We start from the raw sequence: 144,179 nt of genomic DNA, 5'->3' as shown, positions 1-144,179 counted from the left end.
CAGAACAGACTCCTCGCCCCACAGACCAATGAGATCTAAGACCTCTGGTTGACTCCATGCTGGAGCACATTTGGGCTTTGCAGTAGCCATGAGGAGTACTCTCTCCACCCTGGCAGCACAGGAAATGAAAATTCAAATCTTCCAGGGGCTTGAGAGGAGGGGACATTTCCTAGTAGCGTGACCACAGTACAGCACAGCACGAATGTCCAGAGCGGTCACAATGGGGCATTGTGGGATACCTCCCGGAAGCCAATAAAGTCAGTTTAAGTGAAGTTGTGTCTACACTGAGACTAAATTGAATTAATAAATTCGAATTAGGCGCTATGCCACTTGCAGAGGTGGTCTTATTAAGTCGACTTTTGCTGCAACTTAAGTCAACTTAACAGTAATGCCAGTGGAGACGCAGGTGTTTGGAGATTGACATAAGTGACTTTACGTCGACCTCCATCACCAGTGTAGACCAGGCCTAAGGCTCCTAGCCTAGGTGCTTTGGTAATCAAATAATAATAATACACACCAAATAGACTTAATGTTCTTTGTAGACTTTGGAAATTCTCCCTAATAACTATTATGATTTTAAAAGACACTTAAAAATATAGTTTGAAGACAGACGAGCAAGATAGTGCCTGTGGCCCCCATTCAACAAAGCCCTTAGCCACGTGGTTAAGCCCCACTGAAAGCAATGATTCAACAGTTGGCTGAACTGGGGCTGAGTGAGGTGGACACATGATAGAGTAACTGCTATTTTCTTTACATTTAAGATGAAACTCAGTGTAATCTTGAACAGAGTTGATCAGATTATTCATGGCAAATATTCATTGTGAGATTAGCACATCTTTTCTATTTGTGAATCATTTGCAGATTGATTCAGACACAAAACAAAAATAATCTGGGGCTTTTTGAAAATGATTCAGACAAAGTTTTTTAATGTAAAAGGATCATAGAAGTTATAATGGCTTGTATTTTTCTATGACACTATCTGTCTCAAAGCATTTGACAAATATTAATTAATTTATCCTTTCCACACCCCAATTAGGGTGGTGAGTATTATCCCTATTTTACGTATGGGGAACCAAGGCACAAAGGGATTAAATCTGTGGCAGAACCAGGCATAGAACCCAGGTATACTAGTCCCATGATTTAACCAGAAAACAATCCTGATGTTGGCACTCAGTCCGATCTCCTAAAATGAGTTAACTGTTAGAGAACTGCAAAATGAGAGACCTGGGACACCAAGAAAACCAATAAGAAAAATATAATAATTACAGTTTCCAACATATGAGAAACTGACTTGGACTTCGCATGCTAAATATATTCTCCCTTACAAAAATAAAGTGCTGTTCTTCCACAATGTGAGTCACAGCATGCCAATGAAAATGAATGAGTTGATGCTGACAAAGAAAACCCTCAAGGATAAAACATGTGAAGTTGTCCCTTCTATACCTGACAAAGCTGAAGGTATAATTTCAAGGACACAGGTACATCTCCTGAGACGTTTTGGCCATAAACCAATTTATTTTAACATGGATGACCCTGCAGCCAGCTTGAATATTGTCAGTGACAGGAGTTGGCTGGCTTGTTGCTCAGGGAATGTTGTTATTGAATTGTTTTTCTTCTTGTTTGAGTTTCCATGGAATGAGTCTGTCAGGCTAGAACCATGACTGATCTTAGATCATTATCAGGCTAAGAAGAATATTGTCTTCCTCTACCTGTTCTATTACTGGTCACAGACTAAGGTGAAAATGAGAGATGGGCTCAAGTCACCTCAGATCTAGATTTTGAGCATACTTGGGCAGCTTCTGCAGTATGCTGAGGACACTTTTACACTACCAGACCGGTGTCAAGTAGTCATAATCCAGCCCGAGGAAATACTTTTAGGGTGAGAGAGTTCCCTGGGTGGCACAGAGCTCTGAAAATGGCTCTGTGTTGCCTTCTCTGGCAATAGGAAGGGTGCCAGGGATGTGGCTGGACCATGCATCTATCCAGCTACTCTCATTTGCAGCTCTTACAAGGCAGCCCTGAGGCTGCTGGAAGTTGCACCAGAAGGCAAACTGGCTCTCAGCCAGCCCTTTGTATGGGCAGACACAAAGGTGACTTCAAACTACATGTTCTGTTGCCCGCACTGAGCAGAGCTTGGGCAGAATGGAGATTCTGTCCTTCTATATATATTCTCTTTCTCACACACAGCAAATAGTGGACAGTTTATTTTGGAATTTAAGCCATGTATTTGATTTTACACTGGCTTGGATTGTCTACCTGTGGAGCTCTGCGCAGAGCAGGACTTCTGCACGTGCTTCTCCCTCTGTCTGGATTGCTAGAGGTTATGGTTATTTGAACTGTAATTAGAGCAGGGTGGGAAATGGTTTTCCCATCCCATGAAATTTTGAGATTTGAAAAATGTTCCCATTCTGCAGCGGGATGAAACTGAGACGTTCAGAAGTTTTCATAAAAAAACAGAGAGAATAAGAGACCCACCCCGGAATAGGCTGGTGGCTAGAGCACACATAAGGGAGACCTAGGTTCAATTCCCTGGCCTGAATCAGGCTTTCTGAGTGTCCTGGCCAACTGTCTATTGTGGGCTTGGGTCTCTCTCTTCAAGTTCCATCCTGGACCTGAAAAACTTTTGTGACTAAACTGGGAAGTTCCTCCCAAAAGTTTCAGTTTTGACATATCTCCATTTTCCAATGAAAAAATCATTTAATTGAAAAATTCCCAACTAGCTCTAATGGCAATAAGACCTAGGGTCCCTTGAGCCAGGTGATGTACGAACACAAGATGGGTTTCTGCCCAGAAGAGCTTACATCTTCTGTCCCTGCTGCCCTTGCTGTTTTAAATTTGTACAAGTTTCTCTACTATGGCTTCAGCTGGTTTGGACAGCAGGGCTGGGAGCTAGAGGAGGAGCAGGAATTCAATGATCCCCACAGCACAGGCCCCCGGCAGGGCTTGCCAGATTTCAATGTGGAAATCCGGACAGGAAGTAATGCATTTGGGAGCTATAAAAACTCTTTGTGGGTTTCCTATTCAGCTGCTACTCAGGTGAGCCTTGCAAGAATTTCCCCTGAAATATAAAAGAAAAACATGTGGCTATATCTATATACAGTATTAGAGGATGTGAATGTAAACACAGGGCCCTGAATCATTTTTCATTTAGGACAGAGGGTGTTATTTAAAAAAGGGGGGAAATATGAAGGAAAACGCTGTCCCCAGTCAAGCTGAAAAATACTGTACAAAAGCTGTGAGTCAGAATAAAAAGACAAAGAGCTTCTTTTCCCCTCAAGAGATTTAATTCACAAAAGGATGCTAGTCACATCCTTCTTATATCACTAGTGAAAATGAATGGTGGCCTCATTTTCTGTCCTTTGTGGATGCATGGCCATATCACCAAACATTGTGCAATTTGGTAAATTTGGAAGTTTCTGTCCAGGAGACGCTTTAGCCTGGAATTACAATGGTGATGTCAATTAGAAGTGAGATGAGCTGGCAGAAAGCTATGCATGGGGATGTCTGCAGAGAGTCTACATTGCATCTGGGTCTGGTCAGTGCTATTAGTCACCCACTTTGAGCACCACATTTGTAACAGTAGCCACGGAAGTCAAAGGGCTGGGGGATTAGCCTCCTGTAACTCTGACTCAGGTGAAGTGATGGGCCCATGAAATAAAATTCAGTTTCTTTCCAGAATTACTGTATGTTACACATTTATTACAATACACACTGGTTGTTATAGCTGATAGCTTATCTGATGTCATACATTTTCTGGTGTCTGTTAACTCTGTATTTCATAAGTATTCCCAGACTATTTTTTGAAACAACACAGGAAGGATTGTTTTGTGGTTAAAGCACAGGACCACGAGTCAAGCAATCTGGCTTCCATTCCCAGTTCTGCAGCAGAATTCTTGGCCTGAGTCACCTTTCTGTGACTCAGTTTCCTCATTTCTAAATGTGGCTGATAATACTTCCCTCCCTCACCCAGGAGTTACAAGTCTGATTTAGCTTGCTTGCAAATGATTTGGAGATCCAGAGATAGAACAGACTCTAGAAAAGCAAATATTTTATTGTTTCATTTTACTAAACCCTTTCAAATTTGAATACCATAAGCATGGAACATAGCCAGTCACCAATATGTAACTGGGAAAATTTTCATTGCTGTAGGATAATTTTTATAGTTACTATGACCCAGGTGTCTGAGCTTTTTTGTGTTTTCCATTGACTTAATTAGGCTTTGTATCAGGGCCAGAGCAGTTCAAACTCCAAGCAGTCAAAAATCTTGGGTCAGATCCCCAAAAATCATGAGATTTAAAAAAGCAATAATTTTTGGTTCTTTTTATTTGCCTTCTAGGTTCTAAGACTCTAGGGTGCAGTGGTTAATGTTTTGAAGCTTTTCTCTGCAGCAATGAGGCCTAGAAGCTTGCTCTTTTACACCCAAGTATCAGGATACTCACGATCGCAAAATTGCAAGAGTTAGTGACACCAGTTGCATCACTACTCATGAGAGACGTCCCCTTAGTGAAATCCTCATGTGAGTAAAGTTGCTAATGTGCAGAAATATTTTCAGGACTTTCTTTTTGTATAATTAATTTTTTAAAATTCAGATTAATGTGTGATTAGACAATGTACAAGATATGAGCAAGATTACCCTGCTAAACAATATGCTCAAAGTCACCTCATTTGATGAAGACTTTTGAGTGAAGATCAAGTATGATGTTGGTTCGATATCTGATATATTCTGGATCTATGTCCTCAGCACTGTATAAGTCTACCCCTCTATATCATAGAATCATACAAATGTAGGACTGGAAGGGACCTTGAGAGGTCATCAAGTCCATCCCTCTGTGCTGAAGCAGGACCAAGTAAACCTAGACCATCCCTGAAAGGTGTTTGTCCAAACTGTTTTTGATAACCCCAGTGATGGGGATTCCACAACCGCGTTAGAAGCCTAGTCCATAACTTAACTATCCTTGTAGTTAGAAAGTTTTCCCTAATATCTAACCTAAAGCGCCTTAAATGATCTATTCAGTTTTTTCCTTCATTAATGACTGTAGGCCCAATTGCTCCCTGCCGATCAAAGGCAAGCTGGGAGCAGTCCTCTGTGCAAGGATCATGCCCTGTCTGCACAGAGCAATGGGACAGCCCTCCCCGCCACTCTTCAAGATACCACTCTGTGGGGTGGAGAGCCTGCATGAGGAATGGAAGGAGTTAGTCCAGATGTAGTCCTTCCACAGACCTCACAGGGAATTTTCTGAAAAGAGAGGACAGCTTTTCCTGCTCATCCCATCTGTGCTATGGAGACTGGACTCCCTGACTCTTCTGCTAGGGACAAACACCCATCCCTTTATGAAAGACTTCAGAGATTCTCTCCTCTGATCCCTCTCAAGAGTTCTTCCAAGGGAGAAAGTGAGGTGATCTTAAGCTCCTAAAATGGGTCTTCTTTTTCAGCTAATTGATTCCAGTTTAGGTTAAACAAATGAATACATTCTAACTGGTTCTCTTAAAAAGAAAGAAATAGAAACCCATATGGCATTTTTTCACACTCAACATCCAAACTGGAACTCTCTCAATATTTGGGATTATCCAGTCTTTGGCAGTTTGATGACTCCTAATGACATTTTCTATCCTTAGTAAAAACAAAGCAGCTCAGAGATGTAACATATCATGTTAAGGTCTATAAGGCTAAACCCATTTTCCTTACACAGGCAAAGCTTCCATAGATATCAGTGAGAGTTTCAATATTGTCAACCACAAGACTAGCTTAAAAAATACATTCTTGGTTCTTTTTATTTGCCTTCTGGTTTTTGATCCTTTAGGGTTTATGTTTTCAAACTTTTCTCCACAAACTTTTCCTCCTAATTTTGTTTTAAAAACAGAGATTCCCTCCATAATCACATGACTCCAGAAGCTGAGGATTTAAGAAAAACCACCAAATATTGAGAGACTCATGATAAAATTGTGAGAGTTGGGAATACTGGAGTTTTGACTGTATAGAACTTCAGGCCCTGGTAGGCACTTCAGGAAGTGAACCACAGGTTTTCTGGTTTCAGAATCAGTTTTCCAATAGCTGAAAATATATATATTATTTCCGCAAAGACTTATGATGAACATGAAGGGAAAACCTTTCAGATCTTTGGCAGACTGGCTAGTATTACACTGCTTAGTATTTCTACAGTTAGTAGTGAATCTTCCAGTTATGCTGGAAGAAAATATTAAACACAACTTGTGGTCTTGTGCTAAGATGAGTTCAGCAGTATATAGGAATCTTCTTCCTATAAGGATTCAGTGATGTCTTTAAATTCCAAGAGATATATGTCAAAGAACCAAGCTTTAGGGGGTGTGATTTGCTCAGATGTTTGGTAGAAAAAAGTAATGCTGCAGTATTATAAATATCATTTTGAAACTTCTCAGTATGTACAGAATCTCCCTATAATTTAAGATCTCTGCTCCAAGGTTTGAAAGACACATTATAGTGCTCAAATGTACAATACCTTTTGAATTCTATACTGCATTTTCTTATCAGGATCCTGTACTATCCTCCAAATATTTATTTTCCTTTCAGCCATGACCGTTTTCAACTTTAGGCCCTGCTAGAAATTGGTGCTATGCATGCTTATCTGAGAAATGAGGTATGAAGCACTTTTGTTTTGTTTTGGGTATAACAAAAGTCCCTACCTCACAGAGGTGTTGTGAGGACCAGATGTCAGAGACAATTCCTGTTCTGTAGAGCTTAGTCTGGAAGCATGAGGAGAAAAAGTATGTGAACACACAAACAAAGGGATCAGAATGATGGGCAGCAAACATTTCAATTCCACTTTAAAAAAAAATATTTTGGGTAAATAATCAAATTCTGCTTGATCCTCTCAAAAAGGATATAGTGGAACTGGAAAAGGTTCAGAGAAGAGCAACAGAGATGATCAAAGATATGGAATGGTTTCCATACAAGAAGAGACTAAAAAGATTAGGACTGTTCATCTTAGAAAAGATATGATTAAGGGGAAATATGACAGAGGTCCATAAAATCGTGAATGGTGTAGAAAAAATGAATAGAGAAGTGCTATTTACTTTTTTACATAATACAAAAGCCAGTGGTCACCCAATGAAATTAATAGGCAAAAGGTTTAATACAAAAAAAAAAAAAAAAAAAGGAAGTACTTTTTCACACAATGCACAGTTAATCTGTGGAACGCATTGCCATGGGATGTTGTGATGGCCGAAAGATAAATTGGTTCAAAGAAGAACTAAATTAGTTCATTGAAAATAGGTTCATCAATGGCTCTTAGCCAGGATGGTCAGGGATGTAACCCCATGCTCAGGGCAACCCTAAGGTTTTGACTGCTAGAAACTGGGAGGGGAAGATGGGGTGGATCATTCCATCTGCCCTGTTCTGTACTCTCCCCTTGAAGCGCTAATTCTGGCCACTGTTGGAAACAGGATACTGAGCTAAATGGACCATTGGTCTGACCCAGTATGGCAGTTCTTATGTTCTTATCCTGTTTCAGTTGAAATTAATGTGAGTGAAGAAAGTCCTATGTTTGACTATGACATAAAGGCTCTTTCTTCACTTTGATTTGACTCCAAATAAAAAGTGCCCAAAGGCAAAATACACTCACGATCACTCTCTTAGGGAATATCTTCACTGCAGAGTTAGTCTGGGTAGGTTGGTACCCCAGTGTGAGCATCCCCCCTGCACAGCCCACCCATGTTACAGAATCCTCACTGTTTCTGCACTCACCTGTGTGTCTGGGGACATATCCCATGGTTCTTTGTGCTGAGATGATTTAGGATTCTTTCCCTGTCAATTTCAGGAGAACTTGTCTGTCTTTTGAGGGGAATTGTGGGAAGGCATTGGAGAACTATTGGCACTTGAGTGATTTAGCCTTCATTCTCACTGCAAAATGGATGGGTTTCAGGGTTCCAGCCTGTCTTAAAGTGGCACTCAGGCTTTAATCCCCCATCCCCAAGCCAGGTAAGTTAGTTTAGTCTTAAAGCATAGCCAAACTCAGGTAAAATATTTGTATGAGGACGGTAGGAGGGGTTGGGCTAAAATCTGAGTAAGAGCCTAGGTAATTCTGCAGTGAGGATATACCCTACTGTTAGAGTAAGGGTCAGGTAAAACTGGTCACCCACAGGTTTGTACTGCTGGCAAACACAAAGTATAAGTAGTACCTAGTCATCTGTCATGGAAATATGCAATCATTTAAGAAAGAAATTTCTTTCTTAAAGAAATTTAAGGTTATGTTACTTTTGATTAAAAAACAATGTTTAAAAAAATTTATGGACAAGTTCATCTGAAACAAACTTTGAGGCCCATCTATTTAAATATATACACAAATTAGGGGAAAAGGAAGTAAGACAGACCCCCATTATAGAGAAGAGCAATGAGAGAGACCCCCATCATTGTGGCAGGGTTGGTTTGGGATGTGCAGAGAAAGGATGACTGAGGCCCCATTATCCTGGCAGAGTTGGAAAGCAGGAGGCAGAGATTTCTATACAATATTTGGCCAGTAATTTTAAGTTGGATTGGATGGGATTGTGAGGAGGCGAGGCACTTGTGTAGAAGATCACACTGTGCCCTAGTGTATCTCTCCCTTACCCAGACCTTTCTAAACTTTGTAGTGTAGATCTGAGTTTTGCAGATGAAGTCCCTCTAATCAAGACATGTTAGCATTTGGTCTTGGCTGCAAGTAATGTGATCTTATATCTCCGAACAAGTAAACCACCCCCCACCAAACAAGAGAATGGACTGACAGAGGGCCGCATATGGGTGGGAACAAATTAACTTTAGCACTTATCATCACTTATAGTCAAATACCACAATTAAAGGACAACTTGGGCCCAGTTTTATGCCCACTCACAGCAACTGGAGGTGGAGAGGAGAAGAGTCAAAAGTCCTCTTATCCTTCGAAGTGGAGTGATGACAAATTCAGATGAATCCGCTGGGTTGTGTAAACTTTCCTCTCAGCATTAGAAAGATGTCTAACAAGTGCTATTGACAAAAGTTAGCAGCTGATTTATAGTGTTGACATTGGGGTGGAATGTGATAGATGGGTGGGAGAATCACAGGCTGGAATATTTTTTGCTGGGGGCATTATAACATGTTGTGACATGATTGTATAATGGAGGCCGTGTCTTCCCTGTAAGAAAGGTGTGTTCTTATCGCTGATATTTACCCGAATCTGTTCACACATGTAAAAACTACCTTGTCTTTACTCGGGATTTTACCAGCTATTGACTAATATGTGGTTCAAAAACACCCTTTTTTTCCTAGAGTGAATGCGCCTTAAGAGCTTGCAGAAAAGCTCTTTGGAAATTAAAGGGTTTGTCAGGATTGATATTTCTAACTTTGACCCTGACCCTGTGATGAGCTCTGCATGAGCAAAGAAGCCAGCCAATTCAGGGTCAGCAGCATGCTTCCTAATGCTCTGAGGCTGAACCTGAGAAGTCCTGTGTGCCTTGTGTAAAGCACTACATGCCTTTTATTCCCATTGGACTTCAGTGGGAGTGGTGGGTGCTCAGTAGCTGCCAGGTCAGGTCCCTTATTTTATATATTCTAAAACAGTCTCAGAGTTGCTAAGATGAGACCTGTATTTTAGAAACTAACTCTACTAGGGGCATTGTTCCATATTTTCACTATGAGGACATTTTAGTCACTGAGTGAGCGCTGTACGCTGTTCTTAGCACAGTAAAAGGAGGACAGCTCTTTTAAAAGCTAGGCAGCTTCCCAGCCACTGAGTTTGAGATCAGTACTGCACCTGTGCCCACCACACCACTCTTAGCTGCACTCTGCATGCCAACTCCATTCTCAGAGGCTGTCTCCATTGTGCAAGTTAGGTGTGTTTATGTCTAGATAGAGGACGAGAGTTATCTATCTCGCTGTAAAATCCTAGTGGACACAAGGCATTGCAGTTTTTACCCACATGTAGCTAGTGAGATAAACTCCAGATTGAGGCTATAGGGTTGACCTCAGCTAGCTACATCATGGTAAAAACTATCCCTGACTTATCTCCTTGTAAACTCCTAGTGGAGACAGCTTGTTTGGCACTGATGTGTATGTGTACGTTAATGGGTTTTTTAATCAAGTTAAGTTTGCTTGATTGAACTACTCTGACTGGAGGTGTGTAGAGGATCTTCTGTAGTGGGCAGCGCCAGTGGCTCTCCCTCACTGTCAATCTCCAAGGGAGGCCACACCTCCCAGCGCCTGCACCCTGCGGGGAGTCCAAAATAAAGGGGCCGCCTCTGGCCCTTAGCTGGCCGAGCCTTGGTTTCAGGTCCTGCCTCTTAGGGATAGTAGCCTCTAGCCCTTGAATAGGACTATCATGTAGTTCAGGGCCCCAACCCTTAGGCAGGGCGGGCATCACCACAGGCAGTCTCCAGCCCTCATAGGGTGAGTAAACAGTCTATAGCCCTGCCCTCAGCGGGACAGGCAGGCAGCGGGGAACAGCCTTCAGCCCTGCAATAGGCAGGCAATAGCCTCAGGCCTGGCCACAGTAGGGCAGGCTGGCACTGGGGAAAGCAGTCTCCAGCACCCAGAGGGGTGATGAAATGGTCCAAAGCCCCAGCCCTTAGGCAGGGTGGGGCAGGCAGTAGGAAGCAGTCTCTAGCCCTCAGCAGGGCGAGTAGCTAGTTCCATACCCGGCCCTTCGGTAGGCGTGGCAGGCAGCAGGGAACAGGCTCTGGCCCTCAGTGGGCAATCACCCCAAGTCAGGGTAGGAGGTGGGGAGTGGGACACAGGCCCACCCATCCCCACTGCGTCCCAGCCCAGGACCCTGTCAGTGATGGGGTGTCCCATCTCTAGGTCAGCAGGGATCCAGCCGAAACACTCTGACTCCAAGAGAGCGCAAGCACAGCCGGACCATAGTCAGCTCCCCTGGGCTACTTCCTCCCACCCTCTCCCTAGAGTATCTGGTCTCCTGAGCCATACCCCAGCTTCTTGGGGTACTCTGCCCAAGGGAAGCTCCAGAAACCCTCATTGCCTGATGGCAGGTCCAGGAACTGTTCAGAGTCATCTGCAGAGGGCAGCTCCTCTAGGTCACAGCATCCGTGGGTCCCCTCTGGCTCACCGGGGGTTGGCAGCTCAGGTAGCTCCTCCAGACCCTCAGGGCCCCAAGCAGCTCTGGCAGCCTCTCCTCCAGGTTGCAAGATCCAGGGGTCTCCTCCAGCTCACCTGGTTCAGGCAGCTCCTCAGGGCCCCACACCATGGGTAGCTCTGGCAGCCTCTCCTCCATGGAGCAGTCAGGTGCAGCCCTAGGCTCAGGCAATAAGCCACTGAGCTCTGAGTAAGTGGGCAGGCCTGGCTTTTGTACTCCTAGCCCCGCTCTCCCTCACTGTCAATCTCTGAGGGAAGCCACACCTCCCAGCTACAAGAGGGAAAGCAAAAAGCACCTTGTTTCCTATTCTCAACAAGGCATTAGTGACATAAGGCCTAATCTAAAGCCCATGGAAGCTGATGGAAAGCTTTCCATTGACTGCAATAGACTATGGATCAAGCCTATAGCTCTTAGTTGGCTGATGTCCAAATGTATGACGTGTTTAAAATTGGAGACACTTAAAATGCAGGAGTCAACAAAAGTTAGCAGAGATAGAAGCTTAAAATGTGGGATTAAATTTCTTTTGGTTGTATACAGCCTTCTATAACCTTATTTGAAAAGCAAGTTTAAACATTTTTGTCAGAAGCTGACATTAATAAGTGATACGACATCAGTAGAGTTGTACAGGACAATATTCATTTTGGGTCTGTGCTTTGTCACACCCCGTCAAAGTGTAGGTGGCAGGTAAAAGCCTGCCAGGTAGAGTAGTTCACTGACTCAGTTTTAAAAACACAATGCTTCCCATTTATCAGTTTGATTTTATTTTGTGGCTCAGCAGGTTTAGGCTACATTAATCAAGGACCCCCTGTACATTTGCCCTCAGTTGCATTTTTGAGCAACATGACTGGACCAGGGAGCTTTACCTTCTGTCTTGCAGAACCTTATACAGACTTCAAAATGAAACCAAAAACCTAATCATACACTAAATGGCCTCCAGCAGCCCTTGTCAGAATTAATATGGGCTGTGCCTACACTAGGAAAAAAGAGGTGTGTGTGGTTTTTTTTAAATGAAAATATCTATCTCATACTATGAAAATAAATGAAATATCTCTCACAATATCCTAGCAGAGACAGCCAACCTAAATGTAGTGGTAGTTTCACCTCAGGGTAGCTGGTAGAGGTGAACCCTAGGTCTCACCAGCTACACTGAAATTCCTTGTCTATGCTAGGCTATTATATTAAAATGACTGTCTTGTAAAACGCACACCTTTTTTCTTAGCCCTGGTCTACACTACCGAGTTATGTCGACCTAACTCTGTAAGCATCTACACTAAAATGTAGCTCCCACCGATGTAACTGGCTCGCTAACTTACTTAATAACTGCACCTCCACGAGAGGCGTAGCAGTTAGGTCAACATAGTTAGGTCAACACAGTGTCAGTGTAGACACAGCGTTGCTTACATTGACCGTTGCTGCCTTTCAGAAGCCATCCCACAATGCCCCACACTGACAGTTAAACTGGTGCAAGTGCCCCTGGTAAGGACATGCACTGCTGACACAAGGAGTGTAGTGCAGACAAGCAAAAGCAATTTAATTACTGCGGTGGCTGCATGTCGATGTAACTGAAGTCAAATTTTGGAGTGGAGACATGCCCTTAATGTAGACAAGCCCATTGAGTGTGAATAGTCACTCAATACTTTGAAACAGTGTCATCCTAGAGCTATTTGAGGGACTACATGAAGAAGCTTACAGTGCACTATAGGGAAAAAATCAAAAGTTGGTGCTCCCATATGAAAATATTTGGCTCAATATATCCTGACTTATGTTCGGCTAGTGAATAAACCGGAATGATCAGAAGGATAATTTTAAGAAGAAAATAAGCTAAGAAATAAGTTACAGCGACATGCTGGTATATGCAATCATAAATCATTTTGGAGCCTATGGCTTTCTAATTTCTTAGTAGATAACCAAAGAAACTGGCTAAATTGATAGTTTGTAATCAGAAAAAGTTCCAGACATCTACATTTAGAAAATCCTGATAAATATTACATCATACTGTGGACAGTAACAATAGCCTTTGTATAATGTAGTTAGACCTCAAAATACTTTCTAAGAACATGCAGTTATGGGGTTGAATTTTTTACAGTTGAAGCTGAATGTGTCTTGTAAAGAAAAAATCTTTATGGCCTTTACTCTTTATGAAGCCCTGTATTTAATAATTCTTTTCCGGATTGATTTTATATTAGACACATCAGAAATAACAAGTCTTCCCTGCTTTTTATAGAGATCATCTTGGAGGATCATGAGAACTGCAGTGTGATCTTTCCAAGCCACTAATTGAAGGGCTGAGAAGTTAAATATTTAACACACAGATATTTTTGCTTAACTGTCTGGTATTTAACTTAAATAAGTATTAACCAAAACAAAAAACAAAAAATTCCAAAACCTAAAGTTTTAAACAGCATGATTAAAATTCTCTTCCCTTTTCATTTGCTCTAGATTCACATTCTTGGTACTTGTGAGTTCATAATTCTATTAGCCCTCTACTCATCCATAACTGGGAACATAGTTTTTTTTATATTAAATCAGTACCTGCCTACCAACCCCCCGCCCCCCCATATGCTAAAGAACAAACTTCTCAGGCCTTTCTCATCCATTATAAAGAAGCACTTACACACATTTTTTCTTCTTTGCAGCTCACCTTTAAGATGTTCTATTATCTCTCAGACATTCTGCAAAGAAAGATTTAATATCTCACGCAGTGTAGTGATTAAATAGGCTATCTGATGAGTCCTCATACAGCACAGTTACTAATAGCATAGACTGGAATTTGTAGGAAGAGGTGAATATGGACCTTACCCTCTTTGGTTAACCTAGATAATCAGATTTTGAAGGAATAATCATAAACCATGAGCAGGGAACATTTAATTTCAACTTGAATCTATCATTTTTATAAGATAAATCTGTCACAAGCTACTGTATAATAATCATGCAGAACATTTTATTAATATTTTTCACTTAGGATTCTTTACAAATATACAGCACCTTCGGCCTGAGAATCTTATTACACATCACAATCATTTATTGGGGCCTGGTTTACATGACTAAAATGTAGCTCCCACCAATGTAAGACGTCCATTACATTGACTTAATAACTCCACCTCCGTGAGAGGCGAAGCACTTAGGTCCATGTAGTTAGGGCAATGCAGTGTCCGTGTAGACACTGCGTTACTTACATCGCCTGTTGGCTGTGAGCCCCAGGTGGAGGTGGGGGAAGGGACTTCAACTGTCAGTGCCCCACAAAACCCAAAACAATTAAGTTAGTGGAAGCACTCTTGGCAAGGATACACACTGCCAACAGAAGGAGCATAGTGTGGATGTGAAACATCACTTTAATTACTGCATTGGTTGTACGTTGACTTAACTTAAGTCGACTTAATTTTGTAGCGTAAACAGGCCCTAAATAACCATGCTATTAACACCACCCCTGTGATATGAGGTATTATACCTCTTTTATAGAGAAGTAAACAAAGCCCCCTCATCTCATGTAACTATTGTCAGGGGGGACCTGATTACAACAGGTAATATCCCAAGAAAGTTGAAGCATGATTTGATCTTGCTGCTGTAAACTGAATGAACGTGATTTTCCCTAGGTAACTCAGCAAGTCATTGGCAGAGACAGGAGTGAAGCAAGGCGTCCTGATTCCCCACCCACCATTTTAACCATGAAACCTCACTTTTCCCATAGATTTTCCTGGTTGGGTAACTGAAAAGCTGTGTCTTTATTACACGGGTCACACGTTGTGCACATGGATGGATGAAAGTATTTTAACATGCAGTTTGCATCAGTTTTTCATAGCACAGGGCTTTATTGATGCACATCTCAAATCTTACATGTTCACAGTGTTTACACACTAGTGCACACATTAAACATGCGGATAGGACTAAAATATCACTTTTATTCTGTCCCACAGACTGGCACATTCCTGTGGTTTAGGTTTCTATGCCTAGGTTTTAGGCACAAATGCAGCACCTCTGCATGTGTTCCTTTTAGATACCTGAAAAGACTGATCAGAATGAAGAAAATGTACAATCATTTATCTACACTTCCCTCTGATTTCTTTATGGGAAATTCAACAAGCTAATCCAGGGGCAAAATGGAAAAAAAGTCATGGTGCCGTACACAAGCTCCTCCCAGAATCACACCTGTCCATACTAAAAAAATAGCCTGGGTTATCCGTGCCTAATAATCAGCGCTGAAATAGTTAATACCAAATGGTGGTTGAGGGGGACAGGATACTACATCCATAAACAGGTGCAGCAGTGCAATGGCTCTCCATTTGCTTGCCAGTACTCCCCTGCAGGGTAGTGAGATCAACATCATTGCCAATTTGGGCAGGGCCTAAATAGCCTAAGGGAGCTCATTCATATTTGATATCACTTTCCTAAACGGGGTATTGCAAAGGAGGCTTAATTTATCACAGTGGGGGTGTTCTGAAATTTTTTGGATGGAAGGAGCTATAAAAGTGCAAATTATTACAACATTAAAATGTTAAGTGTTATTTGTCCAGTCTTATTTTGCTGCAAAACTCAAATCAGATGGAGAAATTGATTTGTCAAATAAGATTATTTATTTTAGCATCCAGAGACCCCCAGAAAGATCAGAGCTCCAACGTACTAGGTGCTACACAAACAAACATAATGAGATACAGTCCCTGCACACTCTTGATGGATTAGAAACAAATGCAGGAGGGAAAACAGGCATTAGGACTTGTCCAAGACCACAGTAGATCCTGAGAATAACCAGAATACAACCCATGTATTGGGACTACTAGTCTGGTGCCTCTCTACTGGGCCTCACTGATTCTCACCTTGTGTCTGAAATAAACTCTCCATGCCCTGGTTTCTCTATAGCTTTACACCATTTTAGCTGGTCCCATTGTTTTGCTCAGGGTTGTATTTTCACTGTGGAGGTTTACACTATTTTCTTCTAAGGAGATCTAAAGCCAGCTTAGCATGTGAGTGTCTGAGCACTGCAATACACACCATTGCTAATTCCTTTTTCACAAAGTCCATTGTGGCACACAATGAGGGGTGCAGTACCAATCAACATCCACTTCCATTCAAAGCCTATTGCATTTCTGGAGCAACCTGCTCAACAATGCTATTGAAAAACAATAATTCCAAATGCTGTGGGAAAAGTCATCAACATTCATTGGAGCTTTTCCTCCATTGACAGAAATAGCTAGCCACATAACCTTTCCTAAGTAAGCAAAACAAGCCCTTACATTCCCACAAGGGGAATGTTTCAGTGCATTCTCTTTGGTTTGTTCTAGAAAAAGGCAGCATGGCAGCAAAGGTAAACACTATTGTTTTATGTTTCATGTTGGGTGTGCACGTATTGGTATACAGCATAATGTTAGCAAGTAAGGTAACCTCGTCTGTGAGCAGTGAAAGAACAAGGGGTTTAATAATGGGATCAGGGCTGGATTAAGGCAATCTGCAGATCTAGGAACAGTACAACATGGTCTCCTGTTGATACACCGTGCATGGTCTTGCTCTCTTCACTCTTGAAGTAGCTGTGCCAAGAGGTTCCCCTTCCAGAGAGGGACCTGGGTTGCAGGATGTGGCACCCTTTTCCTCCCCAGGAGTGGCAAAAGGAACCTCCACCTTTTGGGAGCAGCAGCAGGCATCCTCTTCCGCCCAAGAGGCAGGGGTAGGCCGGGGGAGGGGACAGCACTTATGCCAGCAACTGGAGCAATATGCTGGGTAGATAGACGAGGCTCCTCAGAACACTGGGCCTTGGTATTAACACCTCACTGAGGTAATTGGTGCAGTTTCCCTTCCCAAAACTATTGTGTCAGGCTCTCTGCAGCCTGCTGTTGCACCAGTTCACACTCAGATCACATTTTCAAGCTTTTCTTCACAACCAGGAAGGCTAGAAACTGACTTTATTGTAAATGAAAGCTGAGATTCTGAATTGATCAAACCATTGCAAGAGCAGGGACCAGGCCTATGGTACCTATACCTTACCAGAGCCCTGAATGGGTTAGGGATTTTTCATCTCAAAGTTGCTGGTTGAAATCCAGGCATGGTTGGTAGTGACCAAAAGCTGTTACTATCAAGTATCTGCTCAATGGTTTATGTGCAATGAGTTTGGTGGTCTCAGCCTGGTTCCAAATGGCACAGCCAAACAAGAGGTGGAGAGATTACGCAGGGCTCAGCTGTTATATGGCTATAACAACCTCTTATAGCTCTTATATGGCTATAACAACCTCTTAGTGTCCCAGGTTCTAATGACTGATGCAACAAGTCTAACACGCACATCTTGCCCCTCCTTTATACTCTGCAGGGCTCTATTGCTTCGCTGGTAGTAAAACTGTTCCAAGTACGGCCAGATACCATAGGATCCATTGACTGCCAATCAGGAAAATGTATGCCATTTCCAGCTTGTCTATTCATGTACCTGTGTGATGGCCATCACAGGAAAGATAGGGCATTCATTTCCTCCATTGACTCTTCAAGGCAGGCTTCTGGTGATTTGTCCCCTCTTCTTCAGCTCAGTAGCATGGATGGCCTTTCCTTTCAAGCGAGGCCTCCCCAGTCAAGGAAGCCTCTACTCTGCAAAGCACAGCTATCTTTCATGTTATAATGCACCAGAAAGATAGTGCATGCAGTAGAAGCCATTCTGGGATAATCATCTAGCAGCATGCAGAGCACAGAGCTCTGACTGTCAGCAGGACTATAACAGCAGTGCTGGTGTGAGCTCTCCAACTTATTGATGGCAGTTCCCTTGTGCCAGATGAGTAGGGTGGACAAATGCAGTTTTGATCCTGGGTTATGAAGCAATTTTAAGTATCCCAGGCCCAGATCAGCCTTCTAGATGATGATCACGATCTTGGATTTGATATATTCATATCCTTTTTGTGTCAAGGATGAAATTGATGACAGTGCAGAGAACCTGTTCAAAACTTTTGAGGGCCTGACCTAAGTGAAGCAGAGATACTGAGCTGGTCCTCACTATATTTCATCCTTACAGAATAAACACAATGGAAGCCATGAAATACAACATGCTAACCATTCCAAACAGTCTTAGGTGCTCATCATGCTCCCATTAGTCAATAAAAGTTTTGCTTTGGGAAGGACTGAATTAAAACTGCAGGCCTGAATTTATCAGGTTTTAAACACTTTCTATTGATCTCAAAATCTCTAAAAATTGATGGCATGGCATGCCCTATGTAAGGACTTCAGAGTTTGGCATTCTAGGAGTTGCAGGTGCTGAGCACTTCATAAAAGGATTGGGCTCATAATCAGCAAGGGGCACTATGAGCATTCAGATATAGGCCAGATTCATGTAATAAGCACAAACTGTGCCCTTGTTATAATTGTACTTCATAGTTGCAATAGGTGCACGATTAACAAGTCTCTAAATAATAAAGTCATAACAGCGCTCGTATCTATATTTGGCTTAACACTGAGAAAGGAAGGTCCTCTTAATTGCAGTCAAAATCCCAGCTTTATTAGCAACGTTAATATAAAGCTTCTTTTGTTTTGGATGTCACATATGGCTATATTTCCTTTTAATTAATAAAAATAAAGTGAGTCACTGAAAAAATATCTACTATTAATCGGTGAGGAATGCTCTGAGCCATTTTTTAAGTGTTCACATTTTCTTAGCTTATTTTTAAGATGGTACTTTACTAAATCCCTACAATTCAAGCTCTCTGGATCTGCCTACATGTTTATACAACAATGTGGTTTCGAAAGAATAAAGTTACTTTAGATATCTGAATTAACTTTTTACAAGAAAGAGATCCCTTCTTTAAAGGCATCTCCTTTTCTTGCTTGTAAACTCGGACATAAAAATAGAATCAGACTCCATGCTCATCTTTTAATCTATCTATCTATCTGTAAATGAGAGCATCCTAATTAAACCTAATTAATTTAAACCATCCTAATTTTAATTCAAAGTATTTTAAATTAATATTCCTTTTTCTAGTTTTTTAAATTCAATGCTTTTCTTCTGCTAATATATTTACGCCAAATTCACCTGAGATTTACATGAGTTTAAGTGAGAGCAAACATTAGTCCTCTGAAATTATTAGCAATGTCTCTAGATTAGTGCTGGTAGCAGCACTTGATACATCCAAAAAGAACAGCAAGTTATTAGTAGAAGTATAATTCATACTGGACAAATCTAAGGACTTATGGAAAATACGTGATCTTGTAATTAAAGACCATATCATAATGCATAGGTACATGAGGCCCAACTAAGGTTACCCAGACAACCTTATTTCTGGCACTTCCTTTGACTTTGAAACTTTAATCATGTTCTTTTAACATAGTTTTTTTTTGTATGTAATTCTCTCTGTTTTTTTTTTTTTTTTGAACAAATTGAAAACCAACTTTTCCCTGTCCCTGTCCCCCCTCTGCTTCATAACCCTTTGCATTCAACCCCCCTTCTTCTCCACTGCCTGGACACTAGTGGAGGAGGCACTGAGAGCACAGAACAGCATGTCCCTGCTCTCAGGTCTGGTGCCACAGTGGTCCCCTAGTGGCTGTGAGGAGCAATTTCAAAAAAAAATCCTGCTCAGCCCCTGAAGCCCTGGGCTGGAGCATGCTCAGTTGCTCCATGGAAATGCCCTATGTGCGCTCCAGTCAGCACGTGGGGGATACATATTCTGTCTGGATGGCAGATGGAAATTTTGGAAAATTAGTTGCCACACTCTGAAAACATCTACTGAGCACATGTAAACAGATTTTTCAAAGAGGGTCAGAACTTGGCCAAATTTGGGCAGATTTTTATAGGGACAGCAAAAGGCACAGGAGACACTAGAACTTCTCAACAAAATTGTTGTAAAGAATTTTGTTTAACCTGGGTAAAACAATGTATTTTTCCCTAGTCTCATTCTCAGAAACAGCTGAACCATTTTAGCTGAAACTGGAAAAAAAAGAAAAAAAAAAAAAATTCAGCCCGAGGCAGACACCTGGCATAGAGAATTTCAGCCTCAACAGTTAAAGTTTGGCAAAGATATAAGCAGCTGACAACAGTGTCTTAAATAGTGCTAGCTACCAAGCTCTGCCTATAATAATATTTAACCAACTATTTGCAAATCTTACAAAAAGTCTGTTTGCATTTTCCATATCAGATTTGTTCAGTTCACAAGTGTAAAGATGGAGGTTTGGAATCTGACCACCAGTAATAAAGTCTGCAAGCTAAAGTCTTTCTGAGTTACACTGGTGCAGCCCCTCTATCAAATTGCATCCTTAGTGATGCCTAAACTGTGCAACCCTATTGTCACTAGTGGAGTTGCACAGATGTCACTGAGGGTGATAACTGGAAGATAACATTGTTACAGAGGTGGCTCTGGAAAGAGAAGATGGGGCTAAATTTTTCAAGTGCTCACTACCCACAACTGGGGACAGATTTTCCAAAGGAGCCCAGAATCCATTTAAACATGTACAGGAGGGCCAGATTTTCACAACAGTTCAGCACCTAACACAGTGACCCATATTGAAAATCTGGCTACTCATTTTGGTGCCTTCATGGGAGTTGAGCTCCTCTGAAAATCTGTTCCTAATTGTGGGTGTTGATTTTTGGGTGAAAATATACAAATTCTGTTGGTATCTGACCTAGAAAAGATCCACTTCACTCTCTCAGAGTGGTGTTGGTTCTTCAAGGATAAAAGCATTGAAAAAACTTACTTTTGTCACTGGAGAAAGCAGATGCAAGTCTAAATAGAGTCAGGGAATGGAAATGCAAAGTAAGAAGGTATGATTTTATATAGCGATTTTTCAGCACAGAACCACACTTTAACGTCTCAGAAAAGTGAAGAAAATTGATATCTGGTAGGCATATATTTACCTGTATATATTACTGTTTTCATATTCAGAAGAAAGCTTGTGAAAATTGGTTGGATGGATAAGAAAGTGAAAAGCCGACTATGTGTCACAGTAAGCCTTAGGCAAAATTCATAATTGCTACTCTCATCTAATCTAGAGTGGCATATGACACTGAATATAGCAGAGGGTCAAAATAATCATTAACACACTCACCCTCTAGGCAGGATGGGTAGTGTATAGGCTGGAATAAACTAGGCTGGCACTTTCTTGGGAAGCATGCTCTGAGGACATAAACATTATTTCTTCCATGTTTCTTCCTTCACAACTTCTGGCAACATGGAGATTTCAAGTTCTTTCCTAGTGACCTCTGTGTTTATGGGATCCTAGTATAGGATTAAAAACCACCGTACAAAATTCTGCCCTTACCTTGTATAGGTAGACATAGTAGCATTGCCAACCCTCCAAGATTGTTCTGGAGTCTCCAGGAATTAAATATTAATAATTAATTAAAGATTAAGTCATGTGATGGAACCTCCAGGAATATGTCCAACGAAAATTGGCAATCCTAAAACACAATCAGTACTGTTCCTATGCTCACTGAAGATAGTGGTCCCTTGGACTGTTGACCCTGTTGTCTTTTTGCCTAGCCAGATGTCAAAAACATCTTGTGGCCACTTGTGAGCCCTGCATCTTCTTTTTCCTATTGAAATTTACAGTTGCCCTGCGCTAGTCTCACTGACTCCTAATAGAAAGCCACTAAGACCCCTTTCCAGTCATTTGTGAGCCAGCATAAAACTGGACAACCACTTGTGCACCACCAGGCCTAACTGATCTTCTGTCTAACCAGAGATATGCACACCCAGTTCTTTTTCACTCAAGGAGGGTTGACTGAACTATATATTCCACTCTAAAGAGACCACGTTGCCCAATGTGGCATGAGCAATGAGTATAGGTAGCTGAATATTGAAGCCTTACAAAAATTCTACCCATCAGGGGAAAATAACTTTTTTGATGGTTAAGTAAAACAATAGCTTTTTCATCTCAGTCATCGTAGTGAAGGGTGTTATGTTTATGGCATCCAAACAGAGAAGTTATATAGAAACATAAAATGCTTCTTCTGGAAGGTTGCAGTGTAAACTACTTTATTTCTTACAATCCAGAACTTTAACATGCAAGAAACAAAAACACCCAGAGAAATCAGGGTACTCCTTATGGCAGAAAGTCACAGTTCAACTCGGTCTAGGCTGGCTTTTTGCAGAGTGACTGTAGAGGACTCAGATCACATGCTTCCCTCAGAGTCCCCTATCCTGCAAGCAGGACCAGGAAACTGTTTAGGATTTAAAATGACTGTTTGTAATTTTTATACTGTTTTCAAATACGCCACAAAGAGCATGTGAATAGACATTTTTTTGTGTGGATTGTGTAAACCTTCCTTACAATTTTTCAAACTAAAAGATTATTTGGCAATGTTAGGATCTCCTTTCCTTATCACAGTGGCCAACACAATGAATGCTGATTCTCAATCTTGAACATCTATATTTTGATTTGGAAGTTTCTTTTCAGGAGTTTTCCTGATCAGTGTTTAAGGAAAAGCTGTCTATGTACACGTCACAAGATTTTCTCCATGACCGCTGGAAAATATGGATCAAGGGAACTTGTCAAGTGCAGAAACACTTTTGATTCAACACTTCATATACCGTAGACAAAGATAGTTGAGGTATCTGATTCAGGTAGTGTGGTTACATTAGCAGGGTTTTTTTTAAATTAAAAGCTTTGTAAGGTCAATAACAAATGGAGATAATTCAGGGGTTAGCACTACTACATTTCATTCCAACAGGCTATGTACTCTCTCAGAGCTTGTCTACATGGGAAAGTTTCACTAATTATACAGATATAATTATACTAATATAGTTAAACTGATACTGGTATAATCTCCCACTGTGTGGACACTTCTGTTTTGGAATAAGAGTGGCTTTCTTTGGTTTAGCTTGAACCCCTTCCAAAGCAATATAAACTAAACTGAAAAAACACACTCTTATTCTGAAACAGGAGTGTCCACATGGTGGCATTACAGTGGTATAATTATATCAGTTTAAATTCACACCTTAGCTTATACCGATGGATTTTACCTGTGTGCTCATTACTTTCTCTCTCTCTTAAGTACTGAAGATACTGAAGTCTGAGTAAGATGCCAAACTCTAATAGAGAAACAGAGATTTCTCAAACTGTGATCTGGGGACAATGGGGGTCCTTGGAGGACTTGTTAGTGGTAAACAACAGATAGGAATGTTCAAAGTCCATTGCAGTTTCACCCTTCCCACTCCTGCAGGCATGCTTTGTATTTGCCACATTACGTTCACACTGACACTAATTTGAATTAATAAATTCGAATTAGGTGCTACACCATTTACAGAGGTGGTCTTATTAATTCGATTTTACAGGCACCTTAATTCGAATTAACAGTGGCGCCAGTGTAAACACAGGAGTAATTAATTCGAATTAAGGGACTTTAAATCGAACTAAGTCCCCAGTGTGATCCAGGCCTCAGTTGCACAGAGGCCACTGCTCCTGCCCGCATATGACAGTTTTCAGTAGGGCTCACTCCCCAGGACATTTACAAAAGCAGCAGGGAAGACTGAAGAAATCTGGGCAGAAAACTGAAAAAGCCTCAAAAGCCCTGGAGAAGGGCATATTCAGAATTTCAGTTCTGCGCAACTGATTGTTTGGATAGTTTAATGTATATCTACACACACACACACACATGCAGATACAGCACTCCTATTACTGTGAAAATAAAAGTAACAAAGTAATGTACAAAATTTACAGGTATTCCATATCCTTTTCAGTACTGTAACCATATACAGTTGTAAGTAAGTATGCATATCAAAAAAGACTGCTATGAATTTTGGCCTTTTGCTACATCTTTGTAGGTCTCTAGCACAGATCTGGGGTCAAATTGCAGCAGCTAATCATTACCTGTGTTGGGGATAGTACACAGCTGTAAAGAGGCATCACTCCAGTGGGAGCCCCAGAAAGCATTCTGCTTCAAGAAGATATAGTGCAAAATTTTCTGAAGTGCCTAAGTGACTTAGGCTAAGTCACTAAGGTACCTTTGTAAATTTTACCCATAATTCCTCTCAGAGCTTCCCTGTGCTCAGAAGGACTGTCTTTATTGCACACTCATTAGAAAGGTGAAGCATGTACTCCTGCCTGACTAGCCAGCTCTATTGCTGCTGTCCTCTACCTCCAATTCCTTCTATTTCTGCTCTCTTCTTTTACCACACCCCTTTCTATAACGGTTCTTTTCCCCTCAGACCTGGTGTGCATCCCATGATAGTGCTGCCAGCCAACATTAGCATATGCAGTTAACCAGCTGCACATAGTAAAGCTCTTTGAAGGTGGCTTTGGGTGAAGCTACCAGTGAAGAAGCCCAGAGGTGATGGTCCAGGGAGCTGTATGCACAGATGTGCTTCTGGCCTTTGTGGATGTGCCAAGATACATGGGCTAATAGTATGAGCTCCATGTCTGTTCTCCAGAGGGCACAGGGAAACCCCAGCCCACAATGGAAACTCCGTAAGTCATGATCCCTATATGGTCTTTCCCCACATACAGGATGACATAGCCCATAGTCCCATATTTGGACCCCTCTTCACCAGATCTACAGTTAAAAAGGTTTCCAAGGGATGCTTAGGCAATGATTAGCTGCTTTCAAACATACAGGCAACTGTCAGCGACCTTCAATTAGTCTGACTTTCCGCAGAGCTGGCTAGGGCTTTTTTCCTAAATGTAGGTTACCGACTGAAATGTCATTCCTTGAATTAGATGTAAACAGTCGTGGTGCTTGTAAAGCATACTGGACAAAACCGCAGAAGTGGCTTTATCTGCTTAAGGCTTTTCCCTTGTACAAATGAACATTAGAAAGGGTGCTGTTATTATTATTATTTAGTCTAACAACTGGCGGAAGCAAGAGACCAAACTATTTTTAAAGACCAGCTTTTACATAGATTGTGACGAGAGTGTTTTGTGAAAGGTAATCTTACATCCCAGTTGAAACCAGGTCAGGTCAGGGAAGGAAGTTTTTATTTCCTCTTTCTGTTGATTACGAGTCTAGTTCTTAAAGGGCAATTCCAGACAAGGGAAGAGATCTTTATCTCCACCCTTGTAAAGGTTCTCATTGATGTCATGGTCATTTTTTCTCCTTCAATCACCATTTGCAGATGAAAAACAGTAGCCAAGGAAAGATACCAGAATACCAGCAGTTCTATAAAGAGATTACCCCATTCTGCCTTATTGTATTTAAATGCTTTCAAATGTTTCTAATACTATTCATTTATTAAATGGCATTTAAAAAGCCACCCACAACCCTGTTCTCTAACTGAAGTAGCTACTTTGTTGTGGTGGCAGCTCACTCTGCTACTGGAGAAGCAGCATAGAAACATCCTCAAAGCTGTAAATATGAAGAGTAAGAGTGCCGATGTAACCCTCTGGTTAGTGGGTGTTATATATTCTTCTCTGGGCCCAACCCACAGATGATGTGAGTCTGTGACACAGCCTTGGGTCTTCAGCTGAAGCTGCAGATCTTGCTTTTAGCTCTGGAGATCCAATCCCCATTGTTCTCCCTGACTACATTCACTAATCCATCATTACAAGTGTTTTGAAAACTGCCTAGTGCCAACCAATTCCTTCCATTGCAAACCACAAGGACAGTTGAAGCAAGTGGTCACAAAAATTCCCCTAAATATTCTGAGTGGTTTATAAATCTGGAATTCAAAGTCCTACTCAGACAAATCTCTGACAGGATCACTATCCTGATACTGAAATCCTAGCAATTTCCCAGTCTGCTCCCACGTTTAATCAAGGCCCCACTTTCCTCACCACATCTCCTGGATTGCTCCGTTCTCTGTCAACAGGATCTTCATGAGGAAAGTCATTAGAAAAGCTTTCCTTTCCCCATTCTCCTCCAAGCAGTGACATGACATGAAAACTGGTAGGGTTTGAGTAATGTGGCTACAAGATCCCTGACAGTATCCACATGTGCCAAGCTACTGACAATGATAGGAGACTGATGGGGAATTATTGGAGGATCTACCTATTAACCTGTCTGGACTCTGGTGTATGTCTTTAGACTTTGCCCATCTGTCTCCCCATAGAATATGAACAACTGATCTCACATTGAGGACATTAGATGCTTCAGGGTCATTTTTATCTAGATTCAGGCATGATCTGGTTTTAAACTACCTATAGTCGCAATGTCTCAATTTCAAGGTAATTTCCCAGGCTACTTCTTCTGAGCTGTCTGTTGGTGTCTTCCCCCAAGCTTTCTTTATATAAAGTAATGCTGCATGTATTAGTATTATGTTTAGTTGCACACTAAAGATGTGGGGGACTCTACTCAGACAGCAGCCATCTCCCATCCAGTCCCACATGGTCTGATGCCCACGGTGTACACACAGAGAGTCTACTGCAAGGTCAGGTTGCAGTGGAGTTTAGCTGGACTCCCCTATCCCAGATCCACCTGCTCTGGGCTTCCTCTGCTCAAGGAGTAGAAAGGATGATCAGACTCCATGACAGGAAGTCAGTGTAGGCTGGTTCACATCATGGTGATGTTGTGGATAACACTCCTGCCCCACTCCAAACCAGCTGCCCAACACAATGGAGCAGCTCTAATAAAGGCAGTGGCAAACTGCAATGCCTTCTATTGCTCCCTTTGCTAGAAGCAAGACTCCCCCACAGCAGATTTAAGGGATGTCAACTTGTATAGTTTGTAAGTGGATGGTACTCAAACTTGGTGCTGTAAATCTAAAAAGACTGATTCCTTTCCTCCATGATCCTCATTTAAATTGTCGTCTATCTGTAAATTAAACTGTTTGAGCAGATGTGCTAGGACTGCCTTAAGATGATAACATGAGAATGTTGTAGTCTATAAGAGAGAGGGAGAATTGATTGCATCAGTGGAGCATGGGATAGAGCTTAACTGGCCCAGAAGCATGGTTTGTGTACTACAGATGAAGAGGACTTAAAAAAACCCCAACCAGCTACTAATGCTTAATATGAAAGGAAATTCTACTGGCTTTCCATCGAATGGGGATTGATAAATCTCCAGAAGGCAGTGGTACTAAATAATCAGATTAATCAAGCATACTGGAGAAGATCCAGTAGAAAGCCTGAAGAGAAGATATTTCTGATGCATTCTTACCTTCTAATAGTACTTACTCACTCTGAAGCACAATAATTTTATACCAGGGCTGGCACTGGATACTTTAGTAACGGTACTGATTTCTCAGTACCATTCATCTGCCCACTACACAGACTCACACACCCAAGCAGATGATGTGGGCTATAAACATTTTAAAAGTGCCTTGTAATTTGCTATTAATAGCATACTTTGGGGTCAAAAATTAAATGATGTTCTCACTTTTGCAACACAGTAAGTACTCTACACATGAAGAATGGTAATGAAGGCCAGTAAGGCACCTCGATCAGTGGTCTACAGAGGAACATTCAGGGGGTGCAGCGGGGCCTGGGTTAGCTCCCACAGGGGGTGGGAAGGGACCACCACCCACCCCTGCTGTGCCCCCCACTCTGCTCTGCCCCTAGCCCCATCCTGCCCCCAGCCCTGGCCTTGGCCCCTAGGCGGTGTGGACTGGGTAAGGAGGGGTGTGGACTAAAAATGTTTGGGGACCAGTGACTTAGATAAAGCAAAGGTGGGAAGCTGTATGTGTAATCCACAGTTTTGTACTGCAGCATTTGGCTTTGTTTCTCCAGGGAAGGGGAAGAGAAGCAGTGTGGACGAGACATAGATCTTAGCTGGATAGTCTTGTGTCTCTGCACACATGCAGAGAGCAAGGCAGGGTAACTCCATTAGAAGGATCCAGGAGCATGCAGAACAGGGCATGGCAGTTACTACACATGCTCAGTAGCTGTTTCTGAGGCTGAATAGTTTTCATTGTTGGCAAGTTGGCAACCCACCTGGCAGGTCACACCTTAGTCACCCTTTCAGAGCTCAGTGAATCAGAATACAATGGGGAAAAGGTTATAAATACAGAAGTAAAAGACAATCTTGCCCCTTTGAACTCAGTGGCTGATCGACGCAAGACCAAGATGTGTCAGCTGTGAGGACTGGGATACAAGTTAGTGCTATTCTAACTTTATTTACTAGCGAAACCTCAATTATGATGATGCTTGGTCCACTGTGGTGTGTTTTATGGACCTAAAGGAATAGCTGGGGGCATTCATTAACTTTAGAAGCTACAGAATCTGTGGAACTTACATTTAGCTATCAGCTCACTGCTGTAAACTGGGATTCTGTCTCAGTTAAAGAGAGAATGGGGCAGCAGCTAGTGAGGTGAGGGCTTGTGAATTCTTGCCTGAATTAGCTGGTCTTATGGGGAGAAGATGATGCCCTACAGAGTGAGAATCTTGTAGAGATCCAGGGAATGGGATTTTATCTGCTGATCCCAACTCCTGTACCACTTTGGATAGAGGCTACAGACTTCTGTTTCACTAGCAACTGAGAGGAATAGTCAGCTATTTACTCAAGGACTTGAATGCTGCTAGCTGTTGAGATCCAGCCTGTTTGTTTGCCGATGGGGTTTGAAGTCTTTGAAAGGACTGAGATGCTGCCACATGTCTTATGATTACACTATAAAGAGTGAGAAATCATCTCTGAGAAAAGATCACAGGGGATGTGTTTTTATGTGTGGGCTAAAATATAGTAAATGTTACTTGAAATCTTAAATTTGAATGTTTGTAACAAAAGAAAAAGGGGGGAAGTCTGCATAAGGAATATCAGTAGATTTATTGTCTGATAGCTTTGCTTTAAAAGTTATTCATAGTGTTCCACATATTTATTTTACAATATTTTGTACTACCTGCTGTGTGTTTTGGCAGTAAGTATTTGTTTTACTAAGAAAGTGTACGGTGCTCTCTTTGTAATTGACTGGGGCCCACCAACGTCCCTTTATGAGGATTTTACACACAATGGCCTGGAGATTTAACTCTGTATAATGCTCTTTGAAAAGTCCTGAAAAGACAGTGCTGCTGCAAAGAGTTAAGCTGATGTACAGAAAGAAGGGGAGTGTATAGGTACACAGAATATTGCCTGAGCATCTGCTACCTGCTATTACATATACACCTCATACTGCCAGCAAGGGGACACCTCTAGGAGTTGGAGGATAGTTCAGGCTCCATATCTCTTCAGTCTTTGATATCTGTGCTCAGAAAGTCAATAAGCACCATGTGTAGTGGTGTTATTTTTGTTGTGTGGGCTCTTTTCCACAGGAAAATGGACTGGGATTATCAAAACCACTGGACAATCAGATAATAATTGTGTTGCTACCAAACTAGGTTGGATTTGAATTCTGAGTAGGAAGTGAAAGGCTTTAAATTCCATCATCTCTCTCCCTGTGCCATGTAGTCCCTGCTTTATTTTGTATCAGTCTTGTTAATTTATCCATCCTATCATTTAATATGATTTTACCACCATTTCACAAATTTGGCTACAGTTGTTACAACTTGCATTATCAACAACACAGTGTGTGTGTGTGTGTTTAAAACCCTCCCCCACAAGTTTTCAGTAGAGCACTAGCAATGGGTGAGTGTGCATTATGGATTGACATAGGACTTGCCATACTGGATCACACCAGCAGTCCATCTAGTCCGGCCTCTGACAGTGGCCAGGTCAGATGCTTTAGAGGAAGACAGAAGAAATCCCATCATGGACAGTTACGAAAACCTGCCCGCAGGCCCACCAACAGTAATTCTAGGCCCCAGAGCAGAACAGTCCCATCCTGCCTCTTCCGTCCGTGGACCCGCTGACAGTCAACCACCACTCTGCCCCATGTCCTGCCCCTTCTTCACCCCAGGTTCTGCCCTCCCCCAGGTGGTGAGTGACAGATAGGGAGGGGGCTGACTGGGGGGGAGGGACGTGATTAGCAACAGCGAGGAGGGGGACGAGTGGAAGAGGAGGGGAGAAGCCACACTGCAAGCAGCAAGTGATAGGGCCGGGTGAGGTGGGATCTGGGATGGAGTGGTTGTGGAGTGTGGGTGGAGCCATGGTGGGTGGAAGAGGCCTGGCCTTTTAAATTGTCAGGCCCCTTGGCAATTGCACCCTTTGCAACCCCCTGTCGGCAGGCCTGCCTGCCTACTGGTGACATTTCTTCCTGTCAGTTAGAGGTTGGTTTATACCGTGGAACATGCATGTTTATAACCTGCCTAGTTCCAGATCACTCCACTGGGTTTTTAATTCTGCAGCAGGTGAGGAAGGAGGAAATAAGCAGCAGCACCCCCAAAAGCTGCTTTTAGAACCCAAAGGAGTTTTTTGAACTGTGTTTCATAGCATCATAGTTCTAAAGTTGCATGTGTGGAAGCTGTTCTGTACTAGCTATCAACACTATAGAACAGCTCTTGGGAGATTAAATAAAGAAAATATCCTCCAAATGAAAACCCAATTTCATTCACTGAAGGTAGAATATAGTTACTTTTGCTGGAATTTGGCAGGGTACTGGCCCTAACACTTTACAAAAGGTGCTATGGGATCTTTTGCTGATTATAAGTGATCTGGATCTTTGTTTTTAATGTATATGTCTCTTCTAAAAGATAAGCTGTGAGTACTCCCTAACAATATGATGAGACGTTGGATCAATATTGATTTAGAAGAAGGCAATTCTGTTTTGCAGCTTTGGGGTCAGTTAGATCCCTGGTGTAACTCCGTTAAACTTCATCAGTGATTAATTTTCCTGGTTTTGTGTTCAGTCATTATTTGCTCAAAAGACAGCAAAACCAAACTTGCCACAACATCCCCACCTGGACCCATTATGGAGCGCTACCATTCTACCTGGTAGTGTTTTATGCGCCTTTTGCATAAGCTGTAAATGACATCATGAGGTGCAGGACAGTGGAGAATCAAGCCCCCTGTGTTTTCATGGTTAATTACTTTGTGACTTTTGTGCAGTCAATGCTTCGCAAGAAAGATCACATTGGTGACTCTGGGTTATTTACAGTTCTTCTTTTCCTCAGTAATTTGATTACTTCAGTGTCTTGTGTTATTACTTGCTAATCTTTAAGTTTGTATAAAATCTCTCTGTACTAAATGAATGCCAAATGAGAGGGAGCTTTAACCCACACATGCCGGTTTGAACCAACTGAAGAGAAAGGAAGGGGATTAGCTCTCATTGAATGTGGACTGCAGAGGATAACTGGATTTAAAGGCTATACAATGCGACTCAGTTATTTGAATCCCTCCATTTATACTTGTTTCCTCTTTCTTTTATTAACTGCAAGTAGATCTATGGAGCAGCAAAGGTGGAACAGGACAAAAGAATCACAGTTAAAGCAAGGAAAGGAGGCCTAGCATTCATGATTTAAACAAAATAGTATAGGGATAAGTCTAATAAGCTGCACAGTTGGTCTCTTTATCCAGATTCTAACTTCACCAAGTTTGGGAAGGGCTTTTCATCCAGTGTTTTGATTTGGCCCAGAACTCTAATAGGGATGAGCCACAAAGTTTGGATCCAAACTTTCCTACCCAGTTTGGAAATATTTGGATCTAGGCTTTTAGTCTGAGGCTCTCTCTGTAGAATATCAAAGGACTGTGATATAATAAATTGAGAAAACTCTGGGAAAGGGAAAGAAAACTGCAAAAATCTGGGAACTTCTTTTTGTCTAAGGGCCCAATCCTGTAAAATTCTTACTCACGTGAGTACTACTTACTTATGGCAGTAGTCCCACTTTGTAATAGGACCAACCTTACTTGCACGAGGAAGAGTTTGTAAGATCAGGTCCTAGAGTAAAATTCAAGTACGTAAATGATAAATTAATTCAGAGGGTCTGTGTGACTCCATATAGTATGGCTAAATTCTCCAAGGAGGATATCAAATGGCTCTAGGAAGTCCGGAAGGTGTTTTCAGAAACTGATTATGTTGAATTGCAGAGTGGTGAAAGATTTTTGCATTTCGGATTATATCAGAACTTTTGGAGGAAGTTATGGCACTAAGCCCACAATCAGAGATCTTAGGTGGGAAGAAGAGAGCCCTGTTTTGAGGACTAACTGTGCTACCGTATGATATATGACAGAAAGGCGGCAACCACCTCACAAATGAAGAAAGGATAACAGTTTTAGCTGGTTATATTAGGAGCAAAGGTTTTATACACACCTGAGAGATGGGATTTTCAAAACGCTTAGTTTTAGCCTCTTTCTGCTGCCTTTGAAACCAATGCTATGCAAAATGAGGTCAATGCCAAGGGCTTTTAAAGATTCCAACCCTCACTGTGTATTTGTAGAAGGTTTAAAGGAGGATGTGACAGCCAACATAAATAAAATTAAATCCACAAAATAAAACCATCTCTGTACGTGTAAAAAGAAAAAAAGAAAAAAGAAAACAATAAGGCCAATACAATACAATAAAAAATGTCCATTTTTATTTTTAACTGTTTCGAATGGATGGTCAATGGATGACTAACCATTCGAAACAGTTAAAAATAAGAATGAACAATGCTATGTATTTTCAACCTTATGGGAAAATCCTATAGAATTTAATCTAGATGAATCAGGAGGGCTCTATAGAAAATACTCATTAAATCCAACACAATTTAACAGAATATGGTAGTCTCTCTGTAGGGTTTTTTGAACAACAAAATAGAATTCCATAGCAGGGAGATAAGTATTAAATTTTATAGGATGGTTAGAAAACCAGCAAATGTTATGATATTCTATTAGATTCTACGGTGCTAGTCCTTAAGGGGAGTCTTTTTTCTTCTTTGTGGGATCACTTTCAACATAACTAGCATTTTGATTTTTCCACCTGATCAAAGTAGATAGAAATAAATGTTTTGCATCATAAGAGATAATGAAATGGCTTTTCTTTTGTAGATAGATGAATCTACAAAAGAAGAGTAGCTATAGAGCATGGGATAGCTGTGGATAAGATACAGCATTAACAGCAAAAAATAATATTGACTCTTTTTAGTGGTCTGGTCTGACGCTAGCAGTCCAAGGTTAAACAGGCTGATACAGCTTACATTACAACTTTTTCATAATAGCTTTTATTGGTAGGGCAAATAAAGTGGGTTTTATCTATATCCAAAATTTCCAACTTTTTGATGGAAATTGGTGTAATATATTATTCTCACAACAAACACACTGCACAACATGGTAATATAACACACTTACCATGTTTCTTTGTCCTGACTCCAGTTATTCTTCTTTAATTTTCATGGTAATTTGATCTCCACCAATACAAACCGACATTGTTTTGCATTCTGTAACTTCATGGACACACACTACAGCTGTACATTATTTTGACCTTCCTTCTACCATAGTATCATTTCTATTAGCTAGTTTAGTCTTGCCATACTGTTGATCAGCAAAACAAGCTCAGGGAAAACATGTTTGCTCCGTTAACTATTAACCAATACTTATCCTTAAATTTCCAAGAGTGACTCTATAGAAAATACAACGAGAATTCTGTAGCACTTTAAAGACTAACAAATTTAATTTCAGCAGGCATAAGCTTTCGTGAGCTTCAGCTCACTTCCTCAGATGCAGTTGGTAGAAATGATACAGCAAATAGGAAACATATATAGGAGGTAACATATGCATATCCAAGGGCATAGATAACAATGGGGTAGGTGGATAAAAGCCGGGTACTTGAGGCTTAATGACAACCATTGAGTAGGAGGTGAGAATGGATGATCAGAGCAAATTACTTCTTGTAATGAGATAGCCATTCCAAATCCCTGTTTAAACCCAGTTTAAATGTGTCAAGTTTGCAGATAATTTCTAACTCAGCAGTTTCTCTTTCAAGTCTGTTTTTGAAGTTTTTTTGGAGAAGTACAGACATTTTCAGGTCAGCGACAGAGTGCCCTGGGAGATTGAAGTGTTTTCTGACTGGTTTATGGATGTTATTATTTTTTATGTCTGATTTGTGTCCATTTATCCTTTTGCGAAGTGATAGTCCAGTTTGGCCAATGTACATGGCAGAGGGGCATTGCTGGAACATGATGGCATATATAACATTAGTGGATATGCAGGTGAATGAGCCCCTTATGGTGTGATTGATGTGGTTAGGACCAGTGATGCTGTCACTAGAGTCGATGTGTGGGCAGAGCTGGCAACGGGGTTTGTTGCAGGGATAGGTTCCTGGACTGGACTTTTTGTAGGGTGTATGGTTGCTGGTGAGTATTTGCTTTAGGTTGGGGGGCTGTCTGTAAGCCAGGATGGGTCTGCCACCCATTGCCTGAGTGAGAGACAGATCATCTGCTAGGACAGGTTGTAGATCTTTAATGATGTGTTGGAGAGATTTTAGCTGGGGACTGTAGGTGATGGCCAGTGGTGTTCTGTTGTTTTCTTTGTTGGGTCTGTACTGTAGTAGGTGACTTCTGGGTACCCATCTGGCTCTGTCAATTTGTTTCTTCACTTCTCCAGGTGGGTATTGTACTTTTAAGAATGTTTCATAGAGATCCTGTAGGTGTTTGTCTCTGTCTGAGGGATCGGAGCAAATCCGGTTATATCTTAAGGCTTGCAATGGATCGTGTAATGTGTCCAGGGTGAAAGCTGGAGGCATGAAGATACGTATTGCGATCAGTTGGTTTTTGGTATAGGGTGGTATTAATGTGACCATCCTTTATTTTTATTGTAGTGTCCAGGAAGTGGATTTCTTGTGTGGACTGGTCCAGGCTGAGGTTGATAGTAGGATGGAAATTATTGAAATCCCGGTGAAATTCTTCGAGAGATTCTTTCCCGTGGGTCCAGATGATGAAAATGTCATCAATGTAGTGTAGGTAAAGAAGAGGTGTTTGGGGATGAGTTTTGAGGAAGTGTTGTTCTAGGTCAGCCATAAAAATGTTGGCATACTGTGGGGCCATGCGGGTGCCCATAGCTGTGTCACTGACTTGGAGGTATAGGTTGGCTCCAAATCTGAAGTAGTTGTGGGTCAGGACAAAGTCACAAAATTCAGATGTGAGGTGTGACATATGATTATCAAGGAAAATGTTCCTGATGGCTTGAAGTCCATCTTTGTGTGGAATGTTCGTGTAGAACGCTTCTACAGCCATAGTGGCTAGGATGGTATTTTCAGGGAGATCACCGATGGATTGTAGTTTTCTCAGGAAGTCAGTGGTATCACAAAGTTAGCTAGGAGTGCTGGTGACATAGGGCCTGAGGAGAGAGTCAACATAGCCCGACAGTCCTGCTGTGAGAGTGCCAATGCCTGAGACGATAGGGCGTCCAGGATTCCCAGGTTTGTGGATCTTGGGTAGTAGATAGAATAACCCTTGTCGGGGCTCAGGGGGTGTGTCTGTGTAGATTTGTTCCTGTGTTTCTTTAGGGAGTTTATTAAGTAGATATTTAAGTTTCTTTTGGTATTCCCCAGTGGGATCAGACAGTAGTGGCTTGTAGAATGTGGTGTTTGAGAGTTGTTTGGCAGCCTCCTGTTCATAATCCAATCTATTCATGATGACAACGGAGCTTCTTATGTCTGCCTCTTTGCTTACGATGTCAGAGTTGTTATTGAGGCTGTGGATGGCGTTGCGTTCAGTATGGCTGAGGTTATGGGGTTGTGAGGTTATGAGGTTATGGTTGGCTTCCTCCCTGGAGGCAATGGTTTCACCCTTTCTGGGCCCTTCTGGCCCCAGCTCTCCAGCTGGGCCACAAAGTAGTTCAGATTCCATTCTAGGGGTCTTTTGCTGTCTGATTGCAGGCCACTTCCCAGTGGCTTTTGGGGGGAAACTGGGTCCGTCCACTATTCCAGGTACCAGCTCAGGGACTCTAAGAATAGCAGCCACATGCAGCTGTGTGCCTTTAATGAAACTACTTTCAGTTCCCTGGGTCACTTCCCTGCAGCCCCAGCCTTCACCGATGCTTCACCGTTACCTCAGGCATCTCTATGGTTAGGCCCAGCAGCCAGCCAGGAGCTCTATCTCTCTCTCTTGGTCCCTGTCAGCAGAAAGCTGTCTGTGGTACTGCAGTTCCCTTTGGTCAGCCAGCAGCACCAGCTGCACACCTCTGGCTCTAGCAAGGAAGTGACTGTCTCTGGTTCTGCAGATCCTTTTATATGGGCCTCCTGGGCCCTGATTGTCTGCTCTTTGTAGCCTCTCTGATTGACTGCTTGGAGGACTCCCTTGTTGCTCCTTTTCTGAGACAGGTGTGGCAGGTGTGGCATCCAGCAGGGGGTCTCTGGGCCTAGTCTATCCCATCACACCACCACTTCGCTGAGGGTGGCAGATCACAGAGCTGGTTGACTTAACCTTTTTTTGAAAAAAAAAAATGCAGACTGGTGACATGGAAGCATTTTGCAACTTCATGTCCATTTCACCAAATTGTTTCAGTCAATAAAATCCATAAACATTCCAAAAAACCCAAAACATTTTGTTTCAACATTTTCCAAATGATGAAACACTTTGGTATCTTGATTTCAAATGACTTTTTGTTTCAAAATTTCCTTTAATTTTATTTTAAAAATAACCAAAAAATGTTAAATGCTCAAAATCCAAACAAAAAGCTTAATTATAGGTCAAACAAGTGTTTAGTTTAACTTGAGACATTTTTTTTGACCTTTCAATCCACTAAAATTTTCAAAAAATTTCATTTTAGGTTTAACCCAACATGTGTTTTTTTCTGACTTTTAGGAATTGCCAGCAAATCAAAATATCCGTTATTTGTCCTACTTTAACTCAGAGTCATATGCAATATTTAGGCTCTCGTGTCCACCATTTTGGAAGGATCAACCTTTTAGCTGGTAGGCTACTTGTCCTCATAAAAAATGACATGTTAATGGATGTGGAATTGCTAACCCAAGTAATAAGGCCCAGAGGGGGAACAGTGGAACTGTCTCTCCAGCTCCAACTTCCCTTGTTTTTGAGTCTGGATTCTGAGCCTGAGGTCATGCTCACCCACCCTTTCTTTACAACTAGATGATATAGAGGTCTTGAACCACTTTTTGTTGTAACATGAGGTTGTGTGGTATGGAAGAGATTGAGAATCACTTGTTCTGAGGTAAAAGAGGAAACCCTCAGTGTTATTTCTGAATAGTTTTTATAGTTCAGAGAAAAAAAAATTATCTTGAGCGTGTGGATTAGTGAATTGAGTTGTACCTGTCACTTAAAAAAAAAAGTTGTGTGTTATGTTGTTAAGAATGGTGACTCTAACACGTTGAAGCAAAGTGCACGCCCAGGGATAGTAGCCAGCTTTTTACTGTTTATGAGCTCTGAGTGCATTCCTAAATCTCAAAACATGGGGACAGAAAACAGAACTGGAGTCTGTTTTGTTAGCATCATTCCTGTGAGCACCTTTGGCCCTTGAAGCTCTTATTTGGCTTCTAACCTTAAAACAGCAGCCATCCTTCCTGCAGAACTGCCAAACATGTTCATCTCCACTCACCCTTTCTCTGAAAACTGCATCCCTGAGAGACTCAGATCATATTCTCAATTATAAATCAGTGTTTGAGGTTCTTAATAATAAATTAGAAAGAGACAGGAAAAAACAAAAGGAAGTGTCAAATATTCACACACCAAACAAAAGGGCTGATTAGTTGGTCTAGTGACAATAGGAAATGTCCAGATAGATATTAAATAAATACAGTTAGAGATGGCTTGGGCCAACATTATTTTGCTTTTGGGTCAGAAGGAAGTACACAACCCATTTGGAACAGAATTATTTTGAATAATTGAGGTTTTGAGGGAATCTTTTGGTTAAAGGAAAAATAGTTAAAAATACAAAATTGTAGAGCAATTCTTCAACGAAAGGGTTCTTTTCCCCCCAAAGTAACATTTCACAGGCCATTTAACGTAGCTGGAATTTGCTCTCCACATACAGAATAGTTGCTCTGTAGTGCAAGATTTTACTCACACATGTTTCCTAACTCCATTAGGTGGGTCATTGTTTTTCTTTACAACTTGCTGTCTTTGAGCTACTCAGAATCTGGGGAAATATTGTATAAATCTGATGCTTTTGAGCTGCTAAGGAACTGGAGACTAAAACATATTCCTCCCCCTCCTCTATTATTTGAGGTTTTAGAATGTTTTAATGCTTCTAAATATAAACTGCTTCCAAAATTAACCCTTTGACATCAGGAGTCAGGCTTTCCCAGTGCAATATGATGTGAGGGCCTCTGAACCCAGAGTTCTGAAGCATCTGCACTAAAGTGCTGTACAACATTAATATTATGTTTTGGTATTTAGAACTATTTCAGGGCTTTGGCTACCCCTCAAGCACATCACACTCCATATATCCATGGAAAACTAAGGAAAATCAGTAAGCTCACAATAGTGCTGAGGAGAAATAGGTCACTAAAACAATAGCAGGCTTATTCCCCCCATCAAGATCCCACAGGGTGCTCAAGCATAACTGCTTGTAACCTGTGCATTTTGACTGTAATAGTAATAATAAAATAATAATAATAATAATAACAATAACCATGCCAGCCCCAACATCATCTTTGTTAAACTGCATAATATAAGGAACACAGTAAGCTAGCCTCATCACAGCAAAACCACTCATAAAAGACACACTAAACCAGCTTCAATCTAACAGAATTACATAGGCCAGATTTTCAGAGCCTGTCCTCCCTTATTCGTTATGCCATTTAGATAGCTAAGAACCTGATTGCACTTGCAAGTTTGCAGTGGCAAAAATGGAGCTGGTGAAGGCGAGGCTCAAAATAAAGCTCAGATCTATGATGGAGGAACTACAAAAGGTTCAGAGTCTGGCTGCTTATCTGGGCTGTTTAGACCTATAGAGGACCTCCACCAAGCTATACAGTACTCCTCCCACCCTATGAGCACTGTGAAGGACTGTCTCCTTACAATCCCCCTGCACCAACCTATTTTGTTTTCTTGCAGGGAAGAACAGTGGGCTGGTACCCTTCTCCTGCATACTGGATGGATGGCCCACTCATGCTTACTGCCTTCACAGGGCAGGGCAGCAGGTTTCTCAGGTCCAGAATAGGATTTCCAGTCAAAACAAGAGAGCTCCACTGGCGGAATCCCATGCTTAAATCACTGATTCAGTGGGACTTGAATCAGGGTTTCCCACTTCCCAGCTGAGTTCCCTGCCTATGGGTTACTGGCTATTCTGGTGTGTGTGAGTCACGGTCTGTGGGTATATCTACACTGAAATTAGACACCAATGGCTGGCCAGTGCCTGCTGACTTGGGCTTACAGGGTTTGAGCAGTGGGGCAGTTTAACTGCGGTGTAGACATCTGGGCTCAGGCTGGAGTGTCGGCTCTAGGACTCTGTGAGGTGGGAGGGTCCCACAGTTAAACAGCCCCACAGCCCAAGCCCAACAAACCGTAGTCAGCTGGCATGGGCCAGCCACGGGTGTAAGTGAAGTGTAGACGTACCCTGTGTATCTTGTTTTTTTGTAAAAAATTGTGAAAGGTTCTGTTTTTGTCCTGATGTGGAATGGGACATTTTGTTTTGAAATCTTGAAAATTTTCATAGGATGGGAAAACCATTTCCTGCCCAGTTCTAAGCAGCACATCAAACCATGCTGTAGGGAAAATAAATCAAGATGATTTCTGCTAATTGCCCTCAAGGCTATGTAGGGTAGGTTCAGCCACTCAGAGGACCAGAATCCATGTCTTGGGATCCAAAACAGCCAACCCAGCTTGACATTCTAAAAAAGTAATGCAAACATTGGCCACCACATTTTTTCAGCCATCTTAATAGCAGAAAATTTTCCACTACATTTCACCAAAACATTTAGAAGTTTTGTACAATTGGTTTTATTTTGCAAATGTTCCATTAACTTGAATGTTTACACAAGTGCAGGGCAGCATCTTAATAGAGCAATCAAGGACAATGGGAGATACATTCAGCAGCCATGTCAGTCCATGCATAACATTCCATCGATGAGGTGATTTGCTGGTTTAGAAGGTGCAGTCTTGTCTTCTCACACCAGGCTCAGCATGGACTTATCTTTCATAGCTACCAATATCTCATCTAGACACATAGCTTTTGTGTCAGTCAAAATGACAGAGATCTCAAAGAGATGATCATAGAATCATAGAAGATTAGGGTTGGAAGGGACCTCAGGAGCTCATCCAGTCCAGCCCCCTGCTCAAAGCAGGACTAACCCCAACTAAATCATCCCAGCCAGGGCTTTGTCAAGCTGCACCTTAAAAACCTCTAAGGATGGAGATTCCACCACCTCCCTAGCTAACCCATTCCTGTGCTTCACCACCCTACTAGATGAGGATCAAGTTTGGAGGAGTAACGGGATAAGAGAAGATAAAATGATAAGGGAAGACTGACTGACAGTGGAGGGAAGAGGAAACATCAGTATCACTATGCACACTTTGTTATTTTGTTAGGTGCTCAGATACTACAATGACAGACAGCATACAAGAAGCTAGATGCCAGAAATTTGCTGAGCTTTCTTCTGGAGTCAGGAATGGATGCCAACAGTGACATGCCTATAGATGAACTGGCTCACTCCACTTGATCCTTCTTCCCTTGGCCTTGTCTTGTCAGGGAGTCATCCAGGCTCAGAAGCAGGAAAATGATAGCTGCTTCATCCTGAAAGTCCACAGGTGTTATCTCTAAACCTCTAGTGAGACAGAGAAGAAGAATGTAGGAAAAGAAGGATTCCAAAGAACATCTTGGCCAATTTCCAAAGTCTAAAAATAGTTATTCAGCCAGCATCTCATGAGAAATAACAAAAGAAAGATTTTCAGTGCCTTGTGGATTCAGGTACTGTACCTCCCCATCTCTGTGAACTCAAGTTCTTTTGCGATGGTTCTCAGAACAACTACAGGCTTAATCAGAGACCTTGGAAATCGCAAACAGTTTTCCAGACTAAACACAGTTAATTACACATACTTTCAACTCAGTACTGTACTTAATGTTTCTAATAACATTTAACATAATATCTGTATAGCTTAGAGTGACCTTCCATGTCGCCTTCCACCTACTCTGTCTCAGTAGATTTTTCTCAAAACCTTTATGTTTTAACACAAGCCCCCTCTTTTCTGGGACCATTGACCTCCCTCAGACAAGTGCAGGATTTTGTTCATGTAAAATGAAGAGGAAAAATATATGTTGAACTCTTTAATAGAGTAAGATCCTGACCCTTGCTCTGGCCCTTTTATGCTGTGTAAAAGGGCCACAGTAGTATAAAGGGGCCCTAAAAGCCCCAGTTCTGGTTAGGTGAGGATTCCCCTGGCATAGGCCTCATGGAAAGAAATCAAAAGATTGCCTTCCAAGGATCCTTCTACAAGGTCTGGTTTAGGGGGCATGTGAGAGCCAAGGGAGGAGTGTCAGGGGCAGGGACACAGCACTGCAGAGATTCTGGGCACCACTGGGAGGCTGTCTAACTTAAACAGGCCCTCAGAGCTGTCTTCTGTGTTACACTAGGGGCCTCTCCAATTACCAGTGTAGAAGAGGATGCAAAGGAGTAATCATCATATGCCCCCTCCTGCTTGGGCATGAGTACTGTCCCTGTGTGAATGTCACTCACAGTTCAGCTCTTTTTGTGCATCCAAGATCTATTTCCTGCTAGTAGTAAAGTTGCATAGCATCAACACAGCTACTGTAAGAACAGAAGCATCTTTAAAGACATGATGTTAGTCATTATTCAGGAAGGTACACTGTTCTCTAGGGATTTGGACTGTAATGCAACTCTATTTCCATTCCCTCTGAAAATGGAAGTCTTTGCCTTTATAGGCAAGGATTAATGAAAGTAGAGGAGTTTAGTATTCCACTCAGCTTCCTTTTCCAGTGGCCACTAACTCATGTCAGGCACATGCCGGAACTATCAGATCAAATAGCCAAGATCGTTCTTTCTTCAAATGAAGAAATCTGAAAGCACAGCTAACGAAAATAAACCAAATCCATCTACAATAGCTTTCAAGCTACAGGGTCTGTTCTGCTTTCCATGCAGACCATTAAGGTACACTGTCAAATTCATCCCAGGTATAACCCCACTGGCTCAATATGTCAAAAAATATTCCCCACCTATATTACTAACACCATAGAGGAGTAAAACTGAGGTAATTCAAAAAAATCTAAATTACTTTTCATTATTTATGCCCTTGTTTCTCCATTTTTAGCTTTTCACTTCTCATCTTGGACAATGAAAATACTGCAGAGGAGTTTATTTTCATGTCTGTTTCTAATCAGCTTTTAGTCATTTTCACTTCCAGACTCACATGCACCAGCACATTTTTCGTTGGCTTAGAAAAAATCACACAATGAGTTCCAAAGCTTGAGTTTTGTACAGAATGTAAGAGAATATAGGTTATATCATTTTACACAATATACTGCACTAGAACAAAAATAGGCAATAAGAGATATCAGTACATTTTGACCTTCACAGTCAGAAGCTGATTTTGCTACTATCTTTTAGATACCCCTAGTGAAGATCCAATTCACAAAGAAATAATTTCTGTCTATGCATAATAATGCATTAATTCATTGCAGAACAGCTAATTTGTATAGCTAATTTCTGATGCAAAAATTCTCAGATCAAATTCTGCCCTTTGTGCAAATTCATTTGGACTTGGTGTCTTAGTACGTTAGTTGGATAATATTGGGGGAATTTATGGGAGCAGGGAACAAATCATTGTTTTATCATAGTAGAGTTGTTAAACAGAGGACTGGGGCCAGGAATCTGAGTATTCATCCTGACTCTGACCATGGGCAAGTCATTCAGTCTCCCTGCCTCAGTCTATCCATGTGTGAAATGGGGATGATACTTACCTACCTTTGCAAAATGCTTGAGATTTACAGATACAAAGTACTACACCTGTGCTAGGTATTATTTATTTACTAATTACCTCACACAGACTTTGTGAAGACAAATTCATTGTCTATGCAAACCTTTAGAATATATAAGTGCCTAAGCATAGTTATTGTTAGTGCAAGATAACTGTTAGGGCAAGGATTTTAGCAGTTTAGTGATAGGAGTTTGTACTTATGGCAAGAGTAAACCTCTGAAAAAAATCAAAGGAAGCTGCCATCAGGAAGGGTAATGAAGCAGCATCCTGTTGACTCCATGCTGGACACAAAGGGAGATGCAAATCAATGTGCAGGAAAGGATGGAGAAGCTGCCACCGAGTCTGCCTCTTCTGGACAGTTTTCTCAGAGCTGGACAGAGGGGTCTATTTTTTTTTTAAATTGTGTCTACAGTTCATTTTAATATGCCAGGAGAGATTAAAGAACGAGACAATTGCATGTTCTGGGAGGCAAGAATAGGGCCTTTACATGCACTCTGTGATGTTGTGAGTACTTTTATGAATCATTAGTTAATATTCCCACTAAAACTTTGCAAGATAGTTTGGTTTGAAAGCACTTAACAGCAAAACCCAAGCAAATATTTTTAAACCTCTGTTTCACACACCTCTTAAAAAAGCCTACATGTTAGGAAGTCTGGAAATACAGTTATATAGCCATTTCTCCACTGCCCTGTGATATTTGACCACTCACTATCACCCAACCAGTTTCCAGTATTCACTCAGTCTTAGCTGATTCAGGCAGAGGTTCAGGGGAAAAGTTAACGTGGGATCAATGTAATGAAAGACTATATCATATTGCATAAGCACACATAATCTTAACTTTGTCATTTTCTGACTTTTGAGACCTTCACATTGCAACCTTCATGTTCTTTTAGTGTATGGAAATATTTCTCTAGCACCCAAAGTATGTTGTCAATTTTCAAAGATTAGAGACACTCTGTTTTGGGTGGAGTGAAGGCAGCCAGATTTAGGTGCTTATCTCTATGTGATATATGCCATACATGACACTAACTGATCTGGGTCCTTTTGTGCCTGCACATGTGGCTGTTGCTGTCCAGTTTGGAGAGCGTAGGGCACACTGGACATATAAATAGTGCACTTGTCTTGGAGAGAAATTTTGAGCACAAAGTATCTCTTGCCTGTATTTATTTTGCAGTCCTTGGAAGGACAGCAGCTTCTAATTTATAATTTAGAATAAAATACAGTATTACCCCAGCTAGGGAATATTTCCTTTTTTTCCCAGAGATGGAAGGAAGGGCAACTCTGGCTTGTCAGCAATATTTTATACGATAGTAAAATAGGACCTGATTTGTTTAGTCATATGGATGAGAATCAGATGCACCTCAACTGAAAACAATCAATGCATCAACCAGTTTGAGACCAGAATGAGGCCCATCATAATTTTTTTTAACCTGAAGAGTCTAGAAAAGACCAGTGAAAAAGCAACAGAGCATGTGATCTTTTGAAGGACATTTATAGCAGAAGTTAGGCATGGGTTTGTAAGATACTTTAATTTTGGTTACCCCACAAATGGTGCCCTTCATCTCCAAATAAAGTGTTTTTACACCACTTTGGGACCAGTATTTAAAGTTAGATTTTCATTGTTTTGTTGTTTACGTTCTTGTTACCATGTCATGGCTTTCTTTTTACTTTGCACCAACTGGTGGGTGACCGTGTGTGGGGAATTAATACACTGTTTAATATTCTGTTCCACTTAGATATTGCCACATCCAACAAATCTGCACTCCTGTGAAAGAAAAACAATCACATATGTTGTAGTGTACAATCCATAGACCACACTCACCTGCAGAGAACAGACATCACATATTTATATGTTTAAGTCTTAAACTCAACCCTATCTAAATTAAAGAAGGCACAAGTCTCCAATAGCTCCATAGAGTTTCAAGTATCTATGTGGTGCCAGCTGAAAATAAAACCTAGAATCATGCCTGACTAAAGGCTCTTCCATCCATTTTGTCAGTTGTGCGGTATCTGGAGTTTTATCTGCAGAGATTCTGCACTTGGTCACACCAGGGTAACTCTGGAATAATTCCAGTAACTTTAGTGAAGTTACTCTGTAGTTAAACAGGAGTAACTGAGGTTAGAACAGGTTCTAGAGACTAAAGAGTTTATTTGTAATAAAACTCTTAGGCCTTATTCTGAGCTATGGTAATTATTTAATTACATTTATTTATTTATGTACTGAGATTTGTACTAACTACATAAAAGAGAACCCATCCGAGGGTATGAGTGCTCTTGGCAAAGTCTTGAAAGTACAAACACATAAAATTACATATGCTTAATTATTGGTATTGTGGTAGTATCTGGGAGCCCTAGTCATGGACCAGGGCCCCATTGTGCTAGGCATAGTACAAACACAGAACAAAGACAGTCCCTGTCTCATTCCAGTCCCATACCTCAGACCAGAGTATTTTAAATCCTTGCTTTTACCTAAGGCGGATTTGGAGGGAAAGAAGGAAATACTGTTTTAGCAGGTTCTCTCTCTTTCACAGGCATTTTTGAAAGCTGAGCAGAGGTTTGGAATTTTATAAGTATGGTAGCTGTGGTGGAGATGGATTAGTTGGGAGAACACATGTGAAGAGGTCAAAGTTGTGGAATAAAGTCAGTTTATTCCATGGTTCTGTAATTTATTAAGAAAGAAAGAAATGTATTCCATAGCAGCCATCGCCACTTGGGAAGGGCCAAGCATTGTTCATGAAAACCAGAACCAGTCTCTAACACTTTAAATGGGCCAGAGCCAATAAATTCAGATTTGGATATTGAACCCCTAAAGCTCATGAGGTGTGCAGATCCAGGGTAATAGCTCAACCATAATAGAGAGAGGGTCAGATGTAATATACAGTATTAAGTTTGGATTCTGAATTCCTAGCACTTTCAAAGTTTGGGGCTATTCATCTCTGAGGTTTTGATTTGGATCCATCTCTGCTTAAAATCATTCTCTTGAAAGGGAAGCTTCTACACGTAGAATCATAGAAGATTAGGGTTGGAAGGGACCTAAGGAGGTCATCTAGTCCAACACCATACCCCATGCAGGCCCCCTCTGCAGCCCTTCCCTATGTACCAGTACATATTGCATGGCAGAAGTCAAGATTCAACGGTACCCCCAGCTTACAAACCTGAGTAACATAAACTGGGCTAGCTCTCTTCACTGAGGGACAAATGTAGTTTCCACCATTCTTTCCAGTTGTTTCCCTGAACCTCTCAGTACAACTAAATTAAATAAAAACATATTAACCTCAGTTAATACTCAGTGAGTATTATCCATATACTAAAGGTACCACATTCAGCTACACCTCACTGTCTCCTCTGCTGGTGTCATATGCACATTGAAAAGGAAGAGGATGAATTTCAGAGATCATGGCTCTCAGATCTATTCTTAGTCCTGTAGACCAAACTGCCTAAAAAGATTTATCTATAATGGATATAAAATTTAATTCTAGAAATCAAAGATGAGGGTGATTAAGTCTATATTACATTGTTACTTTTCAATAGAAAAGGACAAAGTACTGGAGTTTTGTTAAAAAGAATTGGCTACTTAGTATTAAGTAACTGAAGTCAATTGCAAAGGATCATAATAAATAAAATAGCACCTTGCATTTCTATAGCTTCTTCTATCCACGAGTCACAATGTGCTTTGCAAACATTAATCAATTGAGCTTCACATCTTCCCTGAGAGACAGTGAATTATTGTTATGGGAAGGTTTTTCATGAAAATGATATTAATTTATTGATGATACAACCACAACTGTAGCAGAAATGGTTATATAGTTTTATAGCTACCACAAATATACTGTATGTCAGAATTAGCACACCATGGAGATACTCTTAGTAGTCCTTGATCAATTACGTAATAAGTGCTTTTTAGAACATGGTCTGCAGTGTGATTTCTGTCCCCATGAATCAAATCATGCAGCTCTGAGTATTATTTGGGGCAGTTCTTTCAAGTTCATTTACTTAAAAAAGCACATTCCTGGAGTCACAGATTTGAATACTAAAATGTGGTATGTTGACTCAAAGTATTTTTTTCTACAAAATCATAGGGCTGTAATACTAAAATATCAAGCCCCAGATACTTCACACTTTTCTAAAATCTAATCTGTGAATCAGTAAAAAATGACCCCTTGAACTATTTATGAACTCCAAGGGCCCAATCCTGACTTCATTTGTATAGGTGCAACTCCAGTTAAATTCAATGGGACCTGAAGATTGAGGGTAGAGTGGCGTCCTACCAAGGATATGCACTGCAGTGCAGTATAATACAGCACAGGGTTCTAAGTCATAATGTACAAAGGTGTAGAGTTATGGTGTCTTGCATGTAGGTTTCTTGTGTGTCATGTAGAACCAGGTTGAAGGCAGAGTGCTATTTTGACCTCTCAGAGGAGAAAAAGACAGCTACTAAGAACTATGTGTTGTTATCTATACTATGATGTCTGAACAAGCAGAACTGTGGCCAGCGAGTGAGACCTCTTCTTGCATAAATGCATTGTATAGAGTGAATCCTGACTTATTAGGCATCCACTTGTCTTTGAGGAGATATTCTCAAATGTATGCATACAACAACTCTATTAGCAGATCACCTCTACAAAGTAGCCAATTTTTGTTGGTCAGCTGAGTGTTTGCTTAGGATAGGTTTCATTGTAAATTATATGAGGAATGAACACATGTGCTTACAAATCTCATTTTGTTATGAGATCTGGAGCTTATGAAGTCAGCTCACAAAGTGGGCAAGTCTGGCTATGGCAGAGGGTTATTGCCTCAGCGTTTATCAGAGGTAATCAACAGAGGCCTGACCAAAAGGGAAAGCTTCTGTTTTCCAGTGTAACTCCCACTGGAAAATAATGGTGAAAACAATGGTGGGGTGCTGTTGGTGCTCAGCTGAAGCAACTTGATCTTTCTTGTGTTTTATTTTCATGTGATCTGAGAGCACTCTGGATGACTCAATTAATCCACCTCCCTGAAAGGAGTAAGGCTGCATTGACGGGAGGGCATCTCCTGTTGAAGCAGCACCGTGAAGACGTCGCACTACATGAATGTAAATACATCGACAGGAAATATGCAAGCTATGTTATGCAGCTTGCATATCTCCTGTTGACCACCATCGCCAGTGTAGACAAGCCCGCTTTCAGAAAATGGCCAATGACCATCTTTTCATCCCATAATGTTTGGGAACTAGTTTAGCTAGAACTATAGCTAAACTAAGATGACTACAATCCAAAGAATGCCTTGTCTACTCTTGGAATTGGCCTTGATTCTGCCATTGATGGCCAGCGTCTGATATAACTGCACTGGACCGAACTCCACACATTGATAAAAGCTGCAACTTGCACCCATTGAATTTGCATCTGCTTGAAACCACGGTAAGATCAACTTGTGCAAATTGTAGCTTTCCTTGGCAACATGTGGAATCTGCATTGATATAGTTTTGCTGCACGCTGGCCACTGATGGCTGAATCTTGTATAGAGAAAGCTGATGTGACAGCTGGCTTTTACTCAAACACTAAATATAATTTCACTTTAAAATGAAGCTTCTGATATGAATGGGAAGACCATTTTAATTAAATATGTATAAATATCTATCTCAAATGATTCTCTAATCCCCATGGTTTGTCTAAATTAGTAGGAGAACCCATGTCTAAATCTGAGGGGAATGTTATGCTAAAAAGGCCAGGATTCATCTGCAGATCCCCTGCTAAGACAGTCGTAAGACTAAATGGCTCCAAGCAAAGAATCTATAAAAAAAAGCAATTCTGTAAAATGTCTCTCCCACTGATTTTGCTTGATAATTCTTAATCTATAAAGATTCAAAGACTGGCATGTGGTGTGGAATATTTCTAGTCTGAATGGTAGGCAGAAATAGGAAATGGGTAGTATAGGTGGTAGAGCTTTATCTATGACCTGTCCATACAGCATTGGTTCAGTCTAATTACAAAAGTGAAAATGAGATCCCCTTAAATGTATACCATGCTCCATGGAAGCAAGAATGGAACCTAGAGTGAGTAGTGCAGCCCAGGTTTAGCCTTAAAAGATAAAATCTGGCCAAATTCTCCTCCTTGTCATGTGAGTAAGTCTATAGAAATCACTGGGACTTCCTGTGAGTAAAACATGCTGGTTTTGACTAACAGGGGTGGAGGTTAGGGGGGTATCCAATCCCACATGCATTATATAGGCAAGAATCTCACTGAAGATTTTTAGCACTATATCCAGTTTGAGAGGCTGCCTCTTTCCTGGTGGCAAAGTGCCAAAGCTGAGGTCTATGGAGGTGCCTAAACTGGAGAAACTCCCTTGACATAAAGGAACCAGTGATCAAGAGCTCTCCTTAAGGATCCCTTTCTTCAGAAGCACACTCCTTCCACTCTCATTGATCCACAATACCAGAACTCATTGACTGACAGGGCATGCTACAAAGCTCATCTTTTTAAAGCTGCTTGGAATGGAGTGTGCACATGGGGAGGGGGGGTGGATGGGAATATTACTTGGTGGCAATTAAGGAAGGCGGGAAATATTACTTGATTTTACTGTATGGCTTGTTTAGTTATTACACTCTAGAGCTGTTGCTGTTTTTTCTTTAGTTGAGGCTGATCGTACTCTGTTATGTGTCTTGTTTTTAGGAGAGAAGAAGCTATAAAATAGGCACCCTTTGCACTCTTAAATCCAAATAAAGCAAACATGCGGTGCTTTCAATGAGAAATGCCAGCAAAATACAGCTCTGTAGAACATATCTGGATACTAGAACTTGTGCTTTTATGAGATTCAACAAGCTGGCACTAACTCAATATCTGATCTGGGAAATACTTTCCGTTTTTCTTTAGGTATGAACCATCTTGCACATATGGCTATTATTTAGAATACCCACAATATGTTGAATTTCTCTGAAAAAAACATGCTAGTTGGAAAATTAATGTGATTGTAAAGAATCTTTCTTCATAGGGTGGATAAAACAGTGACTTTGTTTAATATAATGCATGTACTTTCCATTATGTATCTGAGGGGAAAAGACAAATTTTGCCTACTTGTCTGTTTGTCTCTGCCTCTCTCTGTGTCCTCTTAGCTAATGGCTACCTGCCATTGCTCAGGCTCAACATATTTAAAATACCCTTACCTTAAATAGTGGTGACGCTGTGTCCTTCTTAAATTTTAACTTTTCACAATGGGAATTAATTTAAAAAGCAGATGGTGAAACTGAGAAACTGTAGTGGCTGCTGCTTACCTGAATCTTACCTCTAACTCATGGTCCCAGTGCTTTCTTCTGAAATGGTTACCTCTGCACAGCATTAGTCTACGGCTCTGATTTCATCTTGGAGAAGAAAAAAACCTAGAGAGCTTTGCAGTGCATGCATTTTTGAAATATAAACAAAAATTCTAGAGTGTGCTTTAATTCCTGGTGGAAGTCTTTTAAAAACAAACAAAACTATTATAATGGATGCTTTGAATAGTTAAGGGGAGTGTGTGGCCTACATAACCCTTCATCTCTTCAGCTTTTTTTATAGAATCATTATTCATTTTTAACAGATCAGCTTTTGATACCCATGACCCTGTAGCCAAGGCTGAAAGACTTGTTTTTTGGTGAAACAGAAGCTAAGAGAATTTATCCATTAAGCAGATGATGGCCTTTATCATCATGTAAATGTTCAATCTTTGTTTCTCTAGTAAGTGTGTTTAACTATATCCATGTGTAGTAAGAGATCATTTCTATTGGCATAAGAATAAGGAGATACGAGTAGTCCAGGAAGAAAAAAAAAATCAATTCTACTGACCTAATTAACCCAAACAATTTATTGTGGGTGTTAAAGGTTGAGAAAGGAGGTAATGAAGAGCCTACAGACAATCATATATAGAATAGTATGTCATTGAAAGATTAGATCTCTTGCAATTCTGTGGCTGTGGAATCGTTATCTGCTATGGCATAGGCAGTGCAAAAAAAAAAATTGCACTATAGAAATAATCTGTATTTTAAATAGAACACTGGATGCTGTTTTTTCCCTTCATGCATACTCTGATGTCGGTTATTTATGATCAAGACATGGGTACCTCACTAGCTGGGGTGGAAGGATGAAACAAACCTAAAACACCTCCATTAGCTAAGAAAACTAATGAGGGATAGGAAAGGAAAGCTTTAGTAACTATTTAAAAATATTGCTCTCTTTAGTCTTTAGGGAGTCTTTACCCACAGTTCTAGGATTGATTCTTTTCCCTTTTCCATACTCCTCCCCTGCAGCAGATTGCATCCAACAATCTATCACACATTAAAGAATTAAACTTACACCACCCCTGTGGGATAGGTAAGTGTTATGACTATTTTTAGATGGGCCAGTGGAGGTACAGAAAACATAACTGATTTCCAAATGCCAAATAAGAACCATGTGGCATAGCTGGGTATAGAAGCTGGATCTCCTGAGTGCTGGGACTGTTAACCACAATTCCATTCCTCCTTTCCATTCAAGGTGCTCTCATCACTATACTTAGATACCCTTAAACTTTAGGCATGTCAATATAAGTGAATTGATGATATACACTTACAACATCTTATTCAAAAGATTTAACAGCATAAGCCTCATAACATGCCTGTGAGGTAGATGTTGTACCCATTATACAGAGAGATACAATGAGACAGAGGAAGGCTAAGTGACATGCTGAATGCCACAACCTGTCAGTGGCAAAACAAGCAATAAAATCCAGGAGCCCTGCCTCCTACTTACCTCCTTGCTGCTTCTATCACTGGATAGACTGATCTCCAGATATTAACCTGTGGTTCAAGGAGGTTTTTTGTACCAGTCTCTTCATATAGGAGCTGTTCTTTCTCCACAGATTTTTCTCTTGCTTATCAAGGATGGATATTACTTGACATGCTCAATTCTTTCCCACTCCAGAGGCTATTTTACAGTGCACTGTTATCAGGGAGGCCATTTATACCCTTTTTATACCCATTGAATTGGCAAGTGAGTTTTACTAAGTTTACTGCAGTTGAAAGTGTCACCTCCACAATATTTCAGCCCTTGCTGGACTGTGGAGTGAGACTGACTGTGGTTCTGGTTGAACTCTGAACATATCATAACACAGAGAATTCACTGCTTCAAGGTCACAGTAGCAGTCTGGTTCACAAGTCATTTCTGAAGCAGCAGTCTCTTCCTCCCCATACTGTTTTGGCTGGTATTCTCATTATTTCTTTCATACGGCAAACCTAAAAGTAGGGTGTGGTTTTCTAGGTGACATTGCTCATAGCACTTTTGGTGGATGCTGACACTGATTGATAAATAATATGTTCCACTAGGGTAATTTGTATTGCAGTAGTGCCTAGAGGTCCAGTTAGAGTTCATAAAAGACTGTCCTAGCCCCCAAATGCCTAATCTAAATAGATAAAACAAAAGGAGGGAAAATAGAGGTACAGAGAGGTGAAGGCCCACATTTTTAAAGGTATTTAGGTGTGGTTCCACTCAGCATTGCAACACCAACCTGACTAGCTGCCTAAATCCAATTGATTTACAATGAGATGTAGGCTTCTAAGACAGTTAGGTATTGCAGGTGGGTGAGGTAAAATTTTGATTGGACCAACTTCTGTTGGTGAGAGAGAGAAGCTTTTGAGCTTACACAGAGCTTTTCAGGATCTGAAGAAGAACTCTGTGTAAGTTCGAAAGCTTGTTTCTCTCATCAACAGAAGCTGGTCCAATAAAAGATATTACCTCAGCCACCTTGTCTCTCTAATATCTTGGGACCAACATGTCTACAATAACACTGTATTTAAAAATCTGGGTTGAAGTGGCTTGCCCAAGTTACATAGCAGGTCCATGGCAGAGCCAGGAATACAACCAAGGGCTTCTGATGCCCAATCCTGGGCCTCCTTTATTAAACAGTGCTGCCTCAAATGGCCTTGATGTTAAATGTGTGACCTATTGTTTAGTGAGATTGATGGAGAAATATTGAAATCCTTTCTGTAATTTAGTGGTGGGTAGGGAACACCACAAAATGTCAGGGTTCTGACTCACATGAGAGTTCCAGTCTGTGGCTTTTGTACTTCTGGGAATGTTTGCCAGACCAGTTATGAGCAATGTATCAGTTCTTTATATATACCAGGGATCTTGTAGGAGATTCAACCAGTTCTGCAGCTAGTGGGGGATTCCATGTGCTGAGAATAATGAAGAACCCAGGCTTGTAATTCAGCAGCTGACAAAAGGTTCTAGCTTTTGTACTGTAAATTAACAATTGCAGAACTTCAGATGGTTGCTGCCAAAGATCTCCATGGTTTGCTGAGAATACTTAGAGAATTCTCCTTAATTTCAGAACTTCACTTTGACCCAGGTAAAATATTCCCTTTGATGTCAACGATAGTCTTGTCTGATTAGAAACTGAGGCCTCTGTGTTTGTTTATCAATATTTTCAAGGTAGGCCTTTGGGCAGGCCCAAGGAGTGCTCCGCCACCAAACAAAAGAAATATTCATAAACATAGTATAATGGGGATTTCTTTCCCTGCCCCTCACCGGGGGGAGGAGGGCAGTGTTGTCCTGTTATTGGCCCCAGGATGCCAGTCCTTGCCCCTAAACAGGCAGGCAGTTTAATTATTTCCCCTGAAGGGAGGAGAGCAACCTATCTCCCTGCTATCACTAGCCTTGCAACAGCTTCTCTCTCCTTGTCTTCCTCTCTCACCAGAGGAAGTATTTTAAAGGTCTCAGGCAGCCCTTAATTGGACTCAGATGTCCCTAGTTGATCTGAGGTGACCCCTTCTCAGCATGGGTGGCACGTGACTCCTGCCTTTGGGGAGACTGGGCAGGGGGCACCAGTGCCCAGACTATGGCCCCACTCCCTGCTCTGCCCGCTTGGCCCCTTTCCCCAAGGCCCCTCACCCACTGCTCATGCCTCTTTGCCCCCTCCTCTGAGGCTCCCTCCTCCTGTTGCTCACATCTCTTGAGAGCGGGAAGAGGAGCAGCATGGGTAGTGACTTGGGTGCAGAGGCTGAGCAAGAGCTTGTTTGGGGAGGCTTATCCTTCCCAAGCCTATTATACCCACCGCCCATGCTTTTCAGCTTATAGGGGTTCGGGCCTTTATCATTCTAGGGGAGACATACTTGCCTCCCATCACTCTCCTGCAGCTGTCCAGCCTGACTTTGTCATGGTGGTCATCTGTTCAGTCTTGGAAAGACATGCATGACCCAAACAAAGCAAGGCAATATTGCCATCTATCACAATTTTGTCACGAGTCTCACAATTTTTAGTGTTTTTCTTTACATGCCAGCTCCTGGAATCATCCAGTTACTTGAGAATCAGAGATTTCACTTGAAAATAAAAAACAAGTTTCTAGACCTCAGGATTGTGGAGAAAAGTTGGAAAATGTGGCCCAAGTGCACCCTAACAGTTCCAATACCAGAAAGCAAATAGAAACATGCATTTTAATGCAATCAAATGCAAAGTCAAATCTAGGAACAAATAGTGTAGGTCACACTTAGAGGATGGGGGACTGTATTTTGGAATGCAAATGACACCGACAAGAATTGGGGGCCTTGATAGATAGCCAATTGAACATAAATACCACTCAAGATGCTGTAGCTAAGAAGGACAACATGATCCTTGGATACGTAAGCACCCCTGCTTATGAGTCATGAGAAGTAAAAGTAGGGAGGGGCTATTACCTCAGTGTACATCATTAATGAGACCATAGCTGAAATACCGTGTCCAGTTCTTGTGTCCACACTTTAAAAAAAGACGTGGACAAAATTGGAAAAGGTTCAAAGAGCTACAAAAATGATTAGAAGTATAGAAAGCTACTTTTCTGATTGATCTTAGGTGTTTTTTGGTTCCATCCCTATGACTTTACTTCCATCATTAGGTCTTTCATCATCTGTGCCACTTCATCTGTGTGGGAATTACTGACTTCTTCGCTCCCATAGTCACTTCTCTTCTAATCTCAACTGCAAATTTTCCTCTGTTTTAACCAGTAGGTATGATTCAACCCCATCACAATCTCTCACACACATTCTTGCATTCTTCTCTTCCTAACTCATTGTAATATGGTCTGATTCAAAGCCAACTGAAGTAAATGGAAAAACTTCCATTGGCCTCTATGGATTTTAGAACAGCCCTACAGTGTGCATTTAGTTGTTCATTTATTCGCATTAATATTACTTCAATTATGGCTCCTCTCTTACTCTGTCCCTTCTCCGTATCATGCTCAATGTATGAGTTGAACCATTTCTTTCAGTAATGTTCTCATCTTCATTGGTGAAATTACTACTGACTGACACGAGTATATGTGAGAAATCAGTTTCTAAGGCTGAGAGCCATCCATATCCTCAGCCTCACTTAAAAAAACATCTTGCTCTGTTTCATTTGGGAAACATATAAATTTTGCCATCTTTGCCAGTGGTGCTTGTAAATTCCCTGGAATAAGATATATCTAATTACATATAGGGGTTTGATTTTGCTCTCACTGAAGTCAATAGCAACACATTGAGAGCTAGGTAAGGTTCTTACTCAGCATGTGGAACCTGCATGTTTTGTCGGTGGATTAGGAAATCTGTAATTGAGTTTGCTTCTGTCATGAATCCTGAAAATATGTTTTTTAAAAAGAAAGAAAAATTCTGAATCAAATGTATGAAACTTTCAAAATCATCAGCCAATTTTCTTCAATGAGCTCTACAAAAAAAAAACCCAGCAAAACCCTCCACAGCCTGCTGTTTAAAAGGCCTGTCTCCATTTATTTTGATAAAACAACGAGAGTCCTGTGGCACCTTAAAGACTAACAATTTTATTCGGGCACAAGCTTTCGTGCGCAGAAACCCACTTCGTTGGATGTTATTTCAGCACAGAATTTCTGGTCAAAGCATATGGAAAGTGTATATTTTTCACACTTGAATAATTCAAAAATAGCTCAACCGATCTTGCTCAAAATTTCTAAAAAATAATCACCTTTGAGCTGAGGTCAAGCATGGATAATTGCAACCCAAAAGGAATTTCAGTTATGAGCAGTGCAAAAAAGGGGGATAGAATAGCAGCTGGATTTCAACATTGACTACCCACACTTACTATTATAAGATATTGTTCTTAATTATAATGTTTGAACTGTCAAATAATATCCAGTCAGAATATAAAAACAAATATGAATAAGTGACATACTATCTCTAAATGAGGGTAAATGGTGGATATTTTCAAAGACACAAATGGGAGTATCCTCTAAATATTGCAGTACATTACTGTTGGCGATTCCTCGATGGTCAAGGATGATCTTTCATGGGTTTTGTTTGATATGGGTCCTATGGTGACTGAGGAGTCCGATCCCTGAGCTGCAAACTCATTGGCAGACATTGCAGGTGGTGTTAGAAGGCAATCAGGCCACAATTACTGCATGACAGTTGTCTGTCCTTTCTTTTCTGGTGTTTTTCTGCTACTAGGACAAGGTGATTTTCCTCAAAAGTGGTCATTCCTTGTCTGACAAGTCTTCGCCAGTTAACCCTGTCTTGGGCTACTGTCTCCCAATGTGTGATGTTGGTGCCAGAACTCTTGGGGTTTGTCTTGAGGGTATCTTTAAAACATTTCTTTTGGCCTTCCTATTTCCTTTCTCCTTTGGTAAGTTTGGCAGCAATTGTTTTGATAGGTGTGCATCAGGCATGCGCACACAGTGCCCACTCCACCTTAGCTGGTGCTGGATAATCAGGGCCTCAGCACTGAAGATGTTGGCCTCCGTGATGACACTGATGTTAGTGCGGCGATCCTCCCACTTTATGTTGAGGATCTTCTGGAGAAAGTGCTGGTGCTGGCATTCCAGGTTTTTCGGATGTTTTCTGCAGGTCACCCAAGTCTCACAGCTGTAGAGGAGAGTTGGGATTACCACCATTATGTAAATTAAGAGTCTAGTGTGTGTTCTGATGTTGTGGTTGTTGAACACTCAGCGAGAGAGTCTGCCAAAGGCAAGGCAGGCACAGCAGATTCTGTGCTGAATCTCAATGTCTATGTTTCCCTCTGTGAGAGATGTCTGTCAGGATAGGCAAAGTGTTCTACATTTTCCAGTTCTTATCTGTCAATGTAGATCTTCCTTACTGGGTCTGATGATTGACCAGGAGCAGATTGATGGGGAACTTTTTGATATTGATGTTGATGTTCAAGACTAGCCCTAAGCTTTTTGTAAGCTTCAGAGAAGCAGTTAAGGGCTGTTTGTAAATCCTCCTTTGAGTGTTCAACTACAGCACAGTCATCTGCATAGTGGAGTTGGTTATTGTTGCCAATGTGACTTTAGTTCTGACATGGAAGTGAGAGAGGTTGAAGAAGTTGCCATCAGTCCGATATTGGATGCCAATGCACTGTGGCAGATGATCTTGGATTAGAGTTGTCATAACTGCTAGGAAAATGGAGAAGAGAATGGGTGCCAGTGCACAACCTTGCTTTACGCTAGTTCGGATGGCAAACGGCTCAGAGGTAGAGCCACTGCACAGGATGGAAGCAGTCATCTGGTCATGGAAGAGTCTTACAATGGTAGTAAATTTGCTTGGACAGCCAAACTTTGACATGATTTTCCATAAAGCCTCATGGTTGACAGAGTCAAAGGCTTTGGTCAGATCAATAAAGGCCATATACAGCTTCTGGTGTAGTTCTTGACATTTTTCCTGGATCTGCCTACCTGTGAAAATCATGTTGGTGGTGCCTTCTGATGATCTAGAGCCACACTGGGTCTCTGGGAGTACTTCCTCTGCAAGAGAGAGCAGACGATTCAATAAGATTCTAGCAAGAATCTTCCCAGCGATGGAGAGGAGTGAAATGCCTCGATAATTGCCACAGTCAGCCCTCTCCCTTTTTGAAAATGGTGACAATGTTAGCATTGTATAAGTCAGTGGGGATTTCTTCAGTGCGCCAGATTTTGAAGAATGGCAAATGGAGCTTGTTTGTTAACGTTTCTCTGTCCACTTTCAGTACTTCAGCTGGTATGCCATCAGGACCTGATACTTTATTGTTTTTCATTTGCTTAATTGCTTTGCGGACCTCCTCAGGTATTGGTGGGTTGGCGAGAGTTTCCCAGAGTGGGTTTTGAGTGATGGCATCGATGGTGTCATCAGTCTCAGTCGATTCACTTTAGCAGCTTTTGGTACTATTGCTTCCAGCGCTTTTTGATGCATTCATTGTCTTTAAGAAGGCTACCACCATCTTCAGACCTCAGTGGTGTGAGGCTACATGAGCTTGGTCCGTACAGGGTCTTTGTCCCACAGAAAAAGCTCTACATATCTTGTCTGTCAGTGAATGCTTGGATTTCTTTTGCTATGTCCTCCCACCATTTGTTTTTTATTTGTGCTACATTAAACTGGCAATGAAAAAGTAAACTGTCACTGGGGGAAAAAAGAAAGGAAAACCCAAGCCCTCGGAGAAGCTAGACTTTACAAGATGCATCTGTAGAAAGTTTGATTACCCCAGGACTTAGAACTATGATGTTGTCCAGCTGGCTCCAATTAACTACTAATCCTTAGCAAAGCCTGCTGGGCGTGGGAGGGGCCTGGGGTCCTATATAATACAGACCCAGCTCAGTCCAAGGGTAAGAGGAGGACAGGCAGTACTAGAGAAGGATATGCTTCTGAGGGAGTGGTAGGAGAAAACAGCTCCACAGAGGGGACCTCTAAAGATAGTACTGGACTGGTGTCTGAGGAGAAGCAAGAACTTGAAAAAGAAGTTACTAGATTTGGAAGATTTTGGGCACAGGGTCCTTATGGACTCTGGGCATCCCAGAAAGGAGGGAAAAATTTGAATGCATTTTGGCCATACAGAACATGGCGAACCTATGGGAAAGTGGGACTAAAAATAAACAAGTGTAGATGCTGGTAAAATGATGAACCTTTAAAAACTGCTACATTTCTGTCTTCTTTACCCCCCAATTTCTGTGGTGGCTGGGTCATCCCGGTCAGCACCTGCTGATGGGTGAATTGTCTTGCAGGTAAGTATGAGCAGGGATCTCCACATTCTGAAACTGCTCATCCCTTGCTGTAGAATTAGGGTTCAGAATCCAAACTGTCTCTTCATAAAATAGTTTCATGAATCTGAAGGAAAACATGAACCAACCATTATCTGAAGTAGTTTTCTTGAGCTGGCTGACAACCTGAAACACCAGCTCTGCCAGGTGGGAAATGCACCATTTACCTCCATAGGTCATTTACTCTGAAATTCCATAATGACATTTCAGGATGGGACTTTTGAAAAGCATTGGCCTCAATTTGTTCCCAATGAAAAATCAATGGGAATTTTACCATTGACGTCGGTGGTAAGGAAGGAAAGCTAATAATGAGAGATTTTACAAATCCCACCCATAAACATCAGCATTACTACCTATTTCACTGCTGATCACATTAGGCAGAACATCCAGTGAGTGTGCTCATCCCCCAATTTCCAAATACCTCTGCAGATGTCAGAAGCCACTATTATCCCTTCCTGGCTGCTAAAACTGGCTTACTCCCTGTCAAGTAAGGCATTGTCAATACACTTTGAAAGTTTGGCACTTTGAAAGTTTAAAATGTGGGTAAAGCGTAAAATGAATGTTAACATCAACTGCACAGCAAGCTGCTATCCTGATCACATTTAATACATGAAATATGAAAATGAATAATACTTTTTAATTGCCTTTATAATTAAAGGAAGTTGCTGCAGAACATAGTCTGTGCACCAGCTGGCATGCTGCAGAATCCATTGAAATTCATGTACAACTTGGGGCCCATTTGCTAAAGCGTTCATGGGGCTTTGAATATGACACAAACAATGGACAATCAAGTCTGAAGTGAGAGAAAGGGGAAAACAAACACAAATATACAGGACAGGAAAATGAAGGAAAAGAAACAGAGGGAGTTGTTCCAGTACATGTTAAGTGATACTGTGCCCCTGGAATATGGTGTCTGGTAAAGAGTGCATCCCTAAAGTAAGCATTAAAATTGACTGGAAACCAGAATTTGTGTTCCACAGGAAATTCCAAAATTAAAAAAAAACAAAAAACATTTCAAATCAGAACAAAACCCCTGAATCTTTTTAAATTTCCTGCAGAATGAAAATTCTGAGAAAATATTGATTTGGAACCACTGAAACATTTTGTTTTGCTAATGTTGAAATGTCTTGTTTCTATGTCTATGCTATATTCAAATGTATATTATATCTAATTTAAATGTTCTATTCAAGTATAATACAAAAGTCTAAACAAAATTAATCAATGTATATATATATATATCAAAATGGTAGTCAGAAAAGGTTTGATATTATAGAAATGAGAAAGTTGAAACAAAATGTTTAGCCTGTTTCCCATCAAATTTTATCAAACTGACACTTTCTTGAAAAACATTTTGATTTTGATGAAACTTCATTTTACACTGAAACAACAGTTGTGTCAAAAAATTTTCAATTGGCTCTAGTAAATGTCAGTGCAAAAGATCAGGATAAGGCCCAATTTGTGAAAATAGTTCTATTAGTACTATTTAGAAGTGTGAATGTCTAATATTTTGTGTATTTCTCCAGGCATTACTTAGGAAATATGGTGCAAAGCTTAACAGGGTCCAGAGACTAAGGGAGCAGTATTGTATTTTCCACTGAGACCAGGAGCTTCAGAAAATCTTACTCCTCTTCACGCTATGGTCTAAAATCTCAGCTGTGCCATGTATCTCCTGAGCACAGATAAGAGCAAGTCTGGAAAGGAGGCCATTGTGGCTGCTGGATCTGCTTTAGCTAGGGTACGTCTACACTGCGTTTTAAAACCCATGACAGAGAGTCTCAGAGCCGGGGTCTACAGACTTGGGCTTGCACTACGATGCTAAAAACAGCTGTGTAGAGGTTTGAGCTTGGGCTCTGAAGGCCGGGGACAGGGATGGGTTTCAGAGCTTGAGCTACAACATCTACACTGCTGTTTTTAGCATGGTAGCATGAGCCTGAGCCTGTAGACCTGGGCTCTGAGACTTGCCGCCCCAGTTTTAAAATGCAGTGTAGACATACAAGGCTATGGCTATGGCCCCAATGGGCTATCCAGCTGAGGATTGTTGGAGCACAGTAGCCCTCTGACCATTCCTTCTCATGCACCCAACATGTCCCTTAGGCAGGCTGTGTGTGTGGCAGGATGGGGTTGGGGAGAGAGGGTGAAATGGGAATAGCATAACTAGTTTATCCAGGTTTGCATCATTTGAAAAGAACGAAGGGGGCAGAATCAACTGGAGATTCTAGCCTATGAATATTTAGCCATAAGTTTATAAGACAAAAATAACAGAAGATTTGATACAGAATTTCTACTATCAATATATGTTTCATAGTAATCCAAGTCTGACTTTTTTGTTTCACTTTATTGTATTTTCTTCTCTACTCTCAGTCTCTCAAATTGAATAACCAAATGCTTGTTGTTCATGATTGCAAACGGAGCATTTTTGTAATGGAAGTGTCACAATAAATTGAATATACACCCAACTTGCAACAGATGAGTATTCCAGATGCACAATTATTTTCTTTTGATCCATAAAGATTTGTTTTGTATTAAGATTCCTTAGTACATTACCAAGTTCAAACTTCCTTTGGTTATTCTAGTTTGGGGGGTGGGAAGACATGCAAAAAGTAAGCCAAACTCTGTTGTTAGACCAATGTAAAGCCAGAATAACTCTACTGAAGTCAAGAGTAAATGTAACCTTCAGAGTAAATGTTGGAATTTGACCCATCGTATTTAATGGAAAACATGTTTTAAATCCAGATTGGTTGAAGTCCAGCTGCATTCTTTATCATTTGGATCTTAAAGATTGTTTGGTTTTAAAATAATCATTCCTGACTTCCTGCGGAAAGCATGGTTTACTAAATCTATAGCATTGCTGGATTAAGATTCTGTGAATGCCAGGCTCCTTATAGGCTTTTTTTCCACGAGGAGGAATTCAGGGCTCTAATGTTTCTCTGCTCAACTACAAATAGAACATATAGAGCACACAGTAATTGGTTCTATTTTTTGCACGTTGAATCTGTCACTCTCTAAAGCTGAATCTCCATTGTGTTCTCTGGTGTCTGAGATCTGTACTGCAGAGTGAGCTCTATTGCATATTTTGGACTTCCCCACCAGAATTTCTATTGCCAGGAATGAGTTTCATGATGATAAAGAGTGCAGATTAAGCAACAGAGATCCATACTGTTTATTTCCAAGAACAGAATTTTTATACTGAATATAAGCATGAGGCTAAGAGTCAGATGGCCTGGGTTATTCCCAAAATTGCCAGCTGACTCAATTGATGTAAATCGTCATTGTCTCTTGACTTCAGTGGAGTTATGCTACTTGCACCATTGAGGACATGGTCCACTATGTGATCTTGGAAAGTCACTTACCCTCTCAGAGTTTGTCTACACTGCATCCGGGTGTGAGCCTCCCAGCCTGAGTAGACAGACCTGCACTAAAAGGTCTTGAGCTAGCATGCTATTTTTATTAGTGTGGATGTTGCAGCACTGGTAGAGGTGCAGGTGAGCCATCCAAGCTCATTCCCAGTTGCAGCACATGACCTGATTTTTAAAGGTATTTAGATGTCTAGGTACCTTTGAAAATACCAATAGGCATCTATCTGCATCTTTAGCTGCCTAAATACATTTAAAAATCTGTCCTTCTGTGCCTCACTTTCCTCATTTATAAAATGGGAATGATACCCACCTCTTCAGAGGACTTTGAGTTCTACAGATAAAGAGGTCTAGTCTTATTAAATCACCGTAACTACAGTACATAATTGGCAACACATTTCTGTTATTCCTACTTCCTTAGTGAGTTCACTTTAAATGCAGTTAAAATGTATTGAGCCAACAGACTGGGAGCTGAGGAACTCTATTCAATTGCATAAGGTAACATTTAAGGATCGCTGTATTAGAATTTTGAGTAGTGTGGAATGAGTTACGTAAATTATGGGCCATACTGTAGCACCAATGTTTAAGCAGAAATCACTATTACCATCCATGGGGATTTCAACTTAAACCTTGGTGACAAGATCTAGCCACACATTTTTTATAGTCCACTCAAAAAAAAAAAAAAAAAAATCACCATTGCAAAATGGGCTGTTTTTTAAGCATTTCAAATTGCCTACAGCTTGAGATTTTTGTGGTGAAAGCATAACCTTTCAAATACATTCTTCTTTCACAAACAACTGGCAGACTTGTGTCCTTTTCACAAGCACATGAGATTTAAACATATCTATAAAAGTTGTCCTCAGAACATTTCCTTTGGGTGAGTATGGAATGCTGACTATTCATAAACCAGTAGTTGTATAAAGTAGTTTCTTGGCCCCCTGATCTACTGAAGCTTTTGGCATGAACAGCTGCTTATCTCATGAATGGAATTTCCTGTTAGTATACTTCCAGTTTAAGTGTTCACCAAAAGTACAACAAATGTCAACAAATATAAATGTATTATTCCCTAATTTCTTAAAGACAGTGGAAAAGTCGCATATGCTTCACTCTGTTTTTTTGGGGGTTTTCTTAAAGGGGTCTCGGTTCTACTAATGCAGATGCTCTCATTTTTATTGTCACAAACCATTCTTATGGTCTGCTTCTGATCTCAATTACTTTGGTGATTCCATCAGTTTAAGTGAAATCAGATTCAGGCCTTTGTATGATTGTTTCCCAGTATTGGATTATATACAGAACCATTTAAAAATCCAAGCTGAAATAACCGGATTAATTGTTACATAACATGATGTTGCTCTTGCTAAATGACTGAGCCAAATTGTGCATCAGTTACATGGGAGTAAACCCACAATAACACCTCTGTTTGCTTCAGCTGTTATGCTGAATTTGCATTGGTGTAACAGGCCCATTATCTTTTCAGTCAGGAAACTTTTCACTGCCTCTGGGATCAGTCACTCAGCTGATGGAGTTGATATAGGTGCCAATGGAGTCAAGGGGCAAGTTCATTACACCAGCTGAGGAAAAGCTCTGAAGTGCAGCTAACTCTTGGGGTGGACTGTGATGACTGTTTAATGGTACATGAAATCATTTTATAGAAGTTTAAAGATAGGAAATAAAGAATATCAGATCCATGCAGAGGGGAGTTAAGGTATGTGCAATTACTCCAAGTCCAATTTGTGTGGGACACTAGGGTAAAAATCCCCCTCCTGCTAAATGTCCAGTTGGATCTTTAATGATCACAAGTTGTTCGGACTTCAGTTTTGTGTCAGCACTGTGCTGGGATGCTAGGTCAATAATAAAGTCAAAGTGAAAAGCGCCATCTTCTGAATCACCAACATTACTTTCAGCAGCACCTGGCTTTTCCTTGGTAGTATTTCATGGAAAGACTTTCCTATCCTGATGATGCTTAGCTTATCAGATGAGAGAACAAACACATGACAGAGGCTAGTCACCTTGCTTAATGCACTGCTGGAAGATGCTCAGAAACTACAGTGATGAGTGCGGTATAAGAACCTTTATAGAACAGAATAGATCTGGCAAGACCATGCGCAGCCCATGGCAATATGGCTGTAGGCTGTGGATATATTGGACTATTCTTGGTTATATTTTCAGCACCTCATTGTACATGCCTCAAGTCACCTATATAAATATCAGTAGCAAAAATGGGAACTGTTTAGAAATATAATACTAATTATAAGCTTTGCAGTGCTATTTAGGAATGATCACTCCACTAGCTTTGACATGTTTATAATTCAAAACTTTGTCTGGATTTTGTGTAAGAAAAAAAATCTTTCTTAAGCGGAAGATACAGTGGTATACCTGGATTTCTTTGTATCTAGTCTTCTGTCTGGCAGTGCTGCTGAGAGAATCCAACAGTCAGTATTTCCCCATTGGAGGTCTTGTATGCTCCTTTCTGTCCTTTCAGTGGGTAGTATGCGATGGGAGAATGTGCAATGGGGTATATAAACCCAGGAAACCAAGGTTTAAAGAGCAACTCTGGGCCTGGAAGGCCCCACTCAGCTACGCCTTCTGGGCATGCCCACAATGGAGGCAGAACTCAAAAAGGAGAAGCCCAGCTCAGTAAGGGTGATCAGAGCAAGGAAGCAGTCCTATGCTGGTAGCTCCAACAGGGAAGCTGTAGGAGTTCCACACTGCCTTGACCAGATCTCGTTGCAGAGCTGCCAAAGGCCCTGTGGAGACCAGGAAAGGGGAGCTGGGAGTGAAGGAGAAGAATCTCCAGATCAGTGAGAACTGCCTCTGTGAGTCCATAAGATGACCCTTGTTGTGACTTTGGAGGGTGCAGCAAACACAGTAGGAAATTATCAAGGGAGCAGGTTTGGTGGCATCTGCTCGCCAGGCCAAATGTCTGACCAGCTATTCACAGGGCCCTGGATTGGAACCTGGTGGAGCAGGGAGGGCCCGGGTTCCCCTACCGTGGCCATAGAGACTCACCACTGGGCAATATAGCCATAGAGACTTGCTGCTGGGTGATGCGGAAGTTTGGTGTCCAAACCCAGTAGTAACAAGTGTATTATCAGGAATGTCATATGTAAGAGAGCAGGATAATTACCTCCTGTGTACTTGGCACTGGTGAGGCCTCAGCTGGGGTACTGTCTTTAAGAAAGACCTGAGGTACCACACTATGGGGTACCACCACATACCATACTACAGGGTGCCACACTTTAAGAAAGACATGGACAAACTGGTGAGATTCCAGAGGAGAGCAACACAAAATACAAGTTTTAGAAAACCTGAAGTATAATGTTAAAAAAACTGGGCATGTTTCGTGTTGAGAAAAGAAGACTGATGTGGGGGACCGGATAACAGTATTTAAATATGTTAAGGGCTGTTACAAAGAGGATGGTGATCAGTTGTTCTCTAGGTCCACTAAAGGTAGGACAAGAAATAAGGGGGGCCAGAGAAGCACCTAAGGGAGACTCGTACTGTTTCATAATAGCTGTTGGAAATATTTATAAAAATCCATGCAGCTGCAGGTGTGTGGCATTATAGGAAGTAGTCTCAAGCTACCTGGTTTATGTTAGTTTGTTTAGCAAGTAGAACTGTCTGTTTCTTTTTCCCCCCCCCCCCCCCCCCCCCCCCCCAGTTGCAATAATTCTGACATGCACCACTTAGAAAAACTAATGCCGTGGATTTTTTTCTCTCTATTAACGTGACCAGAGGGGAAAATGCCATTTAAAATGCCAGAGTTTAAAATGGCTGTGTGAGTGGGTTGAAAGCTAATTATATTCTAACAAGTAGCTAGATTTCAATCCAATTTGAGTCCTGAATGCAGATGCCAAATTCTCCTCTAGTACAGTATGAGTCCCTCTCCACCCTTCAGCTAAAAACTGGAGGGCAGCTGCTCTTTTCTTGCATGTGTAGTGTACACCCGTAGCTGGTTTATATAATGGTTGTGGTTAGAATATGAAAGATTTATACATTTTAATTGTGACCTGAAAAGAAAAGAGTTGGCCTTGTGCCCTCTTTGATTCTTTATGATGCATGAACACGTGTGCAAGGTCTTTTTTGTTTTGAAGAAAGGGGTGGGATGAGGAGAAGGGTGGGGAGGGGCCTAGAAGAAAAGTGTGTGCGTGAGAGAGAGAGAGAGAGGGAGAAATGGTAGAATTTGAGGTCTTACCTACCCTGAAAATTCTAGAGAATTAATAAAATATTTACCACTAGAGACTGACAGTTGAGCAATTGTGAGGGAAGATACTTTTAGTCACTTTAAAAAAACAAAACAAAAACATTGACTTAACTCCAATGCCTAAGTATCAGCATGGAAAAAAAACCTGTTCCTTAAAAGCTTCCAATGATGGGGATTCTATAACTTTCCCTGGAAGCCTGCTCCAGATCTTAACTACCCTGATAGTTAGAAAGATTTTCCTAATGCCTAATCTAAATCTCCCTTGCTGCAGATTAAGCCCATTATTTCTTGTCCTACCTTTAGTGGATCTAGAGAACAACTGATCACCATCCTCTTTGTAACAGCCCTTAACATATTTAAATACTGTTATCGGGTCCCCCACATCGGTCTTTCTTTTCTCTTCTGTTGCCCTAGCTACCACATCTTGGAGAGGTAGATTAAGTACAGAGACTAAAAAACCCTTTCCATCGATGTATGAAACATCTACACCACTGTGCTATCGTAGCACACCTGCAGCGGTAGCTGTAGCTGTGCTACGGTAACAGCTGTAGTGTAGACTTGGTCTAAGGTCGAGGTATTTGGTAGGGCAGTGTGGGGAATCTTGTACTCCTGCTGTACTGGTTTTATGCTGAAATAGGAGATTTAATTTCTTCCCCAGGCAGAAAAGTGCACTGCTGTCACAAGCATTTAGCCCTCCTCTTCCCCCCCCCACACCTGTAAGTCCTATGTTGCCTCCCTCTTATAAACATACTGCTTTTTACTTATATAAAAAGAAACAACAACAACAACAAAATGCATGAAGCTCCACAAACAACCGCAGGCAGAGCATGAAAATGAAATCCATGCATTAATAGATTGTGTTGGGACAGCCAGTATTCCCACATAGTTTGCATTATCGTTCAGTGAACTAAGATTAGACCATCAAACCACACAAACACCAGGGCTGAATAGTTGGCTGATGAATCCACTGCGACTATCCGGAATGACTTGACATTTCTCAGCATTAATCATGTCTCACCTCTAGTGGCAGAGTGTAGTGTTCACATACTGTAAAGTTGTAAAGAGCATGTTGGAGTATTAAAATTTTTCCCCCTCTTTCTACTGGAGGGCTCTATGCAAGGGACAGGATATAGTTGTGCTTTCCCAGGAGCAGACCAGGGACCAGAATGAGAATTGGAGTCATATTCTGTCTCCTAGTTCTTCCCTTACTCCAAGGACTAATTAATCTGTGCCAGGCTTATACCTAGTGCAGATTGTTTCCCCCTATGTGCTAATTTGGCTGTGTTGAAGGCAGAGCCAAGACTCCTCCCAGTACTCATCCATGTCCACTTGCTCCCCAGCCAATTACACAGGAGGGGGAATAACATCCTCATGGAAACTCATGTTCCTTACCCACCATATGCTTCTACTGGTGATTCAGTGATAAGGGAGCCCTTATGCACTTATGCCCAGATCCCCAAAGATATTTAAGCTGCTAAATGCCATTAAAATCAGTCAAAATACTTGTGAGGATCTGGGCCTTTATGACCCCTTACTCTTCTGCGTGACTGTGAAATCAGGGTCACGATTCTGTCTATTTATTTAGTTTTGCTATTACTCACAATAAGCCAGGAGCTGTGCAAGCATAAATGAAGCACCCCAAAGTGCTTACACTCTAGGAAGACAGCAGAGACAAAGATGGAAGATTGAAAAGAGGGGACAAAACCAACAAAGTGGCCAGGTGGTTACAGGAGATGTGTGTCTGTGTTATGGGAGAATCTCGGCTTCAGCCTCTCTGTAACCCAAGAATCTCTTAATACCAACTGGCAAGGGAGTGTAGAGAGGTTACAGAAATCTCGTAACTTCGGTGTGTTCATTTTAGTTCACCAGAGAACATCATCTTAGGTCTTAAATAAAATCTGGCGTCATGCTGGTCATCGATAGCACTGTGAAATGTATATACGGACACTATATAAGGAGTTATGTATATACGCAGAAATATGTTCTTAAAGTCTATGTCTGGAGGGCTGGTTACCAGCAACAGTGAAAAACAGGTATTCTATCAAACGAGAGATGTTTATCCCTTTGTTTGTTTATAGATAAGTTGAGTATTATCTCATTTACAGTGGGTCTCCTATCACCAGTCTGAGCTGAATGCAAATGAAGGATTGTTAGAACTTCAGAAAGGAACTTACAGGAAGAGAAAAACAGCAGGGAAGGGAAAGGAGAGAACCTTATCTTGAGGTGCATGCTCAAGGTTTCCTTGACTATATTTGCGGGTCAGAGAGGACACTTGAGCACCCCCACCTAGGAAGTAAATGGACAGCAGATTTGCTTCATGAAAGTGGCATCTCAACCAGGCTTGGTTGAAAATGTTACATCTTTGGGTGAGATAAGCTTATTTAGCAGGAGATTAACTTGTTAGTTAAATTTAGTCTTTAGAAAGCATGTTATGATTTTGTTTTATATGTAACCATTTGTTTCCAATATCCTTACTCACTATGACTTGAATCTCTGTTCTTTGATAATAAACTTATTCTTGTTTTTACTCTAAATATATCTAAGTGCTGTGTGTTTAACAGAGTTGTGTTCTAAGGTGTAATTAGTAAGTTGTGGTGTACAGTTCCTTCGGGAACAGCAGGTCTGGTAGCTCTGTGAGTGTTCAGTGGATAAGGGGCTGGACTCTAAAAGAAATGCTCAGAGGACTTGGGTGTTGGTACATGCCTATGACTATATGCATAGAGAAAGCAAGACCCGCAGAGGCCCTGAAGATAGTGCTTGTGTTGCCAGAGGCTGGTGGTTTCAGGGAGCTGATCCACAGCAGACACAGACAAGGCTGCTTCAAGCTAAGGGCGGGTGATGGTGAAGTGCCTTACAATCCTGGGGACCCCTGGGGAGCATCACATTATCTCAGTATAATGCTGAAACAATATAAATACATATATTGTACCTGTTCTGGGGACAAGAGCTTTGCTGACCTATAGGGAGAGAAGGAGAAAAATGGTAAGGGAGAGAAGGGGAGATAATAGGAAAGAAGGCTGAAGGTGAAGGCCAGTGGAATCTTTGAAGCTTTTATTTATTAAACAATTTACCTTTCAGCAGATGGAGAGCTATTCTGTGTTATGTAGTTCTTCTCCCTTCTTTCATTTCAATTTAGAAAGTTTAAATAAAAATATCAGTATTGTATAATAGCTGTTAACTCAGTAATAATCACATACTGGGCTAATAAATTCCTTTGCTTTAAACTTTTAAATTCTTAATACGAACAGCTTTAGGTTTTGGAGTTCATTCTGTGCAGAATCCCATTATTATCTAATAGAGACAAAGCATCTTTGAGCTATAATTATATTAATCCATTTTACAGAGGGGTAAAATGAGGCACAGACAATGACTTGATTGAGATTATGGAACAAGTAGGGCTGGTTGAAAAACTGTCGTGATGGTGACACTTCATGATAAATCTGAAACTTGGAAAAATTTTGACCCACTCTAACAGTGAGTCAGCATGTAGGACAGAAGAACCCTAGACTCCTGAGCCTAATCACTTGCTGTCTCCAGCTGATGCTAGCTCCTCTCAGAGTGCAGTTCTCTGAAGAAGTAGAGAATGGCTCACGATTACTAATTTTTATACTAGGATTGGGTGAACTGTCCAGTGTTCAAATAGGATGCTCCTTCAATGGGCTTTGCATCAGTCCTGAAAGACAATGGGAATTTCCACGGATTTTGGATTAGGCCCTAATTTCTTAGTCTTGTATCCACAGTTTCATTGCCAGCATCTGTCCCTTAACCCGACTAAATGGAAACCTTTGCTGCCATTTTTCAAAGTCAAGCTTGGATGGTCTTGGCAATCAGTTGACCTTGCCTGAGGGACCTAGTGGTGTCGGCAGCTTGTGCCTGCCATGAAGGCTGTTACCTGTCTCTCCCTATAAGTCCATCCGTGTCACTGGGTAAGCAAGCATCTGTCTTTGCGATGCATCGGCATGCAGGTGAGGAAGTTCTAATTGCTAACGCAATAGATACTTAGTGCTCTCTTCACTGTAGCTCAGTGCATCATCTGTTTCTCTATCTCCACAGACACCACTGGCCTCTATCTTGGTTCATTTCTAAAGTGTTGCAGTATAGCTACAGGACAGTCATTTCTAGTGTGTATATAATACAAACACATATAATACTGAAAACAGCCTTGATCCTGCCATACGTTTTAGGTCTTCCCCATATGTTCATTCATTTGTGGCATCCACATAAGTCACCTAATATAGGCAAAAGGTATAGCAATTAGATCCTCTGTCAGTCAGAGAGAGACAGCTGGTAGTACACATCTTCAAGATTATTTAAAGCTCAAGTACTTTCTCCCTCCATGGTCACTAAATAGAGATGAAAATAAACATCTCATAAACAAAATGGGGTAACATTTCAAAGCAGGGCTCAGGAGCCAGACAGCATGTCTCCCTATAACACTGATGAGAGTACTGTGGCTAAATTCTTGGTGCACCACTGTGGAAATATATCCTACTTACATGGCAGATATCAGATTAACTTGTATGCAACCACAATTTAACAATCTATGGCCTTGTTGAAACTCAGATCTCCCAGTTTGAAGGTCAATAGAAGATAGCTATCTTCAGTGACCATTGTGCTATATACTCTTCAGAATCTTCTGCCATCATTTTCATTTAACAGAAAAATCTCATAACTGTTGATGTTAATTTGCCAAAAGAGAACTCCATTACCACATGGGAGCAATCTATATTATAGGATAATTTAATTTCTTGACACGGTCTAATGCAGTGGTTTCCAACCGTTTTGGCTCGAGGGCCACAGATATCATGTTTACAATGCTGAAGGGCCACCACTCTCCGCCAGCAGCCCCCTACCCCCCACTGTAACCAGGGAAACCACACGCATCTTGTAGCCCTGTGCGCTTCACCTGGGTCCCTAGGCAGTGGCTCCCTTCTGCAGCTAGGGGGGCAGAAGATCGGTGCTCCCCTCCCTCTGGCTCCAGCAGGGACCCCAGCACATATGGACCTAGGTGGAGTGCTTTGCCATGCTCCCTGATCCAGCCAGGGGAGGGGAGCGCTGATCTCCCATCTCCTTGGCTGCAGCAAGGAGCCTGCACCAATCTTTTAGCCCTGCAGAAATGTGCTCCGCCTGGATCCTTAGGAAGCGGCTCCCTTCTGCAGCCAGCAGGAGGGGAGTTGTGGGCCACTTTGAAAGCCCTCGGGGGCCACTTTTGGCCCCTAGGCCATGGGTTGGGAGCCACTGGTCTAATGGTTTATAGCTGAGGATTGGCAGTCAGGATTCTTGGGTTATATTCTCTTCTTTTCCAGCTTCTATGTAACATTGGGTGAGTCACTTATGCCCAAATTTTCAAATGTTTCCTTCAGTTTTAGATGCTTTCATTTTTGGTGTCTAGCTTAATTAGATTCCCAGGGTTCTCTTCCCAGCTGTGCCAAGCTCATGCTCTAATCCATGGCCATGTAGGGTTGAACAAGACCCCTATGCAAGATAGATCAGCCACAGAGCTGTTCTAATTTATGCTCTTTAGACCTTTTCTTTAGGGACCATTCCACTGGCCAGAGACCAGCAAAACACATCATATTACAATTCCAGTCCTTCTGGCCTTTTTCATCCCCCGTTCCCTGTCCTCCAGCTGCCCAAAAGCACTGGGAGTGAAGGGGTGGTGTAGGGAGAGGCTTATGTACAGTGGTCATACTAGGGGAATAGCTAGCTACCCCTTTAGGGCAGTTTTAATGGTGCAAAATGACCATTCTGAGAACTGAGGTTCAGGGCTGTATTACTTGGTTCTTCATTTCCCATTTACCTTATTCAATCACTCACAACTGTGCAAAATGCAATCAAATCAGAATTCTCTACTCACTTCAGTGGTAGTATTTTATATTAGCTTTACATTCAGTTTGCATAGGTAGAAATGACCACACCACAGATGCAAAATGGAAAGAATCATGCTCCTGGGGGGTTTTATTCTCAAATCCTTTCTGACTGCAAAGCACCTCTGAAAATTGAACTCTGGGGTAAAATCCTGGCCCTATTGCAATGAATGGGAGTTTTGCTTGTGATGTTAATGGGGCCAGGATTTCAGTGTAGGATCTAAAGGCAGATACTGCAAAATGGAGGCATGCAAATTAGAGGTCACTTTTTAAAAAATTGAGTTCAGTAGCACATAAATTATGTTTTGATTACACTAATGCTTGGTAGATTTTATAATTAACCTAGAACATAGTATGCATTGCTGCAGTATGTAGACTAGCGCTTAGATACAAATAAACATTTCTGGTGTTTATTGGATAAACACCAATTTTATTTATTTATTTATTTATTTAATATTGGGGTATTTTATTGGTTAAAACTAAAAATCAGAAATCCAGACTATGAATCATTGTGCTGGTCTCCTCCCTAGGTGGATGTATGCCTGTGGTATATCCTAGTTTGCCCTCTTGAGTACTGAATTCTACAAAAATCAAATCTGTTGAATCTCTTAGGCCACAAACACTTGCGCCCTTACTTAACTCTGTGTATATGAACAGGTACATTAATTTCAGCAGGACAGTTCATATGCATGAAGTTAAGCACAAGCACAGGTGTCTGCAAATTCAAGGCCTTGATGCTGTATAGGTGGCATGAAAGGCCCACGGCATAGTGGAACAAAGTTTAGCTATGGACCTGGATCTAGAGAAGTCACATCACTGAACATGGCAGCTTTCTGAATGGCAGAGCACAGAAGGAGGGAAGGGAAGGAAAGGGATAGGGCCCAGGCACTGTGGGTACACACTGGAGCATGATCATTTGCTCCACAAACTGTGGATCCATTGGCCCACAAAGATATGTAGAGGGGGAGTAGCAGCAGCTTATGGGTGTTCTGCCTGTCCACACTATGCAGTAGTAACCAGGGAGCATACACTAGGGCAGGCTGGGGCTGAGGATTGCCTTCTGCAGCCCAAAGTGCATGTGTGACCAAAGTGGCACGCACATTCAGGCAGTGTGCTCTTTTTCAGAATTCGGGATTTAGCCATACTGGAACCAAGGTACTTGTATACTTAACCGTTCTGCTTCCAGGAATGGAGCAGGCTAGTAGGGTCAGTCCCTGCAGATTTTTCTGATGATATATTAAGAAAAATTACATTCTCCTTCCTCTAGCCTGACTGTGGTCAATCATTATCTGTTTGTGTAATAAAGAGGAGAGATTTACTATGGAATTACTTTCATGTCAGATACCGCTCATGGGTGAGATATAAGAATCTAAATAGAATGGAATTGTGTGTATTTATATATTGGAATAGTGCCCAAAATGTGCTCAGCACTTACACATGTATAGAAAGGCAAAGACCCATATCCTCAAAGGTATTGAAGCTAGGGGCCTAAATACCCTTGAGGATCTGGGTCAAAAAACTTGCCCCAGGAGTTTGCAGGCAACACCCTTTATAAGATCACATGGTGCTGTTTGTGCTGTGTTGTTGTCATGCTAAGGCTGAGCCCCAGGGCTTTAGAAACAAGCCTCGATAGTGACTAAAAAATACAAAACATTTCAAATACAAACCTTGCAAAAACACGTCTCCCATATTTTAAGCTTTACGAGCGCCCACTCATCTCTGCCCTGAACATGGGACAGTCAGTTATACTTGTGCAAAGTGAGTGTATGTGCAACCTGATTAGAGTAATGGGGTTTTACACCCAGTCTGCACTGATTTTGCTCTGGTGAAAATGACTGCATGAAGTGCAGGTCACCAGTGAATTGGGCTTTCAATGCATCCTCTTCATAAAATGGAGTGGCAGACTCTTAGCTGTGGTGCGCTGACCTTTGAAATCCCAACAACAGATTGATCATCAGATGGAAAAGGACAAAGGATCATAATTACTAAGGGAAACTCAGAATGAGTGAGAGGGGTACAAGAATTGACTGCCATTCCCTCTGTGAAGTGAGAAGTAAAGGCTTCTGTTTGGAGCATGTGATGAACTGAGTGCACCCACTTGTGGCCAGTTCATGGAAGTGTCTTTGCAAGTTGCAGATTCCAGGAGGCTGAGGCAGATGGTGCAGTCAGAAATGACAGATGTACAGTTTTGGCTTGAAATGGTGATCGGCCATATTTTTTTAGTCTTTATTTCTTATCATCCATAATCTAAATGGATGGGGAGAAAGATTTTTATTTTTTCTTGCCATGCTATCCTCTTACCAACATCTGGAAGAGGGGCACTGGACATTTGTTCTCATCTCTTCATTCTTGCTGACCTCTGAAAGGCATTTCTGCCTTTTCCTCCTTATTTTCACCCTCTAGGGAAAAGGGAAGAGACCTTCACTTTTTGCAAGCCTCTCTCACTGATTGCCAATACTGATCATAATAATGAGGAGAAATTCACTAGAAAGGAGAGAAGGAAAAAAAATCACCGGAGAGACATGAGATAGGCAGACTGGAATGTGGAGGAGGGATCAGGGGACATCAGTGGGATGAAAGTGGGTGATAAGGCGTCTCTAGAGGAACTGAGATGGGCTGCAATTAGAGGGGGGTGGAGAGATTGAAGGGAGATATTGGGAGTGGGGGAGTGGGCAGAGGAAGGGCTCTCCCCTGAAGAGCTTATAGCCTAAGTATAAAAGAAGAAACATAAAGTGGCTATGGTGAACAGAAGGGGGAGCACAAGGTAACATGGGGTTGGGTTTGTTCTCCAAAGGAGGAGATGAAGATATAAAGGGGATGATGAATCTTGGAGAGAAGAATTGAGGGGTTTGGAGGGAGGATGGGACTGCTGGACTTAGCGTGACCAGATGTCCCAATTTTATAGGGACAGTCTCGATATTCTGGGCTTTGTCTTATATAGGTGTCTATTGCCTCCCCCCCATCCTGATTTTTCACACTTGCTACCTGGTCACTCTAGGACTGGAAGGACTAAGTTGGTGACCATGGTATACAGGTTGGGGAGTGGGAAAGGACTGCCAAGGAGGATGGGGGAATTCCATTTTGGCGGGGCTTGGCTGAGGTAGGTTTTGCAGGGGAGGAGCCACAGGCAAAGTGGGGCAAATAGCAGACTGATAGGAAGGGATTTAGGAGAGGCCAGTGAGCTGCTGTGCTAAAGATAGGCACAGTAGGCACATGCCCAGGGGCACTGGTGTTGTAGGGGTGTCTAAACAGTGGCAGTTTACCGCAGAGGCCAATAGGCTTGTGCCATTATGGGGGCCCCGCATGAGCACTGGAACTCTGGCTCTGCCCCTCCTTTTCCCCCTGAGGCCTCGCCCACTGGCAAGGCCGGAAGCCAGAGCCCAGGAGTGAACATATTCCCCCTGCCTGGAGCTGGCCAAGCCAGTTGCCCCAGCCCCTCTCTCAGCCGGGACTCCCCTCTTAGGGAAAACATGAAGGTCAGCTGTAGGCAGGGGGTGTGCTGAAGATGCTGTGCCTAGGAGTGCGTAAGGTGTAAATCTGGCCTTGCTTGCAAGTAGTGTGTCTGTGTAAACTTTGCAGATTAGGCTGTAGCAAAGAAAATAAGTAGGAACTATGAGCAAAGCAATCCCCACTGTCCTAGCCCAGTCACAACTGTGCTGATGATCAGACATGTGAGACTTGAGTCTGACTGCAGCAGAGTGACTGAGGAGAAAATGGTACTTAAAGTGTGGGTTTGTGTTTGGTTTGACCATGTGTCCTCAATTTGCATATAATTCTATAAAGAAGATGGAGTGCTAATTGGTAAAGCACCTGCCTGGCATGCTTTCAGTTGTGCCCTCTAGCTAATTAGCAGAGAAAAGTAAATCTCCCACGTGTGATATAAGAAAACAGGTCCAAAAATATCCTGCAAAACCGATCAAGAGACAATTATTAGGTCTGCCAGGCCTCTCCTTCGTTTGCTTTGACTTTTCCCCACCCACCCAGCAGTTTATTCAACATGCTTTGGTTTTTATTTCTCCAGATGTGTTAGCTTCCATTTCACCAGATTTCCCTGTCTGTTTCCCCCAAGATTATTCAACAGTGCTTGACCTATACAGCACCAGTATTCCCTCTGACCTCTGCTTATTAGGAAGTACAGGAGGGAAGAACAAATCCCTAGAGCTCTTTAGTCTTTTACCCCCTACTCCCTTTGCTTGGTGGGCATACTGCTGTAGGACTGTTCTAGATTCTCCACTTCAGTGTTACATTGTGTTGCTCTCTGTGCTGTCTTGTGATTGTCTGAGTGCATCACACAAAATGAGCACTGTTCTTTGTCAGCAATTCTTGAGCGACCTGACAAACTCACTGCACCCGACACATTGCTTTCCTAGTATTTAACCAAAGAGGGTCAAGTGAGGTATCTAATAAAAACTTTTGTCGTACTGAGCCTCATAATCATTGTGAGATATATGCACAGATGGTATTTAAGAAGTAGTGTGTAGGTACTGATGATGTGTTTAGAGACTGTGTCCCAGGCAGAGCTGATAAACAGGTTTCTTCTAGACAGGCGATAAGATGTATATCTCTGTCAGGTTGTAAGTCAATACAATGGAAGACCATCTGCACATGGATCCAATAGGGGGATGTGAAATAAGAGCACAGCAAAGAACAAACGGGAGAGCATTTCAAAGGTTTATTGGACTATAAATGGGAGACTAGTAAGACATTTGTCATCCATTCACAGGGGAAACCCATTGAAGGATGTGGGGTGTTCGTGAAAGTTTGGATCCTGATTTTGACTGAAAATCAGCAGCTTTTTCAAGGACTGAATCCTTGGCAGAAATTCTCCTTCATTAATTAGGAAAGGTAACCATTGATAAGTGTAGGGCTAGGATGGCATTATATTTTTTGTTTTATATTTGTAACCATTTCTGTTTCCACTTATTATCCTTATCGGCTGTCTCTTCAAACTTAACCTTTGATAATAAACATATGCGTATTCCATTATAAATATATTTCAGTGTTGTATGTTATAAAGGACCTGATCCTGAATTGTGCCAGTCTAGCTGTATGTACTATATACAGTCTCTCTGGGGACAGTTAGCTGGTAATTTCTGTGAGTGTTCAATGATGGGCTTGATACTATAGGGGGACACTTTCAGAGGGGTTCAAGGGCTGGGATGCACCTGTTGTTAACCTGCAAGGCAAAGCAAGGGCTGGCAGAATTCTGTGGAGATTGTTTGGCGAGCTAACAGACTGCTAATGTTAGGGAGCCAAGTGCAAGCAAATCTCCTTCTCTCGCTGAGGCAGGAGGTAAGAAGATGGCTCACAATTCACGGCATTTCTTGTGGGATTCTGAATTCAGGTTGAAGAAAGAAACATCTCTGACTTTCTGTAAGCCTAAACAGAGCTTTCAAACTCTAAGCTCAGGGCACCCTCTAGAGGTCTATTTTGATAAACTAATAAGTGTTAAAGATAGTGGGTTGATTAAAAAGTAAAAGCCTGCGTTGGATGATTTACATAATAAACACCATAGAACTTGATTACCTGAGTTGTACTGGGGGAACCAGTAGCATAATAAAGAGCCATAGAACAGGAGGATATCCTGGCAGTTCCTTAGAAAAGGGAGGTTTGGACAATCACAGTTTTACTATGTTAAATCATATATCTTATAACTACAGCCATATCCTGAAGCGAACACTTAAGAACACTTTGTGAGTAGAGCAACCTTGCAGTAAGAAGCATATCAGCCTTTTTGTAGTTTTGGATTTAAGAGAAATTGACATAAATCTCCAGTTTAAACTTCTCTGAGAAATGTCATTCTTGTTGGTGTATGCTGTGTATTTGTACCTGGGTTGATCCCAAGACATTAGAAACAAGGTGGGTGAGGTAATATCTTTTTACTGGACCAACTTCTGTTGAGGACTGTATGGCTCGAAAGCTTGTCTCTCTCATCAACTGAAGTTGGTCCAATAAAAAATTTTACTTCACCCGCCTTGTCCTTCTTATTTGGAGTATTCATAGTCTCTGCTAACTTCTGGAGCACTCTGATACTGAACAACTCCCTCCTACGTGTTTCACTTGATTTTGCCTTACTTAAGATTCTTACAATAGCAATAGGCAGGAGTCAAAGGAATGGCTAGAGTTTTAACTCCAGTGATAACAGTGACATGTATTTCTTAGGAACTCCAGTTCACATTATACTTACTGACTTTTTCTTTTAAAAGAAAATGGCATGTGTAGATAATTGCACACATTGACATTTAATGAAGTTCTTAGGAAACAAAACCATTTGTTAAAATTCTGAAGTTTGTAAAGATTGTATTCTTATGAACTGAAGTATTTCTTCAAACTTGGGAAAGATATCTAGCTGACTTTGCAAGTGTGCTTTAAGCATGTAACAGTCATTTAAAATGGTTTGATTTTGTAAATAATGGATACCTTTGAATTATACTTGTTGGCTGGAATATTATGTTTCACAATGCACCTGTTATTTACTAGTGAGAATTCTGCAAGTGTATGAGAACCTGAAAGCAACATTGATTAAGGACTGACTACTCACTCGATTTAATTATCCCAGATGAAAAATAGAGAAAGTAGAGAATGTCATTTTGTGAAACATAGGGCAAATGCATTTATTGTAACACCTTTAATAATCTAGTCTCTGTTTTAAGTTTGTAACTTGTTTTTTTTTTAAATTGAACAGTGCCATCCTAAAATATACCATTTATGAACCTGGCGATGGATTTAGGCTTTACGTTGTGCAGAGGTGAAAGGGAAGGCATGATGACTCTTCTCAGGAGAGGCTGAACTGCAACAAAACCATGTTTTTCCTGTCTTTTTTTTTTTAAAAGATAACTTCTCTATTGTTATTGCCATTGGACGTTTTCTCTTTATGTGCTCAACTACACTTAACCAACACTGAGGAGAAGGAAAGGAAATAAGTATTTGAATACGAACAACTCTGGAGAAACAGCTACTATGTAATATGCCACTTAAAGCTTATTGTCCCCAAAATGGCACCATTTGACTTAGAAAATGGATCCCCTTGCCAGTAACACATCAACACAATTTTGATACCATATCAAGTAAGAGAGTTTAAATTTGATATGTTTTAAAACTGAAGAGAACTTTTCTTAAATAACTTTTTGCCTTAAATCCCTCGGGCCAAATCCCTCAATAAAGACCATGGGGTTACAGACGAAATTACGCGAATTGTAACATAAAAATATGGAGATCTAATTCAAAATTCAGTATTTTGCTTTTTCTCCGTACTCATTGTATCTCAAGCTGTTTATTAATAACTGTAAGGTCATTAATTATCATGCTGATGTTGAGAGGTCCATGAGTCTGACATGACTTTGGCCAGTTTAACACATTTTAGAGTAGGGTAGCCAGATAGTGAGTGTGAAAAATTGGAACAGGGGGCAGATGGTAATAGGCACCTATACAGACAAAGCCCCGAACTTTGGGACTGTAAATTGGGACATCTGGTCATCCTATTTTAGAGTAAAATCACTCCTCTTTGGCTAAACTGACTTCATAGGTTTGTTAATGCATTTGCCTTATGATAGCCTATAGAGAGTTTGGTATGTAGGGCCATTGTGCGTGTGATACAGTACTTATAATATAAATATCAGTTGCATACATACCTGCGCTAGCACCTCAATAGCTTCCTACGATAAGTAACTTCAATTCTGACTTCCATTTTCCCCTTGTTCTGCATGCCTATAGGAGGAATATTTGAAAATGCTATGTACATTGACCTCATAACTTTGTTTTCCTTTGGTATACATGGTCTAATCCTGTTGACCCTACTACTCATGAGTAGATTCAGAGCTGTATATGTGAATGAGCATGCATGTAAAAACTAGTGGCACTCTGATTTGGTGAAGGCAGGATCCAACCTACCAGCATTCAAATCATAGTCTGTTCAGAAGTTATGTACTTCTGTGGACGTGGTATTTCTCCTACTGAAAATTACCTTGGAGAAACACATGCTCACACGTAATGTCTGTGGGCCTGATTCTCTCCTGCCTTCCACCTTGTGTAATCATATATGCCTGCGCAAAGCCAATGTAAAATGCTACCACCATTCTGAGTGGACTACTCTGATTTGGCAGAGTTTTACACCCATTTTGCACAAGTATAACTGATGACACAAAATGGAAGGCAACAGGGAATCAAACCTGTCTTTTTCCATATAGATTAGTGTAAATGATGTGCAAGCAAGCCAACTAAAAATGTAATAAGTCTCTGCAATTCTTCCTCAGTCTCCCTGCTTTATCTTTTTTTATCTTCATGTGAATAAGCATATCTGATCAAAGGTCTCTTATGCAACCCCGAGGGCCAACATCTCTTTCAGAAGATGTTTGAGTATCTTTTGGTTATCCAATTTTCACACTAAAACTAAGGAGTTCACTGCTCCTTTTTTTTTCTATCCGTCTAATATATATTCCCTCCGCTCCCCACTTCAGCATCAGATTTCTGCACACAGCATTTCTGTAGCAGGTGCAGCAGCAGGGTAGCACTGATGCAAGCTTGTTTAATGTCACTCTTGCCTGGTGTGCTTCCAGAATCTCAGTAGAGCAATAATGGTGAAACTGATCAGGCTGGAGTCAGTTGCACTCTGGTTCAGGTACCACAGGTGAATACATAGGAGGTGAATGGATACCTCAAAACATTAGAGGGTGGAGAAAAGCAACATTGGGCCCCTGCAATCAGGCACCACATTCAACTGTATTATCTTGCCCTTTTTCTTGACACACGCTGCTGAGCGTTAGGAGAGTATTAGTCTGCTTAGTCAACTTAGCTGCTCCTGAAATATCATTGTACCTAACCTATCCAAAAGTAACCTATATTGGAACTGCTGCTATAACGTGGTGGAAAATCCTTTCTAATTCTTAAACGTGATCCTAAATTTCAGTTCTCATGACCAATTAACCAGCCTCTTTTAATCAAAACAAACTAGTTTCAAGGCTCTGCAGTCAATGACATTAATGCAGAAAGATATCAAAAAAGCCATTTTACTTTACCTAAATTGCAAATGATTGTTCAGTGGAAACTCGTGTGTGTGTGTGAAAATATACTGAGATGCCTTCATACTGAAAAAGGTTTAAAGGTTAGTAAGAAATCTCCTTAACTGTATGCATTAGAAGCTGTCAGAAGACATTTTAAAAAGTACTAACTTGTTATTGGTTTACAGGTTTAAACATATTAAGTGTGGCATTAGTTAAACACTGATATATGGTAAGAGTTTGAATATAGAGATTTGTTAGCTAATAAAACTATTTTATCATTACGTAGGAAGTGTGCAGCATTTTTTATCTTGGTAAGAACAGCTATCAGGAAACCACAAGCTGTATTCTTGTGAATTTGCAGCTCTTAATCCTGATGCAGGCTCCCTCTCTAGTTTCTATGGTAACTTGTGGATCTATATTCCAATCACGCTTTCTTTCGGGCTTGCTGTCCCCAGCATGAAAGCAATCCAGCAACACAGTATGTGTGGATTTCTTGACACTTCCCGTTTTTGGAAATGTATGGAATGACATAAGATATTGCATCCTAAAAGAAGCAGATTAACCAGACTGAAAGGACAAATTTGAAGGCAGAAATATGCATTTTGCACACAAATGGTTTTATTTGAATTTCTACAACATCCTGGCTCATCATTACTCCTGAAATATAGACAATATATTATGCATAATACTCGAGAGGTATAACTTTAGCGAGATCTTTGACTTGTGCTCATTAACTCTCCCTGTCTAGTGTATTTATGTAATTCTTTGTATTACCAAGTGTCCATATCAGGAAAATGGAAGCTGCATGACTTTGCTGACTATCCCCCTCTCTAACCAGTATGATCGATTGATTTGTGTTCAGTGTGTTTTGGAATGGGGCGATTCGCACATATAAGTGAAACCCTCTTACAGAAACCTTCCACTGAACGTGACGCTAATCTAATCGGAAGTTCCTTACAGCTCCAATTTGTACACTATGGTGCCCAGAAACAATTCATTTTGCTACGTTATAAAACAAGTCCTGCTGTATCAGAGTTCACTAGAAGTTGGTCTCCCCCTTACATATAGTTAAAGTCAGATCCCTGTAGTAAACCTGTTAGTGTAGTCTGGTAAACTCGGATATTTATTCTCCACATCACTAGGTGACAGTTCTGAATTTTTCCGTTCTGTTCTGTTCATGTCCTGTTCTGTTCACCCTTGCTCTCTAACTAGAATGTGAAACTGAATTGGTCTCGTATTTATAAATCATTTTTAAAATAGGCGTTTTATTCTGATTCTTTGCCTCCAAGTTAGTGGAAGATAATATTTTGTCTTGCTGCCTTTTAAAGTTCTGGCATACCTGTCAATTCCACTTCATGACTGTGAAACAGTCAGCCCCACCCAGGAGATGCCACAGCCCCTATTTTTTAATTTTGTTCCGTTTTGAAACAGATCCACATTTACGGCATCAGACTAAATCGACAGATACACTCATCATACACTGTAGCTAGTCCTATCCCGTTACTTGTGATTACAAACTGTCCTGACCTCTTTTAAGGAGCAGAGGGCGTCAAAGTGCTGCAAATCAAAATATTAGGTGAATAAGGGTTGGGTTTTTTTTTTTTTTTTTTGGTAGCAATACATTTGACAGGTAGACCCTTCTTAATCAAATAAACAGCTGAGTTAATGTTTCCCCCAACTCTGGGTTTGGGGGAAAACTAAGATTCCAGAATGCGTGTAACATGAATTTCCCTGTATGTGTGTGTGTGTGTGTGTGTGTAGGGGAGGATGATCCGCGTGCAGGACTGCCACAGTGCCATGCAAGCTCGGAACATGACAAGAGCTCACTGCAGTGAGGTCAGACCTAGAAACTTGCTATCTCCAGGAGAGCTCGGCAGCTGCGAGTAAAATCCTTTCCGCTCTCTCGAGAAACGAGTGGCCCTCGTGGGTTTTCAAGGGCAGCCCCGGCCGCTCCTGAGCTTGTTAGTGGAATAAAACGAGCGGTTATTATAGCTCCCCTCAGCCCCCCATTTTTCAGGGGGTGATGCCCCTCACCGGTCTTCTGTAATCTCCACAAAGGTGACCCAGGTCGGATTCCCAGCATCATCCCATGGAGCCGCCAGGGCCAGGGTCTCCCGAGCGCTGCCTGGCTTTAGGAGTCCGCCGCCGACCTGCTCGTGCTCCTGGGAGCTGCTGGCCGGTCTGCCCCACGGGTGCAGCGAGCGCGGGGAGGCTCTTTTGTGGCAGTCTCCAGATGCAAATCCTGCTGGAAACGGGAGCTGCTGCTGCTGCTGCTGCTGGGAAGGACAGGAACGCCTTCGCCTCGCACGGGGCACCTGCCTCTCTCTCTGGCTGGCTGGCAGAGCTCTCTTTGGGAAGGAGGCATGGCTCCTCCTGATCCAAACAGCCCAGCGCCAGGGTCCTGCCTGGGCTCCCATCACTGCACGTGGAAAGGAGGCTTATTCTGCACCTTCCCCAACAAACCCTCCTGCAGCGCGCCAGCCTGTATTTAAAACCTGGGGGGGGGGCTGGGCGCCCCCTAGGCGTGAGCGTGGGCAAGCAGCGAGTGGGCTGCCTACGAGCCTCTGAGAGAGAGAAAGAACGAAATAAATAAATAATAAGCGCGCGTGGCTTTTGAACTGCCCATAGACTGTCACAGAGAGAGGAGGGGGTGGGGTAGGCAGGGGAGGGGAGGGGGGAGACAGAGAGCGAGAGAGAGAGGAGGGAGAGTGAGAAATGCAGAGGCAGCAGCAGCAGCAGCAGCGGCGGCATTGCTCCAACAAGCAGTAGTCACTCCAGTCCCAGCAAGCGAGCAGGGGAGAGCCACGCCAAGCACCTCAGCCCGAGCCAGGCGGGCAGTAGGCTACCTAGGACTCTCTTTGTGACACCAGAGCACACACCACACACAAAGGGGGAGAGAGGAAAATATAAAACAAGGTAAGAAGCAGCGTCTGACTTGTGCCATTTCCGTCGCAGCCACCACCAGCGTTGAATTGGATTCTTTTCTGTCTAGATCTGTCTCAAAAGGGGGGGGGGGGTGTTTGTTGTTTCGTTTGGTTAATAGAGCAATAGTGGGAAAAGAACAGCAGATCGGGGTGGGCGCCTTTACATCTCTTGCTTCTCAGGCATGCTGTATTCCTCGAAAGGGGGGAGAACCTATGAATTCATGTGAGGATCAAATATGGATTAAAATCCATTCCATACATTTCAGTGCCTGTTAACACTCTTTGGGGAGTGTGTGTGTGTTTGAGGGTGGGGGAACAGGGGGGCTTGTATCCTGCGTAATTTTCAGTGGCTTGAATTTTCTCAGGAAGGTTTCTTTAAACAACATACCTCCGAACCTACTCATGAAATGAAGCACACAGAGAAGAAAATGCATCCATGTTAAGACCATGGGGGTGGGGGGAGGAGGAGAAGAGACACCATAGTGAGAGAACATGTAGCTGATACTGGGGCAATGTCCTAGATTTGGTGTTTTACCTGTGGGGCATTTTGGCTTTTGGAGCAGGATGAGATAGGGAATGTGTCTGCTAACATATAAATCTTGACGCGCACCCCCACTCGCTGGTAGCTAGAGCCTTTCGAAATGGAAGCTTGCCAGTTAACCTATTGTGGCTGTTAACAATGTGATTGTTCTTGATTAGGCAATGGAAGAGCTTGCTTGTTGCTTTAACGATCACGAGTGCGCTTGAAAATGACAGCAGACGCGGCAACAATTTTAATCCCCAGATTTGTCAGTGTTTTATGCAAATTTCTGGAGCTTTAGCCGCGTTAGTTCTGTCTGGGCAGCAGCTAACAAGCCAGGCGTCCCACCCAAATAAATAAATAAATAAATCAAAAAGCCACATCTCCTAATGCAGCCTGTTGTGCAATAAAAGTGCATGACTCCAAAACGCTTCTCCCCTCTCCCCCCATGATTTATGCATCGATTGCTTGCTCTCTACTCCAACTGATTTTTTTTTTCCAATCAAAGCTACATGTCTATGTAATTTCCCCCTCCCTCCCTTATTCTCTCCTTCCACCCGTCCCTGATTGTGCAGGGAAGGATCACTGCACACACAATATCTATTTACAATGAGGGACTCTCGCAACTAACTTCCAGATGTCTTTATTGTGTTTTTAGTGACTAATACCAACACACACACACACCCAACCCGTCTGCCACGTCTGGTGGGTGTGAATAAGCCCCATCGTATTGGGTCTCTTTGCTAACAGCAATACTGCAGTGAAAATGAATGAAACTGTACTGTAATTACCTATTCCTTTGTCTTTGCCTCACGCATGCGCCGGAGAGCAGGGTGTGGGGAGGGACAAGTCCGAAAGATCTCTCCATCATTAATCAGACTCCTATCAGAATCAATGGAACAAAGGCAGTCAGAGATGTTGCAATATCCTCATGGATTTTTGTAGATCCAGTCCCCAGCACATTCCTCTCCCAGGATCTCAAATAATTTTTTTAAAGAGCATAATGTTTTGCTAGGATCTTAATTTTTTTCTTACTGGACAATTTAAAGAGGGTAAAAAATTTACACAATGCTCAAATTCCATTTAATTTTTTTTTTTACCCTGGTAACTATGGGATTGTTAACCAATAAAATTCTCATTAGTCTATCATTTGCTGGTACTAAAGCTGTGTTTTGGGAGGAGACAAGGGTAGAATACCCTCTTGCCTCCCAAATTTTGATAATGAAAAAGTGACCATGAAAAATGAGGTTGGTGGGTTTGCAGAATAAGCTATCATTGTACTGTGAATCTTCTAGCAAAATGGCCTTTCAGGATCTGTGATGCAAATGGGTAACCATGTTCGGCTGGCATGTCTCCATGTGGAATTGCTGTCTGGCTAGCTCCTATGTAGACAAAGGGGTGTTATATAGCAACACTAATGAGGCAGATCCATTTGTGAGTCCTCGTGGCTGAAGACGATTAAGTGGATTTGATTTATCTACTGCAGTTAAATTCTACGTTAACGATCTTGTAAAAGAAGCCATGCTACAGGGGACACACTTGCTGTGACAGATTCTGCCAAGACTCCATCTAGAGGGAGACTCTCATGGTTTTTATACTTCGAGGCAGTCTCCTAAAGCACCTCCCTCTATTTTACTGTGATTTTTTATATGAGACATTTTCTCTCATTCAGATTGTTGCATCTTGACATTTGATCTGGTCTTTCTCTTTCCCCTCTCCTCATAATACACTCTTGTCAAGGATTATGATGTAGGTTCGGCAGACTATTATTGTTTCTTTTTCCTGGTAAAAGCTCTTGGAGGGGGTACAGATTTTGTAGGCTTTGTAAATTACAACTGCTAGACCATGTGTCTCCATAGCTACAGAGCAAGTGGATCTATATGATTAGCTTCTGCCAAAATGTGTTAGTTGTAGGCAACCCTTACAAAATCTGCAGTCATTCACCAAACCGATCTTGGCTGTGGATTTTATTACCTCTCCTCAAATCTCACTTATGAGCATTGGCTGGAAATTTTACATTCCCAGGCCTTTTGTCCCCAGTGGATGATTGCTTCTAATCTTGATTACTGTCATTAAGGGCACTTGCAGGGGAAAAAAGCAGATGTACCATTCATCAGAGCCTTAGAATCTGTCTGAATGGAGTCCGTGTATGCCATGGTGTACAGACGCATGCCAGACACTACCTACAGGGCTGAGCAGACTTTACACACGCAGACGATTTTTAAACACAACCGTGTCCTCCCACAAAAGTCTCAAGAAACATCAGGAGGCTGGAGGACGCTGTGTCAGTGGGGCTGCATGTCAGCTGCAGAGATGGAGTCTCCAGTAGAAGTACCTCTACCAGCAGCCTCTGTCAATTGGTTCTGGTGCTTAATATAGAGTGGGAGAGAGAGGAAAATAAAATAATGAATTAATAAAACTAGCTTGAAAAGGAGGTGGGAGTAGGGAAGGAGAAAACGAACAAAGGTTCTTGCATTTGCTGTCACTCCATGGTTTCTTACAGGACTGAAACTTCCTATCAAAGAGACGCTTTCCTTTATGATCTTCCTCTCTGTTTGATTATTGAATGAGCAGTGTGTGTATGTAGTGATTTCAGTTTTAGTTTCAGATGGAGAATGTTGGCTACATTCCTTGGTCTGAAAGAAAAAAAAAACCCCAAAAAACCCAGCAAACCCTGCAGAGTCAGGAAAACCATGGTGGTTCATTCTCTTGGTGTATGTTAATGTATAAAACAGCTGATTGTGTAATTCAGGGAATTTGTTAGTACATAGCTGCTGGAACTGCACACCACACAGCATTTTTGCATCTAACTGACCCCCTGAGAATAACATAATTGTATCCCATTAAAATAAAATCTAGGTTAAAAGATGAAACTATTCAGTTCTGGTTTTTGTGTGATGTAATTTTTCTGCTTTTGCTTGTTTTCCTATGGGTATAAAGTGTTTTGTTTAAACAGCATGCCAACAAGATAAGCTAAGTGATATGTTATCTCTATTAACTATTTCTGAATTGAAGCTTTCAGTTTTTATCCTCCCACACACCTTGAAGAGGTAAATCTGAAATTACATAAAGAGCATTCACTCCTTGAATTCTGAACCTTCCTGACTCTCCATGAAAATATTTGTGTATATTCACCTTTAAACATGAAGCCACTGGAATAAATTGTACTATCTAAATAATGCTTCATGTGTTTGTTCTGTCTTCCATTTGTGGATTTGCTTCCATTACAACTAGCCCTGAAATCCTGCGACAGAATCTCCTGGACAACTTTAGTCTGAAAAATACTGTTCTGTGGCTGTGTAAAAGAGAGCCATTTTTATTGGACACATCTTTACTGAAAACACCAGTATTACAAAAACCTTTCCTGTAGAACTTCCCCATCTCAACTTATCTTTATCTCTTTAGCAAGATTACTTCCGGCTTAGTGGCTAAATCAGCTGATGAAATAGTTATTTATCAAGTATTTATACAGTTAAGACTAACACACACTAGTCAAACTTGCATTTCTTAGGCCCAATATAGATGTGCAGGATATCTTCTGATCGGTGTACATTTTGATACATTGCTCTTTGGATGCTGAATCTTTTGACTTACCTAGAATATTTGTCCTTGTATACAATCTCATTACAGATGTATGGATTTGTAGGCATTAGTAAATATGCATTAGTAAATTAAATAATATATAATGTGTGAGAGTTAACATCTGGAAATGAACTGCAGCATCAAATGGCTTAAATTCTTTGATGTACTGAAGCCTACTCTGGTAATAGAAGCAATGTTCCTGGCTTTACTGGTCTCATTGGACAGGTTTCCTTGACGTGTGCAGAATGCTAGTCACTCAGTCTTAATAGAAATTAGAAACAGCAGTGTTCATATTACACAATTGATCAGGAAAGCTATATTTTGTAGAAGAGTTAATACAGGCCCCTACATTTATTCTTGGGCACTCATTTGGACTTGGGGAGCTGGAAAAGGGGACAGATGGTCTTGCAAATATGAAACTACACTGGAACTCCTGAGATCTGGGTTCAATTTCTGGTTCTGCCACATATTTCCTGTGTGACCTTGGGCAACTCAGCTAGGGTCAGATTTCTAAATGCTCAGCTCCCATTGTGACACTTACACTGTTTTTAAAATCTGGCCTTGAGGGTGGATGCTGCGCTATCGTGAACACGTGTTCCTTATCTCGCCCTCTATGCCCCATCTGTAAAAGGGGGATGGTGATACTCCGCTTGTCATAGGCTGTTAGCTCTTCAGGCCAGAGACTCTCTCTTCCTATGTCTGTACAGGCCCTGACCTAGGTTTAGGTCTCTAGGTACTACTGTAATTTCTTCTGTACATCCTAAATCTAAAAGCTAGACCTTAGTTCCCCAAGCAGGAAAATGGGCAGTGTTAACTGTTCAAATACAAGGAAGTGATGACTACCTAGTTTAGTCAAAGTCTTTCTCTCACCCTTCCCCCACAAAAAAGAAGAGCAAGAGGATGACCATAAGAGACCAAGACAGTTCCAAAGTATAGATGTGTTGGAATAGCTTCTTCCTTGACCAGAGCTTGAGAAACAGAAAACTAAGAGGAGAGTCTGACAAGGAATAAACCAACAAATCAGTGGGAATAGGAGTGAGGCAACAGCCAGAGAAGTCAAAGAAGAAATTCCTGAAATCCTTAAAGCCCTGAAAATAGAAACCATATGCAACATAATGGAGGCTTAATGAATTAGGAAATACTTTCAAGACAAAATATTTTAAAAGTTTCTTATGAAGAATGAAAAGAACTCAAGATTCATCTCCTCCCTACAGCACGTTAGCAACTTGCTAACCATAACTTTCTTATTCAAGACAGTGATGCCAGCTAAGCATCTTATTTCAAAATGGAGCACTTTGGTTAGTACAAACACGTAACTATTGATTTTCTGATGTAAAACTCGTAACAATTTTTAAAATGGAAACTGATTATATTTGGAAAATGTGTTGCTATTAATATGTGTAAAGAGGGTTCGTATAATAGTGTGATTTGGTAGATTTTGAGAATTACTGCCTTCCCCCTTGGACTTCTATAAAAAAATTTTTCAGCAGATGTAAAGAGGACTAATTTTCAACACATGTCATAGTCAGAATTTGCCTGAGAGCAAGATGTGTAGTAATTCCTATTCAAATATGGTTTAATGGGGAAATGGTTTTAATAACAAAACCTTCTGACTTAGATTTGCCTTTTTATCTAAGTACTGTCTTTTGATCTGTTTGGTACTGTGTTCTGAAAAATGGACCTAGCTAACTTGAATACATATATTATCCAACTTTCTTCTAGGCTGCAGACTGCTGTGTATCCTTATCATGATTGAAGTGTTGAGAAAACCATATGGCACTGTCACTTATATACTACATAGTTTGGATTTTAAACTGCAAACATAAGTGCCACATGATTTATGTGAGAATATTCTGCTGATCGTGGGATTTTTTCATCTTGGTTGTGTCCACCACGTAGGTTGTTGAATATCCCCCGTCCTCTCCACTCCTCTCCTCTTCTTTTTTTTTTTTTTTTTTTTTTTAAAAGACAAGAATTGTAACTAAGTCTATGTATATTTCTCCTCTGGCTATTCAGAGAACAGCACCCATTTGGTGCTGCTTACTGAGGGCTCTGACCAAGTGAGTTTCAATACTGATTAATTATGTGCCATAGTCTCAAAGGACTCAACACTAACACTGAAACTTTTAAATGTAATAAAATAATGAGATTTTTGCCTCCCCTCTTCCCTAATTCTACAGGTATCTCATTACAGAATAATTACTGATAATGTGTTAGAATAACAACTATAGTAACTTTTGTTGCCCTGATTAGGAGGTACTTTAATGCTCCATTGAAGCATAACCCTCAGCTACTGACAAAAATCAAACAGCTGCAATATAAATCCTGTAAAGCTTCTGTAACAAGGATTCATTTTAATGGCAAAAACATGTGCCATCAACACAAAGTGAAAAATAGAAGTTGCCTTATGTGAAGGTAAATTCAGTGGCTAAAAACACCTTAAAACCTTAAAACACTCACAGGGTTGGATATTGTGCGCAGTAGGACTCTTATAGTTGGATAGGGCCTTATAGCTTTTCAGTAAATTCTAAACTGACAGTTGTTACTCTTCCTTTTATTTACTTGATGCCTTGATGAAAAAGTAGAAATAGGGGGGCCCGTATTCAACATTCTTTGTTGGAATAACTGACTAGTTTAGAATCAAATTAGTGTTCAAATAACAAGGTGCAATATGTGATCACATTCTAGACAGCTACTGTGACTACAGGGGTATGGAGGGGAAACAAAACAGATCTACAGACACAACAGACTAACAATAACAGGGTGGTTACACATCTCTCCTTACCATCTGACTATTTAGTAAATATGCAGAATGTGATCACAAACTGGGAGGTAGAAATGCAGAGTGTTACAAATGTCTAATCAGCATGCCAGAGACTTAAAGCAAATCACAGCATCCAGATCCACCTTGTCTGTCCAAGTTACCCAAGAGGACAAGAGGCTTGCTGCTTGGAACTCTCAGAAATAATAACACTTCCTCAAAGCAGAGAAGCATATAATTGCGGGAGAAAGCACAATAGTATATAGAAAATTGCTACTGAACTGGAAATGGCGAATGGCCAATGGAGAGAGGACAAAGCCCTATTCATTATTGTTAATAAGGGGTTCATCAGGCAAATGCTTGATGTACTGAGTATTCCCCACAAGTTCCTCGGAGCATTTTTTTTTGTTTCTGTTTGGTTTTTGTTTTGTTGACAGGAAAATATATGTAAGTATTGCCAAATGTGTGTGTTAGTTGGTTACTGCTGTGAATGACTTATTGCTCCATACTTGTTCTGAGGGGAGCATAATTACACTGGATAAGGAGGAAGGAAAGAATGCAGAGAGGGCTGTGTAGAGGGGAAAGCAGCTCATTTGAGATTCTTGCCTTGTATGTGACTGAGGTAGATGGGGAGAATCTAGTTAACAGCTGCTCTCCATAGTATGGTTCTGTGTGCAGACTGAAGCTGGCAGAGTAGGAGCATCCTGAGTGAAGCTAATGCTACTCAGAGCAGCATCAATTAGTTCTGTGCTCACGCTCATGGGTGGCTTGTAAACCACCTGTTCTGGGACACTAGCCCCAGCCCCAAAGCCACGCTCCTTCTGCCCTTTCTCCCTTCAGAGACCCATCCCAGGCAGCCTGAGCACCAGCCAGGTTGGCCAGGTGGGCCCACTGCCAGAGCGCCTCAAGTGCCCCCAGAGCCTGTGCCCCACCCCAACCCACCCTGGCCCCAGGCTGGCCATTTTGCGCCCCAGCGCCCTCCCTCCCCCCTGCACTGCCAGAGTGCCCCAGCACCAGCACGGACCCAACCTGACCCCAGGCTGGCCAGTCTGCCCCAGCCCCTGGAGTGCCACCGGCCTCCATAGAGCCACCGGCCTGAGCGCTGCTGGCCTGCGCCGTGCCATGCCCCATCACCAGCCCACCCCACTGCCAGAGTGTCGGCCTGTCCTGTCCCAGCGGTGCAGCATCGACCCATCCTGGCCCTGCACTGACCAGTCCACCCCAGCCCCCAGAGTGCCGCCGGCCTGCGCCAAGCGCTGACCCATTCTGGCCTTGGGCTGGCCGGTCCACCCCAGCAGGGTGGTCACCTGCACCCCAGTCCCCGCCCGCTTCAGAGGAGAGGCCAGCTAAGACTGCCACCGCTGGGGGCTGAGCATGGGCAGGGTCATGCTTGGCCTGGCCTTATAGATCTGGCACCCATGCTCACGCTCATATCAGAGTAGGCAGGGTCCATGGTCGCTGCTGGGAATATGTGCCTGGCTGGGGCATGGGCTAGAGTTTGTTGTGGATCTCTGATTTTCTCTTTTTCTTCACATCTGTCAGCTCACTGGGACACATTTTCTCTTTTGCTTCAAAGACTGGAAATAGAAATCCTGTATCTTTTTACAGATACTTAGTCTCTGCCTTAGGCGAAGAGGGGAGGATGGAGATGGAAGCACGCTGCTGATGAAGATAGCAAGTGTGAAAAATCAGGACAGAGGGTGGAGGGGGTCATAGGTGCCCATATAAGAAAAAGCCCTGAATATTGGGACTGTCCCTATAAACTTGGGACATCTGGTTACTCTATTTGCAGTGTGCATGCGGTAACTTTGGCCTGGACTGTCCTTTCATGGGTTTCTGTACTACCAATGCTGAAAAGGTGGTGAAATGGTATAGTGCTGCCTCTGTGGCATTATCTCTTTCCCTGGCACATTGCAGAAGTCCCTCTTCTATGATTCTGCACAGAAGCTGCTCAACTAGGTTTGTAGAGAGAGGTTTTAGGGCAGTAAAGAGCAGGTCACTGGTCATATTCCATGTTCTCTGTGGACTAGCTAGATTTCGGTGTCAGATTTAATGCAAGTGGCAACTGCATTAACACTCTGTGCCCCCTCCATGGCTTCTATTTTGCACCTGCAGGGGGCCTAGCCAATGGCAGCATGGCATCTCCAGAGCCTCATTGCCAGAATGAAGAGAGGGCAGCCAAACACCTTGGAGATACAAGTACCATGAAGATGACTTATCTCTGTGGATCTCATGTTGTCCTTCCTGTGGAAATGAGAGTCTCAAAGGTCTTGTCCCCTTCTCACTCCACATTCAGACCTCCAGAAAGATTTCTTCTGTATTAAAGGGGCAATTTACAGAAGAGATCTCAGTAGCATCACTCACAAACAACCTGGAATGGAAAACAAACTTGACCTGTTTAATTGATTCTTATGCAGAGGACTTCCTGTAAATGCTATCTCTTGCTTGATTCTTAGGATGTTGGAGTTGAGGAACATCATGACATCTCAGTAGAAAGCTGGAAATCCAATTTTAAGCCCAATTGTCCCAACTTACTTGCACTGTCCCAATGAACAATATATTTTTCAGAATTGGAGTCAGTAATTGCTGGTGGGTCCAGTCAAGTATTGTACTTCACATGAAAATACCCAAGAGAGTTCTATTCATAGAACACTGAATAAAGTCACCAGAATAGCTTCAGAAAATGAACAGTACAGTAGCTTTTTTTCATAGGCAGTTGAATAATTTGTTAGGTCATTGAAAGTTCAGCTGTCATGCTCTTCTCTAGATGAGTCAGTCACTGACAAACAGATATATAAAGAAATTATTGATAGTTATGGCAAGAGAAGTGTGGCGCTCCTCATAGCAACTCAAACATTGCGAACAATGTACAGTACTGACAGTCCTTTAAGGCATAACATCTAAAGCTCTTATGTTGAAGGTCACTTCCTGCAGTTGGTGGCTTTTGTTTCCAAGTGCTCAAACTTGTCTGCATAACATTTAAAGGTATTTTTTTTTGTGAACTTCTCTTGTAACAGTAATATCACCAAGCAATATAGCCAAGCACAAACATCTCCAAGTTAACAAAGCACTAGACATTTTGTAAGGTCTCTTTTGTACAGCTCCTATAAGAGCATTGTGGAGTTAGAGACTTGGGCTCAAATGCATGGAGTTTATATTGCATAGTCCTCCACAGCTATTTGGGTAAAAAATTGGTTATGTGGGCAAACAAATCGAATAGCAATGCCTTCTAATCACCCGTTCCTCCAAAAGGAAGAAAAAAATTCACCCTAACAACCTGAGTTCATGTCCTTTTACAGGATTTCAATCTACAGGAACTCCGGTAAAGAAATACTGTGGAACCATGACAATGTCTCCATAGGCTGATTATGGAGATGTTTCTCGCAGAACCTTCCCCAAACTTTTTGTAAAAAACTCTTTGGCATGAAAGCTCAGGCTTCCACCTAGTTAAAGGATAACTTCTTAGGCAAAGTGTGTGCTTGAGTAAAGACATTTTTCATGCTTCACCACAAAACAATTTTTTTGCTATGCCTTGGTCGTCCCATCCACTCAACACTTTGTGGCAGAATGGTGGTGGTTTTGTACATATAAAGACCAATGGATTTTTTTATATAAAATATTCATTGGTCTTCAACAAAATCTAGGTGCCGAGGACTTTTAAAAACATTTGAAAAGGCTAGGTGGTTAATCTTGGAGTTACTAATGATAACTGAATTTAAAGAGCTTCATGAAGTCTCTAGCAATTATTAATTAATTCTTCAAGAATGTCCAAGGTACTCTGATGTTACCTACAGAGTTCCAAAAGTCTACATGCATCATCGTGACCATGAGAGTCAGGCCAATAACTGATTTTTTTTCAGTTTGTTGGAAATATCAAAAGCAATTTGTTCTGAGACAGACCAAACACAAACATTTTGAAAATTTTTGGCAAATTGAAAAGTTGAGAAATTTATTTTGTGTTGAACAAAACATTTTGTTCAGCCCAAAATGAAACTTTTTTTTAAAATAAAATTGAAGGAAATTTCAAAACAAAATGTTGTTTCATACCAGAAATCAAAATAGTTTGTTTTTGAAAATCTCAAAATGAAAAAAGATTAATTTTTTTTTTAAATGAACAATTCAGTGAAATTTACATGGATCCGTGAAACATTCAGTATCACCAAATCTGCCTTTAAAAAAAAAAATTTGGTAGTAAAGTTTTGTCTGGCTCTGTTGACCACGTCAGAGTCCTTACAACTCTTACAGAGCTGGGCCTGTGGACCCTTTCCTGTTTACTTGACACACTTGCTACAGATGAAAGAACCACATATGCCAAAACAGGCTTAGGTTTTACAATTTCCCCACAAGGGTGAGGGAAGAAGAGATAGCAGCCAGCCGTTGTGTAGTATGTAATAAGATGTTGTTTATAGTAAACAAGGTGGACAGCTTTTCTTGTGTATTATTAATATACTTGTATCTCCATGTAACAGGTGGAGATATGGGATTAGATTTGTTAGTTTATGGAATCTTAATTTTAATTTCATTTCCATTCTAAACTCTAAGCAGGAATTGTTAGATAATAGTTCGTGTGAGTGTGTAACTTAACTCAAAATTCTCTAGGCTATGATCTTGTCAACTTAAATGCTTTAAATTCCATTTAAGAGCAAGCTAAGATGTATAACAAAATGTAGAAATCTCTCACTCCTTCAATCAGTATTAAGGATTCTTCATCTTTAATCTTTTAGAATTCGAGGACATGTTAATTGTGAGTAATCCTTAGACTGTTTGAAGATGTGCAGGGAGCTGCATTTTAATGTTTTTCTTCCCTTTTAAAAACTAATGTCTCAATGAAAAGCTGTGCGTGATGGCTTGCCTATACTGACGCTTTCTAATTTCCAGACCTGTATGATTCTTGTGGTGTATTAAACAAATCGCTGAATTACTGCAATTAAACTATATCACAATGATTAGCAATTGCTTTCCAAAGTGCCTATGTAGTGGTAACAGATGTCATATCACAATGGGTCAAGTTTGTTTGGCAAGCTGTGGCTGTTCATGGTGGCTATTAAATAAAGGGCTGTTATTGGCTCAATCCTATTTGCCTTATATTGCTTGCATTAAACCAGGTAGGAGATAGCACACTTTCTTTGGATTTGTTTTAACTGCTTAAAACTGCCATTATGCCTGATTAGAGTACAGCATCTATAGATGATGGGGGACATTCACATGGTTGCTATGAGAATTCATTATGAATGCTGTCTAGACGAGTGCCATGCTCAGGCCCAATGAATTTATGATGGCAAACTTCTACAGTAAACATCTTCCAACTATTTGTGATTTGAGGTATATAAACTGAAGATAGAAGGGTAAATTCTGCTTTCAGTTACACTCTTGCAGCCACATTGGCTTCAATGTGATTGTTCCCACAGGTAGCACTTGGTCCAGCATTTTTGCCATTGGCTGCTGTGGTAAAAAGAGGGCCAGTAGCAATGTCCAATGAATACTTGCACTGTATAGTAAATCTGATGGTTAACAGTATAAAAACAAATTCTGTAAATGGTTTCACAAACTTTAATTAAATGAGCCTTGTGATTCTGGTCCCTGATTTAATTAGGTAGGGAGGCAGTTAAATATAATTCTGTGATACTGGACTCCTTTAGCTGGCTTCCCAGCTAGTTAAATCCACTCTCAGTTCCTAGGAGACTAAGTTTTCAAAGTTAAATATCAAGTTTAGAACACTTTCTAGCTAATTTGTACTGCATGTTTGCCAGAAATACAAATCTACCACTTTCATCTTAAATATTGTTCTGTTTAATAATAAAAATAATAATTTGCATCTAGCACTTCTTGTAAAAGTGCTTTACAAAAGCTGATAGGTATTCTCCCTGTTCTATGAGTGGAAAAATTGGCAAAAGTATTGCCAATTATCAACTGGTTTATGGCTTCCATCATTTGAAAGGATGCATGCAGCCTTAAGACTTCTCAGTGTGGGCTCTACACAGAAAAGGTTAAGCTCCAAATCTGAAGTCCCTCCTTCCCCATTCAATTTAATCAAATTAAACTGATTAATACGGGATGTAAACTAGTGCAAAAGATAGACAGTAAATTGTGAGAGAGTTCAAGTAATTCAAAATTATCTTTACATTTGATTTATAAACACTTTTGGTGGGATATAGACATTCCCTTAGAATGGGCCAGATACTCTGCTTTGCTAATGTCCCATTGCACCACCAGGAAAGCACAAAAAGATCTTAAACCTGTCCCAAATGGGCAGTTGAGGATTCTCCTGGCTTAATTTTGCTAGTTAATATTGAAATATGTTACTTAGTTGTGATTGGTCATAAGCCACATGAAACAGAAGTGTTATCCAAATGGATGAGCATGCAAACATCTCTGATGTAAACACATGAGTGACTTGGGTGTCTGAGAATTTTTGAGTTATCTTGCTGTAATGTTCACAGAACTTCAAGCGCAACTGAAGCAAGAATGGGTGAAGCAAATTAACTTTACAAATTGAACGAATATTCTAAACAATTGGCAGTGTTAGTTGAGCTCTTTTAAAATAGATAGTGGGGCATTTCATGAAGATGAACGTTTCTCTGCTAATATCCTTAGTGGAAACTGGCATTATGGCATCTATTAAACAAAATACCCAAACAGCACATGCTGTTAAACAGAGCATTCTAATAAGTGCTTTTTGACACACTGTTACCTGGTGATGCATTGAAAGCTTGAGGCTATTTCCAAAACTTGGTCTTCGATAAAAGACCATAGATTTTTCAAAAGCACCTAAGCCCTGTTTTCAAAAGTGATTGAGGCACTTAGGCTCCTAAGTCTCATTTCAAGTCAATGGAACTTAGTCTGAAGTCACTTATGTGCCTTTGAAAAATTTTACACCTTCACACATTGGACCCCGGAATGAAGTTTAGTACTGTCTGCTTGTGTAGTGTTGATTTGAAATGGCAACAGTAGCATACACTGTTGCCTAATCTATAGGCTGCAGAAATGTGTTCTTGGGATGGTCCACGAGCAACAGGATAATTAAACTATACATAAAGATGTGAAACACATTGTTGATCAAACTTAATAGTGTCATAACAATAGCTTTGAAAATTGAGGCTTCTATAGATATTGGCCAAATCTAAAGAAATCCCATTTGTGTTGTTAAATTGTTTGAATAGACTCAACATTTGCAAAACAAACAGCATTGCACAGGCTGTTTTCTGAGTAGGTGAGTGGCTGAATTGATAGTTCCGAGTTGCATACCACAGGCTAAGCTGCAGGTTGCACAGCACTACACTATTGACATAAATTGTAAACTTTTTGCCCCTGAAGTAGACCTGATATTTATTTAACTTCCATACCTACCTTTGCTTGCTTACTGGATATTTGCAACATGCTTTTAAGCATTTCCAGGATTTGCATGGAGCAGGGAAGCAAAGATTCTTGTGCATTTGCCAATGTCTTAATTTCACTGGAGATGGGAAGTGTTCACTTATATGCCAGTTTCGAACAACTAAAATATTAAGCTGTGTCTAGTCTCTCAGAGCCATGCACAGAAGCGTTGTGATAGGATTTCTTCCATGTATTAGGGCCACTCATTTGACTGTAAAGATTGCATTCAGATGCATGTTTATGTGTACTGGGGGTTTATGTGGGAGGAGGAATAGGAGACTCTATGAGCGTGTAATCAGGGCTATTTCCATTGAAGCCCGTTGAGTTGCACTAGTATAAACCAGTGGAAATAAAATCAGAATCAGGTCTCACAGCTACAATTTAATTTTGGATGAATAGAAAGAAAGTGTCTGAAATAGTCACTGGGCATGCTCAGTACTGATACGATGAGTACAAATATGCCTATTTGTTTGTGACCACAATATATCGACACTTACAATAAAGCTAAAGAAAAAGAAACTTGCTTATCTTCATCAAACACTCTGACTCCAATTCATCTTTCTCTTCTCCCTCCCCCACAATATTTATTCTAATGTGTTGACTCTTTGCACGAAAGGTTCCTACATTAACTTGTAACAGGACAGGCTCTAGTAGGTTAAAATATACTAACTCTGTTCATGGTCCTTCATTTATTCCAGTATACTAAATGCAAAGTCAAAGGAAAACCAATATAGTAATCCAATACTTATTCCATTGAAGTTAGGGTCAAAATTCTCATTGATTACAGCAGAAACAGGATTGGCTCCTTAATCTCTAGAGGACACCTATCCACAGCAATGCAATGATGAGCAGTTAGGTCAGGAAAAGCTGTAACTTAGAACAAAGCTGCTGTAGGACAGGATTCTTCTGATCAGTGGCAAAAGTCTCTTGCACCATGACCAGAAGTCACTTCCTAGTATTAGAATTGAAGGCCCTTATAACAGTTATAGAGGGGCTGTAAGGTAGGCTTAAACCCCTTCCTCTCAAATACTCCAATGTGGGGGGCTGCTGTACCAAGAGGAGCAGAGGTGATGATGGTGTATATTGAAGGAAGGGGTGTCTATATCAGGGAAGGAGAAGATGTGGACAGGGCAATCCTGCAGCCCTGCAATAGATGTCTACACAGGTGCCCTTGAAGCAGGGGTGTAAATTAGGTTAGCCTCAGGGCTCTGCCCTAACTTACACCTGGGGCTGCATCAACCTCCTGTGACAAGAGTGGGTGATATTGTTTGGCTGAAACTTTTTCTTTGCTGAAAAATGTAGATTTGGGTTGACCAAAATATTTCACAAATCCATCTTGGTTTCAGCTATTATTGTTATTTACCTAAGCAAATAGAAATGTTTTGACATTTCGGAAACAACCCACTTAGCTTTTTTTAGGCCACATTCACAAGGAAACTTAAGCACCACTGACATTCACAAAACAAGGTTTATGGTGATGCTGGTGACCTATCGCTCACTGGTTAATGCACTCAGCTGGGAGGAGGGAAACCCATGTTTGAATCCCAACTCTGGAGCCAAAAACTTGAACTAGGATTTGTCCGCTGCCAGATTGAGTGCACTGGCTATTGGGTGTTCTGGGGTAGGTTCCTCTCAGTGTTTCATGTTGAAGCTGTTCCACTTTGTATAAATATTCATTGGAACTGGAACCTATTTGTTTTCCTACACTCACCCTGCCCTAGTATATTGTCATTCTCTTTCTCTCTGGACCAGTGAATATTTAAGTATGTCATGTTTCAATAGGAGTGATTGAAAAAGACTTGCCCGAGAATACCCAATATCCCAGTGGTTAGGGCACTTGCCTGGAAGTGGGGGTTCTATGTTCAAGTCCTTCCTCCAGAGTGGAGATTCAAACCTGGGTCTCGCACATCCCAGGGGAATGCACAACATTTGGGTGATAAGAGTATAAGGGGAGCACCATTTTGTGAATGCCATTTTGTAAATCCCTTTAGCAATCCACTCCCTTTTTATTTAAAAAGGGGAAAAAATGCTAAACTGAAAATGATTTTTCCCCAACGCTTTGATTTGCTGAAATTCTGAAAATAAATATTTGATTTGAGGTTGACCCAAACTAATTTTCTGCCCCTCTCCCCCAAACTTCCAGAACTTCCAGTAAACTGAAAAATGAGAGAGTAGCGCAGTTTTAACAGCAACCACCCCTCTGTCCATGTGCTGGCCTGAGCAGTGGTTCAGCAAATGAATCTGGCCTGGGATGAACTGCCTGTTCATAAGAAGTCCAATCAGGTTTTAGTAAGTGCTACTGGAGAGTTGTAGCACAAGCAATAAGAATGTAGGATGAAGTACTAAAAATGCTTGTCAGAACTTAATTCAGAGTTAACATGCCCTAGAAAATGTCTGCTTTTTTCCCAAAGTATTATGTGAAGATTAAACTCTAGAGGAAAGCAGCACTGATTTTTCATAGGAAACATCTGACATGTATAACCCAAATATGTTTGACATAATTGGTGTGCTTCTACCAAAGCATTTTCTGCTAAAGAGATAGGTCAATAAAATAAACATGAAGCCTAGAATCAACCCAGAAGTTTGTACTGAAGGATTAAAATGTACTTTCGTCTACAGCAGTTGAGGGGAAAATTGTCTCCACTTTCCAGTATGATGTGACCAGCCACTTTCCAAAATCCCATCTTCTTGGGGGTTTTGGAACACAAGGCCTTGAAAGTTGCAACACTGCACAATCCTTAAGGAAATGCAAAAGAGCCCAGAAGCGTGAAAGCTCATGGGATAAGAGAACTTGTCACAATGACTGTACCATGAATTATTCTAAAACTGAATAATTCTAGTGAGTATTTGGTGGCTTCCCTTATAGCTCCATGTCTTCCATACTCATTCTCTGATCAAATGGGGGATTTTTGAGGAAGGCAAATTTGTGTAAAATCCTATCAACAGTTTTGAGCACAGTAGGGACATAAAAACACTTATATTAAATGTTAACCATTTTATTAATTAATTTATTTTTAACAGGGATATAGCCAAAAATGTTAGAGATTTGAAACTTGGCAATGACATAGTCTTGAAGGCTAATCGCTTTGCTTGGATTTGTAAATTAAATACCTATCCAGGCATATATTTCCCTCACCCCCTCTTCAAAAATATCATGAATGTTTGAAAATAGCAATCTGAACATGATCAGAAGACATTTTTCCAATTAAAATCTGTAGGTGAACCCTTGGATATACTGTGTATGCTTAGCTAAGGACTTTATACTGTTTCAGTTTAAGAAAAAGGCACAACATGAAGTGAAGTCCTGCTTTCCCTCTCTCCCCTTTTCCCCTGGCTAAAGTCTGTGGTCAGGATTTCACTGTTCTTAGAGCTGCTGGGATTTTTCAAAATTTTTTTCCCCGTAGATTAATTCTTTCTTTCTCTTTTTTTTTTTAATCAAAATGTTTCCTGAGAAATGTGATTTAAAAAAATATATAAAACTTTTTATCAAAAACTTTAATTTATCTTTTTTTTTCTAAAATGGTGTTTTAAAAAAAATTAGTTTTGAAAGGATCTTGTGATGTTTAGTGTGTCTTAGTGACATTGTAGGGTTAAAAAAAATACTTCACTGAGAAAAACCCTGTTTTACAAATGAAAACTGATAAATGAAAACTGTCAGTGAAAAATTGTTCTATTACAAAGACTAACACAATGGAAAAGTTTTCTAAAAAATTTCAAACATTTTAAAATCAATGTTTTGATCAGCTCTGCCATTGACTTAACAAGGATATGTTGAAGTTTCAAAGGCCAAATTTGTAAGAGTCAGATGATCACTTGTTTCAAAAGGTGAGATATAAAGGGTTTAGCTCTGCTTGCTTATCTGTTGTAACTCTTGGTTTCCGCTAGACACTAGCATATTCAAAGTGTAATGCATATTGATTGATAAAACTAAACAAGATCAGTGATCAATAAATGAACATTTTAAAATATTTGAATTCACAAAAAAAGTCACCATCTTTAAGTGTGCTGATGCATAACAAACACAGCATAGGTGATCCAAATAATTTAGCATAATCCTTAGTCTACGTAGTCTTTTTCATTGTGAAAGATTCCAAAGCTTTTAATAAAGAAGGGTCTGATCTTGTAAATACTGTTAAACATAGGGCTTAGCAATGTGAGTAAGTTTGATCACTCTGCTTTGAAACATTTCTTAGATTGGTCCTAGATACATTCAGGTATCACACACCACTAGAGTAGAATGACAGCCATTTTAGTCAAGCAACACTATGCAAGTTTCTCTTAAAAAGGAAAGTTAAGAACATTAGCAAGGCAGGATATAGTTACCTAAACTGAAGACTGGCCATGGCACTGAGGCAATATCCCTACTCTTGTGAAAAGTTCTATTATTTTGTGAGGCTGATCAAGCAATTACATGGCCGTCTCTCGTTATAACTCATCAGTCATGTTTACCCTACAATGACACCCAGTGCTAGATCTCTTCTACATGTGTACAGAGACTGAGTGGCTTTTCTAAGTATTACTGCTGCTGTCATTTTTGAGAAACCAATTAGGAGTAAGCCTTCCTGTTCCAAACAATGGGTTATGGACAACAGTTGGACGTATCCTAGTCTACTAAATTTAGGTCATTGTCGTACAAAGTTACGTTCATTTCCTTTGCGGTCATTAAAGTGAGTATCAATGTTTCAATACTAGTAAAGGCTGCATAATCCAGACTATTGAATGTCTTTATTCAGTTGTTTAAATTGAATAAAAAATTACTGTACAGAATCCAGCTGCAAGTGTTGTATAGACACCTAATGCAAAACATGTTGAATGACTCTTCTCTAATGTTATTTAAATACTTAGATTTAGTGAATGTAGCTCTTTAGAAATGGCTGTAAATTCTAAGTGTTTTAAATGAATCTGAACTTTTAAATTACTGAATCCTTTTTTTATTTTTATCCAGATACTGACTTCAGAAACTACAGGTGAGGGATCTTGTTCTATCCATCTCATTCATTATATTAGACTTGGACAGATGCATAGGTCTTGTACAAATGAATGACACAAATGATTTTTCAATCTCTAATATAAATGCTGACTTTGCAGGAGCCAGTTCTTAATATGGCTCACACATGTATAATACTGTTATATCATAATGGTGTTTTAGGACTCTGACTCCAAATCCCTTGAGGTGCTAGTCACTAATTTATAGTACTGCCTGTCCATAAAACATACTTTGCTTGGCTCCTAAAGAATAAGGGAACTTAATCATGTTAATGGTACAGTGTAATTTTATATTCAGATGACAAGGACTGTATAGGTGAGCGTATATCATATCCTTGACATACATAATTGAAACAATTTATTAAGAATAATGAAACTGAAGTTTTAGGAGTAACGTTTCAGAAGGAGATTGTGATCAGATGGAGTACTCCAGTCTACTGCCTGATTAAGGCAAAGTGAATGCTCTTTAGGTCTGAGCTCAGCTGGCTAGCCCGAGCTGCTGCCTGTGCCACAATGTCCACACTACTATTTTTAGTGTGCTAGCTTGAGCTAAGGTAGTGTGAATCTGTCTACCCAGTTTGGAACACCGCTGAGGGGCAGAGTAGACATACCCTCACGGGCATGATTCAAAACTAGAACTCAATGGAAAGACTTCTCTTGACTTCAATGGGCTTTTGATCAGGCCCAAAGGCCTGCTATGGCTTATCAGACTAAGAAAATTGCGTGGGTGAAAGGAGCCCTTTGTGAGAACCGGAAGAAACAGACTATATATTAATTTTGTATCAGAACTCAATTTTAATAGTATCTGGTCACTACAGAAATCTAGCGTGGATGTTAACAGTCCCCTGCACTCTTCTGGAAGGACAAACATTTCTTTTTAAATCGCAACAAAGCAATTTTCCAATGTGGGTCAAATGCAAATGCTGTTTATGAAAAAGCCGCTAAAGACAACTTGATTTTTAATTTCAATGAAAGAACCTCTTCGGTGACCCTTGGAGGCATGCCAATGGAATCTTCCAGCACATGCCTCAGTAAACAACAAATGATTCACTGAGGTGCTCTAACAAGGATTGATGTGTCCACCCAATTAGAGGGATCTAAAGAGCTCTCCCTTGAAATTCTGAGTTCATTTAGGTTGCTCTGTCGTTTCCACAAACTAATGCTGAAGCACTGCTTGAAAGATATGGTTGTCATCAACAACTGACTTGTGCTTTAATTCTTCTATATGACAAGTGTTATTCTGTCCATGCTGAAACAGCTACATTTTTTAAAATAACATCTGAATATTGGAATGAAGCCAGCCATTGCTCTCAACTCAAGAACTAAGTACAAGGGCTTCTCTAAATATAGCATCGCTCTAAATACATCCAAGAAGGCTTTTAAACTATAAAAACCTATTTTCAGTGCTTATAACTTCTCAAATTTACTTTTTGGAGCCCAAGTTTCTCATGCTAAAAAAAATAGGTGGTTTTGGTTTCTGTGTGTGAAATGCTCTTGGTACAACTACATTAACTCAAGTGGTCAGATGGAGCAAAGCATGGAAAGATCATCAAGAACTTTCAGATTGTTTTCTTTTTCTTTTAGAACATTGCTTCCATTTTCCATTTTAGCCCTAAAGTGTTGACTTGTACTGCTACAGAATGAGTTTCCTCATGTCATTTTAATAAATAATTAGAAATAAAACCCATTTTCTCCAACTATTGAGAATATTTCCATTCCTGAGCAAGCACACTGTATGTGTCTTTTATAGAACAATATTTAAAGCAGTCATATGAGTGACATTAGGCATGACATTACCAAAATACAACAAATCACAGAAAAATCAGATTACATTTTGTTGTTTCATTCAGGAACTCTGTGGTGAGTCCTACATTAGTGCCTGAAGCACTTCAAAGTATGCTCTGAAGTCTTGTAGATGCTATTTAAATCTTCACTGTGACAAAACATTGCAATTAAAGATGTACTACCTTAACTATGGTTCCAGCAAAAGAAAAGTACATCATGTGCTGTACAGGGTGCAATGAAAGTTCAGAAAAAAATGACTTTGCCATATGTGTAATTCTGTTTTCTAGACTACAAATGAAACTCTAACTTGTGAAGCAAATAATCTAAATTTAGCACCAAACCTTTACAATATAGCACATCAAAAGAAGAGCAGCTGATCTGCTTTTTATTTGTAAACCAATAAGGATCCAGCATACATGTAAGATTATGGAACTATTGGGTTGTCACACATCAATGTGTGGATCTCATCTCTGTAGAGAATGATGTAACTATTTCTGTGTTTTTTATGGGCAGTCCTCACCTTAATTATGATCATCAGTGATTTAATACAGATACAATTATAAATTCTTCATGTGCATAGCATTTTTCAGGACCGGCTAACACAAAGCTTTTGACTATTAAAAAAGAACAAACACATTTTCCTTAAGAGAAAATCTTCCCAGTCTTTTCTGAATCCTTTTGCCACAATGTATATTTGGCTTTACAAGGGAAGAGTAAATTAGTACTCCAAAACATCCTCATCATTCAATCAAAGGCCCTAATATCTCACTCTATTATTTACAGGTAATAGAGAAGTTGAACACTTAAATGATAAACTCTTGAGGTTTAAATAGACCATCATGTAGGATTCTTATATGAAGCAACATACAAACTAGGTGTGAGATAAACAGAAAGAAAGATATACTGTAATGTGTAGTCCTTACTTTTTCATACAATAAAAGTTTTAAATAGATCATTGTAATGGGGTATACAGACCCCACACTGGGCTGGAAAGGGTTGGGAGATAGTACTGGGCCCAGGTAGCCCCCCCTCCAGCCCTGCAGAGCATGCTCCAAATGGAGACAGGGTTGAAAAGGGAGCAACCCAGCTCAGAAAGTGGAGGCTAGGGAGGAGGGTTCCTGACAAAGGGGCCAGAGAGGTGTCCTGAGGGAATGGGGCTGTATGCTGAGTGTGGTTGGGGTTGGGGTTGATGGTGTGTTTTTTTTTTCTTTTATCTTGTCTGGGACCAGAAACTGAGAGAGGAAAACAGCAGTAGAAAGTGATCCAGAAAAGTGATTCAGAGGCCCCCTCAGAGGCCAAATGCTGCTGACCCTCCTAGGGCCCTGGATTGAATCCCGGAGGAGTAGGCAGGCCCTGGCTCGCCTACCACTGCCCCTGCTACTGGGTGGACACCAACCACTAGGCCACCCAGCCCTCCAAAGACCTTATTACAATTCAGTATAAAAACAATTCACTTTACTTAAAAAAAAAATTGGGGGAAGGATCTGACATATTTAAAGTAAATTAACTGAAGCCAGCAACTGTAAAGTCTGATGTGGGCTTTCCTCTGAACAAGCTTAGACTACTTTGCTTAAATTGGCCTCTTCTTGATTTTTATGTCCAACACAAGATTATAGTATTAATGGATTCTCTATGGGTAAGATTGTATATTTTTAAAACTTTTTTGTTTCCATTGTTTATGTAGTTGAAATTCAGTAGTTTACAAGTCAGACGTCCAAAGTGTAGATATTGGTCTTGAGTCATTGGCCTTTGTGTTCATAAACTTATTTGCTACTGTCTAGTCACTACATGGTTGCCAAGTATGCCTTGCCAAGGCCTTGAGTCTATAAATGAACCAGTATGTGTTTAATATTGTGTTTTCTTTGTTTAAGGCTTTGACACAGGAAAATGCTGAAACTAAAATTCTGACTTAATTTCAGAAACACCATATTGTAGTGGTGACTGAAATACCATCTTTAAAGAATGAATAACTCTAGTAGATCAGGTTAAACATTCAGTAGGGTGAAAGAACTGAGTTGGGATTTGTGCATCTGCTTGCTACTTCATTGCTGTGCACAGGCATTCAGAAAATATTTACGCTTAGGGGTCTTGTCACTTTATTCTCTTTATAATACTTGCTTACATGTGTTAAGTCCTACTGCATCATACCTTCCCATATCTGAAGATGTAGCAATGTACTGTTACTTGGTAGGCACTCAATTAAATGCCTTAACAATTACAGAATATACTGGAACTAGGAGCTGCTCCTGTTAATTGGCCAATGGCCACTTTGTCAACTGGATCTTTTTGAAATTCTCCTGTGGGTCAGTTAACTCCCTGGGTTTGATCTTTTTTTTTCTACTTACAGTTAATTATTTTCTAAATGAATACCTCAGAGCAGGAGTTTCAAATCCTCCATAGGATTTGGATTAAGTTCCTTATTGGAGTTTTAGTTTGTAAATACCTTGTTTTTAAATATTTAGAGGAAAATTCTTTCATATACATTTAATTATATGCCCCAAATCCTGGGTCAGACACTGTAAGCATGAATATATAAAATAGAACTTAACCAATTTAGTTTCAGTGGCTTGTAATGGAACCCAAATTCTCTGTCTTATTCTGCTGCATGCAGTTGTTATAATTTTTATAATTCAGTTTATATTTGTAATATAAAATTCTAACAGGTAACTAGGCTTTCATTTAACTCCACTTTGTCAGTTACAGTCTCTTTTCCCAGGCATCTTTTGTTCCTCCAACAGGACATTTGCTGCAGCAGACCTCTCTTTTTTTTACCTTGGCTTTCATTTTCCATGGTTCAGAACAGGAGCCACTCTACCTATAGGCAAATTTAGGCAGCTGTCTAGGATATCAGATGCTGCTTGGGGAGGCTGGGCCAGATCTGAATGGTGGTGTGACCGTTGTGCACCAGGTTGCAGTGCCACTCTTACTCATGATGGAAGGGTGGCTGGGTCAAACCTGAGTGTGGTATTGTGACCTGGGACTTGGTCACCCACTTCTACCATAAACATAGAACCATCAGAAGGCTTGCTGTGCCTCTCTGCCCCTGAAAGTCTGACATGCCCCCCTTTTGAAGAACCTCTCTTTTGTGGATAGGATGGGAAGGTGGCACACTGAAATTTTGCCTCGGGCAGTCTCTAGTCAGGAATGACTGACACCATCAAGACCTCAAACGCTCGTCATTTTCCTTTTTTAACCAAACCCATTGCTACAGTTGTCATTGTCAAGCAGGGTGGATTGATGTAAATCAAAATGATTTTAAATAATGAATTTTAATCACGATTTAAATCAGAAAGCAGAAAAACCTGATTTAAGTTAGTTTTAATATGTGTTTTTTATTTGCACTCTTTAGTGCAAAAGAAAGGTTGACTCTTATTGGTTCGTAATCTTTAAAATATGTTAATTTGCAACTAAAATGTAGCCTTTATACTACATTTGGTGCTTCTTTTTGCTAACCAGGAGGATATACTATATTTGTACACATTTTATTTAAGCAATTATATAGCTTAATTTATATTTATTCAGATTCTCAATTTTTACATGGTGAATGATGTATTTTTTTCTTTACCAGATGGTTAACTTTTTTTTTACTGTTGTTTGTGTCATGTTCTATTTGGATGGAAATTAAAATTCAATTAATGCACAAAATCAGAATTTAAATTTTTAAAAATTAAATACAAGTACCTTAAAAGTGCTGGATATATGAGGGAAAAAAGGTTATCTAAACATGTTTTGCATGTTATCTGTAGTTACCGAATTGTACTCATTGTTTCTGGTCACCATGTCATTCACATTTTTCAAACTAGTAGAGCTCATCTTCTCATACTTAGGTTTTTATTCACAGATTGGAAAAAGAAAAGACTCTTTTCTGTTTTTTCAACTCCCAATTGGTTTTTCAACTTTTCAACTAAACTGAAATTAAAAACTATTCTCTCTGCACCTACAGAACAGGTTACTGATGTCTAAAATTGACTTAGCACTTCAAAAAACTGTTTTGGTGCTTAGCCAGTAACTGTCACCAGTTCAGTGGTTTGACTTTCTTTAAAACTTGGCAGCAAACATGTACTGCTTAATATTATTTTTGGATTTAATGTAAATGATTTTAATAGATTATAATAACTTTAGGCTTTAACATATGTTGTCAATTTCAAATTTATTTTTAAATATGTTTATTCTTAAATAAATCTATATTTAATTAAAATAAAAAAATTAAAAAATGATTCAAACATTTTAAAACTATCATACATTTTATCCACCCTTTTGTCAGGTACCAATATATTTTTTCCTCAAAAACTTTGTTTGTAGAGAGTGGTTCAATCACCCTTCAAATTTTGGATCCTATTGACCATTTTTTTTGTAAAGGACTTTCTCTTTTTTCAGTGCACACAAGAAACTAGAGCAAAAAGAAGAATATAGAGCTGTAAGAATGAAATACCTCAGCTTGATCAAGGCAGCTTGGTTGGCTTCCTCAAGATAAAATGGATGTAAGCTGTGTTTGTATCATTAGCTCATCGCTCTTCAATTCGTTACTACCCACATCAGAAATCTGAATCAGAGATCTCAAGTTGGCAAAATTGTGTAAGCTTTTCTGTTGAGTAACATGTTAGAAAAACATGAGTAACCTACCCAGTTGCTGGGGGGGACAGTTTTTTAGCAAAGCTGATGCTGCTTCATATTGTTCTTCTCAGCTCCGCTTCCTTATCAATACAGACTTAGACTCCGCTAATGCCACCCCGCTCCAGTTATTAGCTACTCAGTTGGCTGATTGGGAGCTGAGAATCAGTCAGGTTCTGGCCCCCTTCAGCAGCTGGCAAGGGTAGAACACACCTCAAACAAAGGAGATGCGGTAACAAGAGCTGGGTGGTGTTTCGGGCTGGCATGATGAGTGGGCAGCCTGGCCAGATTTGAGTGGTGTTATGACCTGGCACATGGACTCCTGTTCCCAGTCTTGGGTTCCACTCCATGAGTTTTCATGAGGTAAGCCTGAGTATGTGAGACAGGGTTCAAATGCATGAGTCTCGCAACTCAGTCATGAGACCTAAAGTGTCTGCTGAGTGCACTTAGAAGTTGCAACCTACTATAAACCATTTGTCCCTTCTGTTAGGATATGGATTAGTGACCTAACCTCCCATGCTGAATCTTTGATCTGCAGACAGTTCTTACAAAACCTTTCTGTTGAGATTTATTCTTCTATTGAATGGCAGCTGTACCAAAGTCATAAACTGCCTTATCTGCTACTTGATTACTTTGACCCCCATCTATCAAATTTGTAAGCTTTCATTTGGAAGCTGGAAATAGAGTGTGACAGTAATAGGGCAATGGAGCCTTAATTTTGGAGAAGCTCTGAAAACGTGCAATGATTAGTGTTGGAGTGGATTTGGTGTCCTGGCCTGGAAAACAAGACTGTCTTACTAGCTCATGCTATGTCAGTGCAAGCACTAATAGTTGTATTTATTATAGTAAATCAGGAATGCCAAACACAAGCCTGGCTCCAGCTACTAAGTACTTCAGTCTGGACTAGATTGCTAAGCAGTTATAAATGCTTTCTCTTGCTTTCAGGCTGCTGTTGCTTTGACTCTGCACTGTGGGAAGCAAGACCATCTAGCATGTGACTGAGAGAAAGCTTAAATCTTTCCCCAAACCATTAATTCTGCTGGGAATGCACAACTCAGATGGAGAGGGAGCCTTCATGAATTTATTTCAAAGACCAGAGGATCAAATTTTAAGGAGTAGATTTACTGAAGAAGAAACATGCTCTTAGAACTTGCCTGCTATTAACTGTGGTGGAGCAAAAGTAGCAATTGGCTTGAATAAGATTGGTGCCTTTGCAACAGTGTGGTCATTTGTAGTTAAGATCTCTGGAGTTACTTTTACTTCTATATGTGTCTGAGTATAACAATTGATTTCTTGACAATCTCTTGTTTCTAGGGTGCTCGGACCTTATGACTTACTCACTTATCTTTTGGTTGTCTTATCACTGTTCTTTGCTTTCGAAATCAATATACACAGGGGATGTTGGTTTTCATCTCAGTATTGAGAAGAAATAACATTGCCATTCCCTTCTCCTAGGAGCCCTAACAATCCACAGTCCAAGGCTGAAATGTTTTTCACTTTCACACTTCTATTGTCAGGTGCTGGCAATGTGGCTGGCCAATCAGGTAGAAATAGTCATCTTCCGCTGCTGCCCCTATCTTTTTCTCTTTGATATGACAAGCGTGTGGGAGGGAAGCCTGTGTTCTTTTGCAGTCTGGGATTGGTTTATATTTCATGAGATTTCAAGGTCTGTTTTTGTCAACACCAGAGCCAACCAAAGCTGAGCCAGACGAGGTACTGAGAATTTAACTTAATTGTTTATATGATTGATTTTTAATTACTGAAGGCTGTAAATTTCATGGAACTATTGAAGAAAAAGTAATGTTTGTCATTTAGCTGGTTCCCTCTCCTCAGATATACTGATGGGAAAAATTGAGAATATGCTACCAATACTGCAGCTTGCTTTCTCCCAGGACTAACTAAGCACATCTCACTAGCCTCTGAATCTTCCCCTTCTACTTCTTTATGCTTTCACAATGCAGTAATGCATGAAATGTCACTTGTATACTTGTTTAAAGACCCTATTCAGATCTTGGTCTGAAAAATACTTGTACTTTTTTTGCTACTGGCACCAGAATCCTCACTGCTTGGACTCTGACAATTATTTCCACTTTGTTTTGGGAGTCCGCTTAGAAAGGTTAGGCACTTAGGAAGCCTTATTTGTTTGTGGGTGGAAAGGTGTAATGTGCACCTAATCTAGTTGATATAAAAGCATCCCATCTAGTGTAGTTTCTTCAATTTGTCAAGAGTCCATGGTGATTGTGTGTTTGCAGACGTGTGGGAACTGTAGAAATGTGACTTTACAGGTCTGTTCCTTAAACAGGTATCTATGTACTGCAGTACTGGAATGGTAGTACAACATTAGGGTTAATGATTACCAAACGACCTACATGAGTCTGTTAGACCTCTCTTAAAAAGTGCTGGGCTAATACAGGTTTTTTTCAAAGTGTTAGGGCTTGTTTATTAATGCTGTTTATGAAAAGAAAACTGGTCGGGTTAAATGAAATGTCAAGAATATCACCCTGTTTAGGCCATCTATGAAATTATTTAAAACTAAAATCCAGTGGTGTCCCCAGGTTTCAAAATGTTTCTTTAACTTGCATTTAGTGTTCACTACGTACTGAGAAAAAATATATCTACTTGAGCTTCCTTTATCACTTTACAATTACCTTGCATTTGTACACAGCTACATAGCAGAAACCACAAATGTACTGAAGGATTTCTTCACAGGCATCCAGTCTCACTGGTCCAATACTACATTATTTCTCTGCACAGGCATTTGGCTGTGAATATCTCCTCTTTATGAACTATGCTCGGGGGAATGAACAAGAGGTAGCCATGTTGCAATGCTAGGAAAGACAGTGATTTAAAATGTCTTGTCTCTAAAACATTTCTACCCCACAAACTGATTATTTTAATTATCTTCTTGAAACCAGGTTGAAGGTAGGACTGAGGTGCTATTATTTGTGCATTTATTTTAACTTTGACTCTCCCTTAACTCCTTGGTGCTTGAAATCACACAGCTACCTTAAAAAGCCCTTCAGAATTTCACTTATGTGCAAACTTGAAAAATAATATTCCTACCTTCTGCATAACAGGATCCTTGTATAAATTGTAAGGTTAGGCAGACTTGGAATGGGAGACAATGGGAAGTAGTCCATTTGTGGCAAAATAGGAGGGGATGAATAATTGGCATAGTCAAGGCAGATACTGTGTCTTTTACTGAAAACACTTGTATGTTAACAAAACTTTGTTTTAATTCAAACACATAAGTCCTGATTCTATGGTAATCCTGGGTTCTTAGAAACTATTAAGCTTTGAGTCATAAATTATCTGAATCACAACCAATACTAATTGGCAATCTTGTCCTCATCCCCTTTGAAGGACAAAAAATTTCACATAGACTGAGTCTAGGCTATTTTCTCATCTAGGGGCATCCAGGACAGCAAGGTGAAGCATAGTTGGGGCCTGATCCAAAGTCCATGGGGAAGTCAATAGGAAAACCCTTACTCACTTTAATGCCCCCTTGGTGAGAGGGAAGCTTGCATAGCCACTATCTATGCTATACCTGTTCTCTGCAGGAACAGAAGATTTTGGTGATGTCAATCAAACATCTTCTTCAAGCATTATCACTGTTGCCAAAGGAGTAGAGATAGAAAAGCTTTTCCTACAGCAAATGTACTTGATGTGCAATGCTTGATGTATAAACCCTTCATGTATCCACACAACCCAAATTTAGCGATACCAATGTAATTGTTAAACATTTGTGCCACACATAGGTCTATGAGCTTGCACAAACTGTTCTTGTGTTAGTAATACTTTAATATATACAGTTAGATTCTGCTACCTTCTCTGGAATGTCGTAAAGATACTTCTGAGAGTTGTTCTTTTTTTTACTGAGGATTTTTTTTTTACACACATTAAACTTTTCTTCAAGGTTACTGCTAATCTGTGTCCACAGAATAATTTGAAATCCTACCTCTGTTCTATAATATGTAGAGGGTAAGGTGTGGCGTAATCCATTTATTGTTAAGTTACTGTCAAGTATTGTTATACTTAAGTAATCTACTGAATTTTTTTTTGTTTAAACAGTTATATTTGATATGCAGGTGTAATTAGATTGTTCATGAAAAGTAGGTTTTTTGTCAATATCCTCAACAGCTGATTTTTAGGCCTTGATCCTGTAACACCTTGTGTGGGGCCTAAAAATCAGTGACTAAAAACCCTTTTGAAGTCAATAGTATGTATTTATATTTCGGATTAAAGGCCTTAAGAACCAGGCTAAATCCTACTGAAACTGATAGACTCCCATTGACCACAGTAGGAATTGGATGGGGCCCTAAATCAGAATCCATTACAGTAGGTTGAAGTTTAATCTGACTGCTGTTGAGCAGTGTATATGGAAACTGTACCCGTGGCTTGCCAAATATTATCCAGTTAGCTGACTCACAAGCCAAACAACTTGAGAAAATTTATTATGTGTTTGGCAAAATATTTGATGAGGCCCATCTTGATCTTAGTCATTGTTGGAAATAAGCATATTTGAGGGGAAAAACACAAAATTACCACTAAAAATTGTAAATATTCTGAGAAGAATTGTCTGGGAATGATTTTGGGAGAAGAGCATAGGGAAAAGGGAGAAACATACATGAATATAAAGAGGATTAATTTACCTCCCCTCCTCCCCCCCAAAAAGGGGTACTTTGTGGTAGTTATTTCTGCTGCAGTTTGATTGATTGAGTCACCCAGCCCATTGAGCTAAAATAAATGTTGTATAACACAATGGGGAATCTGTCAGAATAGCCTGTAGTGGGAAGCACTACTGCTGATTTGGACTGGAATTGGAATGATGTGACCTGAAAAGAGCTTGGACTACCAGAAGCCACAGACCTTTTGCCTGTTGGTAACCACTCTCCACCCATGAGACAATAGCTATCCCTTGTAAACAAAACCGAATCAGTCTCCAATGGGTGTGGAAAGTGAAATCATAGGGGGAGGCAACTTGTTTACTCCACAGGGGAGTGGGTGGGTATGTAAGAGGAGGGGCTGTTTTTCTATTACAGTACTATAGTTAGAAACAGTGGGATTATTAATCCTTTAGAATAATTTCACTAACTAAAGAAAAAGGGTTGATATATAAATTTATCTTTCTCTGTAAATTGGGGGAAATACAGTTCAATATATTGTGAATCTTTAAGTTGACATAGATGTTGGCTTTCCTTGTTGCTGTGGGAGCAGTGCTAATGAATGCTGCAAAGAGATCAGAAAAATCAATATTTGATTTGTCATTGTCAGAGTCCTTTTCCAGAAGCTTGTCCACTGAGGACTTGTGCCTTTGGAGCCTAAAGCTCTAAAACTCTTAAGATTATATCTCACTCAGCCTCCTTCCCAAGACAAATCAGTCCCTTTCCCCTGTACACTTGGCCTTTCATCCAAATGCACCTTTGTCAGAAGCACAGCTCTGTCCATAATGGCTTTCTTGGTTCCCATGTCTTTTCTAGCTATAGAACTTGGGAAACAAAATAAAAATGGATGATCAGAAGTAGCTTAACTATTACAGCTTAAGATATTCATGCCATCAGAGAGTTTTGTCAGAGAGTGACATAGGCACTCACATAGTATAGTGAAAAATACTATATAACTACCTGGACAGACACAGTGGCATAACAAAATAAATTCTAAGAACAATTGCTTGTTTTCCAGAAAGCTTTTTTCCAGAAAGTTTTCCAGAATGTCAACTGCAAGAAATAAAGGAAGTGGTGGAGATGGAAGAAGAAAATACACCCTAAATATGTAATTTTCAAACCCAGTGGTAAATATATACACAAGTGCCTGAAAGTTAAATCTTTCAGAAATGCCCAGTTTACTATAAGAAGTCTTGTCAGAATAAAATTTAAATGTGACTTAAATAGAATTTGATGTTTAGATGGTGTCCTGTGTTATACTATTGATGTCTCAAATACACTATGCTATGGCATTGCTGTCCCTTCGTCACTCAAGAACTGTGGCAAAACAAAATGTATGTTTTATGAGCCTATCCTTGTCAGAACAAAGGGTAGGGATGAGGGGAAGAGATGTAACATAAATTTTACTCTATCAAAGTGTAACATAGTAAGAACCACGTGATGGGTGAAGTATGAGGCTGATGTTGATGATATTACTGTTTCAAAATGAGTATGTCAAATCTTGGCATAAGAAACTATAAACAATTTACTGAAGCGAACAGGAGGATGCATGATGACCAGAGTCCATTCTTAGCATACTCATGAATTGTGAACAAAATCCTGCATTAGGAATGAGCCAAACAGTGGGATTATACATTTATCTCCTGCGAGAAGAAGATTCAGCTCATAATCTTCAATTTGGGTAGGAATTTTAGTCGAGATTAGCCCCAAGTAAGACCACAAATCTATTCACAACCTACTCTTCTTCCTATTTCGGGGGGGAAAGGTGGTCAGGTCTGAATTACCAGAACCAAATACAGCCCTATGGTATTTGGGTGTGGGTCACATCCATAACCAGAAATATCCTGTTTCCTGGGAGATAAATTTTTGCAAATATCATCAGTGAAGTCTGTTCCTGGTTTCTGAATATAGTCTACTGCAAAGGGATTTCTTATTAAAAATCACCATGGATGTAGGATCCCTATAATCTTGTGAGACCTCTATTGCAGTCTACAGCGGCAAAAGCTAACCAATATTGTGCCCTCCAAAATTACTGTGAAGGCCTTAATAAGATGAGCTCAAAAAATCAGCTGAGGCAGCAGAGAAGGGAGCCCTCAGATGGATAGGGTATGTTTGTGGGGCCTCAAGGTATGGCTGTAAGACCAGCTTGTGGCCCAGTCTCTCAAGCAATGCGCATTGGCAGGGAGGAAAAGGTGTTTGGGTTGATATGTTTTTTTCTTCTTCTTCCAATCATACTGTTAGGGATGGGGAAGTTCAGTTTGCCTGTAAACTGCTGGGTTATTGTGGGATGCCCCAAAGATTACTGTGCTGAATAGAGCTGGTTGGAACATTTTCAATAAAATTTAATCTAGTCAAAACTTAAATGTTTTTTGGAGATGTATCTGTTTTGACAGTCTTCATTGAGAAGAATATTTTTGGATCCAGGGCTCATTGGTCACTTCTGATGAGAAAGAGACTCTCTCACCCACACTGCACTCTGATGGATAGGGCACTACCCTGGAATGTGGGAAAACCAGGCTCAAATCCTTTCTCTGTCTGATTTGGAGCAAAGCTTTTCATCCCAGATCATGCTGAATCAGTCAGAGCAGGGACTTGAAGCTGGGTCTGCTATACCCTAGGCCAGGTGCCTGACCATCAGGCTACACAGCACACATAACTGTGTCTCCTCAGAAGTGACCAGACAGCCCTGAAACTCCTCACAATTTCCTAAACTGAAAAGCTCATGTTTTGATCTAAAAACAGACACTTTGACACAGCTGCGTGCGAGCATTTTCACAAAAAATGGTGTTTTGTTTTCATTCCAATGTAGGACGAAAACAAATTTTGAAATCAAAAGTTGACATGAAAAGGAACTGTCGTTTTCCACATAGCTCTAGTGCTGAATGATATTCCAACAACAATAAAAACCTGGTAAAGAAAATGGTTTGTTTCTTGGGAACGTACTAAATCAATGGGGAGTTTAAGTGAAATTAGTCTGCTATAGGACTCTTCAGGAGTACTGAGCTGCCCTTTATCAGTCAGAAATGTAGTTAACAGCCCAGCGCATTAGCCAAGTATTGCATATGTTATCTCTTAGGAATTGAAATGCCACCATAGGAGCAAGGGGCTGTCATTACCTATCCTGTTACTGCCTCTCAAATAGGTTGTTGTGAGTTTTCAGGTACACTAGTGCTCCTCTTAGTCAGACTGGCTCTAATGAACAAAGTAGAAATATGAGGCCAGATCTCAGCTGGTGTAAATCAATAATCAACGTGATGATATACACAGGCTGGGAATCTGGCCCATTATGTTCCCGCAGTGAAAAATCAGACAGCATCTTCTGGGTTCTAGGTCACATTGGGTACTGGATCACATCGTAATGAAGGAGGCATAGCTGAGAGTATGTTGTTTAAGTACTCGGAGCAGAATTCCCTTACATCCATGTATGTCCACAGATAATACAAAAGGCTTGTATTGTATGTATCCTTCTTCGGCTTTCTCCTTTTACACTTAATGTTGTATTTTTGGCCATAGCAACAAGCTTCCAATATTACAACAAGCTCCTCTGGGGAAGATCTTGTATTCAAACTGACTAGTGTCTACATTTAGCTCATTGCAACAAAATATTCTGTAGCACTGTATATTGATGCATTTGCTCTTCATTTTTAGCAGTGCACATTGTCTGAACTCTGTTAATAAGACTGAGTTGTATGCTGTTTGTGTGCCATCCTGATGAGCTGTTAGCATGATTCTTGAACTTTTAAGAACAGGATTTTCTAAAACTGTCCTGGACAATGGATAGCTGCACCTAGACTCTAAGTCAGGTATGCTTAAATGGTGGGACTAATCCTTCCATATGGAATGTTGGAGGTGTGAGGGTGAGAATATAACAAAACAGTGAAGCAGGAAATGCTGAAAAGATGGGAAAATATCAGAAGTACTATGGCTGATTCTAAAACCCTGCACGTTTCTGGTTTGTAAGTTTGTCAATAAATGTGAGCTGTAAATGAAATAACAAGGATATTTTGAGCCCCAATATGATTATGGCAAGTGTAGCAAACAAGAGAAAACTGTGACTTTTATCAAGAACGTGTACTGCATGAGGGTTTGCTGATCTACACATAGTTCTTGTACTCATTTTACTGTAGAAGCCTATATAAAACTTAAATGATGTGGCCCTACCTTTGTAAGCACAGTTCTACCAGTATAACTATATCAGTATAGTTTATTTCGGTAAAACTTAATCTCAGATGCTCTTTAAAAAACAAAGAAAAAACTTCTCATACAAATCCTGTGTTGCCAAATTATTAGTCTAAATTAATTGAATTTATGCCTAATGTTCTTTAATTTAAATGTTATGATGAAATTAAGGCTGAGAATTTTTTAAATGATGTAAAACATTTTTATACACATTTTCCATTAACTCTAATGGGAACTGGGTATCCCAAACCCTCAGGCAGCTAGTAAATCTAAAACCAAAGGCATATTATTGTTAGTTATACCGTTGCCATTAATAGGAGTGAACATGCATACTTGAGCTGCCTAATGTCTTTTTGCACCTAATGTCTTTTTTCCTAGTATAGGTGCTTGTTCTTGTGTTATTGATTCATGCCACCTCATTGCCAATAAAAGTAATTCAACAGCCAACCTCTTTAAAGAGGCAGATTAATGTATTTAATATTGCCAGTGCTGAAACAAACACGCCTAGGACCTCAAAGTGCTTTTTCCCCAATGCTGGAAGTGCTACTCACCAGTCTACAAGATTAATAATGCCTTCAGTGTTTAAAGTGTTGCATGTTTCTCATCCAACTATTTTAATTGTAAGCTGTCTAGGTCAGGGAACTGCCTTGCTATGTGTTTGTGCAGTGCCTAGCACAATGGAGCCATTATCCCACTTGAATCCATGGATGGAGGGGACTTTCCACGTACTGAACTTCCCATTGCCCTGTACCTTTGTATAAGGACTTATGCCATTGCAAAGTGAATGTAAAATTAGACAGTTTGGTGCAGGCAGAAGAGAGGCACGCTTTTCATATGCTGTGAGTTACACAGAAATCATCCAGTGGGGAGGGGAGACCACATGGATCTATAATACCCATGTTAGCACTTAAGTGTCTGATAAGGATTAGTCTTGCTTAGCTCTATGGAGACCTGCCAGTAGTTCATGGAGCATGATACATAAGTAAAGCCCGAATATATACTGGCACTAAGTTTGAAGAAATGGTCTGGTCTAGTGACCATTGTTTCAGTATGGAATGTATGTTTTATTCTGTGACTGGATGTTCTGCCTGTAAAGCTGAATAAATGGTCTTTAGGAGTGATACTATCTCACCTCTGTGAAGGGATGGGCAATGAGATATGGAACCTTTCAAATCTGCATGATTGGTTATTGGTAATCCTGGTTGGTTAGGGTGTAGCTGCAAAGTAACAGCCAACAGTTCTTTGGATATTTGTGACACACCCTGTTGCTCTCAGCCCATTCCTGATCAACAGGTGTGTACATAGCAACTGGTATGTTTCAACTTCTAGACAGAGAGGCCAAGGACTGCATAGGAATGCAGAATTAACTTTGCTCTACTCCTAAGGTTAGTACCTTCAGGGCAGGTTTGAGGCAAAATGGCAGGATAACTTGAGGAAGCTTGCTGTGCCATTCCCACACTGAGCTTGCTATGTAGAGAGGGAACAAAGTTTTCCAGTCCAGTAGCTTTGTTACGTTTTTACGAAATCTAAATGCCCTTTAAAGATAATGGAAAACTTTCTTTCCTGGTAAATCTAATCTGAGCCATGGTCTTGTATTTCCGTTGATTAAAATACAAAACATGTCTGTGACAAAAGCTACTCTCCATCAGCACCTAATCCTTTTTATTAGCAGATCCACCAATAGCTCAGTCATGTTATATGAAGGAGGATTGGGCTTTGTTTCTCTAGCTCAGCCCAGTATTTATTTTCCATGAGAAAGTACAGACTGCAAATGAAATCAGGTTTTTAATTTTACCATCCTGCACTGTAATATTCCACACACTGTGACATATCTCTATGAGGTCACGTGAGATGTGACCTCATACTTAAGGCATTAGGTACACATACTTTTTAAACACGGACTCTGGCTTGAGGCTTTATCTTCACTTGAAATTGTATGTCTGATGATGCTTTGCAGCATATTGCTGAGATGTTTGCTGAGGCAGTGTTGTAATTCACAATATTTGTCAATGTAACTCTGAAATGTACACCCTAGTTCTACAATGGGAAAGTAACTATCTAGAGTTGTAAAACTTCTTTTCTTTGGCTAGTAGTTTGCAGGTAGCAGATCTTGGTCTTCATCTAGGTACAGCATTGGTATTTGGGTTCTCTTGTCAGAGCATATCACCAACCATTGAGGATCCTGCATAGTAACTGTGGACATGACATGCTGGTATGCAATACCCTGGTGACCTTTTGGTAAATATGTTAAATCTAGAGTTTAATAAAGGAAAACCAGTTGTAGTGTCTTTGAACTAGTATTCCTAGATCACCACTCCATAATTTACTTACTGAACCTGATAAATCAAGTCTTCTGGATCTCTTTGTGCCCCTGCTGGCCTCAGCTAGCTTCCTTATTACACTAACTGGAAGGAGATGTCATTGACAGGGCCCAAGCCAGTAATCCACTCCTGCCTCATCCTTTCCTGAGAGCAAATTCTATTATCCACCTATTTTCTGAACCAGTAACGTTGGCCCCAATCCTGCAAAGCTACCCAGTGCGGGCAGACCTCAGTGACGTCGATGGGGCTCTGTCTGTGCAGAAGGACCTCCCCTAGATGGAGCTGCTTACAGAAATGGGCACCATCAATTTCAAAGGTTCCCAGTTAAATTTCAGTCTTCTAAATTTTGAATCATTACCCTTTGAAACGGTTCCCTTAAAATAACAGAATTGCATTGTTTTGTCACAGATTACTGAAGTGTGTGTTTAACATTACTAACAGCTTTAACTATTTGAGTTAAACAGTACAATTATTCTTAATAATGGTGGCCTTTTCTGAAGACTATATTTCAGCTTTTGCAATGTGAACTGTAGAACCAGTAGGGCAGGTGGGAAGGACTGCATAGACCATGGCTAAAATTTTCAAAAGCATCTAAGTCCAAAGACTTGGGCCAAGAAGTCTTTGGGACTTGGGCTAAGTAGGGACTGAAGTGCTTTTGAAATCCCTCCCACCCCGATAAATAAGAGTACTTCAAAAAGAAAATTAGTCTTTCCTCTCTTTCTTATGTGGAAATACCCTGTTCTCTGTTGCAGCATTGTAATTACACATTGATTTATACACTAGTTACCTAGTGAAGAGGATAATACGTAATACAAACATGCCATTAAAAGTGGCAACAGTACTCTGAACAGATTTCAGAACTTTTTTCCAGTCTAGACAATAGCAAGCAGCTACTGTGTAGCAAAACAGATTTGCTGATTAACTAATAATGGTAGTGTAATCAGGTGGGGGAGGAGTGGAGAAGAATGTCTGGAACAAACTGTCAAAATGGCCTACCAAGCAGCTAATTTCAAGTTCCCATAGATTCAATTGTGGTTCTTTTATGTGCCATAACTAATTAGTCATTTGAAATTTTCTGCCAAGTTAATATATTAGAATGCTCTAACTAAGGAATCTGAGAGCAATAGAAAATGCCAGCTAAGTGCAAGTGAACAATGAAATGGATACAGTAAAAGACTCTAAAAATACAGCAGACTGATGGATGAAAATGAATTATGTATGTAATCTTTCAGTGACTTACAATAACTAGTTAGCAGGTTACCTTATGAACATCACAACCGGATGGTAAGACTCAATTGATATTCTCTGCTCCCCACAGAGACTTCTTAAGGATCTCTGATTCAAGATTAAAAAATTCATATCTTTCTATAAATTAGATTCACTTTAGACTGGCATCCTTTTAAGATTTGCTCAGGTTAACTTGATGATGAACTTGGTGAGCGTGTCCTTTCTTTAGGCTAGCATCGGTGACATTGGCAGCCTCTCTCTCTCCTTCCCATACTTTCGAACATACCAAGTACAGGGCACTTCAGCTTTCTTTTCCCCATTCCCACCCCTTCTTCATGGTCTTATTCAGGGGTTCTTTGTCAGGCTTTTTTCTGTTGACTAGGAATGATACCTACGGCATCTGACTCTTGAATGCAAAAGTTAATTTAATTCTTTAGCTTGCTTAATTTTACTTTGTGCTCATCTCAAGAGAAACAGAGGCATATGTTGTCTATACACATAGATTTTAAATAATTATAGATGCCGACTAGTTACTTATAGCATTATTTGTGCTTTGCAATATTCTGTTGAATGACAGGTTAGTGATTGTGTCTCTGTGTAAAAACATTAATATATCCAATTCACTTTTTAAGAATCACTGTTCAGATTTAAGGTTGCAGTAACAGTCTTTGTAATCATACAGTAATACAAGCAGAAGGTGTGTATGAAGAAATATATTTAATGCCAAAACTTCAGGCCCAATTTTTATAGAATCATAGAAGTGTAGGACTGGAAGGGACCTTGAGAAGTCGTCTAATCCAGTCCCCTGCTCTCAAGGCAAGACTATGTAATGATTAGACCATTCTTGACAGGTGTTTTGTCTAACTTGTTCTTAAAACCACTAGTGACGGAGATTCAATGTGTCTAGGCAATTTATTCCAGTGCTTAAATACCCTGACAGTTAGGAAGTTTTTCCTAATGTCCAACCTAAACTTCCCTTGCTGCAGTTTAAGCCCCATTTCTTCTTGTCCTATCCTCAGAGGTTAAGGAGAACAATTTATCACCTTCCTCCTTGTAACAACTTTTTATATACTTGAAAACCGGTATCATGTCCCCCCTTAGACTCCTTTTCTCTAGGCTAAACAAATCCAGTTTCTTCAGTCTTTCCTCATAGGTCATGTTTTCTAGACCTTTAATCTTTGTTGTTTCTCTCCTCTGAACTTTCTCCAATTTGTCCACATCTTTCCTGAAATTTGGTGCCCAGAACTGCACACTGTTGAGGCCTTATCAGCATGGAATAGAGCAGAAGAATTCTCGTGTTATGCTTAAAACACTCCAACTTTTATGTTAGTTTTTATAAAGTCAAAAGGGAAGAAGAGACTTAGAGGGTCCCAAGTTGACCCTTGGTTTGGAGCTAAAGAGATCTTCTCAAAAAGTTCATTTGAAACTTCACAGTTGCAGGTTTTAAAAGTATAGACCTTTTAAAAAAGTACTTGTCATAACCTATGGCTGTTCATATTTACCTGCGTTGGGGTTGGGTTTTCCAGGAAAGATTTGCTGTCTCCAACTCTACCAATACTACTCTATAACTAAACATATGTGGATTGCTCACTTATGTACAACCTGGTCAAAGCTTTTAATTCTCTAAGTTCAAATTGGGAGTGGGGAGTGTATGTGAAAACATACAACAACATTATTGCTGCTCCTGAAAGCATATTTTGTTGTCAAGGTTCCCAGGACTGAGCCAATGCACTGCAACAGAAATTTCAAGTCCTTGTTCTGCAGTGACATGGTAAAGCAAGTCTTCCAGCAGCCTTATGGTATATTCACAGAAACGCTACATTCCTGTGTATATATAATACATTTGCAGATCCACCCACATGCGCTGAGGTGTTTGAAGGCTGTCCAACCAATGAAAACTAATCAGCCTCCTGGTTCTGATGCCATTCTAGTCAAAATTTTCAAACACAGAGGAAATGTTCTCATTGACAAGCTTTTTAATTCTTCTCACGTCTGGCTTCAAAAAATCATACCGCGACAACTGAAAGATGCCAACATTGTCACTATCTATAAGTGCAAAGGCTTAAAAAGTGCTATTGTGGTAATTAATACAGCATCCCCTTGCTTTCTGTGGCCAGCAGGATTCTTGCAGGATCATCTTAAACCAGCTCCTGGCCCAAATTATCAATAAACTTCTAGCAGAGACACAGGGCAGCTTTCATGCTCAGTGGAGCACTTTTGACATACGGTAATTTTCATCACTGGTCACTTATAGGAGAAAAGTCGCAAACAGCATCAAACTTTGTACATTGTGTTTCTTGATATAACCAAGTTTTGAACATGGTCAAATGCACTGCCATCTAGAAATTGCTTGCTAAATTTGGGTGTCCGGACATTATTAACATAGCTCAGCAATTGCACAAAGGCATAGTTTGAAAGATTTAGTGTTGATGGCGGTCTAACAGACCCATTTTCAATCACGAATGGAGTGAAGTAATGATATGTCCTCGCTCCTAGCCTTTTTGGTCTGTTGTTCACTGTGATGCTAGAGGAAGCTTGTCATGGCTCTTCCAATGATATCTTTTTATGCTTTTGCACTGGCAAGACTTTAATCTCTCTCATCTATGTGCGAATACCAAAGTGATCAAAGTGCTGATCCGGGAACTGCTTTACACTGACAGTTGCATGTTGGTGGCTGTGATGGGGCATCCACCCCACACTGGCAGGGAAGGGGTTAATACAGCCCTAGGGAGACTGCGGAGGAAGCAACCAATTAGAGAGAGGCTGCGAGGAGCAGCCAGTCAGGGCCCAGCAGGCCCATATTAAAAAAACCGCAGGGCAGAGCAGGGTCAGTTATTCTCTGGAGCTCAAGGAGGGAGGACTGGGTGCCTTTCAGGTGGAGGGAAGTTAGCACACTGGACAGAGCAGTGCTGGGCTCTGACATAGCACTGCCCACACCAGCATTTAGGTCGGTGTAACTTACCTCGCTCATGGGGTGGTTTATTCACACACCTGATCACCATAAATTATATTGACATAAGTGGTAGTGAGTACAAACCCTTCTCTTCCATAGGTCTTATGTCAATTTGATGTCTCCTCATTTCTGTTATTGAAAAGTAAAGATTCATGATTATTTATTTCCAAATTTCTGAGAGAATCCCACTGCATTAAAAATCTTCTGCATGAATACTTTTGTTTGTGGTCTTTATCACATATTGTGGTCCACATTTGGGCCTTGGAAGGTGAGATCTTAGGTTTGAATTCTGCACAAAATTACAAACTGGCAAACATACAAACTTGACTAAAGGGCAGAATACAACACCACCACTACTATCACCTAACGTAACTACTATTCCTCTAGACATTTGACAGTGAACTGAAGAAAATGAGTTAAAGTAATATAGCAAGTATGGATTACATTCTTCCACAATAGGGTGACCAGATGTCCCGAGTTTATAGGGACAGTCCAGATATTTGGGTTTTTTTTTTTTCTTATATAGATGCCTATTACCCCTCACCCCATTCTGATTTTTCACATTTGCCATCTGGTCACCCTATCCACACCAAGAAAAAGCCAATCCCCAGAGCCCTCTCCCTCCAAGCCCATGATTCCTCAGATTTCAATATTCTTTTTTGTCCTGTTTCCATTTTGTGGTTTCATATTTTTTGGATGGCTTTGAAATGGACAGCCTGCCCAATAATTGACCACTGAGACCAGCAATGTTAAATAAAAAAGAAAATGCAAGCTGTTCTCTTGTTGAAGGGAATGCTGAACTGAAAAGACTTCTAATTTTAAGTGATCCCTTTGTCATGATTACTAATTTTTATTAGATTCCTTCACACAGTGTTTGCTCTTCTAAACGGCATACAGTTGCTAGCCTTGAGTAGTTCTACTTGAATAATCATTAAACTAGAATTTTTCCTTGTTTGTTTGATTTGAATGTGAATCTCTCAATGCAACTCTCATGGATTGTAGCTCGCTGCTTGCTTTAAGACTTGCCAAATGGATTGGCTATTACCCAGTATTATGTGCCCTGACACTAGCATGGCTGATTAGCCACTTCTATGTCAGACAATGTGAGTGGAAACAAAGTAAAAAATAGACATTTGAAGATGTTAAAATGAAGCTTATGCAATCACTCTAGATCTTGGCAGTTGACATAACCCCTACTGCTTAATGGCTTAATGTGTAGTATGGGTGAGGAAGGTATGGCTTAGTTTATAGCATACTTGAGTTCAGAAACACTTTAAAATTTAAAAGGGCATTTCTCAAATCTAATAATTATTTGATTGGAACACTTGACTGCATCTCAATTAGAGATTTGTGTTTATTCCTATACACTTCTTGTTGATACGTGCCACAGACAGAGAAAAAATAAATGTGCTTTTCTCCTGTTAAACGCTAAGGGCATTAGCAGTTTCAGCTGAGAATATGAGTATATTACTAGGAAAATGTGGTGCCTAAATAACAGCTGCACACGACAACACTCATTGGTACATAGCTGTGCTAAAGTCAGCTCTGAGTCAAAATGCTACTTATGTTCCTGAAGTTTATGGAAATATGCCTAATCTTATTAGAAAATCACCTGAGACATCCTGTAATTTCAAAGGAGTTTAGGGAAATGCATATTGAATTTTCTCTAAAATGGCTATCTAAAATTAATAATAGGGGAGAATTCAATGGTATTTAGGTGTCTTCTTTCCTTTTGTTACTTTGAAAATCTCCTCCAATGTTCTAAAGTGACACTGGTAAATATGGTAGATCAGATGCAAAATTTAGGTTTTCTAAAAAATTTTAAAACTCAATATGAATCAAAATTTAAAAAATGGAAACAGGATTGGTTTCTCTGCAGTGTTGGGAAATACACACACATGTATGAGAACTCAAAATGAAATGGACCAAATAGACTAGCCCAATATAATTGACCCAGCTAACGTGAAGTGCAAAATGGAAACAGCACAAGTGATTGCTGGGAAACATAAAGTTAAAACATTTTTTCAAAGTTCCTAATAATCTAAGATGTGAAGATTTCTGACTTGCATCTTTCTTAGTACCTTTGGCCTTGTCTTTGCTACAAAGAGCAAACTGTTAGAGCACAACTGTGTAGAGCTGAGGTAGCTAATATGATGCTGACCCTTCATGTGGTGGTCACAAAGATGAATGGTATTCAGCATCGTGTAAACTACTTATGATTCAATACATATCCCAGTAGGACTTAATTGCAAGTAGTTTTATATAATGCAGAGCATGACTTAACTTGTGTAACATGAATTTATAGCGGCCTTCTAGCATAAAACTTAGTACTGAAGACAGGCCTAAAACACTAAGGATTTTATTTCAAAGATGAAACGTAAGCCTCTTCAGAGTCTATAGCATCCAAGTCCCACTATAAGGTTTAATTACCACTTAATGGTGCATAGGCTTTGTGCTAGCCCTCTGCCGAGGTGTAAATTTCAACATGGATGCACGCAATAATATTAGAAAGAACTATGTGTAAATAGCAGAATCTATAACCTCATTCTGAAGACTTAAATATATTCTGCCTTCCTAAGAAACTATTATTTAAGGACAAAGGTTAGCTTGCATGAGCTATCGATTAGCTTATTGATCTCTGTGGAGTAAGGCAGAGAATATTGCAATAATTAAACTAAATATTTGGGTTAATGAAAGTAATTATTAATAAACCCGTATTATCTGGAAGAGGGAAATGGCTTAATTCTAGTGATACTGCATCTGTTTTAATTATGTAAAACTCCTTCATTTCATGTTCAGGGATGAATAGCTCCACATAGGAGCATTCACATGAATATAGGTGTCTAAGAACCATCTTTCTTTTCCCACATCTTTTCCCCTCCTTCTCTGTGGTACAGCTACAAAGTCCATATGTTGGAGTCAGGAGTGCTATTTTGTAATAGAATCGGTGTGCCAAATTCTTCCTGTGGATACACATGTGGCTCCCACATGCTGCAATGGCATGCACAAGTGAGAAATATAAAATTAGTCCAAGGAGTCTTGTGAGCTATTGTAAGTATTCACTACCTCTTCGTAATCCTATTCCCACTTCCTAGGTCCATCTCCTTATCTTGTGCTCACACATAACATTTTCAGGCACCCAGCATTGTATGAGAGCAGACTGTAGTCGGAAAGGAGAAGTCTCTGTAAGAACTTAATAATTACTTTGAAAATCTGTATTTCCAATCTAAAATTATATTCCAAAATTAATTTTTTCCACTTGAAATCTGAGAGAAAATAGTTAGATGATCACTTTACACTAATGTGCCAAAGTTTATATTCCAAGCGCTGTCTTTAAGCTGATTTAGAAAGTAAAATGGCCCAACCAGTAATTTTAGCACTAAAATTACATATAATTGTAAGTGAGAAATGTGAAAGGGATATAATATCAAATTATTTAGATCCCAAAACATACTCTTTTCAAAAGAATGTTGTTTACATAACTCTTTAAAAAAGTTGGTGTATTGTATTTATGGTCTGAGGTAAGACTGTACATCAGTTGCTCAGGATGAAGATAGGGAAATGTGGGCAATGTGTGCTGGAAGTACTGCCCCCATTTTCCAGCACACAGAGGCACCAGAGTGCTTTGAGGAGTCCGTCAAGAACTGATGCCTCAGCCACATCTTTGCTCTTCCCCAGTGCTGCATCCCACATCTTCCTGTCCAGCTCTGGCTGCCCCCTGGGCCCAAGCCTTACATTTTCAAAAGCGACTAATGGTTTTGGGTGCCCAACTTCAGACATCCAAAAGATAAGATTGCAAAGTATATATTACAAATATGTCAGTAAATGTGGGTGCAGAATATATGGGAGGTGCACAATCTGAATAGAATAATTATGAAGATGGAATTGTCTAGAAGCATTGAGGCTCTTGTTGTCTTAAATATTTCTTTAGCTAGACATCTGTATATTAAGTATTAGAGAATGATTATTAAATGGAATAATATGCTAGGAATCTTTCATAAGGTTTATCAGTAGAACTGTGCAGAAAAAGGTCATTCAATTTCAGCGAAGATCTTGCTATTCCAAAATCTAGTTTTTTCAGATTCAGAATGAAAACCAAACATTCAAAAATTCCCCATGAAAGGGTAAGACTTGACTTGTGGTGGGTTGCCCCAGAACCACAGATCCTGCAAATCCTATAGTACCTGGAGTCATGGACCCCGGAAACCCTGGGGTTCCCAACTTAGCAATGTGCCAGATGAGCTGGCGAGCTGGCATGGTACCCTGCCTGGTTTCCAGAGGAACTTTTTTGAAATCTGTCTCAATGGGCGGTTTTGATTTTGACAAATCAGCAAATAGACAAAAAACAGTTTCATCGGAATTTTTCTGACCTGCTCTATTTTTTCGCAATTAATTGTGAAAATTCTTTGGGTCTGTTCCATATTGGGAGCTGTGGGTGTTCATCACCTCTGAAAACCAGGCCATTTCTATTTAAGAGCCCAAATACACAGATCCCTGCGTGGATACAAAATTTGTATCCGCATCTGATCTGCAATCCACAAGCATGGTCCTATGATACCCGCATCTGCATCTGCGGATGCGGACATCCATGGATATAAAGCGGATATCCACAGATTTTCAGGGTTCTTCAGATTTAGGTGGCTAATATTCAGCACGAAGATTTGAAAGTTTTGGCTAATGTGAAATTATTAAGCAATATTTTCTGGGGAGAAATGCACACTAAACAATCCAATATGGCAGCTTGTAATTAGTATGCAAAAGGAATGTGCCAATTCTGGCCCTTGGTTTAGTTTATTGCTAAAGATCTGCTAATTTTTTCTGCAGAAAAATTTTCTTCTATAATCTATTTCTATTAAAAGCCTTTGAAAAGAAGGAGTTTATGTCAGAGCCCTTGCTTCCAACTGTGAACAATGATGTGATTAAGATCTCTGGTCTGGGGCAGACTGACTTTTTGCAATACATTGTTGCAATGTTTAATTTGGTGCACAGGTTCCTTTTATTGGAAACTGACAAAAGAAAATGATCACATAACCTGAACTGTCCAGTATTGTAGCCAACACCTTGTATAGCTGAAGGCAAGCTGGACCTCTGTTGTGTAGCAAGATTCCCAGATTCTGCAGTGCTCTGATGTAGCAAAATGAAAATTCTGTGTCTGCTTCTTTTAATTTAAAAAAGGGAAGTTTTGAATGAATTAAACAAGAAGATGAATAGTTCAGACAGTGCGTGCTATTTATTAAAATAATCTCTTATGCTGTTCCTACATTTTATAGTTTTTCATATGCCAAATCTTTTGTATGGACAACGCATAACTGCCCTGTAGAAATTATGTGGGAGGAAACTGGAGGCTTTGGCAGTTGCACAGAAGTTGGTGCATTTTTGGCATCTGGAGAGTAATGGGAGGCAGTCTGGGATTGCATGATAAACACATTAGTTGATTCAGTTTAAAATTAGCAGTACTGCAATAATTAGCAATGTTCACATTTAAAGTTGACTTTTCTATTGCAGAAAATGCACTGAGGTTATTGGCAGTTCACACCTAGCAGACCTGTTGCTTCAGAGTGCCTGTGAATTTAGGAAGACATGCTGATTTACACTCTGTTAATGCATTCAAGGTTTTCTTTGCAACCATAAGGGCTAGAAACATAACATTTAAAAAAAAAAAAAGACTACTGCCTATCAGGCTGATCAATATAATCTCATTGTTTCTTTGTACCCCTCTGTCTGCCTGTAATCTGTCTGTTGTTCTTATTTTATACATGGATTGTAAACTCTTTGGGGCAGGAATTGTCTTTTTATTCTGTTTGTACAGCACCTACCATAATTGGGTCCTGGTCCAAAAAAACCCCAATAATAATAAATAAATGAAGGGTTACATTCTGGAGTACAGTTCTACAAATTGTGGATTCTGCAACAAATGTTGTGATCAGAGTAAACAGGGCCCAAGATGTACAGTATGTCACCCATATGACTTGAATGCAAGGTGACGAATAATATGAAACAACAAAATCAAACATCTTCAGCTTTCAGTTTCCTGTGGTAGAATGAGACATGCTTGTTTCTATGGCTTCTCCTAGGACCAAAATAGTCCGGGTGCCTGATGCTAAGTATATTACATCTTCAGTGAACATATGGGCTACAATACTCAGCTATTCCATTTAAACGCCTCCTGAAAAGTGATCTCTGTTGGGAAAACTAAATGACTTTGCAGCATTAGGCGAACAAGCCATGTTATGTGGAGCAGAACAATCTATTAGCAAGCCTTGAAGAACGTTGCTATTTGAACATAGGCTATCATAATATGAAATAAATAGGTATAGTTAGCTAATTGAATTCCACTCCAACACGTAATATTGAAGTAACACATGATCAGTATATCTTGAAATACTTCAGTCACTTAATTGATCAATTATACTTTATTTCAATACTCTCTAGCTGGCTCTCTTTCTCCAGATATGGCTATTAACATGACTCATTCAAGCAGATTACTTGTGATTTCAGTGTGGTGCTAACTGGATTTGGTCATTTTGGCAAGTCTAGTGTCTTTAATGGATCTGCTGGCCCTGAGACAGAGTTTTATCTCTGTTCTTTGAATAATAGATTCCTCACCTATTTTTCATTACTGTATCAACAAGTACCTGAGAGCAAGTATTTCAAATAAATCTGGACAATATGTCATGTATCTTTTCTTTTTTACCTGTTCCTCTGTGTGTGTGGGGATGGGAAGGCAGGGAAAGAGGGAGGAGGGTTGGTTTCTACCTATAATGATCCATTCACAGGTGGACCGGTTGCTCGGTACCCTGTGGATATTGATTTACGAGGAGGTGTTGTGCTTGGACTAATAGAACTTGGCAAATTCTTAAAACTCTGCTTTTGACAATTAGGGTCTATTGTCAATAATCAGAACTGATATTCCATTTTTTACATATTGTAATTTTTATATGGGTCATGGTCACTCTGCTTTTGTGTGGTTCCAATAACATTGCCATGAATTAAGAATAGTTCTTAATAGAATATTTTTCGTCAGATCCAAATAAATCTTCACTTTTTTCCATAATCTACAAGGGATTACATGACCCTACATGGGCTCTTCTGTTGGTATTTTTCAGAAGAAATTAAATGTATCGCAGTGTGTCAGTCTTGTGGACAGTGGAATAGTAAATTACCTTCAATAATTCTCCCTGTTACTGGGAACTGTATTTTTAAAAATTATTGGGCAGACATAGTCTACTTCTAAACGGGGAGAAGTAAGAGTGAAATGTATTCATCTGAGAGCTAAACACCTGGTCTTGAGGTACTACCTGCTGGTAGTGCCATATTATTTTGCACATGGAAAAAATCAATGTTGGCTTCGATAAGGAACAAACGGTTACCTAAATCTGCTTAATATGGTGTGTGAAATTAGATGATCACTGTTTTTGTATTTTAAGGGATATCTCCTCCTTACTATACAGTTCCTTACCATATCTGGAAATTCATGAGGTTTTTTGAAACAGTGCCCCTGAGGAAGAGGAGAGAGAGCACCAGCAGTAGAAGTGTATGCAGACTCTGCCAGACTTCTGTTGACTTTGGATTAGTCACTTAATCTCCCTGTACTGTTGGGGGGGGGGATTTCAGAATGAGTCCTTGGTACTTTAACATAGCTTTTGTTGTACACCTTGTGAAATAGCAAGTTGGTTTATTTTTTTCCTATGGCAATAGAAGTAGACCATCAGGATCCCAATTATACACACTTTTTCATGTTAAACATCTATGATTTTTTCTTAAAACATGAGTACAGCAAATCATTGAATTATTGAGCTCCATCAATTTTTGATGACTTACCATTTGTTTCAATGCCTTTATTAAATGGCAGTTGGCTGTGGGAAGGGTATCTATTTATTTATTTTGCAGTGTTGAAATTCTGCTTTGAATTGTAGACTCTTGTCTTACAGTATTTAGCTGGGAATGAGATAGGAAGTAGCTGAGGCTGTGGTAGCTTGGCAACTGGCTTTTATAGTGGAAATGATTGAGACTGACCTATTACATCCTCCAAATAATCTGTTGAATCTTACTTCCATTCTTCTGTGGTATGCCAGATGTGCTAGATTAGGCCTCAGTTACTTAATTTAAGCACATACTTAAGTCCCATGGACTTCAATGGAATTTGAATTATATTCTTAAGTGCTTTCCTGAAGTGGGGCGCTGGGTCTTAATTTCTGACAGTGCTGAGCACCCCACATTCCCACTGAAGTTGAATGGGAACTGCGGGTGCATGGCTTCTTCTGAGAGCCAGACCCTTAGTATAGGGGGTCATAGTCTTTCCATCCTGTAGTCTTTCAAGCCTTCCATCCATCCTTGAAATGTACAGTTCTCTCTGTTAAGGATGTTGGTCATGGTCAGTCCTAATCTTATCCCTTATTAAATGATCTGACACTTTGCTGGATGTGAAGGCTTTTATTAAATGAAGATTTATATAAAATATGTATATGGCTGTGTATATAGTATAACTTTATGGATGAAACCCTGAGACAAATGGTTATATAAAGAGCTAATTCTATTGACTTTTTTCGAAGGATGCAATTTCATTATAGAGGCACAATTTAATTATTTAATCTTAAAAACTGCTCAGTCAGATTTTTGTATTGTATTGTACTTTTCTCAGGGTCTTCATCTCCAATCTGTCAAACTGGCCTATTTAAAGACCAATTGAATTTTTTAAACATTATGTTCTGTGAATACTTTACTAGTAATCCATTATCTTTGATTTAACATTCAAGTATTTTTGTGACACTGTCATGCCAGGCATCCACCTAATTATGTATACTCTGGCGGGGGTATATGTGGTGGAGGGAAAGACAGTTGCTAATTTAGTAATTTAGAAATCATTATATAAATTAAATTGTGAAGGATGTCCAATTCTGGTACTACTTTCTGGGAGGGATAGAAAATTTCAGAGTGATTACTTTAATGCAAAGGAGAAGGGCCCAGATCTTTAAAAATTTGACCCTAGAAGCTTTTAGCAGGAGCTGAGCAAAGCCTATACATATACACTGACTTTGTTTTAGAATGTCTTCATTATAATATCTAGCTAGGGGCTGTTTTTTCTTTCTTACTGTTTCCTCTGTCTTTGGATGAGCACTACAGTGAAAGAATTCTGATTGGAGTGAAATGCTGTCTATCTCTGTTGCAGCTTCTAAGTTTTTCACCTCACTCTACTTGGCTCAAGTACTGCTTTGTAACCTATTATATCAAAGGTCCCTGAAAATTATTTCTGTTTACCACTTGTACAGAAACAGCTTATACACTACTTTGCTTTTCCTGTTTCTGTCCAGCAGTGGATGAGCACAGCCATCCAAATTCAGGGCACCTCTTTGCAACAATACCAATGGGGCATCTGGTTTGAGAGTGTTTGACTACACAAATTACACCACACCACATTCAATTGATAACTGCTAGAGAAAGTTTCAAAATCAAACTTTGGAGTTTTGCTTACCCCTCAAAGTTTGGGGAGTGTTCTAATCCAAACATGGATTTTGAGGCTTGAGGCCCACATCTGTCAACTGTAGCTCCAGCAGCTATGAGATAACCAGTGTAGATTTGTAAACTCTTCAAGAACTATCTTCCCAGATACATGGACAGTGTTTAGCACATAGGGGATGCTACCACAACACAAGTACACTATAATAAACTTACTTGCATTTAATGTAGCTCTCCACATTTTTCACATTCTCTTGAAATTGGAAAATTAAACAAAACCAAATGAGCTACACAGTTAGCATAGGCCTCTACACTTACATGTGCATCAACTTTCTCCCACCTTTCATTTGGGGTGGCTTTGACACTTGAGTTGACATGATCTAGTAGATTATTCTTTAAAATAAGATTGTTTTTCTTTACATAATGTCATGTGGCACATTTGCAAACTTAGTCAGTTGGGCCTAGATTTTTGAACCTAGTTGCCTAAATTTAGGCACCCAAACCCTCATTTAGGCATCTTAGTAAGTGGCTGGACTTTCAGCAGTGCCAAGCACTTACACCTCCCACTTAGGTCAGTGGAAGCTAGGAATGTGTTTCTGAACATCAGACCATTTTCTTTACCTAAACATGAAAACAATACCAGTACAAAGGGCTGTCTTTTGCTCCTGGCTCTCATAATAAGACTACATCACTAAAACCAGAATTATTTTAATAAATGAGGCTTTTCTCCTTCTTTTCGCTCTCAGGCCAAAAATAAAACAAACCTTGGTATGTTGGCATTAAATTTAAGATCTGAGGTAAGCTTTGGAAAAAATATTATGAACATTTTGGGTGCCTTTAAGGAATCTTTTTTTCCCTTCGATCTAAATTGTCCCAAATGTGGATATTAAAGCTGGTATTTGACCCTTCCGTAGTATAGGAATGGTCTCAAGAGGCAGACTTGTGTATACATTAGATACATGGTTACATGGCACCAGATATCACGGACTCGGCAATAGCATTTGTGACTGCTGTAGTCTCTTACCAACAGACCAGTCTCGAATTCTGCTTGCTAAGTTTCTTCCTATCTGGTTCCTGCTCCAAAAGGTTCTTTTATATTCTATTCAATTATGTGCAGCAGGAGACTTTTGTGTCTGATGCACTCCAGGATTCTTTGCACTAGATACTTAGAGCCTTCTTTGAAGCATTGCTAGAACTGGTGGTAAGGGTTCTGGGGATGATAAGACCCACTTCAGACAATAGGGACACAGTTCTGGAGGACGAAATCAAAGTGAGAAGGGACTAGGTGCATTGGGAAAAACAGTGATCAACTGAAAGATAGGATAGGTTGGGAAGAAGAACATAAAACCCCATCTTTACTTACAGCACAAATACACCTCTATGGCAGCCTTGCTTGTTCCTATGTCCTCGTTTTGTATTATAGCTTGATAAACCAGACAAGGAAAAGTGACAATCCATTTGATTATAAAATGGATTGAAACAAGGCAATTGGAAAACTTACTGAGAGATTAAATGATCTTCATGTAGCACTTTCAGTTAAGTAAATAACAGTTACTTAATGATAGGGACACCTACTAGCTTAGGAAACAGCTGTCAAATCAGCTGCTCCACAAGTTCCAGTTATTTAAAAAAGAGAAAAACAAATAAAAAACCCTTACCTGCTTTTGTTAGCACATTCTCAAGGCTGGAAAGTAGCAATCCATTTTTAACACTAAGCATCTATCAATAGATCTGAAAAATAGTTTGCACATCTTTCTCCCCACCTTTCTGTCCTAATGCATAAAACCATATGGCTGCAGTGCAAATCTGGGACACAGGAACGACACAGAAAATACACCAGCACAACTAAAATGCACATGTCTATTTCATAGGTTCTTGAGCATGTATTTCTTTTTAAAGCATGTATTTCTGCTTCTTGAAGGACCTCTGCCCTAGAACATTTTGTGACTAGCAGTATTCAGCGCTAAATAATTGGTATAAAAAAGCAAGGTTGGCAAATTGCAATACATGTTATAGTAAAATCTGGAAAAACACAGAAGGTGCAGCAAACAAAATTAGGTTCACAGTATTTGGGCACTGCCAGGAAAACAAATAGAGGCTTAGTTAGGGATTGGAAATCTGGGAGCGCACACAGCTCTGGTATAAATCTTTGATCCTGCTGAACTGCAAAAACCCTTCTGATGCTTACCAGTTGTATGGGTGTGTAAACCGCCATTTGTTTCTATAAGAAGTGCTGGAGCTGTAATCAATGGACTAGACGAACAAGTAATAAGACCACAATGCAATCAGATAGCAAACAAAGTCCTTGCCCTTCTTTAAATAACTAAGAGGTTGACCTTCCTTCAACAAAAGTAGACCTTAGAATCCTGCAATATGGTTCACCTAGGGTTAGAATGCTTTTAGAGTGATTCATCTTTGAAATCTCTTTGGGAATAGCATACTACTTCTGTAGCATAAAGCTTCTAAGATACAGTGCGTTTGCAGAACTTCACATTTCCCCATTGCCCATATCAATAGTTTCCTTGCGATTACTCTCCTGCTTGAGACCTGAAAGGTCACTGTCAATCATCATAATTTCCAATTTCAACTGCACAGATGCAGCAGACCCACTGTTAGGGTGCATACATGCCTTGTTGATATGGCAGCAGGAAACCTAACTCTCTGCAACTGTCTTCCCCAGAGTGCTGAAAATGAATGAGCCCCATCAAGATCAGCAGTAATGTGCTAATCCAAAGAAAAGAGGACTGAAATGGCACATCAGTGCTACTTGTTAAGTAATGTACTAATTGATGGGGGTTGCATTTCAAAATCCGATAGGAAATGGGTAACCCCAGATGGCGTGTAACTTGAGTGTATAATTGGCATCTTGGCCACCCTGCAGAAGGATGGAATGGATTATTTCCTCCCCACCTGATGTTATCACTATTTTAATAAAATTTGATATAGGGTACTGTTGTATCTTAAAGGGACATTCCCAGTTCAACTTCTTCACTAAAATTAGATTTGTGTAAAACAATAATTACAGTAAAATTCTATTTGAAAAATGTATAGGAAACTATGTCTTGCAGTGTTTACAATATAAACATTGCAGGATTGCGCTAGGGTAGAATTTGACTAGTCAGTTTCACTTTCATTTTTTTCTAGATTATCTTCATTGTCCAAGCTAGGAGAAATACTAAGAATAAAAAGTATAAATGGTGTAAATTAAATTAGATTTTTGTAAAAGGAATTTCAGTAAGACTAAGATGTTAAAGGGACATAGTCAACTGGAAAATAGTTACTATTTAAACATTGCTTAAGAGTAATTTCTGATATTATACCTTCCCCTGATTTTCTGTGACAATTTTTTGTGTCTTTACAGTCACAGTTTCATAAATTTTTTCCCTCCCCTATAGCTGGGTGAAAGAACCGCCCAAACAAGGGAAACTTAGTAATTTGACTCTACATAGGAAACTCTGAAACTGAACATGTATTTAACAGCATATTTGATTGTTCACTATCTTCTAAATATAGAACTGAGAATTTTTTCCCCTCTAATCTTTCATTTATGATAATCTTCAGGTTGCAACAGCAGTACTACTGGTAATAACAGTGGGTAAATATTTTCAGACAGAAGTGTGGATTTTCAAATTGGAGGTCCATTAATAATGACATCACCTTTCAATCTCTCCTTTTGTTTTAACCAGATCCAATTTGTGTTTTAATGTACAGTTCAGGACTAAAGATCTTGTTAGCTGTGCCTTGGGTCTTTACTCCTTTCCAACTGGATATAAATCCTCACATCAGTTACATATGTACACCCCTATTTTCAGAAGGCAAGATTTTCAGAAAGGACGAGTTAGGTTGGATGCCCTCACTTTTGCATGTCCAACTTGAGGCACCTTTCTAAAGAGTCCTGCCTGAGGGTGGTCCTGAAAGTTGGGTCTTTTTAAGGTGATTCACTTACTAGGATATCTAAAAATCTTGGCCAGAAGCTGTAAGAAAGAGATATAACACTCTATACGTATTAAATAGATTTTATTACATTGCCTGCTACCTATAGTCCTGCATGCAAAAATCCACACAATGATTTTGCCTCTCTCTGTTAGAAGAATGGTAATAGCTTTGCTGTATTTCAGGTTGTTAGAGTTTCTATTTCTTAACTCAACCTGCTGTGCCCAAGTATTGCAGCTCATAAGGTTTCCTATGTGACAGAATTAAAACAGTGGGAGATTCTTACATGCCATATGTGCTGCAATATGAAGGAACAACAGGGTAAGTTACACAGTAAGCCAGGTCAATCCTTATTCCAAAGTCCTTCCTGATTATTGATTCCATTTTAATTTTGAGAGTAATGGACACGTCCACTTAGTCTAATGTGAATTGGTGTGCACATTTTTGTCCTTTGGGCTTACGCACCCAGTGGGCAATCTATCTTCTTAGGAGGAATGACCTATGTAAATCACAGGACATTGTTGCAAAGTATCTGCAGTCTTTTATGTTAGATAAAACATAAATCCATTTAGTGTCATTGTTAGCTGGGTCAGCACTTTCATTCTAAAACTGTTTGCATCAGTTTATAGCTTGGCTGTTAAAAAAATTCTTTGTAGGTTGAAACTTGCCCTGTGGTCTCAGCTATGGATCACAATATAAATGGCTGAGGTATTAACATGTGAAAGCTGGCGACCGAACATGCACTCCTTGTTTGTGTTGTTTGCTGCACCAAGCACCTCTAGGATGGATCTGTGCTGTTACCTTGCTTGTATATGATGGATACATTCCAATCACTGAGAAGTATTGATCCCTTTTATTCTCCAAAAAAACATTCTTTGGGTCTAGTAAATCCTTAACAAGTTTTGTTAAGGACTGTGTAATAGTGGATTTTGTGCTAGCCAGAGATGGATACAGCAGCTAGGATTTGTAAGGATTCAAATTTAGTATTTATCTAATTCGAAGGTTACTGCTGAGTTCTTCTTCTTTAATTCCCTTTGACTATCTTTCCAAGATATAAGAGATGGGGTTGAAAGCTTCCTCTTCCTCCTTTTTCCCTTCCTCTTGACATAAATTGGAGGGTGGAGGTCTGAATAGCATTAGCAGCTGATTCTTCTTGACCTCATGGGGTGATGATTTAAAGACCTGGTAGCCTTGCAGGGCATCTTGGGCAGGGCATGTAATGCCCTGATAGTTGTTTGGCAAACTAGCTGATCATTGTGTTCAGTAGCTAATCACTGATCAAGTTACTCCATTCTCTACTGGAATAGCCAGCACCAAAACTTTCCAGCTGCTGGTGTGAGAAGGTGTAAGTAATTTAGTTTTTGCTTCCTCTGGGAGGCTAGGTGGAGTTTTAGGTAACCAGCTTTTTTCTCTTTTTTTGCAGAGCTCCAAACATGGGAGGCAAACTTAGCAAGAAGAAGAAGGGGTACAATGTGAATGATGAAAAAGCCAAAGACAAAGACAAGAAGGCGGAGGGAGCAGCTACCGAGGAAGAGGAGACTCCAAAACAGAATGAGGATGCCCAGCAAACCACAGAGACCGCAGAAGTGAAGGAGAACAACAAGGAGGAGAAGAGCGAGAAAGATTCCCAGGTTGCTGCCAATAAGACTGAAGACAAAGAAGGGGAAAAAGAAAAAGCAGCGAGCCAGGAAGAAATCCAGAAATCTGAACCAGAGAAGCCAGAGGCTGTTGTCGATGCAAAAGCAGAGCCTCAGAAGAACAATGAACAACTGGCACCTAAGCAAGAGGAACAGACTTCAGCCTCTGCCCCTGCGGCCAGTAATGAAGCACCTAAAACTTCTGAGCCCAGTAATGATGCAAAAGTTTCCCAGCCTTCAGAAGCCACAGCTACTAGTAAAGCAGATGACAAGAGCAAAGAGGAAGGGGAAGCCAAAAAGACTGAGGCTTCCGCAGCACCTGCAGCCCAAGAAACTAAAAGTGATGTGGCCCCAGCTTCAGACTCAAAACCTAGCAGCAGCGAGGCTGCACCTTCTTCCAAGGAGACCCCGGCAGCAACAGAAGCGCCTAGTTCTACTCCCAAGGCTTCAGCGCCTGCAGCCCCACCGGAGGAAGCTAAATCTTTTGAAGTTCCAGCGATTAATTCGGATCAAACCATAGCAGTGCAAGATTAAATTGGACAGCTTGTTGAAATTAACCACTTAAAACAACCTGTGTCTTTTTTTTTTTTTTTAATTTTTTTCAGCTATACTAACTTGTTTCAGATCTGAAATAACAATATGTATTGCCCAGGGGAGGAGGAGGGAAAAGGATTTCCCATCAAGTTGGGAGGGCGCATGGGAGGGGGGGAAGAATCCAAATAGTATTTTTGTGGGGAAATATCTAATATACTTTCTGCCAGGATTTAAAAATAATAATGAAAAATATGGATGTCTGAAAGTACAGCACATCTTTTGTATCTGAACTGCTGTAAATGCACTCCACCAATGTATCAAAAGCTTTTTTCGTTCTGTAATGGGGTTTGGGAGTGATGCATTTGATTCTGCCCGCTGGGTTTGTGCCAAGGCAATCAGATCTTTATGAAAGCAGTATTTTCTGTGGGTGGTTTTTTTTTTTTTTTAAATTTTTTTATTTACAGCCTTTCTTATTTTGATATAGTTTTTATGCAGTGGATGAATGCCAACTTTCAGACAAAACCCACTTAGCTGTCCACATTTTTCTCAATGCCAATCCTCCAATTCTTCTTCCTCTCCAAATATTTCTGGGAGTAAACAGCATTCTCATCCTACTTAGCCTACCTAGATTTCTCATGACGAGTTAATGCATGTCTGTGGTTGGGTGCACCTGTAGTTCTGTTTATTGGTCAGTGGAAATGAAAAAGTCTGCGTTCATTGCAGTTCCAGTTTCTCTTCCATTCTGTGTCACAGACACCAACACACCACTCATTGGAAAACAAATGAAAAACAAAATGTACAATGGATGCATTGAAATTATATGTAATTGTATAAATGGTGCAACAGTAATAAAAGTTAAATAATTTAAAAAAACAAAGGTGTCAAGAAATAGTTTATTTAAACTAATTTTTCATATTTACCCTTGACAGCCTGGCATTCCCAATTCACATATTCAGAAGAAAAAGGTGATTATTTGGGTACAAATCAAAATTACTATATCAGGATTCAGCTACCTACATTCACGAGTACCAGAGTAATGTGCTATTTAATATCAGTAAGGGTATTTGAATCTGACGCTAGAGATACTTTGCATGTTTCACAGAGCTCCCTGAGAGATTAGAGGTGGTGAGTGAACCGGAAATACTTTATATCCTATGCATAAACTGTATATAAAGTCTGGCATATACCAATGCCATTTTAAAACAAAATAAATGCTTTTGAATATGCTCACTTGCTATTACACACAGCTGCAGGCATCTTCATTGATTTTAAATTTTACTTGGTGTAGGATGAAAAAGTTTGACACAATACATTTTTTTGCAATAGATGCATCTTTTAAAATGATGCAATAAAACTTAATCCTTGATTAGTTGGAGTCCCATTAAAATACTTCTTTCACTATTAAATTTGGTTAACTTCTCAATGCTGTTATGCTTCCAATAAGCCCAATGCTTACAATAAGTCAAATGTTTGTTTCTTCAAATATAGTTATGTGTGTAAGTGAACAGAATTTATCAAATCTTTCTTTCAATAGAACTTTCTCTGTCATGTCATTTTTTTTATCAGTCTGAACTGCAAGATAATCACAAGCAAGGTGATCCTGTCTGATGCAGCTCAAGATTATATGAAGATATTATATTATATGAAGATTATTATATGCAATCTCCAGAGCTCACAAAACAAGGTTAAGGAAGATGTGATATCATTCAGGGGCATCATAGTCTGTTAATCACCATACTCAATCTGCTGTTCAGTGGTAGTGAGAAAAGTAGGACAGTAGTAAACAAAAACAGAGCAACTTTTAGACCTATCAAACTCGTGAATGGATAAGTGCATTTGTTAAACAACAACCTTGTTTTAAAGGTAATACATGTAATAGACACACACACAATCAAAATATCAGAAAATCATGATGTGCTCAACGTGCTTCCTTTGGGTTTATCCTTGAATGGTTTACAGAGAGATTCATTTGTGATCAACAGTATCTTAAAATTGCATTCAGAACATGTGGAGTTTATGTATTTCATTCACATAGAAGGAATAAAGCACGGTGGGCCTGATGCAAAGCCCATTGGAGTCAACAGAAGTTAGTCCTACTGGCTTTTGATCTGGCTCCAAAGGCTTAAGTGGGACTTAGGGATGCATTGGTCCTGTGTTGGCCGTGTGCACATTGGTGAATTTCACTCATAGTATGTCAAGATCAGATTTGCTTTTTCATGTACCAGAACTTCAAACAACTCATGTTTGAGTACTTTTAAAAAATTCTAAGTAAATGTGTCTCTTGCTGAATGACAATAGCTAAAGCATTGCAGAGTGCAGGCAGACACTGTGCAAGCTAGTCCGCCAAGCTCTCTCAATACTCCTAATTCATGACTTGCAAAATCCTTGCCTTGCCAATCCTGGGGGTTTCCTGCAAAGTCTATTGCACCAAATCCCACAACTTCCCAATGTGGATACATTTTGGAGATTGTTTTTATTCTCTGTAGGTTTTTCTACTGCACTCATCACCATAATATCTGAACATCTTCCCGTAGCGCATTAGCCAATGTGACTACACATCTTGTCATGTGGTGTTTGTTCTGTCATGGAGATGAAGAAGCTAAAATCAAAACCCCAAACTTTTTTTTCTTACCGTGGTTGAGACTAATTCAAGATAGAAAGAGATAATGTATAAAAAGACCCAATGGCTGAAAGCTGAAACTAAGACTCTAAATATGGTGCACATTTTTAACAGTGAGGGTAATTGACCTCTGGAACAACTTACCAAGGGTTGTGATAGATTCTTTATCACTGGATGTTTTTATATCAAGGTTGCCTTTTTCCCCTAAAAGATAACTTCTAGTTCAAACAGGAATTAATTCAGGGAAGTCTTATGACCTATTTTATACAGGAGGTCAGATCAGAATGATCACAATGGTCTCTTCCCTTAATCTTTGAATTCTTTTAGTTATCTCTGTTAACGTAGGATGTGAATCAGCCAGGAATTCCTGGGACAAAATCTTCACTCTGGCCCTGATGCCTTTGAATTGGAAAGCAGATGCCGAAGCAGAATAGGTACATAACTTGTTTACTATAGTGATATTGAAATAAGCGCATTCCCTCTTCAAACAAATGTTACATCATGGCTGGTAACAGTCATACTACAGCACTACACTTTCACATTCAATATAATGTGTAGAAAAGCCTTTTAATATCTCCAACTTCATACAGACTAAACAAATACTTTATATTTTGAGCTACCCTGGGACACCGAGCAATTAGAAGAACTTGGATGATTGCTCACATTAATACTTCATTAGTGATGTGTGACAAATGAAATAAACCCAAACACTCTAGGACACCAGATATCCAGATTTTATAGGGACAGTCCTGATATTTGGGGCTTTGTCTTACATAGGCACCTATTACCCCCCCCACCCGTCCTGATTTTTACACTTGCTATCTGGTCACCCTATACAGCAGTATCCACATCAAGCTGTCTCAGTGACACTTGGCAGTAAATCCACCCTCAAATGCAATAGACTCTGCAGTAGGGAGATGGCTGTTTCCTCCTTACCTTGCAGATGGTGCATGAGAAAGGGTGTAAGGTACTTTTGGGGACAATAAATCACGAGGCATGCTCAAAAAAGGCAAACACGCTTGAGCTTGAAAAATGCGAAGAGGCAGAGGGAAGGCCACCACAAACAGGTGTTTAGCTAACCTGAAATGGCTGGGTGTTTCTTTTGTTATTGTGCACGTGATTGAAAAATTGATTCTTTCTGTCACTGC

At 40.3% G+C, this 144,179-nt stretch overlaps 1 protein-coding gene across 3 annotated transcripts; it reads left to right on the top strand.

Annotated features, from left to right (window-relative positions):
* Positions 1 to 83,664: 83,664 nt before the first annotated feature.
* On the top strand, positions 83,665 to 141,288 carry BASP1 (brain abundant membrane attached signal protein 1). Of its 3 annotated transcripts, none has more exons than XM_067569787.1 (2): positions 83,665 to 83,880; positions 139,664 to 141,288. In XM_067569787.1, exon 2 carries the CDS (start codon positions 139,674 to 139,676, stop codon positions 140,409 to 140,411), a length of 738 nt encoding a protein of 245 aa, XP_067425888.1. In that variant the 5' UTR covers positions 83,665 to 83,880; positions 139,664 to 139,673; the 3' UTR covers positions 140,412 to 141,288. The 3 variants fall into 3 exon arrangements, with proteins under 3 accessions (XP_067425888.1, XP_067425882.1, XP_067425894.1); XM_067569781.1 differs by lacking the exon at positions 83,665 to 83,880 and adding an exon at positions 109,851 to 109,870; XM_067569793.1 differs by lacking the exon at positions 83,665 to 83,880 and adding an exon at positions 111,104 to 111,220.
* The last annotated feature ends 2,891 nt before the right edge of the window (positions 141,289 to 144,179 follow it).

Source organism: Emydura macquarii, unplaced genomic scaffold, assembly GCF_026122565.2.
Source record: "Emydura macquarii macquarii isolate MOO-44397 ecotype Brisbane River unplaced genomic scaffold, CSIRO-AGI_Emac_v2 contig_320, whole genome shotgun sequence".
NCBI lineage: Eukaryota > Metazoa > Chordata > Testudines > Chelidae > Emydura > Emydura macquarii.
This window is presented reverse-complemented; position numbering and strand designations above follow the sequence as displayed.